This window comes from Phasianus colchicus, chromosome 3 (genome assembly GCF_987193195.1).
Source record: "Phasianus colchicus chromosome 3, bPhaCol1.hap1.1, whole genome shotgun sequence".
Classification (NCBI taxonomy): Eukaryota; Metazoa; Chordata; class Aves; order Galliformes; family Phasianidae; genus Phasianus; species Phasianus colchicus.
The window spans coordinates 88,249,043-88,393,221 of record NC_143438.1 but is presented as its reverse complement, the minus strand read 5'-3'; the positions used below and the strand labels follow the sequence as shown (position 1 = coordinate 88,393,221).

At 37.7% G+C, this 144,179-nt stretch overlaps 1 protein-coding gene and 1 long non-coding RNA gene across 5 annotated transcripts; one reads left to right on the top strand and one right to left on the bottom strand.

The window, feature by feature from the left end:
* Positions 1 to 32,049: 32,049 nt before the first annotated feature.
* LOC149918730 (uncharacterized) lies at positions 32,050 to 40,128 on the top strand. Of its 2 annotated transcripts, none has more exons than XR_016465673.1 (4): positions 32,050 to 32,116; positions 37,266 to 37,438; positions 39,718 to 39,805; positions 39,943 to 40,128. It is a non-coding gene; the product is annotated as an uncharacterized LOC149918730 (long non-coding RNA). The 2 variants fall into 2 exon arrangements; XR_016465674.1 differs by having other exon boundaries at positions 39,462 to 39,805.
* Positions 40,129 to 42,339: 2,211 nt separating this feature from the next.
* On the bottom strand, positions 42,340 to 124,443 carry KHDRBS3 (KH RNA binding domain containing, signal transduction associated 3). Of its 3 annotated transcripts, XR_004166646.2 has the most exons (12): positions 123,931 to 124,443; positions 99,441 to 99,559; positions 88,006 to 88,122; positions 85,730 to 85,876; positions 81,932 to 82,071; positions 75,160 to 75,270; positions 73,548 to 73,740; positions 61,591 to 61,673; positions 49,973 to 50,031; positions 47,036 to 47,185; positions 45,619 to 45,678; positions 42,340 to 43,026 (listed from the first exon to the last, which is right to left on the bottom strand). XR_004166646.2 is itself a non-coding variant. In XM_031591253.2 (10 exons), exons 1-10 carry the CDS (start codon positions 124,016 to 124,018, stop codon positions 47,094 to 47,096), a joined length of 1,149 nt encoding a protein of 382 aa, XP_031447113.1. In that variant the 5' UTR covers positions 124,019 to 124,443; the 3' UTR covers positions 46,583 to 47,093. The 3 variants fall into 3 exon arrangements, 2 of the variants coding, with proteins under 2 accessions (XP_031447113.1, XP_031447115.1); XM_031591253.2 differs by lacking the exons at positions 42,340 to 43,026; positions 45,619 to 45,678 and having other exon boundaries at positions 46,583 to 47,185; XM_031591255.2 differs by lacking the exons at positions 42,340 to 43,026; positions 45,619 to 45,678; positions 75,160 to 75,270 and having other exon boundaries at positions 46,583 to 47,185; positions 123,931 to 124,435.
* Positions 124,444 to 144,179: the final 19,736 nt, after the last annotated feature.

Below are 144,179 nucleotides of genomic sequence, written 5' to 3'. Positions count from 1 at the left end.
CATTAACTTAACATTAGCTAAAACATTTTTTTTCTTTTTTACTTTCTACAAACACATGAAGCATGTTTGTGACAAGAGTTTCTAAGTTTCTGCTAGATAATATGTGGACTAAGAATTCCAGCTGGTTGGAAAGGACCTCTGCAGGCCAACTGGTCTGATCCCTTGCTTAAAGAAAGGCCAGCTAAAATCAGATTGCTCAACACTTTATCCTGCTGATTTTTGACTGGGCCCCTGCTCAAAAATTTGACCACCATCCTTGTAAAGTTTTTCTTAGTAACCACTCCTAACATCTGTTACCTTCAAGCCCTTCTCTGTACGTTCTAAGCAACAACTTCTCTCCATATTCCCTAAAGCCTCCCATTAAGATGTTCTCTCAGCCTTCTGAGGCTGAACAACACAGCTGCCTCATCCTCAGCTGCCTGGGCAAATACTCCAACCCCAGTCACCTTGGTTGCCCTCTGCTAAACTCCCTGCAGTTTTTTTGGTGTCTTTCACATACTGGGGATCCTGCACTGGACACAGCACTGCAGATGTGTTCTTGTAAGAAAATCCAGGCCAAGCCTATCTGCAATCTGATCAATTTCTGTTTGCTTTTCTCATAACAGCAGGCAAAGGTATTCAGTATCTTCCAGGCTCAGTTTTTACCCTGACAGATCAGGAGCTGTGCATGCATTTGTTATGACAAGTGACCCTCAGATTTCTGGCAGCATGAGTTGCCAGCTTTCCAGTGTTGTAGTTTTCTAAGTTTCAAGACTATCAGGCTGTCAACACCATAGGCTGTTGACCTAACAGAATTGTCAGCAGATGTCCCCACTGAATGCCTCCCAATCGTTGTGACTTTCTATCACATTTTTCCTTGGCTTCAAGATGCCTAACTGAACTGCAGAAAACTTCTTCAAATAACACAGGTAACAATGACAGTAACAGCAGCAGCAGAAGGAAAAAAGACTCATGCAATCAGTCAGGGAGGAAATTAGGACACTGATGTTGGGAATAGGAGGTAGGGAGGGATGTTGCAACTGACAGGGAAGTAGATTAAGTTTGAAAAGATTTTTTTTTATGTGTGTATGAAGAGGACAGCAAGGATATCCCACCTGAGACTGTCTATGTGCTCACCTTCCAAGACAGCTTCACCATCAGCACAAAACTGAGACAACACAAAAACTCCTTACTCAACCAGGCAGAATTCTGGCTAAAAGAAAAAGAAACAAATATTTCTTAGACTAGAATTAGAATTACAAAGAGCGAAGAGAAGTTCCTGCAATTTATATGTAAGCCAATGCAACTTAGGTATTAAGAACTGGATAGAACTGATGTAGAACTGCACAATTTGATGCCAATAAATGGATTGGGAATGGCTAAGCCAAATTTCTGTTTCTGCATGAGGCACATATGTAACACAGATGGATGTGTGAGAATTCCTGAATAGTGATGTGGGATTTGTTTTAGCATTATCTTTCCAAGCTTTAGTAGCTTGGAGCCTGCCTGAACAACGAAAGAAATTTTTTTCTGATGCTTTTGTTTCACACTGAGATTTGACCTCCCTCTAACAGCATGTTATTACTATGCACAAAGCTAGCAAGCCATATGGCAATCTGGAAGCAGGACACTAGAATTATTTTTCTTATTCTACTAGTGACTTGGATTTTGACATAGTTATTGCATCTTTCTGAACATGTTCTTGATTTTTCTGTTTTGATGTGTGAGTAGCGGGCATATGCTAGCTCCAAGAATGTTCATCAGGTCTTGCTTTGATCTGAGACCTTTAGATACTACTTCAACATAGGTGAACCAGAGTCTACCGATGCTATAAGACTGACACTGTCTCTTTGGCTAACTCCAGAATGATGAAATAGGACCAGAAACAAAGTGCCAGCACTGCCTGTAACTGCACATTCCTTTAATTATCTGCAAACTCTCTAGCACTTTTACAGATCACAGTCACAGTAGTCCAGGGAACAGCATAGAACAGAACCATTCTCAGGGGCAGTTTGGAGAAGGAAATTTAGCCATATAATCTGCACTGTGCAACCCTTCTCCAGGGCTGGTTTGCTGGTAGAGACAGAACCTTCCAGGTTTCATCTTGCATTCTAAAAGCATTAGTAGTATGTTCCATTCCAAGGATGCTGTTGCCTAGTTCTGACAGCCATGAAAGAGTTTACCATGAAGGAGAGAAAGGGCTTCTTAGAACAAAACCCTTTTAAAAAAGAATTTGGAATTCCTAATAGCAGGAGAAGTGGCCACTGCACTTTCCAGAGAAATCTTGCTCTCAAATCTTCCAGGCATATCTAAAAAGCACCCTTGATCTCTCCATGAGATCTTTGCTGTGATTAACTGGGGACTGTCACAGAATTTAAAGGTCTTAAAAGAAAGTACAGAAAAGCAAAATATAATTATTATTATATGGCATTCAGACATTCCTTTAAATTCTTGGCTCTTTTACAAGAAAAGGTGGTGGGAGGGAGGAGTGCTATATAACACAGTGCAGAAAAGACCCACACTGACTTCACATCAGTGCTTCTTCACTGAATTTGGCTGATCTATTAACAGAAGTAAATAGAGGCTTAGAGATTCTGACAACAACATAACCAATTTACAAGGGAGAAAATTGTCATTTTGTTTTCCACTGGCTCTCCCAATTTTTTTCTTAATAAAACTTCAGAAAATGAAATCACAATAAATACAGATAACACAGTAAAAAGTACTCCTCCGTTCAATTCCAGACAATTACATTCTTAAAGTCATTTTGCATTCCCACCTCTCTTTACGATGATACACTGCATGGCTAGTTTGTGTCAGATCTATAGTACAAACTATCAAAAATGCCCATAAATCCATATTACATATTAAAATATGAATTCAGTTCAGGAACATAAACCAGACTATGGGAAAAATCCTCTTTGTATTTTCTCTTAAAATATCTTAAAGTCTTTACTGACAAGCATATTTTTTCTCCTGACAACCAATTTTGATAGGTCCTCTTTTTTACTGGTTCTCAATATTTTAATAGACTTAGCAAGCCAGTGTTGACATAGTGATAGGACTTGATATGACCACCAATACTTAAAAGTAAAATTTATTTTAGAAGCAATAGCTCCTTTTAGTTCAGGCAGAAATGCAGTCCTGCTACATTATACCTACCTTGAATTTGAGCAGAATGTGATGCTGGGTAGCTACTGAAATTTTTGTCATGTTTTCCCCTGGGTCCCAAAGCAATTGAATTTTCCTTTCTTTGCCATATATTTATTTATAGACTTCCCCAGTGCTACCATACGAAGACAGACATGAAATAATATGGCTGAAAATGATGTCCCATGGAAAGATTTCAGGCGTTGCACAGTATCAGGAGCTCAGGGAAGACGAAGAAGGAGCCATCTGGAAACGTAGTATCTTCCTAATCTTCATGGCTAGACATTCTTGTGGGACACAGGAACTAGGAACTCCTAACCACTAGAAGCCATGTGCTGTGTGTGAGAGAATCACCCCTTGCAGGCCCAGTTTCCATTGTCATGCTTAAGGAAAGGAAAATACATTCTGGCACTCCTGTGTGGAAATGTTGCCTACTCCCCACACAGCCTCATTTTATAGATTGGAAAATGCCATTTAACAGAGACGATACCATCTGCCAAATGTCAAAAAGAAAGTCTGTGACTGCACTGAGAACAAGGGTCTTCAAGACATGGAGTCCTTGTATTTATATTCTTCAGGAACCACTGCCAAGAAACGGCATCTCCATGGACAGAGCACATACTGGGCTGCTCTACACAAGCCTTTGCTCTCCCAAGTCTTTCCCTTTAAAATTGTTGTGGCAGAGAGGATTTCAATGAAGAAGAGATACTTCTGAAAAGGAGCAAAGGTATCCTTGGAAACAAATCTTATGAACCATGTTATAACATAGGAGAGGTTCCCAAGTACTGGACAAAATTTTGAACAAAAAATATCTCCTATACTTACTGTGCTGCTTTGGATTCCAGAGTAGAAAAACATCTTTAGAAAAACACAATCCCATCCCTTGATGAAGTTTTTGAGTAACACAAAATTTTATTCCAAGAATACAGAATCTCAGCAGAAAGAGTAGAGAAACGCAGAAATCTAAAACACTGTACAAACTGTATTCAATATCTTGTCTAATCCAGGGCTGCAAATTTCTCACACTACATAAACGTTTTCATACAGTCAGACTGTGGGATGATGTGTGTTCCTAGGGGTAGTACTTATGTAAGATTATTTTATCATGTTTCTTTGCACTCTGACATTGTGGTTCTGTGCTGTCCATGCCAGTGACAATAGAAAAGAGCAGGTAAGCAACAATATTGGATTTGATTTTAAATACATATATTTAAAGCAAAATCAAAGTTCAGATTTTTCCCTTATTTTCACTTTTAATGATAGAAATACCTACCTCTTCCATTTTACTCCACTAAATTGATCTAAAGAATCCCAGAATTGTTGAGGTAAAAAGAGATTTCTGGTCCATCTTGTTCAACTCCTGCTGAAGCAGGGACATCCAGAGTGCCCTGGATCATATTGAGGCAGCTTTTGAAGATCTCCAAGGAGGGAAACTCTCCATAATCTCTCTGGGAAACCTGTGTCAGTGTTCCATCACCCACACAGCACAGAAGTACTTTTGGATGTTCAGAAGGAGCCTCCAGTATTCCAGTTTGTGCCTATTGCCTCTTGCCTTGGCACTGGACACTACTGGTTTTGTCCTCTGCATACTCCCTGCACATTGATTAGATTCTCTTTGAGACTTCTCTTCTCTAGGCTGAATGGCCCCAGTTCTCTCAGCCTCTCCTTGTAGGAAGAATGTTTCAGTCCTTACATCACCTTGGTAGCCCTTTGCTGAACTCTATCCAGCATGTGCATGTTTCTTTTATACCGCGGAGCCCAGAACTGGACTTCTGATGTAGCCTCACCAGTGCTACATAGAGGGAATGTGGTGGTTTTGCAGTGGGACATTACAACTCTCTTGAGTGCTGAGTTCCTTTAAGGTTTGAAAATCCAGCCAGTCCCATGGAATTTAATTTTTGCAGAATCAAACAAGAAAACAATGCCTGTCTTTCACACTTGGCTAGTGCTACCTCTTTAAGGCCATGTTCACTGCCTGCTCTTTGCATGGTCAGCAATTTCCTGTGCCAGCAATCTCTTTAATGTTCCTCTTTTCATTACCACGCAAGTGTAATCCCTGGTGAGCTAAAATCCCTCATTTCTATGATTTTATGAGATACCCATTAAGAAGAGGTCATGGAAAGGGGTTCTGGTGTTTATTATTAGTAACTGGAGATATAATTTTACTGCTGCTTTACCTCCTTTTGCAGCTCTTACCTTAAGTTTAACACAGCTGCTCTGGGAGGTCGTCAGTCGTATGAATTATAACCTGACTTTGAGAAGGAGGTTTAAGTACATAATGTGAAGCAGTTGATTGATGGCCTGTTTGATCAACTCTGCAGGCAGGGTCCTTGCTCTGCTGAAAACCTTACTGTACAGCCAGTACTGCAACATCCCAGGTTGGCATGAGGACTCAGGGTCAGTAGCTAGACTATAGTAAAATCTGCATTACTGTATAAGCTGACATCCCCTGTCTTCCCCTCAGCTGTCTTTCATTTTCTCATAACAGATTCAGATCTGGGGTCTTTTATCTGTTCTCCATCCTTTGGCTCAGGCCAGCCTGTCACCCTGTAATTTGCAAGAATTCCTGTGGTCTCTTGTATCCACTCAGTTAACCAAGAAAAAGGTCTCTGTTGCATGGTTTCATTTTCATAGGAGCAGATCAAAGTTCAGGGAAAAATTTAGCTTGAATTTAACATACAGTAGATACGCTACCAAAGAGTCAGTGAGAAGTCTACTTTTGCTTTTTCTTTGTTTTAATTTGCTTTATTGAAAAACTAATCTGCAGACATATTCCTTTGTTGTTGTTGTTTTCCAAAAAGCAAGGCTTCCCATGTTCTAAGAAAGGTCATGTGTATTAGGGAAACTTCTCGATGCCCGAGGGAGGGCAGACATCACATCACCTTCAAGGAAAGTCAGGAAGATGGGTTCATGGAGACCCCCAGGTTTTTCATCCTCAGCACAGTCTCTGTGGAGTAAATCACTATAGAAATCACTACGGAAGCTATATCCAGGCACATGAAGAATAAGAATGTGATCGGAAACAGCTAGCATGGATTCACCACAGGCAAATCATGCCTCACAAAGCTGTTTGTCTTATATGAAGAGAACAGCTGTGTGGATAAAGGAGATGGATATGTTGGCTGCCCATGCCTGGGTACATTCCAGGGTCTTGCAGGGCCTCGCTGGGCAGCAGCCAGGGCTGCCCTGTGCAGGACACAGCTGACTCAGTCAGGTTCCAGCTGGCCTCAACAGCTTGACCACAGGGCACAGCTGAGCCCAGCACCAAGCTGGTGGTGCCTCCTGGAGAACAGATTTCAGCACGGGCATGGCTAAGGAGAAATCATAGAATCAGAATGGCTTTTTTTTGGAAATGGCCTTAAAGATCATCTGGCTCTAACACCCTGCAGTGGGCAAGGTTGCCACCCATCAGCTCAGGCTGCTCAGGGCCCCATCCAACCTGTCCTTGAACACCTCCTGGGATGGGGCATCCACAGCTTCTCTGGGCAACAAGTGCCAGGGTCTCACTGCCCTCTGAGTAAAAAAACCTGGGATCACTCTGACCCAAGTACAACGTGCATTTGGGTCAGGGTAATCCCTTGCTGAATCTCGTTAGATTCACGTATGCCCACTTCTCAAGCTTATTCAAGTCCTTTCAGATAACATCCCTTTCTTCTGTTTGACCAGTTGCACCACTGAGCTTAGTGTCATCAGCAAACTTGTTGAAGATGCACTCAAACCCAATGTCCAGGTCATTGTCTTTGGTAAACGACCGTGTTGAAGACATGGCAGAAGTTTAGGTAGATGAGATCAGTTGCTCTTCCTTTGTTTACTGAAGCCGTTGCTCAGTCATAGAAGGTTAAGTCATAGATTGGTCAGGTATAATCTGCCCTCAATGAAGCCATGCTGGCTGTCAATGATCATGCATGTACCTTAATATAACTTCCTGCTGGATCTGTTCCATGAACTTCCCAGGTACATATGTGAGACTAACAGCTGGGCAGTTTCCTAGGTCTTCATTTTTATCTTTCTCAAGAATGGGAGTGATGTTTTCCTTTTCCCATTTACTGGGAACTTCACCTGTCAGACACAATCTGTAAAATATGATAGACTGCCCAAAATATGATAGTGGCTGCCCAAAATCATGGAGAAGCAACAGAGGGCACCCAGGCCCAAGGAGAAGGGCAGGAGGGAGTCCGTTTGTGGGAGGTGGGGATCTGCTCATGTTCTGAGATGGACTGGGGTTGGATGAACACAACCTGCATCCTACTTCCTGACATTCTTAGGGGAGAGGAGTTGGGAATGATGGAGGAGCATTGGGCATAGGAAAGGGGCAAGAAGGTATGGGTTTTATGTTCTTCTTTGTTTCTCATCCTCTTGTTTTGTTTTATTTTTAATTGTCATTAAATTGAATTAGTTTTCCCAAGTTTAATTGCTTTCTTCCATGATTGTTACTTGGTGAATAATCTCTCTGTCCTTATCTTGACCCATGAGTTATTTCATGGTATTTTTTTTTCCTGTCCTTTTCAGCTGTGAGGAGTGAGTGTCTCGGTGGGCGTCGAGCCACAGTAGAAAGTCAATTAACCACAAAGTTGTATATCTTGGCTTTCGCAAGGCCTTTAACATCGTCTCTGTATGTTGTACTTTTAGCCAAATAGGTAAGATACACAGGCTGGATAAGTGGATGGTGAAGTTGACAGTATATTGGCAAGAGCTTCAGCCTCAAATAGCAATGATAAGTGGTACAAAGTCCAACTGGCAGCCTGTAACTAGTAGCTTTCCTCAAGGAACAATACTGTCAGTTTATCTATTCAAAATCTAATCACCATAAATAATTTTCCTTCAAGGACCAGAATTTCTGTATAGCAGTCTTCAAAGTAAAATTCAGACTAAACATCATAGTATTCTAAAAACCAGCTACTCTAGAAGAGCCTGAAACATTATATCCTCCCATTGTTCTTTGTTTTATACAAGCTTCAGGGCTTCTTTACACCTCTTTAGATATATTTTATCATATACATCCAATGTATTTTGGACTGTCTCTGTTTTTGTTTGGTTTTGTGGGTTTTTGTTTGTTTTTTTTGTTTGTTTTCTTTCTTCTTGTATCTTTATAGCACTGAGGATACTCTTTCCAGGTTTATTCTTGACATATACTCAAACCAGTAGAGCTATCACTCTGTAGTACAATTATGTCTTACCCTAGTTTTAACCTTATTACTTCTTTTGTTCTCTGCAGTCTTGAAACGTTACATCTCCAGCCAGCTCTTTTTTATAGTCAATATCTGTCATCATCGGGTTTTGCTGTTCTCCAGCATTTCTATCCATATAGCAATATAATGTAGCCCATATATGCTGATTTCATTGTTATTCTTGCAGACGCACAGAAGCAGTGTTCAGAAAAGAGGACAATATATCTCCCAAATGCATTAGATTCAGAGATGGAGGAGGCTCAAAGAATTGAGAGGGCATAGTTCCCAACAACAATTTGTGGGGAAGAACCTGCAGGAGAAAATGCTTCTGAATTTTTCATAGTTAAAAAACTGCTGTAAAAGAAAAATTACAAAATAGACCTTATCCATCTCCTTCTCTATTTCTCATACCTTTGAAGGCCAAGGTGCCTGCTGCTGGCATGGTCTCTCGCTGGTGAAATTACTGTTTATCTCTGTATAGTAAGTAGCTCAGTTTCAAAGGGGACTGAAGTTTGTCACTTCTGTACCCCCTTCTCTGCCTTTCTGAAGGCACAGACTGGACGCTCAAGTCCCAGGCAAGATCTGCTTCATCTATGGATCTTTCAATCAGTAGGGGTTTTTTAGGTTTTCTGTTATACAGAACACACATATATAAATATTGAGATTTATATACAGTTACACAGAATAGTGCTTATGTAGTTTGTTGTGAATTATGCCTCACATGTATCATGTGCTATACACTGATGTATGTTCCATGAAATGTACAGTAGTTTATATGCAGATATCACAGAAAATGTTTTTTATAGCTATCTATAAATGTGATAACGAAGTTAGGTATTACATAAAACTACCACCAACAGCTTCTTGAGGAACCCAGTTCTGTCACTGAGTGTTAGGTAAGATCTGAAACACTGTGTGGAGATCCTCAGGAGGCACCAGCCTCACTCTGCGTTGTTTCTGCTCCTGGATGACATTTAGACAGAAGGTAGTGGCTCAAAGGAAAGGAGGCCTTGAATGGCACCTGAAAAGGTGTCAGAGTGTGGTTTTGGAGCTAGACACATCAGTCTCACTTAGACCTTATGCTAGTTTGTTTGTATCCATGTCTGGATCGAGCTCCAAGGCCTGGAACAATTGTTTTGTTCCTCAATCTCTCACTGATGCAATGTTCCCAGGATTGGTCCCATAATTTCTTTGAAGATTGCACTTTTCCAAATATCACCTAAGAGGCATGTCTCAGTCAAGTCTCAGTAAGCAGCTTCCTATGCAGTTTGGTGTTGTCACTGGATGAAGTATCGATTTCCAGAAATAACATGCTTGTACCAAATCTCATTGTAATCACTAGAATCTGTCCCACTTGCTAATGCAGAACAGGGAGGCCTGAGTAACAGGAAAAAATCTCTTAATATAACAGATTATTGCATGGGGCAATTTGTCAGTAACAGTTGGAAAGGCTGTGATCCACACTCACTCCTGCACATTCGCAGCAAGAAAAGGGACAAGAGACAGCAATCTCTGGAACGAGGAGCAGGGAAGGGTGCAAAGAGCAGGATAAGCAATTGTCAGAAGCTCTTTGGAAAAACATAAACAATCTGTTAAGGAGGAGGAGGTGTGGGAGCTGAGCAGAAGCAAATTAAAATGATAATTAGAAAAAAAAATACTGAGTAGCTGAGTACATTTTAGCCGGTAAAGCCAGAGATTTCAGATGTATTCACAGCAGACAGATGGTAAAAGGGGGGGGGGAAAAAACACAAAAAAACAACTACTAACATCACACCCTATAATCAGTTTCTTAACACGACTATTTGGGATTTGGTTAGGTGTGGGAAATAGGGAGCTGGCAGCCTTATACACATTTACTGTGTTTTGTATCTTTGCAGCAGTAGAAGAGGGATCAGAGAAACCAGAGGCAAAAGCCCCAGCCCTGGTTTATTGTGAGCATTAGCTGAAACAGTCAAATAATCCTCACTGTTCATCTGAACTGATCTTTTAACTGGAATTTTCAGATTTCCTTATGTAAAAACTTTGGATTTCCTGTTTGCTCAGACACTAACATCCCTGGGTACCTGAAAGTTTAATTAAAGAACATATGGTTTAAATAGATAACTCATTTTACCATGTAAATTATCGAAACATCCTAAAGAAGAATGAATGAAAAAGAACTCTAACATCCCATTCCCCAACCTCCGATAACATCAAATAACAGATACTGCAGTAAGCAAAACAAGAAAAAAAAGAAATAATCTTCCCAGTTCGATAAAGCAGTGAATGTCTTCCCAATGCATCAGAGGTGAAGTGCAGATTCCCATAGTAACTGACTGCTCAGTGCACCCTTGAGGCATAGAGCAGAGAACAATGCAGCGAATTGCTTCAGCTCACTACCAAAACTGTTATCTATGGTCTTGCTCAGGGTACACAAATTGCCCATACAGACCCACCTGGATATCTCTTTGCTGTGTGTTCCAGAGCCTGGGATCTACATCTCAGTCCTCCAGAGCAAGTTGGGATGTCCCTGTGACAGATAGCAGGGGAGTTGAAACTAAATGATCATCGTGGTCCTTTTCAACCCAGGCCATTCTATGATTCTATGATATTTGGTTTGGTTCTGTTAAACAGAGATACTTTATACAGTACCAGCTTTCTTGGAGAATGTACTTGCTTCACCTGTCTAGTCTAAAAATTAATCTCAACCTATTGCCATGGTGAAGTTATCCTACAGTATTGGAGATCCCCTAGATTTATGAAAAATTTCACTAAAAAGAAGTCCCATTCTATCTGAAACTACTGGCAGAGCTTGCATTGGTTCAGTTGAGAGAAGAATCACAGTGTTCATAGCCCCCAACCTGCAAATCCATAAGGACATCTGACTCGTGAGGAGAGTAACCAGAGGCAAGCTACTCACACACTTTATTAGTCATGGAATCATGACTTTGGATAGCATAACAGTGACTAAATTGATTTTAAACAGATAAGCATTTTTATTGAAGACCAAAACTTTTGGATATTTTTGCTGATTTCAATAACCTTTTAAATTTGTACTGCTTTGCTAATTGGGGTGGTTTACAACAGAGGAATTAATTTAAGAAAAATGAGTAAATGTTTGGGCTTTTTGATGTTTGCTTTCAAAATGAAATGGAAATTAAATGGGAATGAATAAAAAAGAAAAACCTTTGATTTCAATGCAAGTTTTCCTGTGAAGATGATGGTTAGATTCTGAAGTGTTGCATTGCGTGTATTTTCGGCTCTTGTCGGAGAATAACATTGTTTTTTTTGTTTTGTTTTGCTGAAATACTGTTTCACTCATATATGGAATAAAAAGGGTTTTTGTAAGTGCATAAATCACAAATAGATGTGAGATCAAGAGGGAGAGTTACTCTTCCTATCCACAGTCACCCATACTTTGCCTTAATCCATGCTCAAGTACTGAGTCTTTGGACACAGCCATGGCCACAAAGACCACTAAGAGAGGGCTGTAGACCTCCTGGCTCTGGCTGAGGGACATGCAGAGACCTAGCTGTTCCTACCTTTGTGGTCAGTGTAGGCAAAATAAGTCTTTTTTTTTTGTGCTGCCAAAAGTAAGGAGTAGAACAGGCTGCAAGATCCAACAGAGGAAGAAATGACAGAATATGGCATGCACCACTGTATTCACTGGAGGAACAAGCTAACTTTCAGAAGAGTCTTTGAAGAAAATAAAGGCTTCAATTTCCCCTTGGCATCAGGCCTGGTTTTGTAACAGCCATTTCCATATTTCACTTGTTTCAGCTTAGAGGCTATGATTCCTTGATAGATCAGAACTTGCATCACTTCATCTCCCACTTAACTAATTTGATGAGGAAAATGGAACTGCTACAGTGGCAATTTGAGTGTATTAAAGAAAAAAGCTAATGCAAAATTTTGATTCACCAAATTTAAAGTCCATTTCCATTACATTTAATAAGTTCAGCCTCTCTTAGTTCATCTGTACTTATCTTTAAGTCTGCATGGCTGGGTGGCATTAGAAATAAGAAGATTATTCATAGTAGGGTGCTCTTCCTATGAACTTTTTTTAGCTCTCGGTAGAGATGAAGAATTTTTACTCAACTGTATATCATTCCATAATCACATGTGCGGTCAGCTTTTCTGTTCTTATAAAATCCCATCTCACACCATCAGCCACAGACCTTTCAAAAAATACTGAAAGGAGTGCAGTTAATTCAAATGGAGTAATCATTAAAATAAGAGGATAGCCTGGCACATGACTTTTATTTCCCTACAAGAATACAGTTATGAAATCCAAACTACAGATCATGTTCATATATGTAAGAAGAGGACAGTGAAAGGAACTTGTTATCAGAATTCCCAACCTGTTGCTGCAAATCCATACACAAACCATTTGGAGCTGAAGGCCCAAATCATGATGTACCACACCAGATTAAGGAAAGTCAGCAAAGAAGTGAGCCCAAAGGAGAAAAAATCTCTTAACAACTGAGATTCACATGGGAAGGGAGCATGCTAAAAGACTTCCTCTAGGAGTGGTGGCTGGTGCATAAATTTAAGGACTGATTGGGAAAGAAATGAAAAGAGAGATTTAAGAAACAAAACAAAATTTCTAGGCAATACTGCAGGAGCAGAAGCAGCTGGTGCTTCTCTGTCTGAGGAGTCAAGGAAAGGGAGCAGAGCCCTTGGAGCTGGTGCGGAGCAGGTGGGAATGTGAAGATGCTGCTGTTCTTTGCAGTAGATGTTCCTTAGCAACAACCTTGAGCAGATGGGAGCTGAGTACCACCACACTCAGATGCTGGCAGCAGCCCCTGTCCCCCTCATGTTCTGCCTTGGGCAGAGGGAGGTAAGGAAGGACAGCAAAGTCTACAAGAAAGCTTTAATCCTGGTGAAATGAAAGGAATAAGGAGATCATCATCTGCTTATACTTAGTTGAATCCCAAAGAGACTTGAAAAAATCTCATTAAATTAGTTTGATAAACACCAACAACAGTGTTGTAATTACATTACACTAATTATAAGTAATTATAGGAGTATTAAACATATACATCCATCCATCCAATCTTTCATTTTCTGTGCCTGAGTTAAGCGTGTTATCTGAAGATGGACAGTTCACAGATGCAGAGGATTTCAAAGAAAGCATACCTTGACAGATGGATGTGTTATCAAATTAAAGAAAACTGGTACCTTCTAGAGGACAACTAATTGATCTAGCACAGAAAGAATATGAAGAATCACCAAAGTTGAACGCAGCTAGAAGTAACAATACAGCTGCCTATAAACAACATCCGTAAGACTGCAACAAACACCAGCAAGTTATACAGTCAACCCTTTTCTACAAAATCAGGTATGCAGAAACTAGTGCTCTGGTATCCTGTAGTATGTTACTGCTTATGTAAGCACTGTCTTATTATTATTAAAGGAAAATAAATTATATTGCCTGTGTTTGATCTGGCACCATGCCCTTGAGCCTTGGTTGTAATCTACATGCAAAAGTGAGGAGGAATAAAGAAACAGAAGGGCCATAAAACTTCATGGTTAATAAAGCACCATAACTGTCTCTTGGGGAAAGGAGAAAAGCCCTCATGTAAGAGTTTGTATGTAATAAGAAGTGGTTGGTTTTCTTGCACCTCCAGAGGGTCAATATTTTGTTTGAAATATGTCTATGGCCAAATTAGGATTATGTGAATCAGACTTGTGTCCTCAACACCTCTTTTCTATCAGTATCACTACTTATGAAAATCTGACTGACTGATGACCTTGATTAATCAGGATCTAGGTGAACACCTTAAAGATTCAGAGATATCTTTGTAGCCAGGAAAACAGATCAACAAATGATTACGCATTCTGGTGAGTCAAGCGTACCCATATGGGATCTCATCTCTTTCGTCTCTTTTTCACTTCTGCTAATTTAACCTCTTAGCAACACTTTAGCAATTCCTGTGGGTGAAACAAGCAGTGAATAGAAATTGGAAAACTACAGATGAATCTGAACTTAATTCCATCAAAGCTGATGGATTCTTTATTCTGTTAACTTAAAGGACACCTGTTGGGGCAATAATGGTATCTAACATGATGGCTGCTCCAGAAGTAATGTTTCCTATTTTATTATGTTGGCCCACAACAGAGGTGGATATTGGTGGTATGGCAGTAGAGGTTGAACCTTCCCACCAATATACCACTGCATTTTATTGCCGTGTGACAGATGACAGCAGAGGTGCAATCTGACAAAATGGTGTCTGACGTGGAAGTGCACATGATTCAAAGGTGTGTAACTGAATTCATCCATACAGCAAAAATTGCACCTATTGATATTTATTAACACTTACTGAACTTTTATGGAGACCAAACAGTGGATGTGAGCATAATGAGGTGGTGGGTGGTGCATTTCAGCAATGGTAACAGCAACAGTGGGGCACCTGAACTGGTGCAGACGTTTACAAGCATGGCATACAGGCCCTTGTTTATTGCTGGTAAAAATGCATAGCTAATGGTGGTGTCTGTGTTGAAGAATAATGTTCAGTAGCTGAGAAATTTCTCTGTCAAATGATGTTATTGTGCTCTTTTTATCTGTTGTAGTTTCCATGGAAATAAATAGGAGACATTACTTTTGGAGCAACCTACATACAAATCAAGGTTTAATTCAGTCTTCCTCATAGAAATGGACTTAATGAGACAGTAACAGGAAACTGAGAAATAGCCACATCTGAAACCATGTGATAATACTTCTCTTGCTACATGCTGAAGAAAACAATACCACTTTGCACATCTGCCAGTCCTGGACTCTGGACTAAAGAACATGAGCAGGGAATGCCTTCACAGAAGATCTGCCATTTAGACTTTTTTCCTGTTTTTCAAAGGAGAAGTACTAATCAAAATTTACCTTAAAAGAGGATTGATTTCTGATTTTGAAGGAGATGAACAAGAGTTGAAACTTCAGAGACCCTGACTACTTGGCATCCTGCTAGCTAGGAGATTGAGTTTTGGCTCCTCAGGATCTAAAAGACCACTCCCTGTCCTTGGACTGTCCCACACAGCAGGAGAGGTGTCAAGAAACAGTGAACAATTTGAAACTTTGGTAATGTGGTGGACCAGTGACTGGGCTGAAATGCTTGAGATAGGCAAAGTGTTATGCAGCACATGAGAAACATTAAATTAACCACCTCCTCAAAATGCACAATTAGTTCTGAATTGGTCAATTCTGATATCAAAGAAAGCTTCAGCCTGCTGCTCGTTATACTTTTTTTGTTTTTCATCTATATGAAAGCAAGAAAAAGGAGCTCTCATTTTGGCAAAGATATAATACTCTCTGAAAGTAATGCTTCCTATTTACTCCCATGGAACTTAGATACAAAGAGCACAGGAACACTATTTGATAGAGCAAGTTGTTACCAACAAAACACTACTTTTCAACATAGTCACCACAATTAGCTGTGCATTTTCACCAGTGATGAACTAAAACCTGCATGCCCTGCTTGTAAAGATCTGCATGACTATCCGGAATGTGGCTTGTCTTTTGCATTGCTGTTGCCACAGCTGAAATATATCACCTACCACCTCACTGTTCTCACATACACTGTTTGGTCTCCATAAATATTCAGTAATCATTGATAAATGTCAATAGCACCATACCACCAACATCTGCCTCTGACATCAAGATAATAAAATAGGAGGCATTACTTCCGGAGCGGCCCTTATACCTACATTGACTTCCTTACTGTAGAGTAAAACAGTAGTAATTGCATTTCACTTAAGATTATTCCTAGCTGCCTCAATGGAAAATAATTCTGGTTTAAACTGATTTAGAAGCATCCAAGTAGGAATATGCTGTGCTTTTCTTCTGTTAATTAATATCACTTATTCACTTTAACAATAGCAACATTTCTCTAAATGCATTATAGGCAGGAGCTGGGGATAGTAGGCAATGCCCATATACAACAGCTTTGTCTCACAGCAGCATGCCTGTTTTCCTTTTCTTCAGTTGGGTAATTTAATATAGCTTCTCTCACTCTTCACATCCACAAAGCAAAAGCCACTATACTGACATTTCCAAGACAAAAACATGTAGTTTCTTTTCTTCATCATTTTATACTCTATCAGGGTGATCCTTTTAAGTAGTAGGAGAGCCAGCTTCACGTTTCATAGAATATGCCCTTTTTAATGCAAAGCGTTAGTTAGACTGACATTTCAGTGCTGATCCTGAGGACAGGACTTTGCAAAGTGTCTTTATGGTGAGATAAATCCAGTGTAGCATGAATAAAAAAAATTTCAATGCATTTCCATTCTGATTGCGTATCTACTTGGAAAACTAGATGTCTTGTTTAAATCATCAGTCTGCTGGGTTCAATGCCATGGAAATTGCAAAGAAGCTCTGTTTTGCAGGACCTTCCATACTGGAACCAGTGAACAAATATGAATGTTCCAATATACAGAGCTGAGAAAGTTCATTGTGACACTCCTCTGCATGGACTGTGTCACTTTTCATACTAAACTGGCTTTTTCAGTCTTCTGTTTAGCAGGTTATGTCACTTGAATACACGGTAATTATTTTGAAAAAGATTTACTTTTCATTCATTACTTTTTCATTCATTTTGTTACTTCAGTAGGAAATCTATTCTGTTTTTGTTATTGTTTTCTCCTTTTTTGTTTGTTTGCTTGAAGGATTCATAGAATCCTTTTTTAAAGGAACTTTATATTCCATTATATGCTACAGTAGCCTTAATGTGCAAATAGTATTATTACTTCTATTTTCTACGAATAAAAGCAATAACATGGCAAACTTAACTACTTAATTCATTTTGTGAAGATTCTTCTTTTCCTAGAAATTAAATTCCAGACAATTCCTAAAGATAAAAAGGAAATTTTTCTGCCGATATTGCAGTCACCAAATGGAAAATGATATTTGTGGTGCAGTAATTGTTATTGCCACCAAGCAAAAAGATGGTGATCTGTGGGACAGTGAAAATCTTGGAGCACATTTTTCTTTGACCAATCCTTTGGTTTACAGGTTACTTTCCTTTCAGTGTTCTTCAAATATTACACAGTGTCACAGTCATTGCAAGACACGCATTTAAAATGTTGAGGCTGAAATGAACAATCATAGTACAAACATGAAAAATGTTACATTTAATTCTGATTTAGAGGAAGGAAGGAATATGATTACAGAACTGATGTTTCAGAATTCAAAGGAAAAGCAAGTCAAAAACAGAAGGGGTCATTAACGGACAGCTTAATTCTTTCATTCCTTTTTTTATGATTCTGACATTATGTATTTATTTCAGTCCCTTATGGTTTTGACAATGTACAATCTCATTATGTGAAGTTCCCAGTATTTCACTTACCCCTTAGGATATGTAAAAATAGCAGATTTTTTTTCTTCTGTTTCTTTTGATATAACTTTTCTCCAGTTTTACTTTTAAATGTTGTCTAGCTCTAAATATTTCAGATGTTCTGACATGGTCTTATTTCAAGCTTCCTCACCGATCTGCAGAACCACCTCCTAGAGGATTGAAGTGCAGCTTTCATTCCAGACTGCCCTACAGTTTCCCAGAGATAGCTGTCCCTCTTCCTGTTTACCTTTCTGACATGAGTATAATACCGCTTTCATTGACATCCAAATGAATTAACAGAAGACTCCTAAATATATGTGTGACAGAATCACAGAATCATAGAATCCTTAGAGTTGGAAGGGACCTCTGAAGGCCACCTGGTCCAACTCCCCTGCAATGAACAGGGACACCACAGCTAAGTCAGGTTGCCCAGGGCCTAAACCAGCCTCACCTTGAAAGTCTCAAGGCACAGGGCATCATCACTTGTATAAGGTAGTGACAAGGACCACCATTCAGCTAAGACATGGAGCATGGGGGATGATCCCCCTGTATCTCTCCAGTCAGCCTGTGGCATGGCCTGGCAGCACAAAAACACAGCATTCTCAAAAATTGCTGTGGTTTCATCATAGCTGGAGGTCCATTCCACGCTCTGTTCTGGACTATTTAAATGTGTGGAAGAAACAGGTCTCCATATTCTCCATCCACTTATTAGCACATGCTCTCTATCTCTTGGGTTCTCATTCCTCAGCTCATGCATATCTCTTTGAAAAAGCCATCAGGAGTAGCTGCCTTCTTTTACATTTGCTGCTGTACTGTCAATGGTATACACACCACAGGTGATAAACTCTTCCACACTCTTGATCTGCTCTTCACTAGCAGTAAGTTCACTCTTAGAGCAAAGAAATAAAACTTCTTATAAGTAGAAGGAAATGACCTTTATTTGTTGTATGTCTGAGTAAACTGCATAAAAATAATGTGAAGACTGTGCCATGAGGTAAGCAAAGATGGTAAATTTAGGCTGACACTGTGTCCTCAATTTGACCTGTTCAACAAGAAAGTATGCAATAAAAGCAAAGAATTGGCCTTAACTCAGGTTCTCTTGGAATTCTCATTCTGCTATATGCTTAATATATCTTCAGTTACTTCCAGAGCTGCCTATTACATGAGACAGAATTATTGGAAAAGCAAGAATGCTGAAAGACTGTCACTGGGGATCAGAACCCCTTTGAATTAGATGCTAAAAAGTGAAATCACAGTACAGTCCTTGCCCAGACAACTCAGAAGTTAAATGCCAGAAGGGCTGCAATAGATAAGCCATTCAGACAGATGAAGGGAGGGAAAGGAAAAGAGTCTGAGTACATCTGAGAATAAAAAGAACAAAGGTTATGAATTCCAGTATAGAGGTTTTTCCCACACGTGGGAGTTAAGGTAAGGAAAGCATTTGTAAGCTTGAAAAAGAGTGAAGCAAGTGAAAACCAAGCATGTGGGTCTTCTGTTCTTAGTCTGGAACAGACATTTGGGTGACTGTAGGTTTATGTAGTCCAGCCAGTTTTAAGCTAAGCATTCTAATATTAAAACAATTAAACAAAACACCTTAAAATAGTGCTATCAAATAAACCTGACAGATGTGTAGTGGCCTCAGTGATACTGTAAGAGGGATGCAGTTACAGATTAGTATATCAAACTTATGTATCTATCTTAGCAATAGGATCCAGTGTTGTCAGTACAAAGTAGAGAGATCTAGAAATTGATTCAGTTGCCTTAAAAGTAGGCATCCTCTTTTGTTTAAGAGACTCTAGATCATCTTACTTTTCCCCTAGATTCAGGAACATTATATTGGTCTCCAAGTGTAAGTTGTGTGCTAGATCTACTAATCTCATTCAGGTAGCGAGGCCCTGCAGAGGGATCTGGACAGGCTGGATAGCTGGGCTGAAGCCAATGGGATGAGGTTTAATAAGACCAAATGCCGGGTCCTTCACTTTGGCCACAGCAACCCCAAGCAACGCTACAGGCTTGGGGCGGAGTGACTAGAAGACTGTGTAGAGGAAATGAACCTGGGGGTGTTGGTTGACGCTCGGCTAAACATGAGCCAGCAGTGTGCCTGGGTGGCCAAGAAGGCCAATGGCATCCTGGCTTGTATCAGAAGTAGTGTGACCAGCAGGAGTAGGGAAGTAATTGTTCCCCTGTACTCAGCTCTGGTGAGGCCGCACCTTGAGTACTGTGTCCAGTTCTGGGCCCCGCACTGCAAGAAAGACATTGAGGCCATGGAGCGTGTTCAAAGAAGGGCAACGAAGCTGGTGAGGGGTCTGGAGCACAGGCCTTATGAGGAGCGGCTGAGGGAGCTGGGATTGTTCAGTCTGGAGAAGAGGAGGCTCAGGGGAGACCTTATTGCTCTCTATAACTACCTGAAGGGAGGTTGTAGCGAGCTGGGGGTCGGCCTCTTCTCCCGTATAACTGGTGATGGGACTAGAGGGAATGGTTTCAAGCTGTGCCAGGGAAGATTCAGGCTGGATATTAGGAAATACTACTTCTCTGAAAGGGTGGTCAGGCACTGGAATGGGCTGCCCAGGGAGGTGGTGGAATCCCCTTCCCTGGAGGTGTTCAAGGAACGTTTGGATGTTGTGTTGAGGGATATGGTTTAGCGAGAACCATTGGTGATAGGTGGATGGTTGGACTGGATGATCTTGTAGGTCTTTTCCAACCTTAGTGATTCTGTGATTCTGTGATTCTGTGATTCTGTGATATCTTGACACTAGATACCTGTGCTTAAGCAACTGAATGGAGAAACAGTCAATAAATTCAGAGGAGCCTAGGGAGAACTTACAATCTCTTAAACAGAGATTCAGCTTAGTTGCCCAATTGGATAACCGTGCTTGACATCTACCCAGCCTCCAGCTATTGCTCTAGATGGATGTAGAGCTCTAGCCAATGCTGTCTCATGGATATTTAGATTAGATGTCAGGGGAAATTTTCACTAAGAGAGTAATGAGTTGCTGGAACAGGCTGCCCAAAGAAGTTGTGGATGCCCCATCCCTGGAGATATTCAAGGCCAAGTTGGATGGGGTCCTGGGCAGCCTGACCTAGTGTCTAATTTACTATTGGCAACCCTACCAGCAGCAGGGAGGGTGGAAATAAATGATATTTGAGTTCCCTTCCAACCCAAGCCATTCTATAGTTCTATATCATGTGGATGTGTGAGATACCATAGAGCATCAAAACAGGGATTAGCTGTCTTTGGAACGTCAACTGAACAAATCCTCCGATGCTTGGTCAATTCAATAATGCACTAGGTCTGTCTGTCATGACTTTGGTCTGGATTTAGTTGCCTATAGAGAAACATCTACTATGGTCTGAGACTCCACAAACTGTCCTACCTGGCCTCTAGTGGCCTAGAACCTACCTGGCTTAGATAAGCCTAGAACATCTTAAATGTCCTATGCTTTTGAGATGCTTAAGAGACTGTTTGTGTCCAGTGATGATGATGAGAAATCTAGCATAACTGGAAGTGAATATCTACATTTAAACTACTAAATGTTTTCATTATTTGTGGAAATACGTAAAGGCAGGCCTAAATGAAAGGAAAGGTGAACCCTGATCTTAGCTAAAATTTAAAGATGAAAGTCTCTGCATGTGAGGGGAACGTTACAAATTTTTCACCCATAGAAATAATGAATAATGGACATCAGTTATCTTGACATGAAACTCCACAGCAGCAGACATCCCACTATGAAACTTGTTTTGCTGCTTACATCTTTTTTATAAAATAATAGAATCATATCCATCAGTATCTTTCGGATGTGTATTTGTATTCTTGTTAAAGCAAATGAGAGAGATAACAAAAGCAAACAAACAAAACCCTCATGCAGTCACTGTTTTTAATTACAATTCTCTGTGAGGAATGACTAGTGATCGAGAGTTGTTGTGGGTTTTTTTTATGCTTCATGGCTCCATGACAGTTTCTCTGCTATGCTACTAACCTAATTGTGCTTTCTTCCTCAGAAGAATGAGTCCCGGCTGAAAAGCTAAACATCTCTGGTGAGAATTCACAAAACACCTTATGACTTCCTCCCAGCATCAGTAAGAAGAAAAAAAAAATCAGAATTATCTTTTAAGTTGACTGAATTTCTTTTTTATCTTATTTGGAGTATGGAAAAAGGATTTCTGTACTGAGTAAATGCTTTATTAAAGTCATTTTGTTAAGTGCGTTTTAACTGTGTAAAAACTACTGACAGCTTAAACTTCTGTGTTAAAAAATGACATAAACTGATTTTAGATAAATTCCCTTAAGCATACTAATACATAAAGTTTTTTTTTAACTTTTTATTTATTATTCCATTTTAACAAGTTTTAGTAACTAGTTTTCCATCTCTTTTGGCCCAGGTCCAATTTGAAGGTAAGATGTTGGGAAATACAATGCCATTGTATAAAAAATATCAAAACTTAGTGGTAGTTCAGCATGACAAGACAACATATCACTGCCCTGCTGGGATGCCAAGAGGAAAATCAAAGCAAGCACTGGTGTTTGTAGTCTCTCACACAACATGACAAATGTATGTTGTGATCTCAAGAGAAAGGAGGATCAGCTCAGGAAGTGTGTAATGAATGGTGCTCTGTCTTTGAGAGTCAGCAGCACTGGGAGCAGCTGTGGTTCCAGTAAAGCTCCGTTTCCTACAATGTTTTTATATTGAGCTGTTGATAATCAATAGCAAAAAAAAAAAAAAAAAAAAAAAAAAATTCCTGTTCCTGTCTATTCTATTGGAAGGACTCAACACAGATCTTGTACAACATGTTAGTGGCTGATGGATGCTTGGAGCCCCTTCTGGGAGCCAGCAAGGAACAGCAGAACTTGCATGTGTGAATCCATCTTTCCTCACCTGCTAAGGAGATGCTGTGTATTCCGCAGTTTCATTTCCCCATTTCCAGGGAGACACAAGACATTTGGCTGCTGGCTAGTCCCAACTAAGGCAACTCCTAAGGGAACCGTTGAGACTGGGTACACCAGAGGAATGCAACTGTGGGTGACAAGGGGAAGAGTTCAGAAAAGGGATGTGTAGAGAAAAGACAGATAGGGATATGGTAGCAGGGTAGGTACATATCACCTTGATGAAATTCACATAGACGACATCAGTGGGTCTTCCCTTGTCCACTGACACAGTTATGCCATCATAGAAGGCCACTAGATTAGTCAGACAGGACTTACCCTTGGTAAAGCCATGCTGGTTACTCGGATGATGAACAGGAAGGGGTCTGAGGAGAGTACCACTGAGATTTACCTCAGAAAAAGGCAGAGGAGATGGAGAAATAAGTTGTACCCATCAAACAGTTGAGTTGGTCAACCCCGTTCTATGCAGCAGCATGGCATCAACTCTGATTAAATGGATGCCTATGCACAGGTAAATAAATAAATATATAAACACCTTTTCCACAAACATTAAAACTGAGAGTGTTTAGTTCAGGGTTGGCTGTTACTTTCTTCCCTGCATAAGGACTGCACAGAATGGGGACCACTGTGAGATATAAAGAAGCATTGACTCTATTAGCTTTTAGCTATTCACTGTATTAATCATAATCCACCTCACCTTTCAAAAAGTAAATAACATCTTTAAGATTATCAGAGTCGGTTTCAAGCAACATTTTTCTTATTAAGCAAGCACACAGGACTGGGAAAAATCAATAGGAGAGTTACACTAGCCTCTGCGTAGAGAATGTTTGTGATCACTCGTAAGTCACTGTAAAAGATGACAAAGCTGTCACATGATGGAGAAAAGTAATTTTACAGAGCTCAGGTGAGTTAAGTTTCTGTCTTTTCCACTCCTGTTAATTCAGTGCACCATGTGTCTCCACCAGCTAAACGAATTTGCAAGTGTGCCAGAGACAGATGGTCACCACAGTGATGGAGCTCAGAGTGCTAATTTCCACTTTATGGGCCATGACTCCTTCCAGTTTCCTTTCAGCAATAAAGAAAGGAATCCTATCTCTTCTTGGACTTTGCAGGTCAGTGTGTTTCGGCTGCAACAGCTCGATGTTGCTGGTGGTTGGCTGACAACATCCATCTGGGGAAAGGAGAGGATCCTCATTTCCACTGGTAGGAGGAGACTTGAGTGATCTCCACATTCATCACCCGGCTGACACAGTTCGCATCCCTTGCTTTCCCAGTCACCTCAAATAACTGCAAACAACGATGGAAATTCAGTGAATTTGAGATGGCTTAGACTAAAGTTATCAAGTACAAAAATGTTTTAGTTTCCAGTACTATTTTAATGTGTAATGTTAGAAAAATGAGACTTTAAAAATTAATTAATTCTGCTAAGTTTTGAGGTGATTTTGAAGGGGTTTTTACTTTGTTGTTGATTTTTTATCAAAAGAGTAGTGAATCTTGATTTTCTTAGTAGGTGTGTTATTCATTTGTATTACTACAGAGCTTTAGAGGTTGCAGATGTAAGGGGAAGACCAGTGGTTCTGAATAAGAAAAGGTAAGTAGCTATTCCAGCAAACTATTTGCAATGCAAAGGAAAAATGATAAAAGGAACAACAGAAGCAGAAAAGTATCAAACAAGTTGCCTCTGGATTTACAGCCTATCTGTATCAGAGAATCCCTCCATTTACCTTCTATTTAGTGGATTGCTTGTAGTAGAAGTTATAGTACATAAATGAAAACAAATACATATGTGCTAGACTTTATGGACACAGAAAAAAAATGTTTCTAAACAGGAAAAAAATAGGGGTTTGTAGTAGTACCAGTTATGATACCAACCTCAAACGTGTAGGAAGGCCACTACCTTTCCTTCTCCCTTCTGTATCTATTACGTGAATAGAATAAAACTATTCTACCAGTAACTTTCAAATAGATGCCAAACTTCACCTAGATGAATGGGCTATTATTTTCTGTGTTTGTCTTTCTACCATTGTTAATTCTGACTTGAAGTGCAGCTACTAATGATCAATAGGGCCTCTAATATGCAAATCTTTACATTATTAAAAGTAATGACATGCACAGAACACAGCATAGCTGAGACTTTACTTTGTTAGCTGCGTTCACCAGACAATTCCATAACCTTCATCTGTCCTCTGCGTGTATTTTGGTAACTAGCATTGAGTGACTATCTAAAGTGAATACTGTAACCTGTATTGTGAAATCAATCAATATTACTTGCTGCCATTGATATTACATTCTGAGGATATTTAACTGTATATCCCTGGAGCACAGGGGTATTTATAAAATGTGTCAATACATTTAGCTGGCTGAAATGGAAAAATAAAATTTTATTCCATTTTTAGTGGTATAAAACTTGGTCACGCAGTGTAGTAGAACTTGTTTATCCAGATCTATGCATTCCATGAAAACAGAATTATTTTCAGAATTTTCCCAAATATAACTGAAATTCTATGTATTGCTGCAAATTTCCTGCCAGTGAAGCAAAGCAAGGATAGTGTGCAAGTAGAATAAGATTATTTTAAGCCAACTTCTGCATTTGCTGTAATCTATATAACTGGTTCAAGATCAATTTTTCTAGGCAGCGAAGCACTTTCAGTACACAGTCCTGATTCATCTGTGAAATGTGCCCAATATATGTAATGACATTCTGGCTTCTATCAGAAATACTATTGCCAGCAGGAAAAGGAGGGTGATTGGCCCTCTGTACTCTGCTCTGGTGAGGCTGCACCTCAAGTACTGTGTTCAGTTTTCGGCCTCAGAATACAAGAAAGACACTGAGGCCCTGAAGCATGTCTGGAGAAGGGCAGCAAAACTGGTGAGGGGTCAGGAGAACAAGTCTCATGAGGAGTGCTTGAGGGAGCTGGGATTGTTTACTCTGGAGAAGAGGGGGCTCAGAGGAGGCCTTGTTGCATTCTACAACTTCCTGAAGGGAGGTTGTGATGAGGTGGGGTTTGGCCTCTTCTCCCAGGCAACAAGAATAGGATGAGAAGTAATGGTCTGAAGTTGCACCAGGGAGGTTCAGATTATTTCAGATATTAGGAAAAATTTCTTATCAAAAAGAGTGGTCAGGTGCTGAAATGGGCTGCCCAGGGAGGCAGTAGAGTCACCATCCTTGGAGGTGTTCAAGAAATGTTTAGAGGAGGGACATCATTTAGTGGGAAATATCAGTGGTAGGCAGACAGTTGGACTAGATGATGTTGAAGGTCTTTTCCAACCTTCGATGATCCTTTGATTCTATATAATGTATAGTATGTAACATGTCATGCATAACATATAAACACATTTATGTTATATATAATTAATGTGTGCATATATTTGCATAACCAACATATGGAAGATAATATTTATGAACAGCACCAATTCAGGTAGCACAGAAACTTTTTCCTATGCTGTGTGTTACATATGCTTAAAAAAACATTTAAAGTTTTTAAGAAGTACCAGCAAACAGAATTGTTTTTAGTGAAAGACTTTGCTTTTAGGTTGCAATATGGTCAGACAGTTATGCTAGAAATGTATGTATGCCTGGGATCATTCTTTGGCTCAGGGTGGTCTGTATTTGTACTATTAAACTCTTCTAGCCTGCAAACTCGGTGAGCATATCCAAACTGCTAACTGGGAATGGTTTCTGGTCTGTGCTGATTCTCAAACTGTGTCCAGGTTGTGGTCGGGAGAGCACCAGTTGGCTGCAGTGAAAACCATAACAGGAGCCATTTAACATGACTGGCGATCAAGTTCTCATCCCTGGGAATGTTCCCTGGCACTGTTGCATTAGCTAGGATAGATGTAGTCCAAAAGTCTAAACTAATTACTGTGAAAAGAGACAGTAATTCAGTGGTGGTGTTTCATTGCCATATGCTGACACCTTTGGGGTCTGGAAAGGAAATAAAACCATCCTAAAGTATGCTTCATTAAATAAATGCTCTGAAAGACAATTGTAGTGGGGAAGCAATTTCAGGCATCACTTATGACACAGCAAGCAGTGTGAACATGAGCAAAGGTGGGGAAGATGAGCCCATAGGAATATGTCATGGTAAAACTATGCTTCCCTTACTTTCTTTTCTACTATTTCATTAGAAGAAAATTGTGTTAAATCTTTTTTTTATGTTAAAAGAAATAATAATTTTTTAAAAAGATAAACTGTTTCCATAAATTAAACCCTTTGAATGATGTGTTGGCATTACCGGAGTCTATACTTAATAACCACATCCTGTTCCATAGGAAGAGCTCAAATCAGCTCTTAAAGCAGACTACTGGATCTGGTATCCTGAGACTGTTCAGGACACAGTGGTTGTGAGGAACAGTATAAGAAACAGGAACATATTATTTGGAAGAACCTTACCAGGTGAGGCAAGTGTGCCACAGACATTCTGCAGCCTTGTAAAAGCCAAGATTTCCCAGTAAAAAATTCTAAATGATAAATCCCTCTTAAATCACTCTTAAATATATGTGGTTTATAACAAAAAGCCAACTACTCCTATCCTCAGCATGGATTTGCCAATGTAGTAAGTGAGCTGACTTAATCTGTCTTCTTGTTACTGTTGTTTTAGAGTAGCATGTGCACTGGACCGTAGGAGAAGGAAGAAACTGTACTGGGACACTTCATTTTGCTACTGGTATTGCATCCTTATCTGCCAGACCTCTAAGGCCAGCAACTGTCTGGATCAGCAGAAGATATTGCATCAGCAAGGAGGTAAACAGCTTATGAAAAGACTAAAAGACTTGCAGTGTACCTCTCTAAGTTATCAAGTACTGAATATCCTTTGAAAATAGACAGATCTACAAGGGTGGAGGCAGAGGGTAAACTCTTTTCATGTTTACTGGGACACAAGCCAAGATACGACAAATGTATGATCCTTCACCTATTAAATGGAACAACCAAGTTTATTGACTACCTCCAATACAGCTCAACAGTGAAGAGAAGACTAGTTTTATAACCTTCTTACTGGATGCAAAACATACATGTAGGGCATGACGGACATAAAAGTAACTTGATTGCGTCTCAACAAGTTTTCCTTTACCAGGACAAATTCAAAACGTGCTTAAAATGACTGCATCTCAGATGTGCCTCACTGCCCACTTGTGTATTGTTATAAGGAGAAGTTGTCAGAACGTGATCTATGCACCCCGTTAGCTTTAACCAACTTCCATTCACTAAATTGCGGGAGATGGATAAAGGTCAATTGGTGGCTGACAAAATTGAGTTTAATCACAGGCCACCTAAATGAGGAAAGACATTACCATCTGGTATTATATAGTAAATTAAACGGGCTTTTCTCTGGCCTGTAAAGGTCATTATACATTGTAAGGCAAAGGTTGTACTGTGGAAATGCTAATTGATTTTTAATATTGGCTGCTGACTTTCCTGTAGAGGGTGTCAAGTGCCTGTTGGGAGTACTTACTGATACTCATTTCCAATTCAGCCATAATTCCCACTCCATACCAGTAAAATCAGATAGATTTTGAGGACTAGTCCAGCAAAGCTGGAAAAGGACTAAGGACCCAGGTAATAAGCATGACTCTGGCAATGACAAATTATTCAACCTCTGTCCATGCTGAGAGATACCATTGCATCTCATCTAGAAAGCAAGATAATTCCTTCCTCTTGTCTGTGCATTCAGAGATGGAAAGGGCAAGTTATTATCCATCACAGAACTGGTCTGAGCACTTAGTGTGAAGTCTACAGTGTTTTCAGTATTTAACTCACATTACATTTCAAATCACTTAAATATAAGTGAAATGCCTCATTAAAGAAAAGTCAACAAACTAATGCAAGTTCAGTGGAGACTGCTGAGATGTCAGGGCTATAACACTAGCTCAGGACAGATTGCCTGAGGGATAGAAGTTGTTCAGTTTGGACAAAGGTGGAAAATGATCCACAGGTGTTGGCTCGTGCTCAGATGAACATGAACCAACAGTATGCCAAGATGTCCAAGAAGGCTAATGAGATCCTGGTTTGTATCAGAAATAGTGTTGCCAGTAGGAGCAGGGAAGTACTCTGTACTCAGTTCTGGTGAGGCTGCACCACGAGTACCATGTTCAGATTTGGGCACCTCACTGCAAGAAAGACACTGATGCTCTAGAGTGTGTCCAGAGAAGAACAACAAAGCTGTGAAGGATCTGAAGCACAGGTTTTATGGGGAGTAGTTGAGGGAACTCAGATTGTTTAGTCTGGAGAAGAGGAGGCTCAGGGGAGACCTTATTGCTCTCTACAAATCCCTGAAAAGGAGAAGTGACGAGGTAGCTAGCAACATTACAGAGGGAATGGCCTCAAGGGGAGATTCAGACTGAATAATAGGAAAAACTTCTTCTCAAAAAAGAGTGGTTGGGCATTGGAACAGTCTGCCCAGGGAAGACATGGAGTCACTGTCCCCGGAGATATTGAAGAAAAGAGCTGATGTACTGAGGGACGTGGTTTAGTGGGCAATATTGGCAGTAGGTGCATGATTGGACTAGATGATCTTAGAATTCTTTTCCAACATTAACGATTCTATGATTCTGTGACAAGAGGTTTCTTTGGAGGAACCTTATAGCAGGCCCTGATTGTCAAGGAGATGGAGCAGGGGTCTTCACAGTGATATGTAGTAAGAGAAAACAGTAGGTTTGGACCAGATATAAGAAGCATGTTGTTGTTTTTCCAATGGAGCATGGAAAGTGTTGAGGGACATTGTTCTATCTCCATCTTCAGAGATTTTCAAGATCTGAATGTATAAGATCCTGAAGGATGTTGTTGGATCCCATTGCTGGCCCTGTTTTGAGAAGAAGTTTGCAGTAGAGACCTCCTGAGGTCAAAGGAAGCTCTGTCTAAACAGTGATACTTTCCCTTCTGTAAAGAAGGCAGTTGATAAATTTATTAAGTGTTTGCATACATCCAATAGCCTGCTTCTGATTGTCACCTTCAATAGCATGAAATGCTTTCAGGGCATATATGGTTACCGGATTCATGCAAAGCTCAAATCTTCCCAAAAGCATTTAATTAGAGTCAGCTCCCTTTCAAGAAAAACCCGAAAGATAAAGTACACTATTTGGAAGGATGTGTTTTGCAGGGCTCCCGTATGGCAGACTTCCTGGCTCATGGACATGGACTGCAATGACAGAGGAACTCTGGAAGTATAATCATCATTTGTATTAGATCAGTAGCATGTAGAAATAGACACAGTCTATGAAAGAATGAGGATAGAAGTTAACGATGAAGTCATTTTCACAAAAAATAACAAATAGAAACTTTTGCTGTTTCAGAAGTGTATATTTCTAGGGGGAAAAAAAATAGGAGCGTTTCAGCTTTCAAACTGGGACTTCTTTAAATGACACTTCCTGTAGTTTAGACAACATTACCGTTTATGTTCAACTTGTCACAGCTTTGCACAGATGCTAATATGAGGGGAAAAAAAAAAAAAAAGGAAAAAAAATAGCACTACCAGGGCTTAAAAGGAAGAGAGAAGAAAAAAAGACAGCTTATTCCCAGTGCAATCCAGGTTCCTTTTTGTCAGATTTAAAGAATTTTATCCAGTTTCCCCATTAATCAGCCAATAAAGGGGACCCACATTCTGACAAGAAGCATAAGATAATGTCAACATTATTTGCAAACTGCTACACTACAGTGACAGCCTAATGTTTATTACTGTCAAATTACTGTCGTTTTATTAAAAGAACGAAAAGAGCTGGCTTTGCTGAGCACAGCTCTCAGTCCCACTAGACTAGTGAAACTGCTCCCTCTTCCCCCTTGCTGTTCACTGTGGTGGAGCACGGTACAAACATTCCTCTGTACAGACAGCACCGTGAACATGCAAGTTAATGAACAATGTAGAGACTTTTAAATACTGTGAAAACTTTTTATCTGAATCGCCCTTTGTATTTTGATTTTTTTTTTTTCCTCTCTCTTGAAATATTAATATGTATTATCACTAGAGTTTATTCTCATAATAGCTATTCTCCCTATAGCATTCATACTGTTAGGGCTACATTCTGCTAGCCTTACAACATTTGAAGAAACATTTTCCTGCTATGTCAGTTCTGGCTCTTAGGAAGAGGCATGCTTCACAATTTTAGGAAGTATCTCCATGAGGTGCTGGCATAAGTCGCCCAGAGAAACTGTGGATGCTGCATCCCTGGAGGTGTTCAAGGCCACGTTGGATGAAGCCTTGGACAGCCTGATCCACTGACTGATTTAGTGGTTGGCAATCCTGCCCACAGCAGGGGCGTTAGAACTAGATGAGCTTTGAGGTTCTTTCCTACCCAAGCCATTAAATGATTCTATGATGGCCTTCTAGGTTTGCGTCTGTTACTGAAATAACGTCATATTCTCATTACCAACAATTTGCCAGTACAAAATGATAACACTTGGTAACAGATCTGGGCTAATTCATTCTGTAGGCTCGTATGAAAACACATTAACATTGTTTTAACAGTGTTAACAAGAGTGTAGTAGAACTGGAAGCTGGAGATGGTAGAATCCAACCTCAGAATAAGTGGTAATTTCCTAGAAGTCTTATTGCTAAGAACTGATACAGTGCTTACACAAGGAGAGGAGGGGCAGGTGCTGTCTCCTGTGGTCTTCTTAAAAAGGTTTGAGATCCCTTTATTGGGTTTTTAAAAGAATTATTGGATTTGCATTTTTTGAGAGCGAAAGGACAGATGAGTCTTCTCTGCTAAATAGCCATGGGCACTGCTAGCAGGAATGGGATTTCTTATGCTGCTCTCAGTGCATTTATAACAATATTTTAGCTAATATTTATTTATTGCAGTTGAACTGCATGTCAGATTACCACCTATATAGGTCAGAAGAACTTTTTTTTTCATTCAACTACATACTTCAAAAAAATAGGAAAAAAGCATCAGAAATACATCTTGTTCTGTGCTTCACCGGTTTATGTCCACAGAACCGGTATGCTTGGTGTGACCCTTGCCTCCAGTGTTTGCTTTCATATCTAGTAATAAGCAGAGTGAAATTAGAGTTGGTTCAAATGAGAGTTAGAATGATCACTTAAAAATTTCAGGACAAAGAAAATAAACTCAGGACATGCCTCACTACACACAGGTGAATACAGCCCAGAAATACATAGAATCATAGAATTGCTTAGTTGGAAAAGACCTTAAAGATCATCGAGTCCAACTGCAACCTAACCATACTACCCTAACTCTAACAACCCTCTGCTAAATCATGTCCTTGAGCACCACATCCAAATGGTTTAAAACACATTCAGGGATGGTGACTCAACCACCTCCATGGAGAGCCTACTCCAGCTTAACAACCCTTTCTATAATGAAGTTTTTCCTGACATCCAACCTAAGCTTACCCTGACACAACTTGAGGCCATTTCCCCTCATCCTGTCACCAGTGAGAAGAGACTGTATGGGAACTGCTGAGTCACGGCCTGAACCTCTGATTAATCACCTGAGGCGAGCAATGAGTCAGCCCTTGGAGCACAGGTGAAAGCAATTCACCTGTGCTGCAAGAAGGGGTGGAGCCTGGCTCCACTTCTCCTAGACCCATTTAAGAGCTGACTACCAGTGGGGAAGGATCTCTCTCTCTCTCTTTGGAAAATCCACTTCACTGGAGTTTCGTGAGCAAGCCTGTGACACAGGTGAGCATCCTATTTATTCTTTTTGTCTTGCTGTTCCTAACTCTCTTGCTTATTTCATTATTTTAACATCTTAATATTATTTGATTATATAATATTCCTTTATATAATTTTCATTGATTATACAGAGACCAATCCTGCTCTTGCTGTAAGCACCTTTCAGATATTGGAAGAGAGCAATAAGGTCTCCTCTCAGCCTCTTTTTCCCTAGACTTAACAGCCCCAGTTCCTTCAGTCTCTCCTCACAGGCCATATTCTCCAAGCCTTGTTGCCTTTCTCTGGACCTGCTCCAGCACTTCAATATCCCTTCTACACTGAGGTGCCCAAAACCGAACACAGTACTTGAGGTGAGGCCTCATCAGTACCGAGTACAGGGTAGGATGACTTCCCAAGTCCTGCTTACCACACTAATCTGATACAAGCCAGGATGCCATTGGCCTTCTTGGCCACCTGGGCACACTGCTGGCTCGTATTCAGCTGACTGTCCATCAGTACACCAAGGTCCCTTTCCATCAGGCAACTTTCCAGATGCTCCTCCCCAAGCCTGTAGCATTGCCTGGGGTTGTTGTGACCAAAATGCAGGACCTGACACTTGGCCCTACTGAAACTCATACAGTTAGGCTTGGCCTATCGATCCTGTCTATAGTGCCTTTCTTCTCTCTGGCAGATCAACACTCCATCCCAACTTGTTGTCGCCTGCAAACTTACTGAGGGTGCACTCAATCCCCTCATTAAGATCATTAATGAAGATGTTAAATAGAAGCAGCCCCAGTACTGAGCCCTGGGCGACACTGTTTGTGACCAGCTGCCAACTGGTTTTAACTCCACTGACCACAACTCTTTGGGCCTGGCCATCCAGCCAGTTCCCACCCAGAGGAGCTTATGCCCATCCAAACTGTGGGCAGCCAGCTTCTCCATGAGAATGTTGAGGGGGACAGTGCCAAAGGCTTTACTGAAGTCCAGGTAGACCGCATCAACAGCCTTACCTTCATCCACTAAGCAGGTCACCTTGTCATAGAATGAAATCAGGTTTGTCAAATGGGATCTACCATACATGTTAAATAGCAAGTCCCACAGACACAGACTTCAATATGACAGGTGGAAAAGAGAAAGCATAGAAGTGGCTGAAGGTTAAGACCAATTCGCTTTGGTTGTCACTGGGAGATCTGTTCAGAAAGAAGTTGAGAAACTCTTTCGCAGGGACAAGAAGAAATGCTTTCAAACTAAAACAGAGGTGATTTAAATCAGACAGAAAGAAAAAAAAATACAGTAACAGTGGTGAAGCAGAGGAACAGATTTCCCAGAGAGATGGTGGATGCCTCATCCCTGGAGATGCTCAAGGTCAAGCTGGATGTATCTGTGAGCAACCTGATCTAATTGTAGGTGTCCCTGTTCATTGCAGGGGATTTGGACTTGGTGACCTTCAAAGGTCCCTTCCAACTCAAATGATTTTATGATTCTATGATTCTCCAAAGTATTCCTAAGTTAAAATACTCTCAACTTCCATTCCAGCTGACTGTCCAAACCATACACAATTCATCCCATAGAGTTTCAGTAGCTAATTTACTGATGACATTCACATATATGGAATCAACCACTGCAAAACCAAAGCAGTAGAGACCTTTTAGATACCTGCACACCAGCAGCAGGTATCTTGCCTCTTTCCACCACATTCTCAGGCCTATTGCATTCTGAATCAGAGGATCTACACTGTGGAGATGCTAAAAAAGTAAGGCTGGTGAGATAACAGGGGCTATGGAGAAAACAGGGTGAAAGAGAATATCTGCAATGGGCTATCTGCATCAAGAGGACTTCTCTGTTTTCTTCATTCCATGTTATGGGAAACTGTCAAGATGGTGTTTCTGATCTTGAGGAAAAAGATTTTTAAGATCTCACTTGCATTGCAGATTGCTTACTTATTGCCTACTTTTACCAAGATATTTAAGTTATGTTTTCTTCTGGTGTAAACTGGGAGTCAGCATAAGAGATACAGCAAGAATAAGCACAAATTCCAAGAAAAAGCAAGGGGGCACATCTGACAAAACTTTATAGTTCTTTTTTATCAATATCAAATACAAATGACCTCCGGAACACTGAAATTTAATTGCAAACATTTAGTAAGCCTAAAGGTCTGTCTCTTCAAGAAGAGATCGGTGAATTTTTCAGGAGATTGGGGGAGATGTAAAGAAGTCCTCTTCTCAGGTTATTATGATTTAAGGACCGATATCTCTATCAATATCTGAATCATTATTTCTAAATTTGCAGATATCTGGAAAAATTTTGAAGTGAAATAAAGCAGAATAGTAGAAGCTCTTTGCTCCCAGGGAATTTCACATGCTTGAAGAAAAGCAGTTGGCTTTGCCTTCTGCTGAAGTGCAGCTCTCTCTGGGGTAGAGAAAAGCAGCTGTGTAACAACACATAGCGATGGCACACAGGAACTTGTCAGGAAAGGAAAAATTGCATATGAAAGTACAGTGGGATCAGGAAGTTTGCTAGACAAATTGTGCTGTCATTACCCATTCAGATTATCAGATTATTGGGACAGAGATGGGGATTAAGTTTCCTATAGCACATGGTCTTTAAACACTCCTGTGTGGCAAAGTTTGAAGTTTGATATCTTATTTGAAGGTTGGCAACCACCACCTCATAGGGCTCTTTGCTCTGATGCTGCTGCTCTGCTGCTACTTACACTGTACAAGTGTCATAACTGCTGATATATTTGCACTGAGGAGCAACATTTGGTTACAGACTGAGAATGCTGGTGCTAATAACTTGGGCTGTTTCCAAAAACAAGTTTAAAAAAAAAAGAAAAGATAAAAAAGAAAGGAAAGGCAACAATCCAAATATGTATCAAAAGCTGCACAACCCACTGAGTCAACAGGGACCTGAACTGAGATAATAAATAACGGGCTCCGGGTGGACATTAGAGGGCTTAGCAATAAGCTAATAGGAACAATACATTCATAGACACATTAAATAAGGCAGTGCTGCTCAAAAGAAAGTAAATAATAAATTGCAGTTAGCTAGGATCTTTTTTGTTTGTTTTTAATATATACTAGGAAACTCTTTGAAAAACAAATTCCTGAGAATGTTGCCTGCTCTTGAGATGCATCCATAGCAGAACAAAAGATCTGCAGGGATGATTAATAAGTAGCTCTGTTTCTTAAGCACTGATTAACAGCATTCCCACTTACACAATACTCCACTTGAATTAGCAGAACAGGGTTGTCAGTGAATGGCACTAATGGGACTGGTAGCAGAGCAGCATAAGGAAGTCAATTCTTTCCTGCGAGCATATTCTGATTATCAGGAACTTATTTGTAATCATCTCACTTGCTGTCTGCATTTGTACAAGCGAGAAGGCAGAAAAGGAAACACAGACTTCATGTTGAGAGTGATTATTCATTATTAAATTAACTACTATATTAACGACTGCAATTATTTCAACAGCAGCACGTATGGGTTGATAAGGATGTGTCAGCTAACCTCAGACAACCAAAGGAAGGCTCTAGCATAGCAGGAGTGCTCCCACATTCCTTTGGGCAAGTCATACCTGGCTGGCCTGTTTTTCCCTTTCATCCACTGCTCTCTCTCACAGCTGTCCATAGAGGAAGCCATAGCAACCACAGGACCAGACTTAAGAGCACATGTGGGTCCAAAACCACCTGAAGCACATAAGCCTTTTTATGAAGTGGAGGAATTTACTTCCCCTGATGCTGTAAATACCTTTGAAAACCTCACAGATTCTGATAGCATCCTACAAGAATCAATCAGAGGTGCAATGAACAAAACTGTTATGATGGTCTTATGCCCGGTGGCTGAGGGAGAAAAAAAAGATGTGACTGTTACTGACTTGATGAGAAAAAGCAACAAGAAAACACACTGTATGTTTTTAACCTTCTTCTTATGTATCTTTACAAAAGGGAAAGAAGGAACGACCTCTTTTGTTTTAGATTGCTCTCAACTACCTTGGCTTGGGAAAAGTTGGACAATTAGCCTACTGTACTAGTTAATGAAGAACAGAGGAATATTTGAATGAAGATGCATTTCTCTATCCCTTCCACTTTTTCTTTAAAAATATGTATCTTTGGAAAAAGACTTTGGAATAAGTTTATTTTGAAATGAAATAATAACTCTGTTCCAAACTCTGAAGCAACTGTTTTTCTGGGAAAAGTTGAGTTTCTGAAGAACATCAAAATTAAAAAGTTCAATAAAAATAAAAAGACTTACTGGCACATACAGGATTATCCACTGAAAAACTGCATCGATGAAAAATTAAGCTTGTTTTGGCTCTTTTTCTGTATAGTGCAAAATGATCTATGTACACTACCTCTTCCTTAACACAATAGAATTTGAAAGTCTGCAAATTCCTCAGATGTTAAGAACCATAGGAATATACAGCCTTGGATTTCCATTAGTGGAAGTGCTGCATGTTTTCTGGTTTTAGTTAAAAGATTTCCTACCCATATTCCAAAGGAGAACTGATCTTATTTATACAGCTCTGGATAACTGGAAAAGTACAATGAAGGCTTTTATTTTCTTTCTATGAGGCATCTAATGGTTATTACTGGAGGCTAGATACTAATATTTTAGCTACTAAGTCGAAATAGGAAATATTTTTACATTCTTTGTGCCAAGTTTTTATGCATAGAAATTCAACTACATTTCCTAGTCTCCAGTCTTTGCTGTAGCCAATCCCATTTAAATGTTTCCTTTAAGCAGCAGCTAACATTTATACTTAACCATAAATTTCCAGTTGTATGAGTTGATTCAGCCAATGTTGAAGCTAATCCTTAGATTTAAAGTGCTTATGAGCAAAGAAAAGCATGTTGCAGTGTTTAACAGGAAGCTCTGGGAATGAACACTGGGATGGAAACACAAGCCAAGAAGGCCATGTCACAAGAACATTTGAAATGGCAGCTATCAAATAAAAAGTCTTTTTCTGCTAAACCTTGGATAGAAGGAGAGAAGGAAGGTGGGCAATAAACGTAGTTATGTACACCTCTCTCACCTACTCCTACTCTGTAAAATCCCCTCTATACTGTGGACCAAACCACATCTTCCACAAATTACTAGGATGGCTGTTTTCTGTGATTTTTTTTTTCCAAGTTTCTATTTATTTCCAAACCATATCAACTGCCATTATTTTCAGTGTATCAACAAACCTAGATTTGGAACTGAAATATAAGTGGAAATCAACATGCCTCACTTCAGACATCTAAAGATTAAACATCCAAATGAGTCTAATCACCCACAAAATCATGGGGAAAGAGCCTGTTGCTTTCAGAGGATGAAACACCTGATCCCCATGTACTTCAGTCTCAGGTAAGATGAGTTATCATTTGAGCTAGTTTCTCTTGGTTGACTGTGACAGCAGTCTGGGCAAGCAGTCTGGAGTTTGCCATCTGAGTTTGAGATGCATAAATTGTCACAGAAAAACCCTCCAAATTTATTCTCTTTGACAAAACATACAGAGACTTCTGTTAAAATAACGAGATGCTTTTAAAAAAATTAAAAGCATAATTCATAGTTAACAGTATTTCTAAATGTTTCTTGTATGGGGAACAGCAGCTGTATTCACACGTTAATACCAGTAAATACTGGCTTAATGTGGCTTTTAGTATTTGAAAAAATAGTAAGAGATACATAACAGTAAGAGATATCAAAATAGAGAATTCTTGTTAATAAAATGTATTTTTACCATCTCAAACCTCGGATTACACCATCAGCTTGCAAATCAGAAAAAGAAAAAAAAACTTTCTTGTGATGGTTTGAATTTTTATACAATCATCACAGATCCACAACTTCAGTTCAGATGCGGTTATTAGATCATTCAACCTATTCTCCTATGTAGAAAAACACTCAGAAGCCTGTTCTCCTTTATGTAGCTTGCTGCTATGGCTAACCACTCTCTTGTGAGCCTAACTTTTCATTTAAGATTTGCAGAGCTCTTACAGCAGCATTAGTTCTTAGTTTTTTTCCACTACTAGATTAGAGTCATTTAGCACTTTTTATTCTATCCCTGTGCAAGCAATTATAAGCCACAATCAAGACTTTCAAGTTGCTCACAGTAAGATTTCTTCTGTCCTTTTTCTGAAGAGCATTTACCAAGTACTTTAAGTACACATGCATGTAAATATTACTCAGGAGTATATAGTGACCTTTCAATGAGGTACTGATAGTAGCATTACAAACATTATCTGCTTATAACTTTGAAGGCTACCACCAAAAGTTAATGAGGTTAATACTGCTGTTGTGAGGGATGCCAATGCCAGACTAGTTAGCACAGATAGCACAGTTATCAGAGATCATGCATAGGACCCACATTTTGCTCCTACAGGAGAACCCTCTGACCTAGGACAGATCACTTCAACTTCTTAACATCAGAAGCTGACATCTAATACAAGAGTAAGCCCCATGGAATCATGTAGGGAATACTGTGTGCAAAAAATATGCTGTTTTGAAGATTAGCAGCTATTACATGGCCTCCCAGACTAGCTCAGGAAAGCCGTGCTTTGGAGCATAGAGGCTTCCTTCTTCCATTCCAGAGTTGGAAATACAAATGGCTTTTAGTATTTAGATTGCTTTTTTAACTACCTGTTTTTCCACATCCAGAGTTTCCCTTAATTAATATGCTTATTCTAACTCCCGTTTTCTCCTGTCTGTAACAAATATAATAAAAAAGTAAATGCAATTGATGATCACCACCATAAAACGCATCAAGAAACTTTGCCGCAATTCCTTACACTTTACAGCTCTTTCAAGAGGAAGATCTGCCAGAGGATCCTCTCTGCTTTCTCAACTTCTACTGAAGTATAACAGTCTTAGAGGGTCTCAACTGCTGATAGAACAATGATAGAATAAGTGAATCATGAAGAAGTACACGCTTATTAATATGCTGCATAACTGAGAATGTCATCCCTGGTATATTTAAATGTCTAATTAAAGCTTCTGTTCAAACCATCATAAGTTAAGAAGCTTAAGTTTGGTTAAAAAAAAAAAAAAGGAAATTATAAACTGAACATGGTTAATTTTTGCATTTGGAAAATCCCAGTCAATAAATCCAGACAACCTCCACAATGCATGTAAGACAGAATTCACCATAGTTAAGGTATACTTGGTCATTGGCTTTCAAGCCTGTGATCAACTATCCTGAAGGGTCTAATGATTTTTTAAACAGTAAATATTCATCTTACAATATAAACATTGCAAAATCATCTAGTAGAAGCCCAATGTTCATGAAAAGTACGTTTAGCAGAGCAAATCTGTTAACAGTGGAGTTGAAAAACTGCATCTATAGATTTATGAGCTGGTAACTGAATTATCAGGAGAATTAATTTCAAAACAGATGCCTCTTTCAGATACTTCCTCAATGGCAGCAGTGACTTCTGTGCACGTGGAGTCTGCATCTTTTGTCTCAGTAAGAGGTACACAGGAAATAGCCACTTCCAAATTATGAAGAAGTAAAAAAGAAACTACTCAGAAGAACAAGGAAACGAGACAATATCAAATGAAGATGCTTGGTTGGGGGGGACGAGGGTCAGATCTTTCACAGGCAGATCAACAGCATTAGCACAAGTTACCAATTTAATCCTTTGCCTTAGGAAGCAATGAACAACTGAGTTTGTCTGCCTGAGTCAGCGATTGGAGCAGTTCAGAATGTTTTCTGTTGGTGGGGAAAATCACTCTAAGGTCAGTGAAACAACCTCCTCTTTGACTCCACAAAGGGAGGGGACAGTATTTCACTTCAGATGAAATTCTTCTCTCTTGATTTTATACATTATATAAAGATAAGGTCACTTAAGCTATGTTACATGGAATTGTTCCAGGCATAATGAACTGTGGATAACTTCAGTTTTGCAAAAGCAGAACCTGACTCCATGGACTGATTCGCATGGGATTTCTCTCAAGGCGGTAGGAGCAGAACCTCTTTTAGTCAGGAACAGCACAGTAGCTTTCTATCTTGAAATAGCATGAGTTATTTTGATATCTGGATGTAAACATTTCTGAGAAATTTTATCCCATACCCTAATTAAAACTAAATTATTTTTATTTCATAAATCACAAGTATGATGAAAGCTGGAAATTTCCAGAAAGTCTCTTCCCTCATTTGCTATTCTTAGTAATGCCACCATTTCATACTCAATACTTTCCAATAAGGAGACTAAAAAAGAACTATACAGCAAAGCAACTTTATTTCTGCCCTTGGCTAAAGTTTCTGAGCATTTTAAAGATGCAAGCCAACAGAGATGCACTCTCAGCTTGCAGTCGTAGAGACAGCCTGCCTGAAGACAAGCACCAATGCACTGCAAACTAAGTCAAGGCTGCACAAACATTTATCATCTTAGCAATATGTGCTTTAACACTAACTACCTTCAATAATTTCCTTTACCATAGGGGCTTTTTTTCCCCACTAAGTAAAATACAGCTGTCTTGGAAAAAAAAATTGCTGAGCTAGTGAAAAGTAATTCTCAGCCCCTTCAACCAATTAATCTTTTTCATAAACTTGAAGTCAAAGATGCTCTTGATTCTTGTGCATTTGCTCAGCTCTGGCAGCATTAAGGCTGTTGGACATCAGTTCCTTGGCAATTTTACCACCCAAGTACCATTTATCGGCATATTAAATATATTTTTAACTTTTATAACTACTTATTTTCATCTTTAAAGTTTCCATTCTCTTACTCAGAAGGATAAGGAGTTCCAACTTGAAAACTACACTCAGCAACATTTTTTAGAAGATGGATAACCAAGGTTTGATCCAACTTAACCAAGGTTTGATCCAACTCATCCACTTAAAGGTTCTTTCCAAAATTTATGTACCTAAATGTGGTGAGACCACTATCATTAAACACTGAAATACACAACTGGAAAGACCAGGATGAAGACTGAAGGTGCAGGCTTATGTCCTTGCACCAAACCTTTATGTAATGCAACGTTATGACCTGATAACACAGAACCATAGGGGCTGCTGTACCCCAGTAAAGCTGGGAGTCATCAATGAGAGCATAGGTAGGATACACTCTTCCTTCCAACACCCATGTAGAGTCTTGAGGTGAATGACAAAACACTCCTCTCTTGCATCATGACCAAGATTTCACGCAAAAGAGATCACAAAAAATACATTATTGCACTTACTAAGAATAAAACCCAGCAATAACGAGTCACAGTGCAAGTTTTTAGTGGAATCAAGCAAATTGCTTTTAATACAGAATAGATAGCCTGCAATCAGCCCACTTTCACTTGACCCTATCAGTTTCCATGCTAGGCTATTCAGTAATCAGAAAACATATCAAAATTACTGGCAATGCTAGGTAGCTTTGATAGTGCCATATTTTAAAATAAATCATACTGGCAAAACATTTCAGTATCAGTGTTAGAAAACTCATTCTGGAGTGAATACCTTACTCATTAAATAGTTCGTAATATTCCTCAAATGAGATCGTGCCAGTAATCCTACTGTCCAGTTCAAACTGCAGCAAGTGAAATTGCATTCTGCTTATCAAAGTTCCAGCCCCCCAAACCTCTCCAGGATCTACAGATAATTTTTATCCTTGGCCAGCACTTACTTAAAATGTTTGGTGCTGTTCCACACTGAAGGCTCCTGTCTGTCAGTGTGAAGAGAATCCATTACAACCCATCTCTGGAGCTTACTCAAATGTTTTTGAAGTTTGCTTTTAAAGTATGTTATTTATTTACTGTTTACTTATTGCTTGCTGTGGAAAGCGTTGCAAAAATGCAGTTGTAATATAGTAAGAGATGATGGCAGGGAAATTTTTTCCCAACAACTTTGAGAGTAACTGGTAAAATCAACTTAAATATTCAAATATTGGAAGTAGACATTTTTTTCTCTATGATCAGAGTTGTTTTTTTTTTCTTCCCCTCCCCCCCTACCCCCTATTTATTACTCAAGACATTAATGTCAGTGTAAAGGTTAACATGAAATATTAATATTCCCTGGTTGCCCAATAAATTTCCATCTAGTATTAGAAAATAACATATGCTGAAGAGGAGCCACTAGGTGTAAAGATTTTACCTGACATGGCTTATTCAAAGTAAATTAGGCCTAAGTTGTAGTTTTTGGTGGAATAAGACTCAGTGAATACACAAAAAATACATCTGATGGACGTGTAACAAGAATGGGACACTCGTGGGTTTTTTTCCCCTAAATATTACTTGCAAAGCACAAGGACTTGAATTATCAGAACTTTATTTGTTACAAATTATCACAACCACAATTGAAATAAAGCAGAAAGCATTGAGAAAACAGAACTGTAAGATACAAGATTAATCAAAGTGTAAAAGCCTCATCCAGGACTACTACTAGAAAACCAGTGATTGCATATTAGAGAAAACAATTCTATGCAAACACCAAGTGAAAGAGAATAAGCAGCATAATACAACTGACAGGAATTAAAACACCATGTTATACAAGTTTCTGAAGGAAACTGGATTATCACTACTACCCATGAGTTTTGTTTGGTGTTTATGTTTAGCTAATACATAAATTTCCAGAAGAAATACTGATCCTCCATTTAATTTATCCATGTTGTTCATACATCAGACAATCTATTTCCAAAAGCATATTTAAAATCTAGCCATGAGAATTAACACACGCTTAAGTTGCTGCGTAAGGCTAAGAGTCACTAAAGGAATGTGAAGTTGCATTATTGCTTTGTAACAGGAACTTAAATGAAAATTCTTTATTGAGCTCCAAGTAGAACATTTTGAGTCACTAAACAAATAAGGGTTCATATATACAGTAATTTTAAAAATTATACATTATACACTTTAAGGCTTTAATACAAGAAATACAGAAACAGAGTTTTCATACTCCAAAGCCTGTCTCATTGTTGCCTAGGCACATGGACAAGTACAATGTTCTAAGCAGTCAGTAGTTAACATGGCAGAAGTTCCTGAAAAAGAGAAAAACAATTTATTTGTACACAACCTGAGAGTAGTAACTACTAGTTTTCTGAAGACTGTCAGATTACAAGCAGAAGGATCAGGCAATAAAGTGTACAATAAATACACATAGACTTAGGGAAACCATTGCAAAGACTGCTGTCACTGAATTCAATGCAAGTGTGATAATAGGTTCAATAAAGGCAACTAATTGTGTCACTATAATCATATTATTTGACCAATAACGAAGCAACTGACCCATGCAAGAACATAAAATCCTACTAGAATGAATCAAGCAACATTTATTTGTTCATTAAATTTTGCTGTAATAAAAGAAAGGCTGTCTTTTCTCCCTCTCACTTTGACTTACGCCCCTTTTTAGATTATTTTTCTCTTTGTTCAAAACTTAACAGATTTCATTTCATGGATTAGTCCAAAATTAGTCCAAAAAAAAGAAAAAAAAAAATGCAACAGCTCAACATAATACCAGTGCATGTTATCACAGAAAGTGTCAAGAAAAATTTCATACCACAAATTTGCAGTTTCTACAGAATTTTAGTTTTAAGTGATGTAAACAAATTTTCATAGGAGAAATAAAATGTATCAAAGTGAGCACTGAAAGAAGGAAGACTTACTGGATTTAACATTCTAACTACCGTTATGCCCTACATACGTATACTTTTTTTTCTTAAATGAATTTCTGAAATTTTCTTCTCATTAGTAGAGCAAATAAAAAAGGACTCAAATGGTCAGCTTTTCTGTCAAGTTGGGACATGTGTACTAAATGGGAACACCACATGGTTGGGGATTATTACATCTCCTGTCAGATGCAGATATGACACAAGACCAAGGCTGATATTTCTGGCTATAGAATGAGCATGCCTTTCGTCATGAGATTAGTTTACCAACGTGACTGGCAATATCCAATCATGTGCCAGCATGTTACACAATGGTGGCTGCAAACATTCTCTGAGTGATTTCACAGGAACACCTGATTATTATTTTTATTTTTCCCTCCAAACAGAACCAAGAAAATTAAGGTTTACAGAACTACAGGACTGTATAGCAGAGAAACTGAGCAAATTCATCCTTCATACAGAAGGTACTAACAAAGGATAACATCAAAAAATACAACTTGCGTTCCAGAAGGTTGAATTCACTTCTGATTCACTGGTTCACCTACTCACCAAGCTCTACCACTAGCCATTTTAGTTTTAAGCCATACAGTTTCATTGTATATGCAAATGAATACTTAATGATTTACATGAAACATCATTATCTTTCAGTAGATAGAGGGGCTGTAAGAATGAAGGGGACGGACCCTTTAGCAGGATCTGCTGTAATACAACAAAGATAAATGGTTTCAAACTAAAAGAGGGGAGATTCAGATTGGATGTAAGGAAAAAGGTCTTTTACAATAAGGTAGTGAAGCACTGTAACAGGATGCCCAGAAATGTGGTGGATGCCCCATCCATGGAGAAACTCAAGGTCAGGCTGGACAGGGCTACGAGCAACCTTATCTAGCTGTAGGTATCCCTGTTCACTACAGGGGAATTGGACTAGATAACCTTCAAGGGTCCCTTCGAACTCAAACGATTTCATGATTATATGGTGTTGAATGTGTCAATAGAGATTTAAACAATTTCACTGTGTGTTTTTTAAAAGATGCTCCGCTTTGCTGCTTCTAGCAGCTACTTTTTCTCTCAGTTATTGAATCTTTGCTCTTTGAACCCATTCAGGCAGAAATCTTCTCCATGCTTTTCTAACCTTTTTAAGATCCTCTACTTTAAGTCTTCACAGTAGTCTCAAAATTGTTCTAAAAGCATATTTGTATGTACAAAAAAATCCTTTAGCTTGTGACAGTTGCCTCCTAAATATACTATGCAATACAATGTATAAAGCATTTTAAGTATGGAGCTCTAATTCATGTCCACTACAGGCAATGAGTGCATGGGGTTAGCAGTAAGAATAACTGGTCCAACTAGGAAGCAAAGAGAATATCAGTGCAGAATAGTTCAATTATTTCTTACTTTATGCACTGGATTTATCAGAAACAGCACAGCTAGCTATTCTATAGCTAATGTTTCTCAGTGACCTGCTCTCCATTTGTGCCAAAATTCACTTTGCTTCTTGTGCAGAAATGCTCCCCTTTAAATCTTTTTACAAAATGCTTTTTTCAGCTTTATAAAACCACTTTAGACAAGCCTGCTGACCAGATCAGGATTTTAAGTTCCCATTTGAACATCAGTAGCATAAAATTACATTCACTTGCATTCTTTTTTCTCCTGTGATGAAATTCTTAATTAGCTGAAGTGCTATCAAAGGTAAATATACCTTTTATTTCCCAGTCTCAGATACATTTACACAATAAGCGAACAGCCAGAGGACAGTGTCTGCACCCGTACAGTTTAATGTCCTGTTTAATGACAATTTAAAATCATGCCTTTTCCCAAGGAATTGAAAATGGCCAGTGATTTTGATTGTATTCTATTTCAGTACTTTTAACCAATATGTAATTAAAGCCTCACGTATAAAAAATTAAGGACCCGATCAGAAGCTCCATTATTTATCTAATAATTTCAGAGATGAGCGAAGGTACCTACCAAAGCATCAGAAGATCAAGGTTTTTGTTTTTGTCTTGGCTGTCCAAGGAGTTGAGTTTCCTGACAAGAGAAAAAAAACATTTTACTAAATCTGAAATATTTTCAAATAAAAAATAAAGAAAACAATATAAATTGAACTACAATAGAAACTTAATGATTAACAAAGCTTCAGATAACATTTGCAATGTTTAAGTTACTAGAATTTATGGAAAAATAATATATTACAAACTACTGGTTATGAGGTTTTACAGTTGTTTAATAGGGAATAGTTTGTCCACATTTAACTATCTAAGCTAAGGATTTTAGATTACTGACACAAATTAAACGTTTTAAAATGAGAATTTAGGTGTTCTTGAAACCTTTCCTACATTCTGAAATGAAACTTTCTAAGTTGTAGTCTCCCTGTTTTTATTGGTTAAACTAAAATAAATTAGTGAGATTAAAATCTTATTGGATTTATTTACCTTTGCAAATGAAGACCGTTTTAAGGGTTACACATCCTCTGCCTCTGACGAAAGCGACCTCAATTAGTCAAGTCAGAAAGTCTTTAAAAGCTTTGTGTTTATTGCTTCCAGCACGGAGCGAGGTGGTCATTAACGTACCAAAATTCTCATAAAAATTCCAAAGTTGCACTAGTGAAAAAACGCTCAACAAGGTGAAAACTAGTCACATCGTTTTCAGAAAATTCATTAGCTATTTTAACCCATTTTTTACAAAAATATTTTGATCTAATGTGGCACTCAAGCAGATCCATACCATTTGGATACTTTAAACAGCATTTATATCTACGGTGAGTATATAGACGTACATTTAGGTTTATACCTTTTTTTTAAAAAAAAAAGTTGTGCAGTGTTTAATATAAGCCTTTTATGCTGATCGCTGTTAAATGGATTTCTCCCTGTTTACTACTATTTATGAAGTTTTATTATAAGATAGAGCATAAAATTAATCTCACACACACTGATTTTCTTTCAAAAGTTTATTTAGTATCAAGCAAGGGTAAAACTTTGCTTAACACTACAGAACATTTCAAGACTTGAGTTACAAAATACCACATTATTTGCATTTGTAATTTGCTTCCCTTTTTACGCATGTTTGCAAAGAGAAAAAAACTAGCAAATGGCTGAAAATAAAAACTAAAAACTAAGTTGTTGAAAACCTTTAAAATAAAAGGTTACGCTTATGTTAAAAGAACGGACTAACATATTTAGTAAACCTAGTTTAACACTAGTTAATCAAAGGTTATTTTTTGGATCACCTATTTTTCAAATACAGTTTGGAAATAACAAAGTTCCTTGTTTTACATATCTTTCTGTCCAGGTTGTTCTTTCAACAAAATATTTTAAGCTCAGTCCATCCATTCAGATTTTTAAGCGCTTTGATTTAATAAAAAGGGATTGTTCATAGAAAAAATTACTTTGAACAGTATACAGGACTGGTGGAGATTGGATATTTCACAACATCAGACAGTACAATCAGTATCTGGCATATGGCTGGTCTCTGTAGACTCCTTTTGTCGTCCTTGCCGAAGGCGCCTTGTGTCTTGAGTTGGTCCATTCTTCTTGTCCTACAAGAGGGGAAAACACAGTTAGACCTCTTTCAGTATTTTCCAATGCTGTACTTTTTTCTAAATTGAAATCAGTGGAAACGCTATTTACTGAAACCAAGATATACAAATGGAAGTTTAACACTTGGTCAAAAAACATGTGGATGCAACAGATCTGAATGAGCTAGCTTAGTCTTTCAGCCCATAAGAGCACGCAGTGTGACAAGACTTAAGGTGAAACGATCTAAGCTTCTGGCATTCAGCTGAGCCTCCATAGTGCAAAGGTAAAAAATGTAATGCCATGTACATTAACAGACTAGAATGAAATAACTGAAGAATCGGAGTTATATTTAAGTAACTCAGAAATAAATTTATTTTGAACAATACTGATTTAGGCTTAATTCATATATGCAATCTAATAGTGAAAAGCCGCAACTTCACTGCAAACACTTGTGGCTTCTAAAAATCTCAAGACAACAACGGACTTCATTAAACACTCACTTCCTCTAACTGGCAAGGAATATGAAGGTAGATTATAAAATTAAGGAGCAAGATACATCACATGTTTGAATTTTAACAGCAAAATAACCTTGTCAAAAATGTGTGCTATAGTTAATGCTTCATAATTCTGCCATTTTCATGGTCATAGATATTATGAAAAAATAGCAACACATCTTATTAAATGAAAATCAGAAGGCGATGTCAGGCATTCATAACAAGAGGAAGATTCAGGACAAAATGCAGAGTTTAACAAAACATGCCTTAGGTATGCTTTAAAATGTAAGCACAAGTCAGAGTACCATATAATCCCCCCAAAAAAAGAAATCCCGAAAGCAACCACACACCTTCTAGATCTGTCTTCTGAGAACTGCTCTGCACTAAGCATAAAGGTGTACAACTGCATCCAGTGCTGTGCAGAAACTAAAAATGAAATCTAAATGGCTAGATATAGTAATCTAAAATGTTCAAGTCAATAGAACAAAAATACTACAGTCAACAAACAAAGAACCTCTGTATTTCTTTGAGTGATAAAACAACTTCCTCTGATGGCACATATCTGCCGTCAGCTGACACAGTTAGGAAATCAATAATTTCAAGAGTACAATTTCATCATCTCTTTGTAATAGTCTAATTCCAGCTATTTTATTAAAAAATAATAATAATAAAAAAAAAAATAGGAGGTTACCTGCAGTGCCTAAGCTACATATCACACTGAGGTGGGTGGAACATTTGGACTAGTAAGTAAAAGATGCAAGCTCAAATATCACTGTAAGGCTGGAAGAGTTAAAATTTACCTTAGCCATCCGGTAACAGAGTAATATGCATGAAAAGCAACCTCTTATTCATTACAGTGAAAACAAGGCTCGTATTAAGCAGAAGAACACTGGCCACACAGCTGCCAAAGGTATAAGAAATTAAAAACTATTCTAGCTTTTAAGGACTGCTCTAAAGAACAGTTTACATATAAAAAGCAGTGTTATTTAGTAGTAAGGACAGTTTGAGGGGACTTACTGTACTTCTGCATTCTTGAAATACTCTTAGAAATATCATACTTACTTTGGCAAAGAGTTTACTTTAATGAAAAAATAAAGATTTCACTTACATATATCTAACTATCAATACCAAACAAAAGTGATGTGGTATAAAGAAATTTCAAATTAGCACCTCTTTTGATGAACTGACTTTTCTCTTAAGCAAAAAGAACTAGATTAATCAGGTGACATTGTAGAAACTATCATATTAGTATATGTATAGAATCATAGAAAGGTTTGGATTGGAAGGGACCTTTAAGATCAGCTAGTTCCAATCCCCCTGCTATAGGCAGGGACATCTCTTTTTAGACCAGGTTTATCAAGACAAGGATCTTGGTTGAGGTAATGTTTGTTTCCACAGCAAATGTTTTAAAATATAATTAAAGAAATACTCTTAAAATTCTTTTAAGTTCTAAAATCCTGTGACATGCACGACTCAGAATCACAACTCTTATACTATGTACTAGCAATCCTCAAATGTATAATATTTGAATGATCTAGATTTTAATTTCTCTGATCTCTAGCCAGAGATTTAATATTTATCCCTTAAGCAAAGGTGCCTTTTAACATGCTTTATGCCTCTAATCCGTAACAGATTTCTTTAATTAAACCTGTCACTACCACACTTCTACCTCAAAAAATGTGATCTTTACTACTGGCATATGGTTTTTGCTTCATTACACATTGTTTTGTCGCCGGATGAGTAACTCCCTGCCCTCGTGTCTATTAGCCACCTAAAGTACTTCCACAACCTTTACCTAATGACTCTCTGCTTGATTTCACAGGACTGACGCATGACAATGAAATAATGCAAAAAGATCATAAAAGTTTTAAATGCATTTGGTTCGGCTCTGTGTCAGAGAAGTTCAGCATATTCTTTGCTGGTATTGAGTTCACCACCAGTTATGCCATACTAGAAACATTTACTTTCAGCAGCAAACAACTGCTGAACTAAGGACCAACAAGGTCTTTTTTTAGTTTAAATCTCACTGAACGAGACATGAAAATGATATCTGCAGCACAATTTAGACTATTCTCTTTTAGTTTGTTTCTTTGATTTCAGATTCACATGAGTACACTAGCTAATAGACCACAGAAGCCTCCTGCAGTGTTCTTCTCAATAACCACATGTGGAGTTCTGTGACAGTACAGGAATTCCTAGCAGCTGTCAGCCACTGCAGAACTGAAGTTTGCCTTACGGAAATTCTACATCTTTGATTATATTATTTTTTCAGACATCTTTACTACTGTAGTCACTCAGCTCAAAGCTACTCACCATACGATTCATATGTTTCTTCACTCAGTCCATGGCCGTAGTCATAGTAATCAGCTCCACTGTACAGGAGGGAAGCAGGAAGGAAAGCAAGAAATAAAGCAGTTAGATTTTAAGAAACAGTGCTTATCATTACACTTTTTGACTCCAAAAAGGAGAATCTAGAACGTAGATGTGCCCTAAGCTAAAGAAACTAAGTATTCGAGTGACAATGCAGCTAAAAGGTCCTCACTGTTCTTTAATGATAAGGAAAACCAAGCCACATTTACATCTGTTTAGGTTGATTTTTTTCCATCACTGAGACCCTAGTGCACAGTGCAAAACGTTACGTGGGAATTTTACATTTATCATTACACATACAGAAGGGAAAGTTGAAAATCTTAGCAGTGCCAAAGATTATCAGGTAATGTCTGAAACTAATTCCTTTGCTATCATTGTCTACTACTTCCTCGTGGTTTGCATTTGAATCTTTGAATTCACAAAACAAAACAAAACAACAATGAAGGATAAGTGAGGATTATACATCTCCTAAATGTTTGCAGAGTTTAGCATCTTTCAAACAAGACAGATGTGCACAAATGCAAAGGCTATCGCTTAAACAAGTCGAAAAGAAATAATAATCAGAATTTAAAGCTTAAAGCAGGACTCTGCAGTCATTAGTATTCAAAAATTTGTATGAATACTACAACGATGGACTAAAACAGTCTTCCATTTCATAATGACATCTTCTATTCACAGTAAGATCACTGAATGGAACCTAGAGAACAAGCACTACTAGAAGTGATATTTCCATCATCCTTTCATATTTTGTATAAGTGTAGCTACATATAGGCTGTTATATCTTGCCCATTCCATCCATTATGTAAGAAAAGTCTATCAGACACCTTTACAGGACATTAAAAACAAGTGTCTCGTTTTCTTTCTAACCACAGGCAAAGCACAAAGATGATAATTGGAAAATATATACTCCTGATGTCGCCAAATCTCTACCTGCTGGGTAAAGAAATCCTTGTGAAATAAGGACACTAACAAATAATTGCACTAATAAATAATTGCAAATACTGACAAAGCATTTCCAAAATGAGATGGATTGCTAACAGAACAAAAACCACAGTGAAAAGGCAATTTATAGCTTTAACATGAACTAGCATATAGAACATTATAATACAAATAATTCTTAAGTCACAATCACTTCTAAGCTGAACAAGATCACCATAGACTTTGGTTTCTGACTAGCAACTTCTGGATTCCAGAAAATAATCTAAACCAAATACAGTAAAGCCCTGATGTGCAAATACGTATCTGAAAACTGTAACTGAGTGCTTTTTAATTGTTAATGTAAAACTTCCTGAACGAAAGCGTTAACAGCGCACTATGAAAACCCACACAATATATCTGTACCCAACAGAAGTACTATATGTGATTTGTCAGCCCATGTGATATACAACACAGAAATAAGGTCAAAGGTTTGAAGCCTAACATATAACATAATCTTTCCCTGCAGCAGCCAGTGATAGAACAGTCTTTATTCTGACAACCAACCTGAAATTGACATGCTCTATCCCTCCACACAGTACGTGATTATTTATTTTAAAACTGTCAAGTTTAGAGGCCTGTAGCAGCTGAGCCCTATTCCCGTATCTGTCAATCCTGTCAGAATGACTTCTGCAGGGTTTCATTTCATAGACTTAAATATCTATTAAACAAAAAGTGATTCATTTTACATTATGTAAACTGCAAAACAAACAAACAATTGAAAGGGAAAATCTTCTACTTGCACTAAAAGGATATCATGGCTTATCTTATATTAATCGTCTGATCTTTCAAAATTAATGATCTATATAAGAATAGAAATAATAACAGGAAGGAGAAGTTGCCCAGTGAAATGCAATACTTTTTACTTCAACTTTTCCCTCTTCTCAGTGAGGAAAGCCAGCTTTTTTTTTTTTCTTTCTTAAAAAAAGAAAAATCAGTTTTACACATGGATATCAGAATTAATTTTGGAACTGATGGAAGGCAGAGCGTTTTCAGAAAACAACTGAAGAAAACTTCCAAACAGGGAAGGTATTTTGTTTTAAGAGTAGCTTCATAAATGTCACCTTTGTCCTTCAGAATCACACACAACAGTGATGTAAAAAGAACAGGTAAGGATCTTTTTAGCAAGAGGTCCTACATGATAGACCCTGACTGGTAGGACCATATCTGAACAGAATTTTCCACAAGGACACACCTCCTTCCATCTCCCCCCTCAAATCGTCATGCACAGCTGCCACTGATATCAAAATCCATCTGTCAACAGCAAACAGGAATAAGCCCTAAGTATTACTGTCAGGACAACTATCATCTTAGTGAAGCTTCTCATCTCCAGAACTGTCTTGAACATTAAGCTGAGTATATGTTCTTAATGCTTTTGTAGATCCTTAAAATAGATTCTGTAATCCAGTTTACAGAAGGGTAGCACGAAACCCAGACATCAAGAGAAGATTCAAGTCCTTTCTGGGATCTTATAGATATATTTTTTATTTACTGCACAGCTGTAACTCTTCTTGGTGGAAGTTTCTTTGGCTCATATTCTCAGCCTGCATCTTAGCTTATGTCTAATACAGAAAGCAGTTGAGACCTATTTGTGCAAGCTTTATAAAATACGAGAAAATGATGCAATCACTCTTAAACTACATCCCATTTTAATCTCATAATACAAATAGCAAATCTATTTCCTATAATCCAAAAAGATGACCACAGTGCCCTCTCAAGGATTCTCTTAGCTATCACTGTTTTGAAATTACTTTTACGGCAGGAATTGTAAATTTTTTTACTTGTGTTGAAGAACAGTGAAATGCTTTCATAAACATCTGCATTTTGAAGCTACCCACCAGGCACAGAACTAGGTCTATGTATTTCTAGCAGAACTGTTTTTCCTTAAAGCAGTTTTACCACATGGAATGTCTGGTTACTGATATCTGTAAACTCATTCAAGTCATTTACACCTGGTCTCCACTCTCATCACGTGTCATATTTCAAAAAGGGAAACGCAAAGGACAAGCAGCAGGAGTGACTACAGTGCACAAAGCAAGTAAGATGACTTCCCAGGAAAGGCAGCAGTAGGAACCTACATTGTTGCAGTGAAACCAGACTACAGTAACAACCCATTCCTAAACATGGGAAAGACAAAATACCAAAAAGCACCAGCAGAGAAACCAACAAGTTGAGCTACTGGCATTTTGGTTTATCCAGAGAATTAGAACCAAACCCCAAACAACCCCACATCACATTTCTCTGGCTTGCAAAGCAGTCTGAGGATGAGAGAACAAGACTGCTACCAAAGGACACGAAACTGGAAGCCCCAAACAATCCAGGTGTGTATCAATGTGTTTCAACAGCTAAACGAGAATAGAAATTTGAACCAACAAGAACACTAATGCTGAAGTACGTGTTTTCTTCCCCACATTTCCAAACAGACAAGAACTCTCAGCACAGTGGGAGCAGTGGGGATAACGAAGATCTGAATGGCATCAGTTAGACTTTGTAGAGTTCAGTAAGGCAGTCCTCTTCATCTTGCACTAAGAAGATGAAGCCACTTAACAGCAAAGGCTTGTTTGTTGGCCTTCTGTGGGTCTGTGTTGTGTGTTCCAACTGCATTACACGTTGCTCTCATTTGATGTGATTATATCACAATAAAATTTAAATTCTGATGGGTACTAACTGATCGACTGATCGTTTTTCATGGCATCTCGTGCCATAATTGTACAAACTTCCATCTGCCAGTTATTTTTTCTAAAGCAAAACTCAAGATGGAAGAGAAAAAAAGTACAAGTTTAAAGTTTTTCTGCAACTGTCTTCCTTTTCTAAGACTTGCCCAATTAAATAGATATTCTCCCACTGATAGAAACCAGTAAAATTTTTCTTCCCTTCCAAGAAAAGCAAATACTTCAGGGTAGCCACTAATAGATAAAACTACAGTTTTCAATTAATGCTCATATTCTTATGTTCTGTAACATAAAAATGTGTCCTGAACTGATAAAGACCTGTTTCTTATGTCTCTTGTCATTTGCCTACTATTCACTGGCTTCCAAGAAAGCGTGAGCTTTCAGTGAAATTCTTTCTCCACTTATCAGGGAAATCAATCTTATTTATCTATATTTTTGAGTCTCCTACAAGTGTGAAATTACAATGCCATCTTTTTTCTTGCTGTAAACGGGTGATGTAGTCTTCGTTCCTTCCCTATCTTTCAATGAAACTGGTTACCACATATGACAACTTTAAACTTATTTCCAAGTCAATAATTTTTAAACCCTGGAAGTCCAATCATCCAGCTTTTGTCTCCAAAGACCATACCTCTGGGATCCCTGCTGCTGCATACTGAGGCTTAGCAACAAGGTATTTCTAAATTCATTTAATCTCACTAAATGTAGTCTTCATTACTGAAGCTTAAGTCATCTTCTTAAGTAGAAGCTTAAGTCACAACTGTGTATTCCAAAATTCATTTTACGCTACTCAATATAAGGTCTTATAGTCTTCATTACTGAAGCTTAAGCTACCTTCTTTTTAAAAACATATTCTAATCAAATTGAAGCACTAAAATTAATGTATTTTTAATTTGTGACTAATTCCAGAAGTAACCATTAACATCTTCATAGCCTTTTATGTTCAAAAAATATTCACTGTTAATTAATTTTTCTCCTTATCAAGTATTTCTTACACAGATTCAATTTTACCTACCCTTTTCTCACACAGTTCCACCTGTATAATCAGTCAAGGAAAGATTTCTAAGTCCCACCAAATACCCTCTTTAATTATACTGTGCCAATTCAACCATACTGTTTTTAAGATTCTGTACAGACACCTAAATTTAATTAAATCACTCACATAAAATGAAAAAATTAAGTCTGCCATCAAATTCTGTTTGTAGATTTCACAATTACTCACAATTTTACACTACTTTGCTGTACTTTACTTCTTGGTACGCTTTAACACCATTCGAAGATTTTTCCAAGGTCTGTGGATCATTTATTATTATGCACTTTGTATGTTTTCAAAAGACTAAGGAACAGTCACAGAAAACTTAAACAGAAAACCAGGACAAGCTAGAATTAGTTTTGGTATCTAAGAATGTTTTTTATTAAGTATTGTTATTACTATTTCAAATTAATTATGTTTCTTAAGTTGTGACATTCACTAATACCTACATACAGATTCTGAAAAACTTTCCCCGTTTTTTGGAACATACAAAATGAAATACTTGTGTTATTATTTTTTTCCCCATCTGAAATTTTCTTCCATCATTACGCTGAATTGGCTTAGTTATATTCCTGTGTATTGAGGCTTCCGATCAGTGATTTTTGTAGCTTTATTATTTTTTTTAATTGAAACACACGTGCTAGAATCACCATTAACAGTGACTGTGCCATTGAGACACAAATATTTTCTCACACCTTCATAGATGACAGAAAAGGAAATTATGTATCTAAAGAAGTACCTGAGGAACCAGATACAACAAGTGTAGAAAGAAATTTCTACCAAAAAATGAGCCTAAAAATTAAACAGGAAACCACATGGCAGGGATTTTCAGTTAAAGGATGTATTACCTTGTTTATGATAATGCTTTTGAAGCCTTATTTGTGCAGAACTATAGCCTACAACAAGCTTCTATGTACCAGGTGCTCATAAGCAACAATAAAGAAACTGCAAAATAGTGGCCATTCTCACTATCCCAACAATGCTGTGAATTGATTTGATTTATAAGCTAGAGCATGAAATACTAACTGCTACTAGCATTAAAATATAGAGAATCACATCTTGAAAAGCTACACTAACAGACACTGTTTTGCATATAATGCATATTTATGCACCCTGGAAATGCTTGACTGCTGACAAACTTAACTTAATGTAAATTTAAAACACCGAGCATCACAAACAAAATGATAGCAATTAACATGGAAATGCCAACAGCAACACCTAAATAAGCTAGCTTCAAATCCATCTACTCAACTCTGCAAAATCCCTCTATTCATAAACAGTAATGTTTCCTGCTTTTGTATAACTACTACGCACAGTTTAAGAACATAACTGAAAGTTTGAGTTCTTCTTTGAAAATGTGCAGGACTGCATTTCTGGGCCTGGGCAAGGAATACAACCTCAGAATCAGTTTGCTGAAACTAAGGTGCCACTTCAGTGGCACTAGAAGAGGGACTGAGAAATCTGGAGAACTTTGGCTAATCAATTTACCTATATTAATTCAGCATTATTTGAGCAACACCATTATCTGATCTTATACCTTTGTTTCCTTATCTTGATGTGACATCCAGTAATATTTTCTTCATTAACTACCTCAAGCTAGTAACCACAAACTTCCTCAAACCTTTCCAACCAGAGTCCTTGCACGGTCTTCTGCAAAAAAAAATTGTCTTGAATCAGTCACTTGATGAATGGTGAAGAATAAGGCTTCACTGCATGGCATCCATAACACTGAGTTTTTATCACTCTTAGCAATTGCCACATGTTTCTTTTCTCAAGCTTTTAGACAAATGATCTGAAGTGGCATCATGCACTGTTCCTTCAACACATTAAAAAGCAAGCACACTGAACTAGATGCATTGAAAGGTGGACTGAAGAGAATCTGTAAATCCACTCAAAAAGTTCAGATTAGCTGGACAAGATGGCACTAAAGTTTGCAGACAAATTGCAGTTATTTGAATGCACTGCATTTTAGTGTAATTTAAAGTGGAAGTAATTGTTCAATATGCTAGAAAAGTGACTGAGAAACACTGCTTAAGGCAACAGCACAATGGTTGTTGCTGAGAGAAATCTGGAGGATTAAGAAGGAAATGCGGAAAGCAGAGAACAGCATAGGAAACTAGACAAAGCCAGCAATTATTTTAAGTGCTAACCTTTCCCTGTTTTTAATCGGTGTTTAGATTAAATTCTCCTGCAATGGAGTCAAGATCACTCAGACAGAAGATCTAAAGCAACTTTAAAATTATAACAGCTGCAAATTAAACACCGAATGAGTACATGACTACAGGAATGACTTACTGTTTTTGGCCCTGAACAGGCACAGGTATACAGTTATATGAACCATTTCTTTTATAGGAGAGACTGCTCATCTCTGTTTTAGGTAAAAAAAATAATGAAAATAGTCATTATCATTATGTTTTTTTTTTTTCCTGACAAAAAGTTTTAAATGCTAGCAGAGAAGCCTGAAGAGTTACCAGAAACTTCTGAGTGGCACAAGCAGACAGATGGGGTTCTCTAAATTTTTTTGTGCTACAGTAGCAGCATTATCCATCCTCTTGATAGCAAACTTAAAAGCAAACAGTAAACCTTTAATGCTGCTGGAGAGGTAACAAACCCACCCCCTTTCTCAGCAACCTTATCACATAATCTGAATTTTAGTAACAAACCTCATTCTCTGGCATGTTAACTCTCTGCAGCATCTGTCACTGCTATGAATGGTTGATCATAAGTACCTCTGTAGTCATCTCAATGCTATTAAGCAGATGGCAACGCTAAATCCGAATGATGTAGTACATCTCCCTGGTGGACTTTGTTTCCATACACTACCATTATTCTACAATTCCTCAGCGATAAATCTTATGTATTCTAGAGAACATTTAACAGTGAACTGACAGTGCCAATTGATATATTAGCACCCGTTTCTCTTTGCCCTATTATTGTCTTCGCAAACACTTGTGCAGATCATGTATGGAAACACTAAGGGACAAAAGCACATTCGCTCAATTTGCAAAACATTTCAGAGACTTAAAATTAACAATTTTTTTTTCTTCACATAAAAAAATCTCAAGATTGATCTACCAGCTAAAAAGTAAGACCCCATTAAATTCTCTGGTTTCTTCCACAACATTCTTCCCTACAGTTTTGTACTAAAATTGTTCTGGCACTAATATCGGACCACAGAAATGTCCACTACCTTACTGCAATAAATCTGAGTCAAAGATCGGAGCTCTAGATGAATTTGGGAAGTCTCTTGGAGTTGGTCTCTTCTTGCTGGTGACAGGATGAGAGGAAATGGCCTCAAGTTGCACCATGGTAAGTTTGGGTTTGATATCAGGAAAAACTTCCTTACAGAAGAGGTTATTAAGCACTGGAATACTTTCCCCAGGGAGCTGGTTGAGTCATCATCCCTGTATGTGTTTAAAAACCATTTGGGTGTGGTGCTCAGGGTCATGATTTAGCGGAGGGTTGTTAGAGTTAGGGAGTATGGTCAGGTTGCAGTTGGACTTGATCTTTAAGGTCTTTTTCAACCTGAGCTATTCTATGATTCTAAGTCAGCTGTGTTGTGTGAGCATGCACACACACGGTAAGGGGTGCTATCAAATCTACATGCATCTGACACACACCAGCATCTGAACCAAGAGCCCCACAAGGAGATGCCGCAGTAGTATCACGCACTTACAACTCACACTCTACTGTAAGATCCCCAAGTTTTTGACATAGCTCTTCAATATTTAATTACTATATGTTTTTATACGACAGATTTCCTAAAGGAATTACTGACTGCATAATAGGATATCTGCGCTGCATGACCAACTATCTTCAGCTCTACTTTTGCTGCTTTCTTTAGCTATGCATTATGCACCTCCCTTAAGCGATCAGAGCTTCTGACCAGTTTTCATTGCTCTATAAGTAAAATTACTGACTGCTGCAACTGTGTGATTTTCAAGTTGAGAAATTTGTGTTAAATTCATTTTAGATTGTTCAGCTTTTTATGAAAACACTGAACAGTGTTTAACCACCTTACTAGTTTTCCCTAATATAAATTTTGTCTAAGGATCCTCTGCGAAAAATTAGATGTAATCTAGTCACATCTCTTCTGAAAATCAGTCAAGATAACCAGTCAAGCTCAGTGCAGCTCCAAGGGATATCTTTTTAAAGTTTCTTTAACCATAACAAATAATTCTGATTAAAAAAAAAAAAAACAAAACACCCCCAAGCACCACAATCTGGGGCTTTGTCGCATGAACAAACAACTGTGGATAAGAAAATGTTTTAAATGAAAGCAACCTCTACAGGATTACAGGGCATTAAGATGGATCAGAACTTAGAAAGAACTCTGATGTTTCTCTCCTTATTAATGCTGTGACAGGCTTTAACTAAAGCTTCACATTGTGTACGACTTAGATACTTTCTTGTACTTGACAATGTTAAGTAAAACACCACTGAAATTTAAACAAACATGATGTGGTAGCCTCAAACAAGTAACAGGAATGAAGAAGTGTGCAAACAAATAGACATTCTGAGCGACCCCACTGCACTTAGATATACAGAATATGCTATTCTTCATATACTACACCATTCTAGTCCATCTCAATTTTGGCCATTTTTGGAAATTACACTGAACATATTAAAATTAAAAAGAATACTGGAGAGTATTGCTGTCCTGTACTGAGTGGCTGAATTTGAAGAACTCATGCTCCTGATGCATACATCTTAAAGATGCAAAAAACAATATAGAACTATTTCAATTCTAGTGCAAAATTCCATTTTTAAGAAAGGAATCACTGAAATAAGGAAAATCTTTAAAAACAAAATAAGTATTCAAACCATCTCAACTTTATCACAAAAGAAAACACATCTATAAACATTAACCAGTTCTAATGAGGTGCAGGAAGAGAATTCATGCACTGAAGAACTACTGCAAATGATTTAATAAACAAAACTCATCTTTTCAGTTCATTAGTCATCTCCCAAATTTCCTTGTTAATTTAGAATATCTTTACTATCAGAATATTCTTGAGAAATCAGTACCAGAAGATACTCTAAAATACTATTGCTTTTTAAAAAGATCACTGCTTTAAACATACAAATGGAAATAAGAATACGTTTATTGTTAAATGTGTTTTAAACATGTGAATGCTCTCTATGCATAAACATCTTTTCTATCCATGCATTGCAAGTGAGGTAAAATATAAAGAAAAATTTAAACTATGACAACAATTCTGTTTTCCATAATTTCCTTCACAGAAAGAACACTGTAATGCAACTAAATATGATAAAACATCTCTTTGTGGTTAAAAAACATTTTGCAATATGGGCTACTATTGATATTCAAATTAAATGCTATTAGTTTAGGTAGCTCAGATGGCTGTTGATAGTTACTATTTCTTGCCTGCCAAGACAAACCTAATATTCTTTTCTGCCAAACCAGAAAACATGCAGAGAATGAGCATCCACACCCCAAGAGAAATGTACAAATGAACCATTTTTTTGTTTTCTTTTAGCATACTTAACAAAATTATGGGAAAAATAGTATTTTGAAATTAAGTGGAAATCACATAGTAATCAATTTGTAAAGCATCTCCTTCCATAACAAGTTTAAGCATATCTGAAGAATATATAATGTCCACACATACACATATCATTGTTAGGTCTTTTTATGAGCAATTTCATCTCTTAGGAAAAAAATTACTAATATTAGTTCAAAGGAAAAGAAATCCTAGTGAAATCCTTAGCATGAAAAAGAAGCAAATCCTAGCAATGTTTTCAGTTTTGGCTCAGTCAAATGACTTGGTAATGAAATCTGATTGCTATGTGCAATAAACCCTGTTACCCAACACTAGAAGCAGTAAAATAGTACAGAATTACCAACATAAAAGTTGAGGACTATTCTGGTAATTTTCTTTTTGGAAAAAAAAAATAAAATCTATTACCAGCAACTGGTCTCTAAATGCCTACAGAGCATTGTATTTTGGAGGTCCTACACTGCTGGAGTCATGTCTTTTTTTTTTTTTAAATCCATTTTTAGTAGCTTATAACACTATAGGAATCAAGTACCATACACACAAAGGTAATATTTCCCTTGTGTTAGTTCTCAAAAGTAATGACATCGGAACTTTCCACTAAGATTTTTCACATGAAGTTGATGGGCACAGGGAAGTGTTTATAAATACAACAAAATTTAAGTTGGGTGTGTCAACACTAAAGTAAAGCAGATGTCAGTTATAAACAGCTTTGATCTCAATGTTGCTTTTAATTGTTTTGTAGTCTTTCAGACTGCACTGAAAAAAGTAGAGTAAACACTGTTGAAGCTAAATGCTATTTCTCTGATTCTTTCATTAACACACACCCAGCAGCATCTCCCTCCCCTTCTGTCTTGCTTCCAGTGGGCATGGTTTGAAGCTCTCATTATTCCAAGCAACCAAATTACACCTCAGTAAAACATGCACAAGAATTCGCTCTCCTTTTTCAAAAGTATCCACTAGAAACAGCTCATACTGGGGATCATCAGCGAAACTTTGTGCGACATGGTGTTTGCTATTAATTCAAACTGCTACCTAATACAAGTAGCTGGTACTTCACAGCTTTTTTTTGTCTCACTACTGGAAATCTGGACACATTATTTTTCTATGTAATTCATGGAATTTTCAAGTAACTTCTTTAAGCAAAAATCAAAGAAAATAAATCATTTTCAAGATATCACTTCTGTTTCTTTTCAACCACTCAGTAATTGACTTTCATACTAGTGGCACCATAGACAAAACACAGCAGGTTATTTCTAATAAAACTTTTATAATATTTTTGTTGTCTACAATGAATCTGAAAAAGTTTAAGTGAAATTAACTTTCCAACTGCACAGTATTTTACCTACTGAACTTGAAACTTACCTTTGTGCTTGAGTACTGTAGCTGTTATCATATGAATCATAGCTTTGCTCATCATAAGCAGTTCCATAGCCATCATCGTACTCCTGAAAGGATATAAAAGAAAATTAAAATATTAACCCCCAAAAACTTCACAAACAAGATAGTAATTCAGTCCTAAATATGAAAGATTATGCTCTCAAAAAACAGACATGACATATGTACACCCTAAAATGGCAAAATCTTGAAGTTCATAGAAACTAATTTCACAGATATCTAACACTGTACAGTAACTTTGAAATTCTCATTAACTACTGGCAGCAACATGCTTCAAAATAGAACTTTTAGTTCAACATATTGGCTTGTGCAGAGAACAGTACAAATGCCTCATATTTCCATATACTTGAATTTGAAGCATGAGAGGCATAGAACTTCAAGAGTTCTGGAAAGGACCTCAGATAGGAACCAGAGCATCTGAGTAAAAGACTGTGGGCTTACGTAACTGACTCTTTATTTTGGACACCAAATTCCATATTCCTATGTAGATATAAAAGATAGCACTAGTAAGAACCACAACTTTACTTCAAATGTCTTCTGCATACTCTTCAACCTGTGGGAGTTTAGCAACTCTTATTTAAAACACTGAAAGTAAGGAATGTAACATTGTTCCTCCTGAAGTTTAAGAATATAGTGTAAAACTGCTTTTTCCACAATAGCAAAGCATTTCAAGCTGAAAAAATAAGCTCCAGCTACACACCATACAGAAGTTTAATATGAAAATGGTTGGCAATGATGCTGGGCTTTCCTTAAAAGATGAAATGTGGAAAAATATAGAATTGCCACTAATTTACTACTAGATAACACAGTAAACTGAACTAAGCTCAGCTAATGATCAGTAAAAACGACATTTCCTTGATAGTGATCCCTCATAAAGGAGAATTTGGAAATCCTATCCAAATATCCCAAAGGCCTCAGTGAATATTTAGAAGTATCTTGTCCAGTTTCACCAAATAAGAAAGCCCTCTGAAAACAAAGGGAGTTAGAGAAATGAAGATCATGTAATGTCATATAAATTATGTTTTCTGAGAAAGTGGGTTATCAACCCTGGCAATATAAGAATAAAGTATCAAAAAAGAACAACCTCTCTCATAGAGAAAGAAACCTTATAAAAAATCTTTCAGTAATAACTGAAAACAATAAAACCAACTACTTGTGACAATTAGATAAAGATTGTCCAATGCCAGTGGAAAACACCTCCAGTGATCTCAATCTGACAGCCTGCTGGAAGGAAAGTTTTCTAAAGCAGAGTCAATGACATCCTCAAACCAAATAAGAGCTGTGAAATTGCTATCTGTGAGGCTTTTTAGAACTTTCCGTGTCACTTGATATTGCTTATATGGAAAACCAAGCAATCAGCCCATCAATACTGCTTCACCACTGACCAATAAAGATTATTGTTTCCCAACAGCAATTAGTAGAAGGACGTCTATCAATATTTGCAGGTAGAGGTGAATAACAGCTAATTCCTATGTCTGGAAGAGGAAACAAAGATTCCTCCAATTGTAAAAAGAAATGCATGCCTAAAATGAAAAGGAAATTCATTGTTTTCTCTTTCATCAACTCACTGCGCTGAAACTAAATATTAAAATAGAATCTTAGCATTTTCTTTGCCCATCTGATACGGATATGAATTTTCCTTGATGCACCGCACACTCAGCCCACAAAACCATTGCCTCTTGGCACTTAATTATGAACAAGCACTTTATTACTTATTGATGCAATGCACAGACATCTGTTAACAATAGAGTCATTGATCAACAGCAGAAGCTGTCTGAGCCAATGTACTTGCTCTGTTCCAGAGCACTTACGTGACATTTGGGCTCCTCTCATAGAATCTACCAACTATGAAAGCTCCAACCCTAAGAGGGGCTCTCAGATTTCAAACTATGTGCACATAACAGTGACAACAAACGAAGCAGAAGACTGAAATTAACCTTTTAACATTTAATGAGAATTGGTCCTATTCTTCACATTTATATCAACTTTTTCATTAAAAAAAGGCATGGAAAAAAAGGGGAAAACGACTACTCCGAAGCCATGGTGTGTCTATGACTTTTTGCAGACATAAGAACAAAGTAAAAAGGAACGGACTTATCAGGTTAACAAAGGCATACAACAAAATGAAAGCAGAATTTTGGGAAAACCCATTTTTTTGTGTTACACTTGAGTGTCTGGTGCTATCTTTCCCTTCCACAGAAAGTTTGCTTGGAACTCATTACTGCTGACTATTGCACATGCTCATTTCTACAGTAGTGAATCTAATATCTTTTTCATTATTACTATTTTGCTGTAGGTAACTGAGCTTTGATTGAAAAATAGCTAGATTCTATTTTTTATACGTAGGACTCCTATCGCTTAAGCATGATGTTGCTTATTATCACAATCTGCTTAAATAGATTGATTTTAGTGCCGTATTTACATTTATAAAAATCACAAATTTATATAAAAAATAAACATCCAGTGCTACATGCTGCAAAAAAAGAATATTTTTATAAAGCTGCTGACATCTCGTGAACAGAAAAGATTCAAATTTCAAAATGATTTTATACTGCACACTTGAAATATTAAGGGCACAGGGGCAGCTGAAGTCTCTACTGGAACATTCCATGAACCAGGTCTGACGTTGTATTTTCTGTCAATCATACTGGATTTGAAAACTTTGTCTTTCAGGAAGTCAATAACAAGGCTGGGCAAAGTAGAGTATTTTAATGCAATCAAAACCACACTATTTTTATTTTTATTTCTGAAAAAGACCTCTTGTGACTTCAATAAATGTCTCATTTAATATTAGCTAATACCTACGTGAAGGATTCTCAGCCACCTGACATGTTTCAGGTAATATAAAACATGTAAACATGAATGTAAATATTTGCATTTATATTTATATAAATAATATAAAACATGTAAATTTAACATAATATATTCAAATATAATAAAAAGTATAAAATATAGGTGTATATTTAAGAACATCAGATTCACTGGCCAACACTGCTGCAAGTGAGTAAAAGAAAAATTTCACCTTCATACAAATACTTCCATGACATTTTTACGCCTTATTTTGGCATCTTTCAGTTATTTCTAAAATATTATTTTTCTATTGCAAGTCATTATTACATTTCATGTAGTAGACAGCATTTGCACTCGTAGTATCTATCAAAAGCAATACAATAGACTTCCCCTAGATTCCAATTACACTGGGCTAAATAATACCTCTAGCTGAAGATAATCAGTAACCACAGAATTATAGAATCTTAAAGATTGGAAAAGGCTGCTGAGATCTCTAGTCCAACCATTGATTCATCCCCACCATGCCCACCACATCTGTCCCTTGGTGCAACATCACCCTTTTCTTGAGCATCTACAGGGACAGTGACTCCACCACCTCCCTGGGCAGCCTGTTCCAATGCTCTGCTACTCTTTCTGTGAAATTTTTTCCTAATATTCAACTTGACCCTCCCTTGGTGCAACTTAAAGCCATTACCTCCTGTGCTGTCACTACTAACAGACTCCCATCTCACTACAACTACCTATCAGGCAGTGGTAGAGAGCAGTAAGGTCTCCCGAGCCTCCTCTTCTCCAGACAAAACAATCCCAGTACCCTCAGCTGCTCCCCACAGGACTTGTGCTCCAGACCCTTCACAGCCTTTTTATCAGTACATTCATATTTGCCTTCCAAAAACAAAAGCAAGAACATTTCATCTATGAATGGAAGCAATCTGTTTCTGTGATTCACCATCCTGCTTCTCAGAACAACCTAGAAAACCAACTCTCAAACTTAGTCTGATGAAAAGGCAGTAAACGTGCTGCACAGTTTATGCTTACAATACAAAAATGTAAAAAATACTGTGCAGAAAATGCTACAACTGACTTAAAAGTGCAGATATTTTTCACAGGACAACTGAAATATAAACAAGAATGGTATCTCGAGAGACTATACTGATCTTAGGAATTTATTTTCAAATTAAGAGATTAGGTAGAATTATATGGCAGATGCTCTGAAATGATATGAAACAGTTCTGTAAAATCTCAAACCTTCTTAATTACTACTCTATTAAGCTAGCATCACATTACATTTCCTCTTAAAGAGAACTCATGCCTCAGTTGTCTTAATTACAGTGGCTGCAACTGATGTAAATCCAGAGAGTGGAGAGCAGCACAGAAATTTTTCTCAGATAGAACCAATGGCAACGCGTAAGCATTCATCATTCAAATATGTTAAACACTAAGTTAGAGTTGTGAGTCAAATGGTAATAAAGCTAATGAAAGAGATCTCTGTCAAAACTTCTGCACTGCCCCCAAAACATCATGAATTGTGCTGTCTTGCACATCTGCATTTCCTTCTAATAACCGAGTACTTTAAATATTCCCTTGTTCATAGGGAATAGGAAATGGGGCTTTGAATTATAACCTCCAAGCAACGACAATAACAGATAAGTGCTTGGGACATCTTTAGGTGACATCACAATGTTTCAAAGAGAGAGCATGGCAGAAGCAGGCAAAAAAAAAAAAAAAAAAAAAAAACAACTGTAAAAATTTCATTTTAGCAAGGCCATTTGCAGTGCTGAAAAAAAATAATTAAATCAATAAGAAACCAAATTCCCACCTCTCTCAATAAGAAAATTCACTTGGGAAAAAAAATTAAGGCTGATATCACTACAACGTAAGGGTTTCTGTTTCCTTTCCTCATCATTCTCAGAAATTAATACTCACACCAGTACTTTATCACCCAATGGCGGCGGAGTGCCTACCTTTCAGAAAAGAACTATCACATTCAGAAAAGTACTGAGTGCAGGGATGGACTTGACGGAGAAAGCACATGAGGTAATATCAGCATGAAGCATTTTTTTTTAGGCAAATTAAAATGGTAAAAGGAAGCAACAGCCATTTTACTGTGTAAAAATGACATCACCCCATCACTTAAATAATAGGGAATAGCGAGCTATTAGGACAAGCACGGGCAGTCAGTACCATCTGAAGTCCGAGTGATAACACTAAGTACATTTGCAGCAAACGGGCACAGGCTCTAAGCTCTTAGTCTGAACATTTTCATTTGTTTTCATTTAGGATTGCACATTCAACCAGAACAAGCAAGGTGTTTATGAAATGAGAAAGGTGCACTGGTAGGTCCTGTTTCACACACTTTAAAATAAAATAATAATTAGAGAAGTTGCTAAAGAATATGGGCAACAGAACTGAAATCAAGGCCAGAGTATTTCAGTTTTCCTGTATAGAATGGCAGGAGCCAGAGCCAGAATCACAGACTCACACCTACACAACTGCATCAAGTCACAGAGGTCCAAATTATGATTAGCAGATTGAACTCTGAAATAATTGAGGGAAATATTTTATATGCGCAATATAGGTTGTATTTCAACATCAAGATAGGCAGGCAAGAGAAACGTTCCAGCTTTGTCACCAAAACATTTGACTGTTTCCACAATCAAGAAACGTCTGAGTTCCTGACAAAAACCAAGAGGTTTTCCACTGTTTCTCTTTTCTCTGGCTCATCTTGAAAATACTAACAGTTATTAAAAATAAATAAGTAAATAAATAAATAGAAAACAAGCAACGACTTGTGGGACTTAGTATCTTTAAATTTTTTTTTTTTTTGAACATTTATTTTTGCTTGACCTACTTAGCAAGTGAAAGAACTCTGAAACATACAAAAAGACAAGAAATGATGTTTTTGTGTTCTGAACTTCCTTTCCAAAAGCCTAACCAGAATCTACCCTGACTTTAAGTACTTCTGAAAAGCCACAACGCAGTAAACACATTGCTTTAAAAATCAAGTAAGATTTCAGTGTAAACCACAGCATTACCCACAAAAGGGAACAGAAACAGAAAAGATAGAGAGTATTTCTGTAATCCCTAGAGAATGAAGTTACGACAAATCCTTTCCCAGGAACTGAAAGCTTCACTGAAAAAAAAACTAAGTGAACAAGAACATCAGAATTTAATTTCATTAAAATGATTACAAGTTATAAGGAAAATATCAGAATTCAGAATTACAGAATGGCCTGGATTGAAAGGGACCAAAAAGATCTAGTTCCAATCCCACTGCCCACTGCAGGCAGGGTTGAATGCCCTGGCAAATCAGAACATGGTGTAATTCCTGCAAAGTGAAACAAAAATTATATTGGAACTCAATTCAGTTAAGACTTTCATCCTTTATAAAATCTTATGACTTTTGAGTTAGCTCTTAGCCTAATATCTTGCCTTGCATCCTGAGAAATGTTCACTTGGAAATAAAAACTTCACGTTTTCCATATGGTATACAAACACTTTGCAGCCACTTCCAAGAGATCTTTCCTTTTCTACAAGCAACAGTAAGTGAGCAAATTAATGTTAATGAGAAGGAAGTCGGGTTTAAAAGCAGCCTGCCTTGCAAAATCAACATAGTTTCAAGAAACTGCTCCCACACTATGCTCTGTGTGATCCTCACTTTCATTTTTTTGACATCTTCCAAATCTGGTGTGATCTCAGTGAAGAGATGCAGAAAGGATACTTACAAATCAGAACGCTGTATTAAATGATTGAACTTCTGAACTTCTTATCAGCTAGACTCCATATAGCCCCTGAACACCTTACAGAGTGGATATTAAGACACCCAGTAGGTACTGAAGCCACCTAATACAAGATTAGTGGTAAAAATGAAGGCATGAAAAACATTTATTGCGGCCTCAATCCTGTTTGTATTCAAGAAGCATTTAGACAACAATCTTAGATACATGGTTTAACTCTCAGACAGTGTCTCACTCTCTGCGTGCAGCCAGGAGTTGGATTCTATGATCTTCACAGGACCCTTCCAACTTGAGATATTCTATGGTTCTGTGACTGTGGTATGAACAATTCTTTAGGAACTGATGCATACGCTCCTACGCTCATTGCTCTAAACTCATCACCATTACCTCTGTCATTTTCAGAGGAAAAAGGACTTGATATTACAGCCAAAACTCAGCATCTGGAGAATTAAAGTTGAATGCTGGAGATTAAGCCTGAGAGAATTTGAATAAACTTTCTAAGAAGATGCACTAACAAAATAGGTTGATCAGCTGAATGGGCTCTCACCTGGAAACATTAAGGCTTTGCATTCATTCCTTTCACTAATGGATACATACATATTTTATAATCATCACTGGATTGTGAAATTGAGTCTAGACTTTTGTTCTTAGCCATCCAGCCAAACATCACTTGTAAACAAACCACCCCCACCTCCTCCTTCCCCTTAATCTTCCCACAGAATTCTTAGAGTTCTTTCCAAAATGGAAAGGACGGAAACTACAGCTCATGACACTGAGAATGCCAGGACAGCCAGCAGCATGGTGAAGAGCACATGCTCCCCAGAGAGAACTGAGGAAATGTGAATATCTGCAACAGGAATCTCAACTGAAGGCCTTCCACTGCTTTCAGTGGAACCAAGCTTTCAATTAAGTCAGATTTATAGCATTACATCTGATCTTTTTTGTGTAGATCTTGTTATCCAGAATGTTATTATATCCTTTAAGTTTTCCCATTTCTTGCAGGGAACAGTATGAGCATAGCCTCACACTACTATAGTGAATGAAACTTGTAGTATGAGTATAGTCTTGTAGAATAGACTTAGCATGACAATTAAAAGCTCAAGTCTGAATTCAGTCTGAAGCACCTCTTTGTGCACCAGTAAAAGCAATATATTTCTGGAAATACCCACAAGTGTATGCTTCAGAAACTGTAAACCTTAGCAATTTCTAAGCTTTAGGATCTTCCAGAATCAGATGATAGCTGAACACAGAATATAAAATTTAGATTTTCAAGTTTGTTATCAGCATCTATTAAACATCAAAGTTTTCTATAAATTCTTTGAAGAAGGCTGCGTCTTCAAATTAAAAAAAAAATCAATTTACAATCATTGTAAATTGTTCACAACATTCTTTTTCAAGTTACAATTTATTCAACATTAGAAAGGCTCCCCAGGTCTCTTACTGTTAGATGTTCTGTCTTAATTCAGTTTCTTATTACAGAATGTTTCAATGAGAGTGCATTCTACTTGAAACTCTAGCTGCTAAACATTGTGCATGTGACATTAGGAAATGTGTCACTAAGGTAACCCTTGCCTGAACATAAGAAAGCATCAGTAAACTGCCAGAAACAGGACTAAAGCTCTACCATCCACACACTCCCACACACAAGGCAGGACATTCAGAACTGTTTTCCAAAGTAGTGCTTAAGCAAGTCTTGTCCATAACTTGCTTGATTACCAAGTTATTTTTCGGTTCAACAATGTGCTTTAAATTTATGCTTAAAGTTCAATATTTAATGCCTAAGAACTGATTATCAGTTCAGGTAAATATCAAGTTTCATTTAACACATTTAAAAAAAGAACTTGACATGGCATCACAACAAATGTATTCAAGCAGTAGAGAATTGAAAGAGAATATTTGCAAAACATTTTTGTGAAATGAGAATAGCAGCAAATAAAAATCTAATCTTGAACAGCTTCAGTTACACTGCTGCGTTACTAATTTGGAAAAAAGGCTCAAAGTTTTAAAGCTAATGGGAAAACAACAGCAAAATACACAGGAAAGAAGACGTTACTAGACAGTACTAGAGATAGAACAGTTACATTCTTATCCTGTGTTTGAATATTAAGAAATCAACAGTAGAAAAAAAAAGTAGTAATGTGCTTATTGAAAATTGTGGAAAAGATTAAAATCTCCAAGTAGTAAAAAATTTCTCTTCCTTATCTTCATGGAATAAATTGGCAGCTTAAAAATACATGACAAATATTTTGACTTAGATACTGCATGTTTGGTTCTGTAAATATAGCAACTCTTGATTAAGAGAACAGCATCCCTGAGACTATCTGGCTTAAATAAAGCCAGCAACCATCTAGGATGTTTTCCCTTATCCAAGTATTATAAAAATAATCCTGGACATCGTTCTACCTCATACTAGGCTTTCTCCTGACCCAAGAATATGAGGATTTAGAAACGGAAGGTGTATTAGCCTTCTGAGAAAGTTTATCACACCAGAGCAGAGAGATTAGAACAGCCATTATAAAGCTGGCTGGCTGCAGAGCCCTGAATTTTTCCTATCACACAAACTGATGCTACAGCTATTAAAAAGACAATGTTAACACAAGACGATAAGGAGCTGTGGTTTAGTAGCTTCAAAAACTTCATCATGGTACTAGCAATATGGTGAAGTCCAAGAGAAATGGGTCTTGGGGTTTAATGCGATACAGTAGTGAGACTGGCAAAAATGGAAAAAAACTATACTGAATTGGAAAAAAAAAAGTGCAGATATTGCTGCTATTCCAGTACTTATGTGACTTCAGCAGAGAAGGCCACATGCTGTATCCAAGAGCGTTGTAGGCCTCTCAGAAAGCTGACTGAGCGATGAAGGCGGTCTATCTCTATGTAGAGCCTTCTGTAAGAGTTAAGTCCAGTGCTCCAAACGTGGGACAGATTATCTATTCCTGTTGAGTTTGAGCCCACGTTAACTACCATCCATGTCAAAATCAGAGTCTTTGTCCCTGGCATCATTTCCCTAGTGTGAAATACTGCCTCCAAAATTAACCCTTCAGATTTGTCAGACTACTGTAGGTATTTTCAATTTTGATTTTATTTTTACAGATAGTTTCTTAAGTAATGGAAGATAGGAGAGAGATTAGGATGGATAAGAGGAAGAACTGAGTAAATTACAGTTAGATGTTATAGATTCATTGGTCTGATGTGTTAAGGACTATGAAATAAGTCATTAAAGGGAGCGATAAAGAAGAAACTAACTGTTCATGTGACTCAGTGATGGCCCCATTTTCTGTCACGCCGTGTACATAATAGTATATTAGAGAAAAGGGCAAAGATTTTATGTACTGACAGCTCTGCATCTTAGATTACAGAATTACAGAATCAAGTGTTTGAAGGCTTCATCCACTATATAGCTTGTTTCCTTCCAAACTTGCACAGTTTCACACTGTTTGAAAGAGAACAAAGTAGAGATCCGTTGGAACTGAAAACCTTCACAGATCTCTGTAGACATTCCAGTCCACAACAGAAATGTTTCGAAGGCTGCTCTGTAACTTCTGCAGATATCCGGCTCTCTGGGGTTCAGAAACTATGCCACAGATGCTGCTTAAATAGCTTCCTAATGATACTCATATCTACTGTCTATTGTCCTCTCAGCAAACTGTGGCACCTTACTTAGCTTGGATATTAGGATTGCAAAACAGTGCTTAATGCTTACCAGCAATCAGTAAGCAAAGACTGAAATAGGACTCTAATCATGTTTCCTTACTCACTAAAATATACAGTTGTGGCCCTTTGATTATATGCTAAAATTGGACAGATGGATGAAGTATCATGCATTGACACAACATACAGTACTCTAATGGTTCATGTTTTCATCAGACTTTTCTAGCAAAGCTCAATTTTAACAAAGGAGGTGCAAAATTTGATAATTTTAAAATGAATCTGCTTGCACTGCTTCATCAGTTAGAGCATAATGTATTTACCCTTGCTCAGATATTTGAAAGATAAGTGATCTAGTTTCAGAGAATGTGTTGGGTTTTGTGTTTTTTTTTTAGCAGTTGTATAACAAAGCACTGTTTTTATATGTATTTCCTAATCTGTCAAAAGATAGCAGTTCAGTAGTTAATTCCATGCCATACACTTGCTACATACAGGTATTAAAAAGTAAGAAATTAATCAGGTTTACTTTCTACCAAACCGCCACTTAATCTACTACACATGGTCTAGAAATAGACAGAAATGATATGAAAGGACTATCAGGACTAATTGATTTCCAAGTCTTATGAAATAACTGCCTACTTGCATTAACCACCTTGAACAGTTAATTCAGATATAGCCAACGGACATTTGGATAAGTTGTTTAAGAAGTTCTCATAATATTAAGAAACTACACTAGTTTATCCTTTATTGTTCAGGTATGTGAAAAAGTGTTCATACTAGCAATATTAAACTTGTATCCCCACAAAACAATGGTACATAGAACCTCATGTTTCTGACTGATGGATAACAGTTGAGATTTGATTTGAAACTTTTGTGGTAACATAGAAGGTAGGTAGAAGAAAGGTTTTCATAAAATAGGGGAAGACATCTGAATAGAAATACACACTTTCTGGAACTCCTAAGCTCTGTTTTTGCAAGCTTGAATGAAGAGATACAAAGCCTGGACAACAGAGCACGCTGTAAAAAAGGCGCATGGAGTTTAAAGATACATATAAGATGAAAAGTATTGTCCTTGAAAATGTTTTCTATTAAAGACAACCCATTTTTATTACTACAGTTTTGATTTAACAATCTTTTTTTCTTTATCCCACTATTCTGTAAGTTCAGAACAAATTAAATTTACCCTTACAGTTCATAACTGTAATTTTCAATCATGTACAAAGTATTCTGCTATGCTTAATTTTTACTTCAGTGAAATCAAGACAAATATGTAAAGGCTGACTGAGATGATTGTGCATTGGATGATTGTGGTAAAGTTCTCTGGGTCAATTCTGAAGCGTTCATAAAACCATTTTAATTACCTAATCACTGAGCAAGTACTACGGCTACAAACACGGCTTTGGGCTAAAGAACAGAAATTACCCTAAGTCCGGAATTAAACATTTACCAACAACATGGGTTCTTAAGTTTTTTTAAAGAAGAAACCTAATAGATTTAAGAACTACATAAATATTTTGCTGAATGCACTGTAAATGTCTTTACGATACTACATAAAACCTGAAGTCTGAGCAGTATGAAACAGTTCAAGCTTAAGAGGGTGATAAGATTATCACACTCTCCATAGATTCTGGGTGTAAGACTTCATTAGGTATTAACTGAAGAGGTTCTTTTGGGTTCTAAAGCGGTAGTTAGCCCATCCCTTCAAAAATCCAAACACCTCATGTCAATAGCTCTGAGAACAGCTCAACTTACATATTCACCATACGTCTCCTGTGCCGGAGGTGGTGGAAGAGGCCGGTAGCCTGCAGGTGGAGGTACTCCTCTCGCTCTGGGTGCTAGAAGTCCACGGCTACGACTGACTGGTCCTCTACTGGGAGGCACTCCTCTGGGCGCTGGTGCCCCTCTCGGTACTCCTGCAGGTGGTGGAGGCACTCCTCCACGGCCCCTGTGAATACATCAATTACTTACATAAATTTCTCTCACAGTAGCTCCCTCCCACAACAGCATGACAACCGGGCTTTGCTACAGACAGACAAAAATTATGAAAGAGCCATTTTAGTTTGATATATTTCTATATGCTTTAATTCAATTAAATGCATTATGCAGTAAAATGCTGGAAGATTAAAAACTAGTCATATGATTCAGTGATGAACTTCTCAGTAGTTTGAGCCATTCCTTCTGCTGATCACATACAAAGAAACACTCAATTTGCTGGAATCAATCATCTTCACTAAAATTTGATTTACAGCATGTGAAATCACAAACACAGAATATCAAGTTAATTTGAACCTGTCAAGCTATTTCATACTCAGATCCTGCACAGAGGAATCAGTACCAATGCCTTTCTCATCCTGAGCAAGCTCCAAAATGCAATCCAAAGATCACACTGCATGCAAGAGCTTGAATGGGTCAGAATAAATTATTGTTCTTCTGGTTCTAAAGAAGTGATTTCCAGCTGTTGCACAAAACTTTCAGACATGTAATAAATGTGTGAAGTGTTCAATTGGACATAACCTAGACATGTATTCAAGGACAAGAAATAATAGTAGTATATACATATATTTTTTAAAACATTCTGAAGGAGTAATAGAGGTTAACTTGCAGCCCATTAATTTCAACAATTCTATATTTGAATTATTCTACATTTCCATACTAAAGTAAAAAATCATAGACAAACAGGGACAGTTTGCAGAAGTATTTGACCCATTTACAGGTAGAGTTCCCTCCTGTCTTCCTATAGTAAAGGTAGACCCCTAGAAGCACAACTTGCCAAGTTTGCATCAATTATCCTCTTTTCAAAAGGATATCTAAAATATTACTAATAGACATCTCCTTTCTAAAGGAGTCCATTTTCCCCCCATTTACTATAATTGAGTTTAAATGAGTGCTCTGTAGGCATATTAGACTTAAGACCGTTATTGTCTAATATAACAGTTACACAGAAGAAAATGAACAAAAATTCTTCACTACCTTCTCTACACACAATTATCTAATTTCTAGAGCAGTAATTGGATAAAAATATTCTGTCCTGATATCAGTAGTTATTTCCAACTTCACCAATACTGTAGAATAAGATCCAGATCTAGTTTCAAGATTTCAATTAAATTACAGAAAGATCTTCTACTTCCAATGATTCCCAGTTAAGGTCTCTTCCAACCCAAGTCATACTATAACTTTTTTTTTTTTTTTTAATTTAATAAACTTATCAAAAAAAGTACTATTTTAGCAGAGAATTCTTATTTTAAAAACTACATAAATGGTGAAAGAATGCAGAAATGTAAACACTTGCTAAAATCAGCATCTAATTGCTTCTAATTACTGATCAAAACACAGAGAGTAAATGATTTAAAACTGTGCTTATTACTTGTTTTTGGCTAATCTGTAGAATGCCTCCTCAGGACAGGGTACCAGCTGCTTATTTGACTTCACTGAAGTGGGGGCAGGGGTGAGCAGTGATGTTCCCAGACACAGCCTGCTGAAGTAATATAAAGAAATAGCAAATGTGACACTTTCCAAGCGAAGCCAAAGAAAGGGAAATGAGTCTACTGGCATAGACAATAGTCAATACCAAGTTTAAAAAAAAAGTCAGTTAAAAAACTCAAGAATTGCAAGACAATATTCTTCACTGCATCCTTCATGTTGGGTATAAGTGAAAGAAGGAAGAAACTGGATATGCTGAAAAACATGGAAAAACATTTGAAGGAAGAAAAAAGTACAATTTATAGAGCCTGAATCAATTTATTCTTGGAGAGATATTATAACACCAGATACACAATTAAAAGGTATCTTCTTCATTTCAAAAAAGTTAACAGAATTGATGTAGTGATGGTGGAAATCATACTTATATTAGAAGAACATTTTTATATAGGTTTTCTGAGTTCTTGAGACATGTATGAACAATCTGTGAAGTACAGTACTGGGCTACACCACTCGGATGTTAACTGCACCAGGCTAGGAAAGACTATAAAAAGTGCAGAGATGAGAAACCCAATAACTGAAGAGTTCAATTACATCCATGCAGAGTGAGCCTATCAGGGTATGATATAAAAAGCTAACTTTAGGAAACTAGAGAAGATATCAGGAACTGAAGTTTGACTGACAGGAGTAATAACAGAAACTGATATATAACACAGAGGAAACTCTTGAACAGCAATCTTTGCATGTCTTTACAGAAAAGAACACAAGTTCTACTATTGCTTAATTTAAAAAAGGAAAGGTATATAAATTATGTTTGAAAAGATTAAAAATATATAAGAGCAAAATGTGTACATGCAGCATGGGAAGAAATTCCAGTATATCTCATGTTAAGTCACACCAAATACACAGCAGTTACTTAAAGAAAAAAAAAAAAAGGATTTAGAGAAAGCAAAAGGAGTTCAGCAAAGCAGAAGGAGAGGTATTTAAACAAGTGTCACTTGAAAAGCTAAAACTATCTTTGAAATTGAGGGACAGAGACCATTAAAATAAGTCTAAAATACTCAAAAGCACATCAGGTTAAGGCATTTTTGAAAAGCCTAAAACAGCTACAAGTCATTCAAACACTCTGGAATCAGGAAAGCTGCCAAGAGTCTGAAATCATCAGCAAAGAATACAGAGATATTTAGCTATAACATCCATAAGTTTTTTGCAACACAATCAAGAAAGAATGGACAAAGTTCTAAAGCCAGAGACTTCTCTTACTGGGAATGCATTGGATGCTGCAGCCAACTGTCCTAGAAACAAGTTACAGAACATATAAAGCAAGTATAGTATTGTACTATCTTTGTACAAACTGTAATATGAGTTCAGATTCTTAGCTCCTTAATCTGGAGCTGAATGCCAAACTGAATGTCAAGGAAAGAAAAAATAGCAACCAAAATTCAAAGCAGAAAACTAAGAGGGCGCTGTTAGCGTGCGTGTGTAAATTAATAGTGAATAAATAGAACTGTAACACTGCTGTGTTTATTTACCCTTCTGTTTTCTCATTTGCCAAGGACAGTACAGAACAACTTAAATATAGGAAAAAATTAAGTAGATTAAGGCACTTGAGAGTACAATTGGCAACTGAGGACAACATAATGTGACAGAATCCACTAGAAACCAACAACGGAAAAGAAGTTATGTAAAGAAATATTTACCAATCAATTTCAAGGTAAGAACAAGGGGACAGGAATTAAGAAGGACTGCATGTTAAACCAGACTGCCTTAAGTTTGAGTTGCTACGACTGCTCCTATAAAGTGTGTACACTGAATCACAGAATGGCTGAGTTTGGCAGGAACCTCTGTGTCCATCTGGTTCATTCCTCGCTCAAGCACAGACAGACAGAGCACGGTGCCCAGGATCAACTCCAGGCAGCTTCCCAAGATCTCCGAGGAGGAAACTCCGCAGCCTCTAGGCAACCTGTACTGGTGTTCAGTCACACACAATGAAAAAGTTTCCCTGATTTTCAAGGAAGGCCTCTGAAGAAAAATGGTCATTGTCTGTAATTACTCAGATTTATGATTCTGCAAACATGCAGCACACAAGCACTAGGAGAGACAAAAATGTGCCTATTTTGCCACATTTACGAGAAAAACTCTACTCCTGAATATTAATATGCTAACCAGAATCCCTTGCATTTCTCTGGATGAAGAAAATTCTACACCTTAAGTACATTTATATACACATACATAAACTGTATCATCTACTGGACTCTCTGCAACAGTTAAAAGTAGTACTTAAGCACGCAGCAAAACATAGCTTGTAGCCAGATGCTGTGAACATGACCTCCAGCCGTATTCTGAAGAAAAAGTGATAGTCTGTGCACTTGAGGCCAGTGAGTCCTGTTATCAAAGACATACTCTGCCCTAAAGCATCACTACAGCCAAGCACATTAATGTTCCACTTTTATTATCAGCTTGGTTTGTATTTTCCAGATTGTATCAGTCTGGCAGTGGTGAAACCAGTGGAAAAAAACCTGCGTATTTAATGAGGATGTAAATTTAGGTGTTTAAAGTAAGAACTCATTTTATTCTTAGAACTTGTTAAATTAACTTGTAGATTTTGCAGTGAAAAAAGTCCTTCAGTCCTATTCCCAGGGCCTAAACTAAACAAAACATCACACTTTAATATACATATGATTTTTTTGGTACACTGATCTGCACTCCAGAATAATGTGTGAAAGTAACATAATTCGCTCACTATGTCATGAAAAATATTTGCTTGGAATCTGAATAATACCCCATAATACCTTTCTAAAAATTATTTATACTTGCAATTTAGCATGACAAAAAAATTACAAGTAAAAAACAATGTATATGAAGCAATTTTCTTAATCTCCTGTTACAAATGCATTGAAGGATGAAAGAACAGGCCTTTCAGAAAAATGTTTCACTGTGCTACAGCACTATTTGTACAGATTGTATAGTAATTACATAACTTTACTACAGGAAAATCCCAAAGTGCACCTCACTGTGTTCAGATAAAAATAACTAGACCACTGAATCTTCTAATTTATTATCTTTTGCTTTTTGGCTCTAGAGTTTGACAGGAGGAAAAGCACTCTCTCTACTCATACTACTGAAAACCAGGTTATACTATTATCAGACTTGGAGATATTTCACAGGTAGTAGTATAATTTTTGACTGACAATGAAGTAGCATTGTATCAGCTCATACAACTTAAGTACACAACTATTTAAACATTTCTCTTCTGTCTTCACAAGTAATAAAGTAATGATTTTTATAATCACTACTACTTTATAGTAGTCCTATATAATTTCTATGATTTATTTACAAAAAGTAATTATTGCCCTTGACCATTACAGTCAGCTTCTATCTAGCACGTCCTACCAGTTTCCGTTGGCAACAGCCCTGCTGTAGCCCTGCTACATTTTTTTCCCCTAATTACACACTGGATGCTATTACAAGCTTCTCCTTTCACTCAATGACTGTATGAGTTAGTAACTCCAATTACAAAATCACAGCTCAAGTTTGTAACTTTTTGTATTTTTAGTAAAAACAAATTAAATTAGTAAGAAAAGAGCTATGAAGCTCTTTTTCAGTATCTCTGAACAACAGTGGGAAGTATATATAAGAATGGATCCAATATGAAAATGCTTGTGAAATTTAGGACCAGCCTCCTAAAACGTTATTACTCAGAGACTAAATGCTTGGAATTCCTTAATTTTAACATTCAGAATTCCATGCATCAGCAATATTTTAAATTTAAGTCAACCAGTGTAGCATTATTTTGAAAGAAGGCACTGAAGTATTTCTTTATTTGAGCATAGGCAGCTACAATCAATGCTCCTCAAATATGTAATTTTGACTAGGTTTTACAGTAGACATCTGAAAAGTAAGAGTTCCATTATGTTATTTTTAAGTGTGAGCACCAAATTATTGAACTCTTCAATACCCAGCTCCCCCCCCCAGAAAGCAAGGCTTCCTCTGCCTTTTCATCTTTACACCATTAATATGGCTGAGGGTAGAAAAGCTTTGCAGAGGCATCTGGATAGATTAGGTTGTTGGGCTGAGTCCAATTGCATGACATTCAAGAAAGCTAAGTGTTAGGTGCTGACCTGGATCACAACAATCCCAGGCAGCAGTATAGGCTCTGTAGTCACAAAAAAAAATATCAAGGCAAGAAAACCTGGAACTATCCAGAAACAGTGAAATAAAAATAATTAAGAAATGACTTACCATATACAGGTATACCTGTGCACAAGCTAGAATTTTATATGAAAGGACAAGACATTAATTTCTACAAAGAGAAATTTTGGTATGGAGCTAAACATACATATAACAAGTTGTCATAAAAGAAGGCACCTGATAAGATACGTTATTTCCAGTTTCAAGATGTCTGATAAGGAGTAAAAAGGCAAAAAATTAGTATTCAAGTGAAACTATTCGTGAATTATGTATTATAAAAAGGCTTAATAAATTGGGAACTTTAACACAGTTATCATATCCACATTAGGATGTTGCAAGTATTAAGATTGATGTAAAAATATTCTGCAGATTATAAAGGGAGGTTAGAACTGATTTTGTTCAGACTTAATTTTAGAAGTCTTCTCAGGCTGCCTACTACTTTGAAGATATGCAAGTAAATTTTCTCATTCTGAAAGCTTTGCTTCAGCCTCTCTTATAGGTCTCACACATGCTTGTAACTCAAACTGTCTCAACATGGGAAGGAAAAGCCTTTAACAAAGTCTTACTTCAATGAAAATATTACTGACTGAAGTCAACTTGTGCTAAAAGGAATGGCAGCATTACAACAGAGCTTGAGATCTTGAACCCAGTGGTTGTAGTACCATTGCTACCGAGATATTGTAAGTCTCATTCAAGTAATCTTTTTTGCAAAAGCAAAGCTTCAATTTCCAAGGGGAAAAAGGAGAACTAAAGTTAAAGAAAGTCTTAAAGAACAAAAAAACCCACAAAAATCTTACTGTTTTGTTCAGATCATATGAAAAATGAAGTAGACAAATACAGTTTTTAGCTGCCATCTCCAAGTCATATGCTAATAAAATTTACATTTACCCTGAAGATACTTCAAGAACATGCCAATTCAATGAATTGCAAAGAACTGAGAGAGAGAGAGAGCAGTATGCATGCCTTGCATAAAAAAGGAGGCTTGAAAAAATAATTTACTGAAGATGGAAGTAGTGATAACTTGTTATTATACTGAAATTCTCAGATAATTAAGTATGTATGTACTAGATACTTTACAGAGGAAATTAGTTATGAGGAACTTCAGTGAGAAAGATGGAAGATCAGAACAAGCTACTCATATTCAGTATCACAGAAACACTAGCTTAAGGATACATTTGGAATGAGAAAACATGCAAGAAAAACATAAATGTCTGTACTGAGCCCTCAGTATCTGTAAGAGTTCTGATAGAGATCTGTAGAAAAGTTGAAAACAAGCTACTGAACAAAAATTACCAGAATCAAATAAGATTTGATTTGCAATACTTTTTTATGGCTGATTACAGTGGCAAAGACAGGAACCTCAAGATATAATTACCACTACTTTGAGAATCATTAAAATAAAAAGGAGAATACACATATTTACTTAACAGTACTTGACTAAGAATAAAGCAACAAATTTGTGTTATTATACAGAAGGCAGTTATATTCTTACATGATGCTCCCAACTGTAAATTCCCTAAATTAAGGTGCATTCTGTATTATGTTAACAATCATTGTCGGGACACACAGAACTATAAACAGATTTACTTATTTTTTTTAAGTGAAATAATTTCTCAGTACTTCTTGTAACATGCTCTAACTAAAACAGAACACCTCAAAACACTACTTGAAAACTATTTTAGAAGCTACAGTGTAAGTTTCAAGTCTGATGTAATGAAGATCTGCAGTGGTATGATAAAGAAAGCAGATCACCACAGAAAACTGTTGCATTAGCTGCAGCAGTCACAATCTCCTGCGAAAGAAACTGTTACAGAGTTCACTTAGTTTTGCTTTCACACTTTGGGACCCAGAGGACTTAAAGCTGTCATTCCCAGAGCTTCAACAAAGACAGCGGGTTTCCAGAGTGAAAACAAAACATCTCCAGAAGAACAAAAACAACAACAACAAAAAAGCAGTAAACTTGCCTATTCTTGGATCAAGCAGAAGTTACTTTTAATGTAAAACGTTCCAATAAGAGAAGCCAAAATCCAAGTTCTATCTCCACAACATTTCTGTAAGACTACTTAATCACGATCTTGAAAATTGACTGTGATACAGTAAAGAAAAGGAATGCGTATATTCCATAGATTAGAAAAATCACTCTGAAATCTGTAAGTCGAGGCAGAACACCTTTTAAAAAGCTGTGAGCTCCACAGGGCCAAGACATCATCCCTACATGTGCCTAAGGAGCAGCTGGAAGTTAACGGTTAAGCGAACAACCACAGGAAGATTGAACAACTTGTATGATGTACACTGCTTCTTAAAGTGTATCATTCAAATTTCATAAGACAAATTTCAGCACCACTGTTAATCAATAAATTCAGCCTAAACTGTTTAGATGATCTTTGAAGAATTGAAATAATTTCTCTCTTCTTATTTTTGGGGGACTGATGTACATTAAGTAGATTGTTTTGTTTTTTAAACGTTTGAAGGGATAGGCTTAAAATACACACATTCAAATGAAATTTCATTGCAGCTGCGACATCTACCTGGTCAAAGCAGGAACCGGAACTCCCCTTGCTCGAATAGATGGCTTTCCACGAACTACTGGAACCTCTGCATTCTCTGAACCACCATTCAAATACGTTAACTCTTGAAGCTGCGCCTGTCTGATCTCATCATTGTAGTCCTGAAACAAGGGAGGGTAAAGGGTGAGAAAGCAAACTGTTCAACCACCATACCAAGTTACAAGCAGCAAAACAAAGATCTGAAAAGGACTTTCTCTTAAACTTCCCACTGAGAAGTTTAATACACAGAAGTGTGCTGTAAGCATATTTCTAGAAGAATTCTATGCATTAACTGCAATTTGTGCTCAGGTCATGTTTTTCTTCCCTACTGCATATTACCTCCAGATAGTTTTATCACTTAAAATGTGAATGTTAAAATGCTGTAGACGACAGGTGAAAATAAAATAGAAAAATCAAGGTCTTATACTCTGAGCTGAGATCTAGCCTGTAGTTATTTAAGATGGATAGCTCATTAAAAGCAGGAAACATCTATTGCGTAGTGTTGCAATGTGGTACAGAAGAAATGCACAGTTCAGAACAGCCCCCCATGAAGAAGGAATAGATCAGCCACCTATGCTATTAAAATCAGAATTTAAGGAGAGACTAAAAAATGAAATTCAATCAAATGTTCACCATTTTCTCAAAAAGAGCTCCAAAATCTTCAGTTCTACAATAAGCAAGGATGAATAAACTGAAGACAAATTTGTTTCTTATTCAGTACAAATCTTCACTCAAGGACTACAGAAAAGAAACCTGAAGTCAGTTACATGGAATTAATATACTATTTCTCAGACCCACAAGAGTCTTTTCATGGGACTTTTTGCCACCCTCCAAAACCAGCACATCACTGGAATTTAAGATATAACACAATTAACTCTATAGAACTGAACACATTTTACTGTCATTTCCCTCCACTTAAGACGAGCCAAAGAATGAATACGGTGAAGTGAATCAAGAGAAGACCTTATTCAGTATCTATACATATACACTAAGTATCAAAATAGTTATAGGTACTTTAAGAAGAATGAAGTGATGCTTCTGGTAAAAACTGCTCTTATCCTCTGCAAATCTTTCCATTTCAAAGAAGTAAGGTTTATCCAAATTCTACTGATTTTACAATTCAGTTATGAAATCAAAAGATCATAATCTCATACCAGAAATCTGATTTTTGTTACATTTATGTACCATACAGATACCAAAAGACCATAAGGCAGCCTTTCATTGAAGAACTTCTAAAATAATGCTGCACAGGAAGATTAATTCTAATGTGAATACAAAGATCTCAATTATCCTTGAAACATTCTCCTTCCCTTAAGCTTTCACAAAGAAAATATGGAAGTTTTCCTTTACACACCATTTATGAAGATTACTAAATTGAGAAATCTATGGCACTATACAAGCATTTTGTCTATCTACTGTTTTACAACATGATCTGAAATTTAAATCACAACTGCCCTTTGGAGATCACTCTCTAAATAGCATGAGAAACCAGTTAGCAGAGAATGAGGAATAACTGTAAGACTGAATCAACTGAACAGTTTCAAGAACTGCCTATATGAAGCATTTCAAACATGGATTCCATTGTAAAACAAAGTTTGAGATCCAACAAAGTCACACTACCCCAAGAAAGAGGCAAAAAACACTGCTCTGATAACTAGTGAACAGAAACCCAGAATGAATACTGGGTAGATTAGAATCAAGCACAACACTCACAAGTCTAGCATCAAAAATGCTACTGACCATAAAGTCTGACAAGAACAAAGCGACTGGGTAATTTAAAGGAAAGAAAGAGAATATACCAACAATCAGATAAGAGTCAAGGCAACTTGATGAGCACAGCCAAAAAAAAAAAAAACCCAGAACAAAAAAATAATAAAAAAAACAATTTCAGAAGCTTTTATGTCTTACTTTCAGTCATTCTGAAAAAGTTACACACTGTTGCAGGTGTTGAAGGCTCGCCTTCAATGTAAAGGTACTTGCCTGTGGATCTGAAAAGAGTTAAGTAAGCCAGTAGTATTTTACCATACTCAGCTGCGAGGATATTTTGTATTTTACACTCTAGCACCAACTGTGATTGCATAGTCAGACCTGATCTGGAAACTGAAAAAAACTTCCATAAACCTTCCGTAAAGGATCAGCATCTAACATTGGAATGCATAAATAGCTAGCACTGTTCAGAACAAAACCTGAGGTCATATATTGAAGTCAGGTCTTCTTTCTGGAACAAAACTGATAGGTTGCCTAGAAGCCACAGCAGACCTCACAGGAAATAAAATCAAATAGCATTTGGCAGCAGTTAACCCAATATTTATTACTTATAGAAGGGACAAAGCCAGTCCTTATTGCTTTGCGGGGTTACTGCTGCAAGCAGTTGGGGAAAAAGAGATTGCACCTTTTAGAACAACTGCGATAAGATTACATTTGAAAAGCCAAAGGGAAATTAAGACATGATCTCACATTTCATAAGAGATCATGCAGTTCTACTCAGTATAAACAAGGCAATGATCAAAACATGAGAAGAAATGTCTAATCAATAAATGGAATTGCTTATTATCAGTCTAATTTTGCCGGTTTAATGGCAGTAAGGACTATAATTTGCTAAGTATATTTATTATCACATAAGGTAAATTTAGCTCAATGAAGGAATAAGATTCCTGCATAGGAATCAGATGTACACTCTGACTTCCAGTGAATGTAAAAGGCGTTTCTTATCAAATCATGGGCATCTTCATCTAAAAAACAGCTGTTTGCTCACTAAAGCAGACAAACTCCTTACATCTTACTAAGAAGATATTTAAGCCTTCACACAAATTTGAATCATGTAAATACAGTAATCTGCTATGTTAAAACGGCTCAGCATTCCTACGAATATTCTGCTGGGTTTACCTTACCTCACCATTTGTTTGTCTGAACAGAAGAATATGAAAAGAGTTAAATATATGTCAAAAAACCTACTTGGAACTCTTAGACATATTTTTGATGTGGTGCTCGGTTATTTAGAAACAGAACATAAATTGTAAACACAGAATGATTTAGCTTAGATGGACCTCTGGGTCCATCTGCCCAATCCCTGCTAAAGCATGGACACCCAAAGTAGGGTGCCCAGACCCACATCCAGGCAGCTTTTGAAGATCTCCAAGAAGGAATCTCCATAGCCTCTCTGGGCATCCTGTGTCACTCATGGAATTCCAGCTTCAAGGATCTAGATTGATGCAAAGTGAATTAATTCCCAAGAATACATATGGTAGCATTCTCAGGTCATCAGCACCAATTGCTTCACCCAAGAGCAGAACTTGCAGCTCTACTCAGGCTGTAGTAGCCATACAGAACAGGCAAGCAATTGGTTCTTACACTACTACACAAACTATACACAAATACCTGTAGTACTGTCACTCCAAGATATGCACCTTTGAAAAGTTTTCTAGCTAAATCTCTCACATTTCCAAGATCCTATACTAATCAAGAACAAAATTTAGCAACATTATCAGCACCGTACAAAAACAAAGTGAAATCAATACACCTTGAAGAAATATAGGAACCAAAGCATGCTTACTCAATAAAACTTTTTCTGAATTCTGATTTCACTGAATTCTGTGTAGCACACTTTCTAAACAAAAGAATTGCCTTATACATTAAAAACTATTTTTCCTGGGATTATCAAGATATTAGGATAATAACTTTAATGAACATCAAGATAAAATACCCTATGAATTGACTATTCTGCACAATTTTATTACTTCGATCAAAGTCTAAGAAGGAAATATAGAAATAAATACTAACAGGGATGAGAAACTTCTTGATTTCTTCTAATGCATGCCCCATTCTGGCATATGCTTCTGCTGGTGGAGCAAACACTTCAATTAAAACATGAAGGTCATCATTTAGGTGGAAGTATTTTGCCTCTCCACTTTTTCTTAATTCTTCCTCCTAAAAAAAACAGACAAAGGTATTTGGTTTTCTTCACTTTATCATTTTAAACACTTTAATGTAGGCTTTAGAATTGCTTTGGATGCATTTATGCTTACTGTCTGTTCACATTTAGATATCAACAACTAAAAAGCCTTTTAGAATTTTATACTTTTCTAATACACTTCAAACAAACTTGTTGCTAAATATCAGAATATTATCAATTGCTTATCAACACTAGAAGCCTAATAACCCAGAATAGGACTCAGCAGCTCCTTCTCATATACAGGAATAGTACCACAAGGGAGAAAGCTTTCAGTTTTCCCCAAGTGCACCAGTTTTATATAGAAAACACAAAGAGAAATAAATAAGATAAAATGGAAAGCTTCTTTTCTCAAAGGTAACATCTTTAGAAGTAGGTTTATTCCAGTATTCCACAATGGCAGGATTTTTGTGAGTATTATTTCCATCTCTTAGTTTTAATGCACTCCTCAAATACTTCTCATTTATTTTCTGTTCTTACTGAGATGGTGTAATGGATCAGTTCCAAAAGAATAAATGAGAAGTGTGGCCACTGGTTGAGGGAAGTGATTCTGCTCCTTTTTTTCCTGTTTTCATGAGACCCTACCTGCAATATTCTATCCAGCTCTGGGGTCCCAAGCACAAGAAAATGAACTCTGAGCAATCTGGTCTAGTGCAAGGTGTTCCAGCCCAAGGCAGCAGGGCTGGAACTAGATCTTTAGAGGTCCCTTTCAACCCAAATCACTACTGCTTTGAGCACTGCCCAGGCAGCGATGATTAAATTCCTTGTTTCAGTACCTGCATTACTGTCAGACAGAAAAAGATGTATAGTCTATTTATCTACGGGAACAAACAAAGCTTCTCTATACATTTTAAGGATTATATCATACAGAATGATGTAACTCCATTTTTTGTTAAATATCACATTAAAATTTCAATTAGAATTCTATGATTCTATGATTTTCTAAGAAATGTATGCATTAGTCACATCTCAGAACTTGCCAGCCTGACCAGTAACTTGTTAATCAATTAACTGTAATTAAATTCTAAGCTCCACTTCGGTGTAGATTGCCACTCCTTCTCATGCAGAAGGAACAGCAAGCAGTGATTTCATATTTTAGATAACATTATAAGCCAGAAAAGGAGGACAGTAAATCATGACATACTATAGGCAAAGTAGTATTTTAATTTGTATCAGTAAAAAAGTGCAATTCACTAGGCAGGTAATTGTGATCGTCTTCTTACTGATTTGTACTGCCTTTGTTTGTTACAGCTTGAATCAGATCATAGGATCATAGAATCACACGATCATAGAATGGTTTGGGTTGGAAGGGACCTTTAAGATAATCTGGTTCCAACCCCATTGCTACAGGCAGGGACAGCTCCCTCTAGACCGGGTAGCTCAAAGCCCCATCCAGCCTGGTATTGAATGCTTCCAGAGAGGGGGCATCCACAAACTCACTGGGCAACCTTTTCCAGTATCTCACCACTCTCACAGATATGTCACCACAGTAAGAATGAAGCTGGTCTGCACACACATACATGAAGCTACAGATTTCTGCTGCCTCCTAGGGCTTCTTGTAATGGATACTGTCACCATAACCAAATATCTTCCATTAAAGCAACTGCAATGTTGGCTTAAGCTATATACAGCTTCATAAATCAAGGCTGTGATTTTTTTTTCCTACTTGTACTTAATTTGCTTTCATTGCCTGTTACTCTTTGTCTATGAAAATAAATGTTATTAAATGTTAAGTGTTCTTTTCTGTGAAATATCTTCATTTGACTTCATCTAGAAGTCTTTGTAGGGTGAAAACAGTGACGTGAACACTATACATTATAAGCAGAGTAGGAGTGATCTATAATGAGCCACTGCTAATGCCAAAGTTACTTTCCCAGGAACTCCAGTTTTGGGACTATACATACAACTTGTAGTAACCTCAACATCGACTGCAACAAAAGGCTCCTTACAGAAAACAGACTCCATCTGAATCTAATTAATACAAGCATATTTGATGTTTTTTATTTGCTCCCTAACTTTCTGTCACGGGAGTTGTTCATCTCTCCAAAAATTTTAGGAAGAAATTCAGGTATCTTAAGCACTCTCTACTGAAATATTGAAGTCTTACCTTTGTCTTATCCCTCATTGAACCTTTTCCCAAAATAGACATTTTTGTCAGTGTTTCTTCCTGCAAGCGCTTTAAGGAATTGCCACGTGGACCCAAAAGCTTTCCCACAAAGTTAAACTGTAAGAAAACAAAAAGACATGATCACTGGATTTCTAAGCACAGAAACAAGCAAAATTTGCTGAAAGAACTTTTTGTTCTAGGTGCAAAAAAGCAACAGGTGTTAAATCATAAATGACAATCGTTAAGTAGAAACGTATAGGACAGTTAACAGCATGTTACGGACTACCAGATGCCAACTGAAACCTAGAAGTATCTGAACTCAAAGAACTTTCAAATAGCACAGATAAATGACACATTCAAGGCTGAGGCCAGATGTGCTCAAACTGCAATTCAGTTTTTCAACAGTTGTTATCAGGTATATAACCATAAAAACAAAGCTGGCAGCAATCCCTCACAGATGCAGTAGCACCCAACAAAAGTTTTGAAAATGAAAAAATCTGAATTGCCTTATGCTGCCTGTAAGATTTATGAAGTAATATAGCAACTCATATACCCTACACTAAAACACAGAAACAAACAGGGAATTAAATCCAGAATTTATATGCTTATATTTTCTGTCTCAAACTAAAATGAACATTCTTTAAGGCATTCTCAACTGTCACTCAACCTCTATTATCACTGAAGTTTACCAAAACCAGCTGCACTTCATAACCAGGGCAAAACACTATTAAGTTAACTAAGGGGAAGGCAGTGGAGCACCACAAATATAAAGGAACAATATTACTTGGGGAAAACCCAAACACCTGAAACATATGAGATCTGAAGGATGGTTACAGAAGATTTTAAGATTAATTTGAAGTAAACAGTCACTATTTTGATTTTTTTTGCACACTAGAATGTGCCAATAAACATGAGATACACTTTGAAATTTGTATGGAACGGCACTTACTTAAAGCACTAATTTATTCTCTTATAAATAATACCCAAATTTGGAGATTACTATTCAGGTATGTCTACTATGCCCTGCAAAGCTTTATAAAACCATGATATTCACAAAGAGTTGCAATCTAAAGCAACCCACTTATGGTAACAGAGCTTTAGGCATAAGTAATATACAGCAACACTATAAAACCAATACCTTTAGACTAATTGTTTTTCTGGCCTCATTTATGCAACTGTCTTCCAGTTGTCTCTTCCTCTAGTACGGTATCATTAGAGAACCACAATGGAAGACTCATTAGAGCCCTCCATAATTAGATGGCTCACTTGATCTCCCTGTCTCTCTAAACAAATCCAATAGCAGTTTACAATGGGGCAGTAGCAGCTCTTACAAACTCCATTGTTGCTACAATGGAAGTGCTGATGGAAAAAGTAGTGCAGCTCTAGTTCTCCTACAATGAAGAAAGTCTACAGCTCCAGTTCACCTACTTCAATTTGAGACAAAAAGAAATGCAAGCAATCAAAAACGCCTATTAAAAATGAAAATGTAATTCTTCTCTCTTTAGTACCTGCAAGCTCAAGTCCCGACTTAGAAACAGGATACAATTGAATGAATGGCTATGCATGACTGGTCCACACAAGCTATTGAATAAGGCCTTTCATGAACTATCCTTTTCTGAAACTAAGAGATCAAATCTCAAAAAATACTAAGGTGACACCTTTAACTGCTGTGGTACCTCATTTTATTCCTTACAGTTTTTTTAGATACTGTCAAGGAAAACAGATAGGAAACAGATTGCCCAAAGGAACAGAAAACTGCCAAGCTGAGAGCATTCATGAGGTCATCAGGAGGTTGGACCAGAGATGTCTTGGAAGTCCCTTCCTACACGGACTTTTGACTTTATGCTTACAAGGGTGTAACTGCAATGAAAATACTCAAACTAGCTGCAGTAATGGGAAGGGAAAGGAAGGGAAGGGAAGGGATAAAACCCAAACACTGAACTTTCAAGTCAGTAATGCCTTATCATTTTCTTAAATAAACGATCACTACTAATGAACAGGGACTTTATAGTTAAACACAAATGGAAACCTTTGTGTAATGGAATACTACATCAACTTTTCAAACATTTCAGTTACTCATGTTTCCAGTAAAATAGTCTTGTAAATTAGGAAAACAAGTACTACATACATTTTTAAAAGAGATTTTTCCATTTACAGTAGACTATGCTAAAAATATTTCTGAATGCCGAGTAGCTGCACTCTGATCTGGGCTACTTTAATCTATTATATTATGTTTTCAAATGGAATTTTACTAAAAAATGATCATAATTAAACATAGGTAATTATGTATTTAACTATTCAGAGCATAGTGCTGAACATTTAATTGAAATAAACTAGTTGACCATTGAAAACTAAAAATCCTAACAAACAAATACAAATGCATGCTTCCAACGATAGAAATGAGTTCTACTTTCAAATATCATTTCAGAAAGGAAAGAAAATAACTATCTTCCCATAAATAAAGCCCATTTGAAATCGAATGAAATCTTTCAGCAGAGAAAAGTTACTTTGAACACGTACTAGATTTCTTGAACTGATGAACATTAAATAGGAGGTATCTGTTAAAAGCCTTTGCATAAAATGTCTCAGTGAGATACTGAAATGCTCAAAAAGATAACCACCACCTTCAGCATCACCTTCAGTATACAGAGTATATTATGATCCCCAGTAAACAACAACTGGGACTTTTACCTAAGGTAAAAAAACCACAACATGGTAAGTCAAATTTTCATTACAAAATAAACAAATCCAGCCCAGCTGCTGGTAAAACACGAGGAAGAAAGCCTAGTAAATCCAAGCTAGCTCTTACAGGAGTTTCTCACATACACAGGTTCACAGTTGCTTCCCATGCCTCACACTCCTGATGTTCTTTTGTTCTTCTGAACACAGACAAAAAAAAAAATCTGATCTGGTACTGAACTCAAGCCTATAAACTCACTGAATTAGGCAATGAATAGTAAAAATAAGATATTTGTGCAGGTATGGACATGCAAGATCAGACCTGTCGCTTGTTATCTCTGGTGCAAAATTCAAGCTGACAGATTCTTCTCTCCATTGCCTTCTCAGTATAGCATGATCATAACTGAATTGCACACTATTAGTCAAAACTGTACTCAAATTTGCTAGTTACAGCTTTGTACTAAAACAGTCACATTACTTTCCACTACTAACAAGTGTCAGCCATGAATGTCAATTCTGTGGTGTGGACAAATCTATGTTAAAACAAGAAATATCTATACATTAAAACAGCTTCCAGGATCTTAGGTAAGAATTAGGATCTTAGTATGAATTACAGTAAATAAGCCTGAAGTCATCTCTTAACTGCTTTCTGAAAGATTAGGAAGACCATACGAGATACACGACCTTAGGAAACCAGATAATAGCAAAGAGTTGAGACATTTTAGCAAAAAGCATCAAGACTGAGAGTAACAGTTTGGGTAGACCAAATCGGAAAAGACATTAGATACTGCTAAATTAATGCCAAAAAACACACTCCAATAGCGAGTGGATAAATGCTACCCCTTAAGTCTCACATCAATACTACTAAGTTCAACACAATCTCCGCTCATTCCTAAGGTATGAGATTCTGCCTGCTGGCCATGATGTCCACTAACCCAAAAATGTAGGTTAATTATACTGAAAGCATTAGTTTCCCTTGCACAGATTTACCTTTAAAGGCTGCACAACTAAAGAATCTCCTATATATATACATTTATATTTTTTTTTAACATAGTAAGAAGATTTTACACTAATAGATAGTAAGGTTTTTTTTGTTTGTTTGTTTGTTTGATTCAAGATTGTATTCTTTCTAGATATTCCTAAGACATCATTTTAAGTATTTTTGCACATGAAGTACAGTGGAGATTATGGACATCATTGCTTAGCTCTTCCTTCCTCCAGAATCCTCACATCAAAATACGTCTTTAACAATTACCTAGATATGTATTTCCTTATCAAGGCAATGCTTGAAGCTATTTCCTGAAAACAGTTGTGGGGGAAAAAAAAAAAAAAAAAACACAAAAACTTCTACAAAAATTACAAATACAAATGAGGTATTTTCTTTGTGAACACTGTGAACATTTAATCTTCTCTATGAACTTCAGGAAAAAAGGAATTAACGCCAATGCTGCAGCATGTTTAAGTGTATATATTACATGAAGTAGGATATAATAGAAAAAGTAATCCTTGTTTATCCCCATCAAGACAAGCCTGCTGAGTGGTTCATCCAGCTTAAAATACTTATTGAAAGTACAAATATCAGACCAAATGCTTTGCTGTAAAGCTCTAGCAATCCAATGCCAAAGCTGTAGAAAGTTTTCTTGGCATATTAGTTTTCTGCAATGGTTCATACATGATAGATTCATTAGGAGAAAAAGTATTTAAGTCATGATTCAGTGCACCTTCCCTTCCAATGGCCTGAAATCAGGAAGAGTTCAATAATTTCCTTACTCATTCCAAGAGAATACGGTTTCTATAGGAAGGTAAGTGCTTCAATCATTTATGTTGTACCAAACTGCTCTCTCCTCCACACAGCTCTCAGAGCAGTAATAGATCTTTAAACATCTATCCAACTTGAAACTTGGTTGATTACAGCAAAGTTATTCAACAGTTCTCTTGTGCTAAATCTAAGGCTTGTTCTTTCATATGACTTCAGGTTATATACTTTTATTCTATTTTTCATTCCTACTGAGAGAATTTTGTTCAATTTTTTATTTTTTTATCTTTAATAAGAATGTGTATTCTAAATGGTCACGTAATTAAAAAGGCTGCTCCGAAAGTTATGCCTCCTATTCCTTTACATTGGACCAGAATTTCAAAGGTGGAGATTTGTGAAATAGCAGTAGAGGTTGATATATTTTAATATTACATTTTGTTGCCGTACAACAGATTGCAGAGGAGCAGTCTGATTAAATGGCACATGACACAGAAGTGAGTAGGAAGCAAAAGTGTAGAACTGAATTCCTCCATGTGAAAAAAATGGCACCCACTGACAATCATCAACACTTGCTGAACATATATGGAGACCTAACAGTGGATTTGGGAACAGTGAGGTGGTGGCTGGTACATGCATCTCAGCAGTGGTAACAGTGACATGAAAGATTAGCCGTGTACTGTATGGCCATACACAGCTTTCACACCATGAAATGAACACCATCTCCCTTTAAGGGCAAATCAGCAGATTACAGCCAGGAAACTGGGTATGGATATGAGTATTGGCTTCAATACATAGGAAACAATGGTGGCAATGCTGGAAATCAAAGTTTGCATCAAGTGGGCTCACACAGGAAAAGAAAGGAGACCACATTAAGTATGTCACAATTTTCTGAACCAATAAGAGGCTGAAGGTGACAGTTTCATGACTGCATCACTACCGGTGATGAGATGTCGTGTCATTACTATAAGCCAGACTCAAAATGACAGTCCATGAAGTGGGGACATGAGTTCTCATCAAAGAAAAAGGAGTGATCCTTCTGGATTATCTGGAGCCCTGACAAACCATCAGTTCTGATCACATCATGACACTGACAAAGCCAAAGGTTCCAACTTCCAGTAAGGACAAAGACAACAACTTTGCCCTTGCAACACAATAATGCCAGGCCCCATATCACTTGGAGACCATGAAGACACTGTCAGACTTGGCTGGGCTGCTCTACCACACCCACCATGTAGTCTGGATTTGGTGTCATCTGACTTCCATCTGTCCAGGCCAATGAAAGACAGACTGCATGAGCAACATTTTCCTAGCAGTGATGCCATCACAGCAGTAGTGAAACAGTGGATCGTATCCAGTGGTGCAGCTGAGAATTTGCTCTATCAAATAGTCTTATTGTGCTCTTTGTATCTGTTGTCATTTCCACAGGAAAAAAAAAAAAATAGGATGCATTAATTTTGGAGCGACTTATGTAAAATACGAATCTCTCCAAAACTATGTAGATACTTCAAATACCTTACACATGACAGTCAGTTTTAAATACGTATTCTAATTTTAAATGTTGAGTTAAAACACTTTAAGCAAGTAACTTTCGAGAATATAGCGTACCACTTCAGGGAAATAGTGCAAATCATTTCTCATGAACTTTCAAAATCTACTCATTATTTAAATATAGTTCTGTAAGCAGTTTTCAAAATGGTAGCTTGTCAAAAGGTGGAAGTGATTATTCCTGCAGTTTTGATTGATTCCATGAAAAATCATCATCATTCTTTTTATCATCCATTAAAGCTATTTCTCTGAAGTAAGAACACTTCAGTTTACTAAGCTGGCAGAACAAAATCAGATGTCTGAGATTACAGACTATTTCACAATGCATATTTATCAGATGCATGTGCTGGGGAGGATAATACCCTCCTGCCGCATCTGTACAAATGTAAGCTATGGAAATTTTCAGAAGTTCAGGCATTTCATAGAAGCAGGAGTAAAGATTTAGAGCCCCTTCACTATCATACTGTCACATCATGATCTTCCATTGCCAGCACTCTTCATTGCTACCACTATGTCTGCAAGTTTAAAGATCCATTTTTCATGCATGATATCCAGCAGAAGTTATACAATTGTACTTTCACACTTGACCTGGAATCAACAAAGATATTCAGCTGATGAAACAGCAAAGCATACAAAATCACCCTGAACTCCAATTCCTAACTGGATAAAACCTCATTAATCTAATAGCAAGTTAGGCACCCAGCATTCATGTGGACTCTTTAATATAGGTAACAGTCTGGAATAGAATTCTACCTCAAAAAACTAGCCCTTTTCCAGGGCCTTTTCCTTTTATTGAGGCAACATGAAATCCTAAGTTTCCCACTTACCCTTGTTCATCATATATGTCTCAGAATAGGACTGCAGACAGCACTATGAGAAAGTAAAAAAGTCTCACCTAAATATTTCAGAGTAATTCCCACATCTCAGCAATACAAAACTTTCAGAGGAATCAATCGAGCTAGGCCAACCTGAATTACTCCTAACAAGACTGTGTACAATCAGATTTTGAAAAGATTTGCTGGGCCCTGCAGCCTACAGTGAAGTTCCCACACAGTTCTGTCTCACCAAACAATGCTGTCATCATACTAAAATATAATTGCTGCATTTTTTAACAGCACAAGTGTTTCCAAGGAATGCAAACAAAGATAATTCAAATGCACAACCAACTTTGAGATGAAACCAGAATGTAATTCCTTCAAGTATCATAAATTATTTCATAGAAATGACAAAATTCAGGCTGTTCTGGTTATTCTACCACTTTCTGTAAAGATTCAGACAGAAGTCATTGAATCATAGACTCATCAAGGCTGGAAAAGACCACCAAGATCATCTAGTCCAACTGCCCACCTACCACTAAAATGGCCCACTAAAACCATACATGACATGAATTTTGTCCCTCAGTTCTTGAATTCAACTGCAGGAGGAGGAGTAAAATGAATAGTATACAACATTGTTACTATATATTGTCTATTTGATCACAAGCATCCTCTTCTGTACAGGAAAATAATTCTGTAACAATCTCTTTGTCAAGTGTACAGGTATTTCTAGAGTGAGACTAAATGCTATTGTAGCAATGGTAATTAACTTATGAAAGATAGGAAAAAAAACAATTAGGAACAGGCTGCTCAGGTGGTGGGGGGAGGGCTCCTTGGGCTCCTTCTCCAGTAATATCCAAGATCCATCTGAGCACCTTCGTATTCACCCTGCTGTAGGGAATCTGCTTCAGGGGGAGGTTGGAGTCAATGATCTCCAGAGGTCCCTTCCAACCCCTACAACTCTGTGATTCTGTGAACTCTCTCTAGTATGAGAAATTACAGTTAGACAAACTTAACACATCCACATCAATACTCAGCTGTTGAACTACTAAGCAGAAGACCAAGAAAACAGATTTTTTTTTTTTTTTTTTTAGGGAGACCAACAATAACCAAACAAAGGAAAATAGGAGATACTACTTTTCAACCTGAGATATACCAGATTTCCTTCAGAGATGAAACCAGCAGTTCTGAACTTCAGTTGAATAGCTTTCTTCTGCAGTGAACCTGTCACCTTTAGGTTTGTCAGAGGTAATGAGGCTGGGTATGCACAGGACCCAGCCATGATCCTGCAAGAATACATCTGACAGGACAGGTAATGCGAGCAGTCATTACAATGATGCGTTGATCAAATCAGAGCTAGAACTGTCTGACCTATGTTGAGGCTATTATGATTTATTCAAGGAGTCAGAGTTGGAGAGGTTTTAAAGAGGGGAAGCACAATGAAATACTTAAAGGGAACTCAGTTAACTCTGTGTCAGCTTTAGTAAGGTGTTTGAATGGTGACTAGCACATGGGTGGGCTGATTTGGTGCAGAGATCTCAAAAACTAACTGGTATTTCATTGATCCCATCTATTTATCTAAGTAGAAGAGACGTCACTGGCAAACATTAGCAGAATGGTTTTTGATTTTTAGCAAAATCATTTGTAGTTAGAAACATTTTTAGATATATACCATCTTAAGGATTTAATAACTTCAATAATCAACTTTTTTGTTCCCATTCAAGTTGAAAAAGCTGCATCATTTCAGAGTTGAAACAAATTTCTTTTTTCGTCACTGTCTGGATACCTTAGTTTGTCAAATTGGTACCCCCGATGCTTGATGGATTTATCAATTATCTTAGTAGCTTGGTCAGCTCTAAACACCAGATTCTCACTTCATTAACAAAGAGACTACATCTGAAATACTAGAGGTATCCTTGTCCAGGATTTGTATGCTAACTGACAGCTTTAGCATGGACTGTTGGCAGAGAGAGAGAAGAAAAATTGTGATGAGAACAGCTCTAGATTTAATATTTACATGCAGAAGAGCTCTTTACACAGCTGCCATCCATATTTATCTGCCTTACATTCCATGTTTCTGAAGCATTTTTAACTAATACTGATCAGCAGAAAGGAGAAAATTCTCACAAAAATCAGAATCAACCTTCAACCATTTTTGTGAGGTACTATCAATTTGGCATCTCTTCAAATGACATATTTGCATTAACTCTAACACCTCTTGCAGGCAAAATGGTCTGGCAAACCACATACAAGCACAGAAAAGCATGGCCTAGAGGCATAAAGCATCATTTCAGGCTTTTTAAGAACCACATTATGTCTTCTGCTTAAATTCTGCACCATCTAAATATATAATAAATGTGTTCAAAGAACAGCTCGTTAAAGTGTCTGGAATCTCTTCATATCTCCCCTGACAGACCTGACAAAGCATTACTAATTCAACCCTACTCTGAACGTATCTAACAGGAATAGAATTAGTATTTAGACCTTCTGCGTTGTAATGTTTGCTCTTTCTCCCCTCATGTTCAAGGCATTCTAAGCTCTGCAGACTACAGTACATCAGAATAAGGCTCTCAGTTTGTCACGTTGAAGTTATGCCGCCACCTTGTACAAAGTATTTGAATTTATTACAGTTCTGAAATAAAGCAGCAAGCCCAATTCTAGTAAACATGATGACACACAATTACAGTGCCGGCTTGTATTTTGGGTCTCTTTCAGAGAAGACCAAGAGTGCCTGTGACAAACCTGAATACATGCCCACCTCTCAGACTACTCCCACACAGTGAGAGATTTAATTCCTTTTGACAATATTTAATCTGTAATGAGCAAGCTTTTACACAATTATCCATTTATATGTAATAAAATTGAACTTTCTGAAAGAAATACTGAGCATCTCCCTATCCATTAGGGAGCAAAAACACTCTTCAACCAGAAAATACTCATAGCTTTATTCCCTTTGGTAGAAGAGATTTGTTTGAGAGAAGTTACCAGTATTCTCCATTCTGCAGAAAAAGTAAAAGTGGAGACACATGAACTCACATGGGAAGTTTGTCCTGCAGCTGTTACTGTCCCTTGGATCCTGTTCCTCTAAACACACAGGATTATAAAACCCTATCTTTTGGATATAAATTCAGGTTCCTTTCCATAGCACAGACAAGGCTTGACTCCAGCTTAGATAGTCAAAAAAAAGTCCATGCACCACATTTACTACCAGCATACAGCAGAGCATCCCTGTCCTTTCAAAAGACAGTATGGGCTTTCCCAATAGCTACTGTAAACAACAATTTCAGTATTTAGATTTTTATGGAAAGTTGATACTAAAGAAAGAGAATCTTTCAAAAGGCACTTTTTCTCCTCTTCCTGTCACTTTGCTTTCTCTGCTTTCAATCTTGACTGCCTACACATCTCAACATTTAAATGAAGAAAAACATCTTGATTAGAAAAACCATCCATGTAAGCTTCCCCTATTTATTACCTTCTGTTTTTTGCAATTCTTAATGTGGTATTTATAGGATACTTCTTCCTGATCATTAGATAAACATGGAATTCCACGTCAGAATTCCAAAAAGTTGCCCAAGTGTAAAAGGTATGCAAGCATACAAATTCATTAAAACAGTATTTCACTAAAGTTTGTTCAAAGTGGAAACTCCTGCAAATTACTTGGCGTGGTCTAAGAGAAAAACACTGACAGTCCAAAGAAAACTATTTAGAAAGAAATCTTCCAGGCAAAATGGAGGAACAGAATGAAGATATAAGCAGAAACAGAAGCAGCCTTGAAATTTCCAATGAAAGCTATCTCAAGGAAGTAAGAAACCACAGAACTATATGATAGAATGGCTTGGGTTGGAAGGGATCTAAAGATCATCAAGTTCCAGTCTTACTGGTATGGACAGGATTGGTAACCACTAAATCAGGCACTTGATTAGGTTGCACAGCTCCCCATCCAACCTGGCAAATTCTAACAATCTTCTGTTTTGGTTGCGTTCTTTTTTTAAACATTAGTAATTACATTTTTGGAGATACAAAAGAATCAAGTTCAACAGAACACTGAATGTCTAACATGCTTCCATGCAGCAATATTTTAACACCTAATCATAAAGAAATATTAGGAATTCAAAAATATCAACAAAACAGTTTCTACTTCCCCTGGAATACACTGCCTAATTTCAGAGTGTGCATATACCCAGTTCAATACTAACACTGTCTGAAACTGAAGACAAGAAAGAAATTTACATAGCGAGTTCCTTTGGCAATCCATTTTAAGCTGGTTTTTTTTTTTTGTTTGTTTGGTGTTTTTTTTTTGTGTGTGTGTGTGTGTGCATAAAATAAAGTATGTTCCTAAGCCCAGAATCAGCATTAATTTAAATGTAATTATTTCTTTCTTCTATTCCAAAAAGGATTCTACTATTCTGAAAATATGATTTATAATTTATTCTCAACATGTTTTTTGTGTGCTTAGCAACATTCTTCTGTGCATTTATTTCAAGAAACATTCCTACCTTAGAATTCCCATACAATAGACTAGAGGACAGCATTACTACAGATGGATAATACTATCTTAAACATAAAAGTCATCTCCTTAAGATACAGCATTACTATCTTTTTATAAGCATTTTTTTATGTAGTATGAGAACTACACTTACCTTAGGAAATTGCTTTACTGGAATCAAAACTTTTTGCCCCAACTTCATATTTTTATTGATGACCACGTCAATATATTTTTCTTCCTCCTTTCCTTCTCCTTTCTGGTATTTTTCAATTTCTGTTAAAAGAAAAATGTTTGTTATTTTCTTAGCTTAATACTGCTCTTTGAACGCTAAGAATCTTTAAAGACAATAGAAATTAAAAATAATAACTTCAGAAATAATACTGTATAGCATGACACTAATATATATAATTCCCATTGTGTAAAAAAAAATGGAGTAAACCATGTTTTTCATTTACAGCATTTTTAACACTTACATTCGGATCATTACCTTAAATTATCAGCGCAAGCATTTTAAATATATTTTTTTTACTTAATATTTAGGATATGTTTATGTATCATATGTCTCAAACAAGGAAAAAACCATTTTGTCTTAGATACTTTACTTTTTTAATTCAAAAATGTATCACACAGTTTAATTATTATATGTTATTACATATACATTTGTATATAAAGCTCTATAAAGTATGCAGTTGTAATGGTGGTTGTCTACTGCAAAAGCGTGGATTCAAGTTCTCAAAATTTCAGAATTGCAACCAAAGCACAATGGAATAACACTCATCTGAGATCTCTAGACACAACCCAAGATGACAATTAGGAATGAGATTTAAAAGTAATGAGATGAGAAGAAGCTCTTCAGACTGAACAACTCCATTTCCCTCACAGCTGCTCCGCCTAAGTTTGTTCTCTAGTTCCTTCACCTAACCTGAAGGTTTCTGAAAGAACAGGCCTCCCTAACTATACTTTCAAATCTACTTGGCAAAACCCTCGAAAATTTAATCATAGGAATTCTAACAGTGTAAACATTTGGGAGGATCAATATTCTGTAAAGCAACCTTCCTCCAGTGCTCTTTATACTGCAGCACACTAATGAATAACTCTGAATTTCAGTACGCTGCCCTCCAAAACGGTAACAGAGAAATATTTCAACCACTGAATCTTAGCAACCACGGAAGTTTTGCAGATGCCACTTTATGGACTGGAGAATTACGAGCAATAAGATAGATGTAAAGTTAAATTGAAATTCACTCCCAGATGAAATCAAGACTGAAATGTTGCAGAGCATGATGTTCCAGCTCACAGAAAGCAGGTGAATGATGTGTTAAGAATTCTGAATTTCTGAATCCATGCATACCTGAAGTGCAGTACTACTGAAGTACTCTGAAATATAAATGAACTTCTTCCAACACCTCTGCTTCCTCATATAACAAGAACAACAAGTAGAAGGCTCTCATTTTTTTGGATAACAAGACCGGACAACCAAAGTTTTATGTTTTGGGAGTGCAAAGCAAACTATATCGATTTTTAGCACTATAGTTTGTATACACTAAGAATGAATCCTCAAAACTCAGAACTATGCAACCAGAAGGATGAAGATCTTTAGCAGGATTTTATACCAGTATCTACCACATAGTAAAATTGTAATAAAAAGAGTTATATTCCTATGACTGAAGCAAATACAATCATACTGAAATCTAATAGGAGGACTACAAGTTGTTTAGAAAAGCAAAATAACATAATCTGACTGCATTCAAGATTCAAACACTACAAGACAGGGCATTAATTTCATTTTGAAACAGATCAGCGCACAGAAGACTCCCAGTAGTTAGGTAGATACAGAATCTTTAGATGTTTTCAGTAGTTGTAATTAATGACAAATTCAAGTCATCTTTCTACAGTAATCTAAGCTCAGAGAAGAAGTGCCTTTAAGACTCAAATTCAGATGTTCATCGTGCTTTTATCATTGGGTAGATACAGCTAAAAATTCATTTTCTCCTGCTGAGAATGCAACATCACAGTATGGTACACAGTGCAATCCTACCCTGCCCCCAGAATAATTTTCATAAGTTGCATTTGTAGATCTAAAAAAATTCCAAATTAGAACTGTGAATTCGCAAATTAATCCTTGTTAAAGGATATTCATGGAAAATGCTAATAAGTGTGACACAACTGAATGCTTCAGGAACATTCAGAGGTCTCTCAGACTTACAAATGTTTAAGTGGTACAAGTGAGGTCCTAAAAATGTCTCAGTAACATTCCTCAGATGACCAACTGCATAAATTCCTTCAAAGCTCAGTGCAATGTTGCTTGTATTTCCTAAATCTTAGCTCATGTTATCATTGGAGTTTGGTATGAGAAGCACTTGTTGATGGCAACCTCAATGCAATATTTATTCATTATTTTGATTTACTTAAGACAGTGAGACTCAATAGATCATAGGAATAGCATCATCTTCTTGCACTAATAATCACTCAACATGAAGCAGACATTAAGTTTGGAAAAAAAATAAATTCATTCATTTGACTGAAGAGCTGCCTTTGTACCTATAATAAGCTATGTACTTTTATTGACCATGTTAAGAACAGCCATTTCCGTATTTACTTAAATTCCCACTGCTTAAAAAAACTTTCATTTGATTGAAGTGGCTACTGAAACTCACAAGATTGACAATCAATTGCTAGGAAAATGGATTACATTTTCCCCTATTTTACTTCAAATTCAAATGAATTCTTTTTCTTCTGAGCAGCCATACAGTGCACTGACATAGCACTACAAAACAAGAATTGACTCATATTATTTACAAATTAATCAAAAACATCCTGACTTCTTGAATGTTCACTGAACTACCGACAAAAGTTATCCTAAGAGCAAAAAATTTTATCACAGATTTGTTTTTGTTTTTCCTCTGATTTCATAATACTCAAAACTAAATGAATATGAAATAAATCTAAGCATTAGAATTTAGCATCGAATCAGATTTGCACAAGTCACTTGTTATTTATCATCCACATACATGAAGCTCTAGATAATTAGGGAAAAATCATGCCCAATCACATAGCAAATCCAATCAGATTTCCAAGGTCAAATAGACAGGAAGATTTACTTTTTCTTAATCCTTAGATTACATTCACTGCTGCTTAGCTGTATGAAGTAATGACATCTCTGAGATTACAAATAGTAAATGAACATGTGATTAAAGCTTTTCCTAATACTAGATATTAAAATCCCATGTTCTCAGATCAAGAATATGACTAATACAATAGTAGAGGAATTTAGCTGGATCAAGAAAAAAACTGCATTTTTTTTTGTTTGGTTGGTTTTGTTTTTGTTTTTTTACATTTAATCATAGCAGAGATCTAAGCAACGATTACTTCTCACTTAATTCACCAAACAACATTGCTAGATACATTAGATAATGACAAAGTAGGATTGCTTCCTGTTAATCTCAAGGTAGAAGTAATCTTCCTATAGAAGAACTACAAGCTAGTATTCCAGGTCCCTCTGCCAAGCCAATCTAAGTACCTGCATTTAATGCAGAATGATGTGATGGTGTGTACGTGTCTCTTTTAAATCAACTTGTAAATCAATGCAAGACAAAATACCAAACTCAAAGTAAATAAGCGTGTACTGCATTTATACTTAATACAGTGTTAAAACAACAAAAACTACAAAGAGGATGGAGCCAGGCTCTCCTCAGCAGTGTCTAGCATGAGGACGTAAGGCAATGAGCACAATTGGAGCACTGGAACTTCCTCTTGATCTTCACAGAGCTGTGTGGATGACAGCACTGGCACAGATTGCCCAGAAAGGCTGCAAACTCTCCTCTGAAATCTCCAAAAACTGCCGGGATGTGGTCCTTGGTAAACTGCTCTGAGTGTCTCTGCTTGAGCAGAGACTGGACCAGATGGACCCAAAGGTCCCTTCCAACCTCAATCATTCAGAAAGTATCACCTTGTGAAAGAAAAAGGAGGACAGAGAGAAGGACAGAGAGAAGGACAGAGAGAAGGACAGAGAGAAGGACAGAGAGAAGGACAGAGAGAAGGACAGAGAGAAAGACAACCTCTGCTACTGGCCAGATAAAATACTGATCTAGATGGATATGTGGCCTGACAGTATAGTCATTCCTTAAGCTTTCATGTTGGGAAAAGAAATAAAAAATAAAAAATCAGTAAAAACAATAGTACTACTCTGTGGCTCAGTAGGTTGCACTTTTATACAGATCTACATTAAGGAATACATATTAGTTTTCAGAAAAGCAAGCTTCCAAAGGAGAAAGAGTATTCTCAGTGGCGGCAGAATTTCAGAATAGCTTAATGGAGAAAGAACAAGGACAATATTATCTGCCCTGTTTCAAACTTCCTTCAACTCTTCCAGCACAGAGCATCACTAACGACTCCTGAGGCAGCCGTTGGGATTAAAGGACTACATTTATACCATATGTGAAGTTCTCCTGCATTCCATACTATTTTTCTTATTTGAAAATTTTCACTGTAACAAATCTACACTTGGATCTCAGGAGATTCACATTTTAAGCTTACCAATTCTGAAAATACTGGCAAAGGCAAATTAGAGAACTATAGTAATCGAGAAAATGAAAATAGCCTCACAGGCCTGAAAATAATGGACAAATATTTGTGATATGATTACATCTAGATTCACTCTGAATGGTTATAAGAGACTTGAATGAAAAATACTATAAAATTATAAATGTTCAATGCAGCTGCTCTACTACTGTACCCATCCACCTTCATTATTTCACAAATTCCACCCATATTCTTCAGTCACCATTTTACTACTTTGAAAAAAAGTGATTTTTAACACAAATTTAGCCTCATCAGTAGTTCACAATTTGTAATTGGTATAAAATGAAATATTTCAATTATGAACTACGCATAAGAAACTGGAATTTATTTTAACAAATGTGCATTATTGCAATAGTTGAATTCAGAACAACTGTCTTCTTTATATGCCATTGCCTTTGTAGAAGCAATCAACAATGAATCTGATTTAAATGTACAATGAAATAAGTGGCTCATGCTAGAATGATGTCTGTAGCATTCAACATACTCAAATTAATAATATCCATGTTGAAGGACTTAAACCAATCTTGATAAAATTGTGTTCACAAAGCATTTTAAGTTCTCTGAATACTACTGTCTGCATTTCAGTCACCAATATGACAAATTTGAGTAGGCTTTTTATTTAAGCAATTTAAAACTAATTGAACACCTAGTACCTTCACACCAAGAATGCATATAATAAAATTTATTCAGACTTACTAACGTTGAAACTGTTATAAGAAAAGTAGCAACTAAGATATTAGCAGATATTCATTCAGTCTCAGCTCAGGAAAAGAAGATGTAAACATAGGCTCCAGCCCCAGATTCACATACCACTTCACTAAAAATTATTTATCTTATTGTGAGTAGAGCTTTGGAGCTCATCTATATAAAAAAGGGCTAACAATTCCCAAATGATTCACCTAATGTTGACAATTTTCTTCAGCAAAAAAAGCTCATGCATAGCTAGTTCAAGAATCCACTAACTACAAAAACATCAACTCCTTTGTTCCATGATTTCATAAAAAAAAATTCCAAAGGCAACTGAAATATATATATATATATATTTATATATACTCTGTGTGGGTCACTTTGAAAGTAATGCCTCCTATTCCATGGAAACCACAACAAAGAACACAGTAACACTATTTATACTGCAAATTCTCAGCTACAAAACTCTACACTGAAATGTTGAAATGTAGTCACCACCATTAGCTAAGTATTTTCACCTACATACCACACTCACAAAAATCTGTGCCAGTGGAGGTGACTCACTGTTTCACAGCTGCAATGACAGCATCGTCGCTAAGAAAATCTTGCCCAGGCAGTCCACCTTTCAATGTGATAACATCAACTGCTTGGTCTCCATAAAAGTTTAGCAAGCATCAATGAATATCAATGGGTGCAATTTTTTTTTTCCCCATGGAGGAACTCAATGGCACATCTTTACTTCACATGCACTTCTGTGTTAGACAGCATTTTGTCACTGTCCCTCTGCTGCCATCTGTCACACAGTAACAACTCGCAATCAAATATTGGCGGGAAGGTTCAACCTTTACTGCCATACCATCAACATTTGTCTCTGAGGCTGTGGACCGACATGATAAAGTAGGAGAAATTACTTTCAGAGCAGCCTTCATACATTTCATGAGCAGTGTCCCCCAGGGCTCGGTACTGCAGCCGCTTCTATTTAACATCTTCATTAATGATCTTGATGAGGGGATTGAGTGCACCCTCAGCAAGTTGGCAGATGATGCCAAGTTAGGAGGGAGTGTTGAGCCAGAGAGGAGAAAGGCACTACAGAGGGACCTGGATAGATGGGATGGATGGGTCAAGGCTAACTGTATGAGTTTCAAGAGGGCCAAGTGTCAGGTCCTGCATTTTGGTCACAACAACCCCAGGCAACCCTACAGGCTTGGGGAGGAGCATCTGGAAAGCTGCCTGATGGAAAGGGACCTTGGTGTACTGATGGACTTCAGCTGAATATGAGCCAGTAGTGTGCCTAGGTGGCCAAGAAGGCCAATGGCATCCTTGTATCAGGAATGGTGTGGTGAGCAGGACTAGGGAAGTCATCCTGCCCTGTACTCGGCACTGGTGAGGCCTCACCTCGAGTACTGTGTTCAGTTTTGGGCACCTCAGTAGAGCAGGTCCAGAGAAAGGCAACAAGGATTGTGAAGGGCTTGGAGAATATGCCCTACGAGGAGAGACTGAAGGAACTGGGGCTGTTAAGTCTAGGGAAAAGGAGGCAGAGGGGAGACCTTACTGCTTCTCTTCCAATATCTGAAAGGTGCTTACAGCAAGAGCAGGGTTGATCTCTTCTCACTGGTGAGAGCTGACAGGCTGAGGGGAAACGGCCTCAAGTTGCGTCAGGGGAGGTTTAGGTTGGATATCAGGAAACACTGGTTTACAGAAAAGGTTGCTAAGCACTGGAATAGGCTCCCCAGCGAGCTGGCTGAGTCACCATCCCTGGATGTGTTTAAAAACTGGTTGGATGTGGTGCTCAGGAATGTTATTTAGTGGAGGGTTGTTAGAGTTTGGGTAGTATGGTTAGGTTGCAGTTAGACTTGATGATCTTTAAGGTCTTTTCCAACATCAGCAATTCTATGATTCTATAAACAATACCTAATACTCTACAGAAGTACTATGTAGTATGCCAACACAAAAAAAAAAAAAATTCATTTTCACATCTCGCCCTACTTCAAATATGCCTCACGTTGCTTCCGAAACATTCAAAATAACATCGGGAAGGGGACTGGACACTTCTGAAGTTTCTTAAAGGCTCAAGTAGTTTGTGATCCTGTCCTTTACAGAATCATTACAGTTGGAAAAGACCTCTAAGATTGTCTAGTCCAACCATTAACCCACGCCTGTGACTGCTCTGGACCATGTCACTCAGTGCAACATCTATCCTTCTCTTGAACACCTTCAGGGATGGTGACTCTACCACCTCCCCACGCAGCCTGTTCCAATGACTCACCACTCTTTCTGAGAAGAAATTCATTGAATCATAGAATGGCCTGGGTTGAAAAGGACCACAATGATCATCTAGTTTCAAACTCCCTGCCACAGGCAGGATCACCAGCCACCAGACCAGGCTCCCCAGAGCCACATCCAGCCTGGCCTTGAATGCTTCCAGGGATGAGGCACCCATAACCTCCTTCGGCAACCTGTTCCAGTGTGTCAATCACCGCCCTCTGTGTTAAAAACCTCCTCCTAATATCTAACCTAAATTTCCCATCTCAATTTAAGGCCATTCCCCCTTATCCTATCACTATCCACCCTCAGCCATTCCCCTTCCTGTTTATATGCTCCCTTTAGATACTGGAATGCTGCAATGAGGTCTTCCCAGAGCCTTCTCTTCTCCAAGCTAAACAAGCCCAGTTCCCTCAACCTTTCTTCACAGGACAGGTGCTCCAGCCCTCTGATCATCTGAGTGGCCCTCCTCTGGATCCATCCCAAGAGCTCTGTGTCTTACTTATGCTGGGTGCCCCAGGCATGGATGCAGTGCTCCAGATGGGGCCTCACAAGAGCTGAGTATTGTGGGGGACAATCACCTCTCTCTCCCTGCTGGCCACCCCTTTTTTAATGCAGCTCAGGATATAGTTGGCCTTTCGGGCTGCAAGTGCACATTGCTGGCTCTCGTCCAGCTTCTGGTCCACCAGGACCCCCAAGTCATTCTCCTCATGGCTGCTCTCAAGATCTTCCCCCAGTTTATATAATTATCTGGGATTGCCCCGACCCAAGTACAGCACCCTGTACTTGGCCTTATTGAACTTCATTAGGTTTTCATGTGCCCATTTCTCCAGCCTGTCCAGGTCCCTCTGGATGGCTTCCTTTCCTTCCATAGCATTGACCGCTCAGCTTGGTGTCATCTACTAACTTGCTGATGGTGCACTCTATTCCATCGTCTGTCATTGATAAAGATGCTGAAGAGTACCAGTCCCAGCACCAACCCTTGGGGGACACCACTTCCGACCAGCCTCCACCCAGACATAAAGCTGTTGATCGTTACCCTTCAGCTGTGACCAGCAATCAAGTTGCAGTCTCACCAGATCTGAATACAGGGAAACAATAACCTCCTTGCTCTTCCTGGCTATGCTGTTTCTGATACAAGCCAGTGTGCCCTTAGCTGCCTTGGCTACCCGGGGCACACCACTAGCTTATGTTCAGCTGAACTTTGACCAATACCTCTGATGGCTTTTGCTCACATGGCTTTTCAGCCACTCTGCTCCAAGCCTGTAGTTTTACATCTTATTATGATCAAAATGCTGGACTTGTTTGGCTTTGCTGAAGCTCATACAATTGGCTTCAGCTCATCTTTCCAGCATGTCCACATCCCTTTGTAGGCCTTTCTGCCCTCATGGAGATAAATGCTTTCCCCCCCAGCTTGGCGTCATATGCAGACTTCCTGAAGGTGCCCCTCAATTCACAGAATCACAGAATCACAGAATCGTAGGGGTTGGAAGGGACCTCCAGAGATCATCGAGTCCAACCCCCCTGCCAAAGCAGGATCCCTACACCAGGTCGCACAGGTAGGCGTCCAGGCGGGTCTTGAATATCTCCAGAGAAGGAGACTCCACAACCTCCCTGGGCAGCCTGTTCCAGTGCTCCGTCACCCTCACCGTAAAGAAGTTCTTGCGCACATTGGTGCGGAACTTCCTATGCTCCAGCTTCTGGCCATTTCCCCTTGTCCTGTCTCCGCACACTGCTGAAAAGAGTCTGGCCTCGCCACTTTGCCCCCCACACCTTAGATATTTATAGACCTGGATCAGGTCCCCTCTCAGTCTTCTCTTCTCAAGGCTAAACAGACCCAGCTCACTTAGCCTTTCCTCATAGGGGAGATGCTCCAGGCCCTTCACCATCTTTGTGGCAATCCAAATTGTCAATAAAGATATTGAACAGGATGGGCTCCACTACTGACTCCTGGGGATCAGCACCCTTGACCAGTCACTAGCTCACTGACTATCACTCTCTGGGCCCAGCCATCTGGCCTGTTCTTTACCCAGCAAAGAATGGACCTAAGCCACAGGCTGCCAGCTTCTCCAGGAGAATACTGGGGGAGATAGACTTCACCACAGTCTTAGCCACTATGTAGTCTACTCCAGTAGCCTTTCCCTCATCAACCAGTTGAGTCAGCTGCCCACAGGAGATTAGGCTGTTCAGACAGAACCTGTCTTTCATGAACCCAAGCTGGTAGGGCCTTATCTCATGGTTGCCCTGTGCATGCTGTATGATCATGCTCAAGATGATTTGTAACTTCATGAGGTCCATGCAAGCCCAACTCTCAAGCCTTTCCATGCCCCTCTTCCCTCCAGCCATACTACACTGATGTTGCTGACAAACTTGCCAAGGGAGCACTCAATACTACTGCCAAGCTTCTGAAAAATACCTTAAGTAATGCCACTTCTCACTGATCTCCACTTGGACAGTGCTCACTACTATTGGACTGCAACCATCCAATTAATCCCAGGGGATGGAATGGACCTCCAGGGATTGTCAGGTCCACTGCCCTGCCAAAGCAGGTTCCCAGCAGAACATCTCTCCAGTAGGTATCCAGACTGATCTTGAAAACCCCCAGGGAAAGAGACTCCATAAACTCAGGGCAGCTTGTTCCAGTGCTTTGTAACCCACAGGGTAAATAAGTTCTTCCTTGTTTTTTTTTTTATGGAACTTGCTGTGTTCTCACTTTTGCCTGTTACCCCTTGGTCTATCACTGCACACCACTGAAAAGAGCCTGGCCCAATCCTTTTGATTCCCACAGTATCAGCAACTACCACAGGTTTCTCAGCATAAAGTCCAGTTGGGTTTTAAAAAAGGAAAGATGTGAAAGGATCTGAAAACGGAGCTGTATCAGATAATTTTGAAGTACTAACTGTACCAAGCAGACTTGATGTGGTCTCAGTCACTCTTGTAATCAGTAGCCCTACATAGAACTCTATCTTAAATGTGGTTGTACCAGTGCTGAGTTAAAAAGGAAGGATCACCTCCCTCAAACCATTGGGAGTGCCATTCTAGTAAAGAGTAGGATGATGACAGCCTTCACAAATACAAATTCAGCTCATTCAATACATTCTAGTGTCAGTAGCCCTGCAAACCTACTTCCTGTATGATTGATTACCATTTTGTCATAGTGCATGGAGTTCTTCCTCCTGAAGTACAGGGCCTGAACTTCCCTTTCAATTTAATGAAATTCTTGTTTGCCTGTCAAGGTACATCTTGATGGCATCAGAGCTCCAGTACTTGAACCACATTTCCCAGTTTCTTATTGTGGCCATATTATTTCTTTTTTCTAACTTGCTGAAGTTTCGCTTTGTTCCATCATCCAAGGTATTAGCAATGATGTTAAAATATTGACTTCTATAACCTATCACTAGTGATTAGAATTTATCAGGAGGGTATCTGACATATTGCTGAGTTAAGGATTGCCAGCATGAGGTTGTACCATAGCCTTCTGTCATTTGAGATGGAGGTTGCTGGCAAAGCTCTAGCATTCCTCGAAGTGTTTTTTGAAGAAGGGAAGGTAATACTTCATGTTTTCTGCATAAATCTTGTCTAATGCTGGACTAACAGATGTACAGGTATCTTCCAGGTATTAAATGTAGTTTAAAACTGTCAGAAGACTTCAGAGGTCTTTGCCAGTGCCCTGAAAAGCTTTAAATGAGATCTCTAATAGTGCTTCTGTCTACTTCAGTCTTTACTAAAGAAATGCTCTACGGCTAAATGGGAACTATTTCAACTTACCAATATTTTGATACATGATTTATGTATGCTACGAGCTGCCTTTTGTATCCATTTATTCAGATGAGGTTTATTTTAGGCTTTCCCTACTTGAGAATGGTGTCGAAGGAGTCAGAAAAAACTTCATTCATTCAACTGAAGTGCAATACACATTATGAGGAAGAAAGAATATGGGTCCTTGATGACTCACCAAAATGGCAAGTAAAATCTTGTCCAAGGGTTACCTGATCATGTTTGTGCACATAAATGGTAGAGTAGGAAAAGCTTTTTGTAAGGATTCTTAATATATAATAACTTCATTATGTCAATACTCTATGCCCTAAGATTGTCTGATCCCTTTATGAATTAAAGTAAATATGAATTTATGTTTGAAATCCACACGTGAAGTAGCTTTACACCGACTGCAAATTGTCATGTTCACACACTCCGCTTTTGGAGGGAATTAGACTGGGATGATTGTTCATATTATGCAAATCTTCTAAACATAAAAATAACTTAATACCTCCCATTTTGTTCTTACTATGCTGGCCTGACAGTTGAAAGGGCTTCCTGAGGTTTTCCTTTTGCAGTAGTTACTCATGGACAACTTGTGCTATCATATGAAAGCATAAATGCATATATGTATATACTTGCTAAGGGAATTGTATAGTTTGTTATACAGTAAATGTAGCAGATAAACACAAGGCAGCAAGGGTCACTTTACAGACAACTTCAGGACAACTTTCACATAAAGATGCAGAGCTCTTGGAACAGATACAGAGGAGGGCCACTAAGATGATTAGAGGTCTGGAGCACCTGTCCTGTGAAGAAAGGTTGAGGGAACTGGGCTTGTTAGCTTGGAGAAGAGAAGGCTCCAGGGAGACCTCATTGTGGCCTTCAAGGGAGCATATAAACAGGAAGAGGATCAACTGTGTACATGGGTGGATAGTGATAGGATAAGGGTAAACAATTTTAAACTGAGACAGGGGAGGTTTAAGCTCAATATTAGGAGGAAGTTTTTCCACTCAGAGGGTGGTGAGATACTGGAACAGGTTGTCCAAGGAGGTTGTGGATGCCCCATCCCTGGAGGCGTTCAAGGCCAGGCTGGTTGTGGCTCTGGGCAGCCTGGTGTAGTAGTTAGCAACCCTGCATATAGCAGGAGGTTTGAAACTAGATGTTCATTGTGGTCCTTTTCAACCCAGGCCATTCTACGATTCTATGGTTATATTGGTTTGAGATATCAAGTAATGCCAGAAAATGCCAAAGCTACCACTGACCACAGCCACTTGCTCTGCCTACATAAACCCACAGGTTCAAGCTCCAGCTCCATCACTTCTATTTGTCAAGTAACACTATGAAAAGCACAAACACCATGAAGCTGAGGCATCATTACTTGGTGATTCAATTACATTTACATTTCTTCAGAATTAGAACAGAACTGATGTTCTCATTTCAAAATGAAGTTATTGCTAGATGTGAGAAAAGAAACCAGCTACAAAAAACAAGCGCTTTTATTCAGGAAATGGAGGGTCTGGCCTCTCAGAGGATGAACATTAGCTGAGAAGAAACTCAGTATGCTATGTTTCACTGCTAAGAAGGGAAACAAAAGAGTGTAAGGGTGCATGTGAAAAGAAAATATAAGAAGCAATCATAATGTGCACTTGTCCTAGAAATGCATCTGCAAATCACGGATCCTGTATTGAGATACACACATTAATGTATCGATCACGCTGAGTTTCACACCTCACTTACCTTAATTCACTGACAGTATTTTAGAGCAAGTGCAGGAACAGCTGATCTAGTTAAAAAACAATAACTAAAATGCTTGAATGTGCTGCTTAATATAAAGCTAGGAAATAAAGGTTTTTAAATGAACTGAATAAGATCAGACTGCCCATTAACAAAAAACTAGAAAGAACATTTTACCAAGGAAAGTCTAATTTCTCATCAAGGCACAAGCAGAAGTAATCACAGACATTTCCACCAGATCCCTGACATGAGGGTTTCAAGACTTAACAGTCAGCATTTCAGAAAAAAAATGTTAGACTCTGAATATAGATAAACAAAACTACATTCTCAGAATTATTTTTTATTATAGCATCCATTTCTGAAGCTGAACATCTAAATGGGTTATTATTCCTATTTACTATAACTCAAAATATGAACACTAAATTCTTAGTAAGAGCAGAGACAGAAAAAGCTTTTTTCCCATTAATTTCATATAGCTTCCACTTTACCCCTTGTATAATAACTCTATTGGCAGTAGCCCTTGACAAGAAGCAAGGGATTAACTATGTAGCTGGCCAGAAGCATCTATTCTCTTTAATCTATTTTTCTGAAGGGGCCATCTGCTCTTATTTCTTCATTTCATGTTCTAGCTTGAAATTGCATTCACTATTCTGTTAGTATTTCAATTAGTTGCATGTAAAAGTTTCTACCATGTCAGGATGGCTGTCTTGAGGATGAAATGCTCTAAGGTAAAAAAGGGGAAAAGGGGTTATTAGCAAAAGCTGATTGACTGTAATTTATACAGTTCAAATAGCTAATTAGTCATCACTGGAGTGAAGGGAAAATAACCCTCTCTAGCATTTGTTTTATTACAACACAGCCTGACATCCAATACCGACAAGTGCATACAGCCAAGTTATAAGGTGCTGAACTTGAACAGAGAAGGATCACAGTTTCTCTCACAGCTCTTATCAGATGATTGCTCAAGGATTTCAAACCTGCTTTGGTAACAGCACCAAGAACTTCCAAATGATGTGCCAAAGCCACTTCATGAAAATGCTGACATGATTAGTACCATTTGCATGGACTTATGAATAATGAATAGCTACTTCCAAATTATTTACTCATTGTAAACTACCAGTTTGCACTCTATCTAGATACCATTAATGGCCTTCTAGCCAAGACAGCCAGCCAGAGGAAGTTCTGGTCACTGCCTTCAGCACACAAGCAAAAGGAAACAACATCCACAGGACCTACCAGATACTTAAGTACAGCAAATAAACTATGTTAACAATGCTGAGCATATCCACTGAAGTTTAGAGAAACTATGATTTACTTGTTGAGAGCAGTTCATATCAATTTCTATCAGACACATTATTTTAGTACTAACTAAAGTAACTCATCTCAACCAGCTACTTGCCACTTATGTGATAATGAAATGCACATCAGCATTTTTAATTAACCTTATGCAGAACTATGAACTACTACTTGGGTGTTCCAAACAAGGCCTGTTATTTCAGATGCGTAAATTTTTAAGCACATCTATGAACATGATTTATAAATAACAACGATAGTTGCCCTGCACTCTCCATTTAATCAGTGATAATTATGTGATATTCTAAGAGCTTACAGTTAAAAGGTTTGGTGAAGTGTTGCTCTTAAATCTCAATTTAACACTTACCAAATTGGCCTGAGCCTTGCTAGTTAAAACATACATCAAGAGAACAGCACAGGTCAAAGCTATTTCAGTTCCTATCCACAACTTAATCGCATTCAGAAACCCTGAGTCCTAAGTAAAGTACCTCTACTATAACTACAACAAGCAGCCTGTGTGTAAGCCTATGCTTGTGATCAAACAGTGAGCAGCCAAGCAACAAAAAAAAAAATAAATCTATGGGACAGAGGAGCAGTGTGATGCAAGCACCACTTCCTGCAGGCAGGCTAGTTAGAGCCTGTGTACCCTGAGCAACAACTTTTCACACTTACATAGTCAAATTGAGTCATTTTAACAAAATGATTATCTAACTACTGAAGTCTCTGTTAACCATGCACTGCCTTTCTTCAGGAGGGACCCACATTTCCAGGAGCAGACAGTATATTCAGTTACAAAAGTCACTGTGAAAGATAACACTGATGGTATACAGCACTCAGGTTCAGCTCCCCGCTTTCTTTCAACAGAACCAACATTACTTTCCCAGTTATGTTCCCTCACAGCAGCAGCTGACACTCGTTAGGCTAAATGCCGGCTCCCCCTGCTGACACACTGTCAGTACAAGTCACAGCACAGCTGTCATGCTGAAGGTACAGGCTGCATTTCAAGAAATCATAGAATCAGGTTGGAAAAGATAATCAAGTCCAACCACAACCTCCCCGTACTACCCTAACTCTAACAACCCACTGCTAAATCATGGCCCTGAGCACCACATCTGAACCTCAAAACACTGAGGAGAAAAAACTGAAATTAACAGCTGTATGACAGCTCTAATACTTGGTGATTGACTGCTAACAATACTCTTTCCTGACAGAGTTAAAGCAACCAAAAAAGTTACCCATTTTCAAAACTATTAAGATACTCTTCAGTCATCCTACAGCAGATTCTACTGTGGAACACTTCTTTCCTTACTTGAGAGTAACATTTCATAATTACCTGAGAACCCCAAATTCGAAGAAAACAGTTAAGACTGGAAGAAGTTTTAGAAATAATTCATTCCCTCAAGCATTTACCATACTCATGGAATTCCTGATATATGCTTCACATGACTTAACAGGTTTCTGTGAAGTCTTCAAGACAGGCTGCAGTAAAAACACACTTCAAAAACACGAACATTAAGTTTTAAGATATAAATCCTCTGTTGCATGCTTTTATATGGTAGGCTAATAGAAGTTTTAGTCTTTTTTCCAACACCACAGTGTAATAAAATGTATGCTAAGCAAAAAGAATCTGTAAAAGAACTTAGTGTTGGACAAGACAGATAGGATCACAGTAATTCTTTTCAGACTTCAAGTCCAAGTGTTAAGGACCATATTTTACCTTCCAGTCTCTGTATTGGATGTCATTAGGACAGCACTAGAAAATACTGACTAGAGCAAGAGATATCATTGCAATTGCAACCTATCTGCTGCAGAATCTCCACTGGGAGTGAAGCAAATTAGGTTCTCCAACAACAGGATCAAAACCCCCACAGAAAGTTTGGGAAATCCTTGTAAGATGCACAGAATTCAGTTCTGATAATTCTCTCTTGAAACCAAGGCAGACTGCAAGTAGGCATGAAACTATCCATTAATACAGTGAAAAACTATCCTAGCTTTCTGAACTTTTTTTTTTTTTTAACTGTAATAGAGTGAGATTGGATGTGACCTTTAAGATCATCTAGTTCCAATCCTCCCGTCACGTGGACAGGGTTGACAACAATAATCACAGAATCACAGAATCGTAGGGGTTGGAAGGGACCTCCAGAGATCATCGAGTCCAACCCCCCTGCCAAAGCAGGTTCCCTACACCAGGTCGCACAGGTAGGCGTCCAGGCGGGTCTTGAATATCTCCAGAGAAGGAGACTCCACAACCTCCCTGGGCAGCCTGTTCCAGTGCTCCGTCACCCTCACCGTAAAGAAGTTCTTGCGCACACTGGTGCAGAACTTCCTATGCTGCAGCTTCTGGCCATTTCCCCTTGTCCTGTCTCCGCACACTGCTGAAAAGAGTCTGGCCCCGCCACTTTGCCCCCCACACCTTAGATATTTATAGACCTGGATCAGGTCCCCTCTCAGTCTTCTCTTCTCAAGGCTAAACAGACCCAGATCACTTAGCCTTTCTTCATAGGGGAGATGCTCCAGGCCCTTCACCATCTTTGTGGCTCTCCGCTGGACTCTTTCCAAGAGATCCCTGTCTTAATAATGTTTAGTTATGTTTCCAATGAAGTGATTTCAAAATGATTGTGACAGTTCACTTAAGCAAAATGGGGCAAACTCTCCCTTACTTCTGTGCATATGTATCTATCCCAGTGGAGATTTCTGGTATGAAGAAAGCAGCTTTGACTTACATTATGTGTAGAAACTGGTCTCATCTGTATTGAGAAAAATCAGGGAAAAGACCAAAACATGCTTGCAACAGCTTTAGGTCAGAAGCCCTGAGGGTTCAGAGGGGTGACAAGTCCTCATGTCACACTGGGAGGAAATTAATCAAAAAGTCATTAACAAAACCTCCTTTGGTTTCTGTATATATATATTTTTTTAAGTAATACCACTACTATCCCAAAACAGGAGTAAAATACAGCTGAAAACATTAAGCATCTGCTTTCAAAAGAACTTGCTTTCAAGAGTACAGTTACTGTTCCTGGATCACATCTGATCAGGAGCACTTCACTACAAATGCATTTATACCAAGCATCAATGAAAGCAGCTCAATGTTCAGTGTCAGAGTAACAACAGCAATTTTGATTTCATTCTAGATCTGTCTAGTACATGGAAAGGAATCTTCCCCTACTGATTATTCCTATTGTACAGCCCAAAATGGATTGACAAAATTGAAGAAAATTACTAAACCCTCAAAGGATTTGAATTTCTAGTCTTTCCACTATCACTACACTATACCAGGATCAGCACAACAGAATTTCCAATGTGAAAGAAAATTTGTTAAGTGCAAAAGCAATAGGTTTTCTGAAATGATTTCTAGTTCTTTCATGTGCATCTTGATACTGACAGTTACCAATACTAACCCCAAAAAATCTAGTCAAGACTGAATGTCCAGAAATGCATGTATTTTGACAAAGATTTTAAAGAGCCATTTATTTTACTGTTTTATTTGACAACTAGGCACTCAAAACATTGTGCTCCAGTTTTCACTATTTTTTGCTTCACATTTCACAACTCTGAAGGACTTCTTTGCACCTTCACCTCTGTGGAGGCAGCTATGCACACAAACCACAGGTTAATGTTTGTAAAAATAATGATATCAGATCAACAAGCAGCTTATAAACCTTTTATCAAGGTTGTAATATTTTTTCATTGATTCTTCTATGATCTTCCTGAAGATGAAGACAATTCTGTACATGGAATTCATGTCAGAAGACAATGAAAAATAGTCCCTATGACCTCATTTTAAAGACATGATTATGTACTTGGAACTTCTGCTCAACTGAAGTATCTTAGTAACTTAGGTCTTTCTCAGAACTACAATCACTGTTATTCTACACCCAAGTTGCAGAATCTGAATCAGAATCCTTAGAGTTGGAAGGGACCTTTAAAGGTCCTCTAATCCAACTCCCCTACAATGAACAGGGGCATTCACAGCTAGATCAGGTTGCTGAGAGCCTGGTCCCACCTGACCTTGAATGTCTCCATGCACTTACTACACTTCTGGGTAACTCATTCCAGTGCCTCACCAGCATCACTGTAAAGACTTTTTCCTTTATGTCCAACCTAAACCTCCCTTCTTTAAGTTTAATGCAGTTTCCCCTTGCTATAACACAACAGAGCCTGCTGAAGAATCTATCTCCTTTCCTGTAGCTCCCCTTTATGTATTAAAAACTACAAAGAATGACAACATTTCACCTCCAGAGGAAACAATCTAACAATCTTATTTCTGTCAGCCACTCCTCAAGTCTTGCTTTCCAGTCCCTTTCATCAGCTTTGCTGCTCTTATCTGCAAACACTCAATAAGTTTGCATCCTTTTTGTGAGGGGGTCAGAATTGAAAACAGTATTTCAAGTTTCTTCTTATTAGTGCCACGTACAATGAGACAAGGCCTTCCCTAGTGCTGACCATGCTATTTCTGAAAGAGGCCAGGACACATTTTGCCTTTTTGGCCACCTGGGCACACTACTGGCTCATGTTCAGACAGCTGTTGCCTCTAGATCTTTAGTGGGCAAGCTTCCAGCCACTCTTTCCCAAGCCTATATCACCACATGGGTTGTTCTGACATGAGAGAAGAACCCAACCTTTAACATTGCTGAACATCACACTGCTGAACTCTGTCCAGTGACCCAACAAATTCCAGATTCCTCCACAAATCCCTTCCACCCTCAAGCAAATACAGCCCTACCCAAGCAGATCAGTTCCTTTCTTTATCAAAGTACACCATTTGCCTAGCGCATCTATCCTTAATTTTATATCACTATTAATAACAAACATTAAGCTCAGCTAAGAACAGTCAGCCCATTTACCATAAGCTATTAGTTACATCAGTTACCAGCTAATCCACTTAAGCATGCTTTTTACTGAAATTGCTTAGTGTTAATTAGAAGTCACACGCAGTTCCACACTTTACAAAGACTGTTCAACTCTGAACTTTGATACCTCACTCTCCCAAAGAAGGAAGGAGATCACTTTGTTTCTTGATTATACCTCAATTTGAAATCAGAGAGAACTCAGTAGCCACAAATATCACATACATAGATTATAAGTACATGCAAGTAGAGTAGAGCAAGCCATGGGCCAGAGGAGCAGCCATTCAGTGCTGTGACTCCTCTGATTTCTTCAGTAAATAAGTGCTCAGAAGGTTACCATTTTAATTTGCATGGATGGTGTCGAAAAGGATTGAAAGTGACAAACCATGTCAGCTTAAATTTGAAACCTTTAAATTTGATCTCTCTCATTGACTGCCAAAGTAAGTGTGCAAGTGAATTAGAAGTCAGCTTTGGTCTCAATGTGATCATGGGTGAGCAGCTGCAAGGTAGAGTCACGCTTCATAGCAGATGAGCCCAGGGTGAAGTATGTATGATTATCTTTAGCTGCATTTCCCAGCTTCACTGTTAACATGACTGGAATACCTGATAAATCAATTCCCCTGCCTTTTAGGAGACTAAGACTCAAACCTAATTGTTAACAAGCTACAACCTTCCTAGGGCAGTTTCACTGCAGAAAAAGCAATGAGCCAACCACAACAAATGTCTGCTTCTGAAGCGTTATAGAGTGGAGAAGGTATAGACCAGATGAAACAAGAGACAATCTGATGGCTTCTTCAAGTTCTTACTGCTTTTTAAGCTATGTTAAAAGAACCAGAACCTAAGCCAGCCTTGCTTGGTTTTATGGAGTTGCCATCAAGCCATACCCATCCATATTTCTGACAAATTTCTCTTGCATTATACCTGCCAAGTAACCCTTGTAAGCTCTCACATACTATTGTTTTGAAGTTTGATTCTTAGAAGATAATAACAGAGTGTCTGCTTTCTAGTTAACCTCTAGGAATGACAACTTCAATGGCCTCGATCTGAGAAAATCTTTCAGTCTGAAGTGTGTATTACAAAATTCACTCATATTCAGGATTACTCAGAACATACAGAATCCAATCAGCTTTTTTCATTTGCTTTACAAAATGCCTATAGCCTCTAAAGGGCATTTTGCCAGCCTCCAAGAGCTGAATACTGGAAAGGGGAGTTACTACTTTGCTTGTGGAAGCTGGAATGAGAAACAAATCCAATGTAAAGCTGTACAGCAATGGAGGATGTGCAACACCATTGAGGGACTGGGAACTGAAGTTACCATGCATGTCTGTCCTGTGCCATGTTTGTCCTCAAAGAGGATGATTCTCCAGCAAACAGATTTATATCACAAAATTAGTACATCAGTTTACTAATAGTGAACTTGATGACACAAAACATTAATTTTTCCACACATCTATTTGTACAAAAAATTAAAGGAAATCCTTAGTAAGCACCCAGAAACTCACATCCCTGAATAGATTTATTCAAAATCATTAACATCTACATTAGTGTAATAAATTGAGTTCCTGCTTTTACAATTTTTACACCGCAAGCACAGAATAGCTATAACATTATCAGGTTAATATTCTCTACAATGCAGGAAGCCAGTAGACTTCTCACAATCTGCACTCCTTGGCTTTTAGGAAAGTACTGGTTTTAAGAGACGGCAATTTGATCACTAACTCATGAAGCTTTGGACAGGAGTCAGCAAACCTGCGCTGATCACAGACAGTCACGTGGCTCAGCACAGTGATCCAGCATCCAGCTAGCACACACAGCCATCTACTGATCAGAAGGCTTGTTATTCCTGTATATCTTGCTCTTGACAGGAGTTTAAAGGTAGCCTTGCCAACTGAAGCAATACCTAAGTCTCAATATAGCTAAAATAAGATCTTAAGGAAAAATTCCTTAAGACCAGCCTACATTGAAGTAAAAGCTGTATTTCAGACCAGACACTGGGACTCATTACCTCTTAACGTAATGATTTCAGCTGCCCTAACTTTAATTACTGTTTCCCCTCCACCTACATATTTAACATTTTATATAAAACAAGCACCAAACATCAGTTTTAAATGTCATCTTATTAAAAAACACGCCCCATATCAACATGTTTCAGTGAGTTTCTGGTAGCACGCAGTCTCAGATCCCTTACCCAACATTCACAGAATACTTGCCAGACCAGCACAGATCTATAGGATGACAAATAAAGCAAATCTTTTCTTCTCTTTTACATTCTTACAGTACCATTAGTGAAGTTTTTCAAGTGTGGTGTTGACTGTAATATGTACAAGCACTTGCAGTGTTAATAGCTTCCAAAAACACTGTGAAGTACATCTACACAATGATAAAGAACTGGTTTTACTTCAGAAGTACCACTCTTACATTCAAAACATATTCTCCAGTTTTTGCATATAAAATAGAGTAGCTGACAGTAACTCGGAAAAATACAAAGACACACAATACCTACACCAGATTTGTGCTCTTTCACAGAACTGTATCTTTCCCAAGGCTCTTTATGTACAGAACTTGTAAGATAGTAACCGAGCAATATTCCAGTTCCCATTGCCTGGTATCAGCTGCAAATCAATATTATTAGGATGGACAAATTATGAGCAATGTGCCTGCTTCCAACATATAGCATGCTTAAAGGTTAACAAAAATCATTTTTAAAGAGACTTAACATTCAAGCATACAAGTAAATCTTATTCAAAGCAGAAAAAATAGAAAAGATTCCTACTGCACTAAAATTTAAGCAACAGTTAAAGATACCAATATTCTTTAAAGAAAAAAAAAGATCATTAATAGATTTTGCATCCCAAAAAAGACAGTCACCAAATTCCTAAGCAGTGTTCAGCACCAATAAAAGAAATCAGTATTGATATCCAATACACTACAAAGGATAAATGAAACATACTACCACCAAGTTTAATACTTCCAAAATGCTGAAAATTCTTATTAGGGCAAGAGGAGATGGACACCTTAATTCTGAGAGACCAACAACACTGCCTGTAGAAGTATTCTGGCAGCATCCTAGTCATCTTTGTATTGTTTTTCAAGTGACTCCTCCGAAACAAAGCATGTCAAGCTCTTTCTGTATCATTTGCAATTACGTAATTTGTATGTATCCAAATTATAGTTTGTAATTACAAGCATAACATGCAAATGTGTCCACTTCTGTGCAAAAGCTGTAATTAACTGATTTCTGGAAGTCTTTACACAGACCACTTTTCCCTAGCCTAGAAGCTGAGTTTCAGCATGGGTAGTTATTTCAGCTATTTTGCTCTTTTTGTCAGTGCTGAAGCAACTGAAATGAGGGTGCAACATCTCAGGAAGATTTGCAAGTTCTACCATAGAATTCTTATGCATTGATCCTAAGTTTATGAAGAAAGTTAGCTTATTTACAGTGTTTCAGTTAAAGTAAATGCAAATCCTAAATGTAATGCTCTTAAGACATCAAAACACCATTACGTAATTAAGCTAGTTATTTTAAGCACTTAAAGATGTTCTCACACATCTCGGCTAAGCTAAACTCTGAAACACGCTTCATTCTAAATAGGGAAACTAAGCAACTTCGGCTTCAAAAAAAATAGACAAGCCACTTAATTTGCCTTACTATTCTATAACAGAAAGAACTCACTGGTCCTGGCATATGACAAACAAGCAAAAATACACTCTCACTAATCACATTCACTTAAATGTGAATATCAACTGAAATAGATGAACCAGCCACTGATAAAGTTTTGTTAAACATCTTTTCTCAAAACAGTGTTTCTCAATTCTATTAGAAATCCAAGTCATCTCACTTGGTTCCTGAACTGTACAACTGCTTTAAAGGGTTTTAGATAGCAGCTACAGAAATACATATTTTAAGCTACAGTTAACTGGTTGATAGTCATCTTGCTTCATTTTTCACCTGACATGTGAACACTTCAATCAGATTTAATTCAAGACTACCAGTGTAAGCAGAAAACCCAATGAGACTAGAATAAAGAGGTTACACAGCCACCCACTTTTTTTCCTATGAAATACATTAGTTGTTTTTGGAACTACAAGTAGGTACCAAGTATTATACAATGAAAGCAGGTAGATGTTTCTGCCTCTTAACAGCCCATTTGAATGAGAACTACAAAAACTATCAGTCTACAAAAGTGATGATGCTCCAGTAATAATAACTGAACAACTATATGTACTTCCATAAATACTATTAGAAATATTTAAATACTTCCACAACTTACATCTGATTGTATGAATTGTGCAAAGATTCTGCCAAGATTAAGTTAAAGTAACTTCACTAACTTGCAGCCTTAAATTCTGAGCCATTGAGCTTAGCTTTTAGCATTTCTTTAATAGAAAGCATGGAAATAGAGAGTTGTGTTAACAAAGAGCTTTCTCTCACTATCAGTGGCACTCCTACAAATTCAAAATTGGAATAAATAGGCAGAATGTCAACAGCCCAGGGGCAGGCAGCTGCAAGTCGCACAGTATACACATTCCACAGCTGAAACTAACAGTAACTCCAGAACATTTTGGACAGCAGTTAAGTCTCCATCCAATTTAGAGATTGGCATTTGCAGTCCATTACACATCAAGCAGCATGTCAATGCACTGAAGAAGCCACACTGATTTAGACCTATCCCTGTAGCATGCAGTACATCATACAGCTTGGCAGTCACTTCAACTGAAGCAAAAAACACTTAGCTGCTATTGAGTTACACTGGAAGACCGGTTCCTAACTTGCCTCACCCCACCATCCCAAATACTCGGAGGGCTTATCTACAGAGCAGGACTTGTAAATTTGGAGATGAGTAACAGGCAGGTGATTTACACGAAGCCACACAGCCTTTTCACACATGGCTTTTCTACTCAGCATCATTGAAACAAAGAGCCAGCACGATCGGACGTGTCAAAGGCAGAGGGATCATCCTGACTGTCTGGAGCTGCATATTTGGGAAGGAGCATGTTCGCTGCTTCAGGAAAAAGCAACCAAACGCGTTGTTTGCTCCCTAATACCAGAGTTATAGAGGCACCAGATCCGAGACAAAGATGCGGGCTCCGGCCAACAGTCACGCATCTACAACCAGCAAGCTATTATACCTGAGCACCTCGGGGTAAAAGAAGGAAACACCTAAGCGTTTAACCGCCCCAAAACTTCAACCCATGCTACACAACAACTCAACTTAAGAATACTCTATAAATTAAACAACGGGAGATGATCTCAAACCACCCTAAACGAGAGCAGGGCTGCGGGAAACCGCCCTCAGCCTCCTTCGAGCAGGACGGGGCTCGGGAGCCGGGCAGCACCTCAGCAACAGCCACAGGGTGCAGAACAAACCCACGCCGTGCGGCCTCCGCGCCCCTCCGCGCCGGGCGTCTCCGCGGAAACTTCCAGCAGCGCGGAAGGATGGAAAGAAGGGGCCGCCGCCGCTCGCCCGCCGCACCCCTCACCTTGGTTGACCAGCCGCAGGGTGTGCGTGAAGGACGGGTCCAGCGAGTCCTTCTCCGCCATCAGCTCGGGCAGATATCTCTCGTCCATAACGGCGGTAGCGTTCCGGGGCGGCAACGGAGCGCCCGCGGGGAAGGAGAAGGCGCGGGGCTGGGTGCCGGGCGACGGTAAATCCTCGGAGGCAGCGCTTCCCCCCGGCCGCCTCCCGCCTGGGGCTGCGGGGACGCATCCAGAGGGAAGCGCCGCGAGCCCCCGGCCGAGAGGGGTAGGGAAGGGGACGGCCCCCCGGGCGCGGGACGCGAAGAAATCCCTCAGTGGACGCGCACGGGGCGGAGGAGAGCGGATAGAAACGGGCTCCGAGAGCCGCCGAGCCCAGCCGGGACGCGCCCCTTCCGCGTACACACGCGCGCGCCGAAGAAAAGCGCGTTAAAAAAGAATAAGAGACACCGAACGCAAACAACAAGCGCACACCCTCCACGACGCTGCACCGACTGAGCGAACAAATCCCGCTGCTCTAGGTTTAAATACCCCCAGGCAGGCCACGCCCCTCACCGCCCTAAGCCACGCCCCGAACGCGCAGAGCCACTCCCCGAGGTGTTGCTCCGCCCCCGCCTCCTCCCTATGGGCGGTGCTGCGTCAGCCCCCTTCCGGGTCGCCCCGCCTATTTCTGTGACGACTCCCATTGGGTACATCGGTTTGTCAATCAGGGCGCGGCCACAGATTGCGATTGGTGGATACTCCGAAGTCTCGCCCCCTCCTTTCTCCCCCTCTCCCGCGCTAGGCGGGCTGTGGAGGCGGCTTCTCACGGGGCGGGGTGGGGTCACTCCCAAAAAAATTTTGCTTTTCAAATGAGAACAAAAATCACGGTTTTAACTTTTTTCGTCCCCCAGATAGCGGTCATTCGGTTCATGCAGTGATAAAGCCCGTGGGAAGTGAGGACATGCATTCTCATCTGTAACACAGCATAAAAGTAGCAAATCACTGAAGGCAAAATCACAGTGCTGATTTTTGAAATAACTTTCACCAGATCAGCTGCAGTGAAAAGACCACTGAAAGCATTTTGTCTCTGTGATGATAATAGTCTCACGCTGGCTTTTGTATTTCATGCAAAATAGATTTGCGGTGTGTTTTAGTCGTATCCTGCGAGATGGGGAGAGAAAGCAATGAAAAAACGTGAGAAAAATCACTCCGAGTTAGAAGCAGAGGTTAAGGCTCCTTCCTGAGAGCTGTGTGTGCTCTTTCACCCTTAAAACAGAAGATACCTTGCTTCTTGTTATATTTTATGGACTGGAGTACCTTATAAAACAATGTTTGCTGTGCTACAGTATAACATCTGCTTGATTTACATTCTCTTTCCAACCCTTCCAAAATAAATCTGACCCAGCAGTAACAAGAACCAGAAATAGATTTACAGAAACATATTCCTGAAAATTCTCCTGCATGACATCAAATTTGACAGACATACAAGCATACAACAGGCATGCAACCAACTGCAGAAAGTTGGGTTGCAATGAGTGTTTTATTTCAATCTTCCATCTACATCTTCTATTAAAAAAAAAAAAAAACTCCTGAAAGGCAGCCATCTGTTGTGAAACAAGCAGAAGGTGACACAGGACAATATGTAGGAGTGTGATCTTTATTGAGTGACCTGGAGCAAAATAATCCCTACCTCTGCTAGTAAAACTAAAAACGTATTTACAGTCCTTCTACAGCAAACAGAACCTCAGAAAGAAAAGTAGATATATTACAGCAATGGCATAAAACACTTTTTTCTTGGAAAAAGTCATATTCCTCCTGGTAACTGATTAAATAAACATTTGATGTTTCAGAAAACCACAGTATTTCTTCCCAAAGTATAACAATTTTCCCTGACTTAAAATACAAAAAGACTTACTGGATGTCTGTAGACTTGTTTTTCATCAGGTCTATAGTAATGTATGAAGTGTAAAATTACCACATTTAATCCTACTGTTGAAAATCAAAACTTGCACATGAGAAGTATTGTATGTTGTTTTCTCAAGTGAAATTCACCAGGATGTAATAAAAATAGAAGATGACAGAAAAGATGGGAAATGCAAGCTATAGAAAGCAGTTTAAGATATGGTTAGCTGGAAAGAAGCCTCCTCAACATAGCTCTTGCTGTCCAAAAAAAAAAAAAAAACCAAAAAAAAAAAAAAAAAACCAGAAAGCACCAAATCCTTAAGGATTGATTGATTCCTGCTACAGACATGAAGACCAACTTGATTAACTTCCCAGTAAATGTTAGCTTTATTTTTCAGAGGATCATAGAATGGCTTGGGTTGGAAGGGACCTCAAAGATCAACCAAGTTCCAGTTCCAGTTGCACAAATGTGCATAAGACATGAGTCTGAATTTTCAAAATTAACACTTCAACCGGTTTTACAACTACTCTCCAACAGTAAAATAAGTAAGATTTTTATGCTTTGCTGTATATATACGTACATGGTAGTCTCTGGAAGTTAGTTCAGTGGGTGTATATTGGTCAGGAACTGGCATCAGAGTAACATTTCTTAAAGCACCAGTTATCTGACCTGGCAGTGTGTCTATCCTCGCATGCAAAAATGGTAGAAGCCAGAATTAATATCCACATGTAATAGAAGCATTTGGACATTTTAGTACCTTTGCTATCTGCGATGCGATTCACTTCCTTACTTCTTGTACTTTTTGACACACAGAAAAGGACACTAAGAACTGTGATGTGAGTGAAAAGGCTGTAACTGTGTTGATACCTAAGAGTTTCAGTATAACTTGTTGCAAGTCCTTTTTCCGTATTTGTTGGGTCAGCAAAACAAGCAGTATTCTCAGGATTACATCTTTGTTCCTGATATTCTAAGTACACCTAAGTATTCATGATCCTGCCCAAATTACTGTCCATTCATTTTTATTTCATGGCTGATATTGTTTCATTAATTCAATCTGCTGCTGTAGACTTTACACGGCTTTAGTATAACTCTTATTTCTGATTTAAAGCTCAAACCTTAGAAGACTGCTAAGAAATTATTATTTGAGCCTTCAGCTTGTTGATGTGCATGCAGCTAAAGACCTATAGAAGCAGAGTTTATTTTAGGAATAGTTTGTCACAAATATCTAGTGAATATGTCCTTGATATGACTCACCACAGTTCTGATTAGCATGTTGCTAAGTAGGTGCTGGCTTCCTTGGTATTCCAATATATCAGTTGTCAATTTCTATTAGGCATATTGAAATTATCAGTAAACATTTTTTCCCTAGTATTGCTGTGGCTGATTTCTTTTGTTGTTGTTCTTTTACTTGCACTTGGGCTAAAGTATGAAGAAACAGACAAGAGTATACTGTTAATCACAGAATCATTAGGGTTGGAAAAGGCCACTAAGATCACTTAGTCCAACCATCAGCCCATCACCACCACGCCTACTAAACCATGTCTGTCAGTGCCACATCTATCCTTTTCTTGAAAACCTCCAGAGATTCCACCATCTCCCTGGGCAGCCTATTCCAATATCTCACTACTCCTTCTGGGAATAATTTTTTCCTAATATTCTTCCTGTATTTCCCCCGGTGCAACTTAAGGCCATTTCCTCTTTTCCTGTTGCTGGTTACCTGTAAGAAAAAAACTGACCTCCACCTTGCTACAACCTCCTTTCAGGTAGCTGTACACGTACTGTGAAATGTTTTCAAAAGCTTTTGAATCTTTCTTCTAAAAAACTGTAGGTTTCTCTTTTACCTCATTTGTTATACATTTAAAAGTGAAGACTACTTTCATCCCCAATGAAACTTACTGCTAGAGCTGTTTCTTTTAAAAGATTTGTTATGTGCTTTATTCACTTTATTACATTTCCTTTTAAGAGAAACAAGATTTGCAGGAAAAAAAACATTGCATTAGAAATAGACATTTTCAATCATACAAGCTGTTTGGTACCATGTTGACAGCTACAGCAGCATGTGTGGGCACCTATTCATCCAATTTTTTCTTTTTTTTTTTTCTTTTGTACCTTGTTTTATGGTATTAAATGTCAGAAACAGACTGACAGGAACCTTATGGAGTTCCACAAGGAGTAGATGTCCCTGCTCCTGGCAGATGATCTTTAAAGGTCCTTTCGAATCCAAACTATTATATAATGCTATGAAAAGCAAAGTCATGTGGGGTCTACTACAGGCTGCCTGATCTAGCAGAGCCAGTTGATAAAGCCTTCTTCCTCCAGCTACAGGAGACATTGTGATAACAGGCTCTTGTCCAGTGGGAGACTTCAACCACCCTGACATCTGTTAGAAAAGTAGAACAGCAAACTGTAGGCAATCCAGGAGGCTTCTGGAATGTATTGAGGATAACTTCCTGAGCCAGGTAATAGACAACCCAACCGGGGGATGCAGTGCTGGACCTGTTACTCACCAATGAGAGGGAACTGATTGGTGACATCAGGATTGAAGGCTGCCTGTGTTGTAGTGACCATACAGTGGTGGATTTCACACTCCTGAGGGATATCAAATAGGCAAAGAATAAAATCAGGAAGCTTAATTTTTAGGAAAGCCAAGTTGCAGCTCTTCAGGAAGTTAGTCAACAAAACCCTCTGGGAATCTATCCTCAAGAACAAAGGAACAGAGCAGAGCTGGCAGATCATAGAGTCATAAAATCATAGAATGATCTAGGTTGAAAAGGATCACAATTGTCATCCAGTTTCAAACTCCCTGCCACAGGCAGGATCACCAACCACCAGACCAGGCTGTTCAGAGCCACATCCATGCCTTGAATGCCTCCAGGGATGGGGCATCTACAACCTCCTTGGGCAACCTGTTCCAGTGCATCACCACCCTCTGTGTTAAAAACCTCCTCCTAATATCTAACCTAAACCTCCCCTATCTCAATTTAAGGCCATTCCCCCTTATCCTATCACTATCTACCTTCATAAACAGCTGATCCCCTTCCTGTTTATATGCTTCATTCAAGTACTGGAAGGCCACAATGAGGTCTCCCCAGAGACTTCTCCAAGCTAAACAAGCCCAGTTCCCTCATCTTTCTTCATAGGACAGGTGCTCCAGCCCTCTGATCATCTTAGTCTCCCTTCTCTGGACCTGCTCCAAGAGTTTCATGTCCTTCCTGTACTTGGGGCCCCAGGCCTGGATGCAGTACTGCAGATGGGGTCTCACAAGAGCCGAGTAGAGGGGGACAATCACCTCCTTCTCCCTGCTGGTCACCCCTTTTTTAATGCAGCCCAGAATATAGTTGGCCTTCCAGGGTGCAAGTGCACACTGCTGTCTCATGTCCAGCTTCTTGTCTACCAGGACCCCCAAGTCTTTCTTTGCATGGTTGCTCACAAGAGGTTCTTCAACCAGTCCATATAAACATCTGGGATTACCCCAGCCCAAGTGCAACACCTTGCACTAGGCCTTGTTGAACTTCATTAGGTTTACAGATCTTCTTTAAAGAAGCTTTCCTTAGGACACAAGAGGTCTCCGTTCTCAGGTGTAGGAAGTCAGCAAAAGGAAGGCAAGAGACTAGGCTGGTTGAACCAGGAACTGATGGTCAAACAACTTCTTTTGTTTCAGGCTTCTCTAGCGACTTCTCTGTAAACAGCCCTTGTGTGGAAGTTGGGAACTGAGGGAGTGAAGCAAAGATCAAGTCTGCATCCACCTGAGGAACCTGGACATCCATAAGCCTATGGGTCCCAATGAGATGCACTGCAGAGTCCTGAGGCAATTAACTGACATAGTCACCAAATCACTCCTGATTATACTTGAAAACTCATGGCAGTCGGATGAAGTCCATGGTAATTGGAAAAAAGGCAATATAGAATCCATTTTTAAGAATGTGTGTAATTCTATTACACACATTTTAACAGAGAATTATATGCCTTTTTCACATTGTATGTCTTTTGTTGTTGTAGAGTCAGCATGAAAACATCTAGGGATTTTTCAGTATTTATCTTGAATTAAAATCGATTTTGTTTAATTTCTCTTTTTGGGTGTACCCATATCTGTTACAGTTAAAATAAAATAAAATAAAAAATATTTATTTCTTTATATGGTGGACAACATCTGTGCAGCATCTTTGAATTCATTCCGACTGTGATCCCAGTACTATTTTCTTCTCTTCTTAGTACTCTACATTTCTGCTGGTCTAAATTATCATCCTCATTATGTTCCACAAGTCTCAACTCCTCAGAGAGTCAGGGTAATCTAAAGTTATATAATAGAGACCATTTTGGTGATATTAGTTTATTGAATTTGCCTTTAAACAGAATTAACTTAGATACAGTAATCATGAACAATTTATAAATAGCTATTCTCAAACTTCTGTTAAGGGGGGGATGGACAACAGTAAAATGTCCATTTTTCTTTTGGAAAAAAAAATCCAAAATTGCACCAAGTACTGTTTTTTGTAAGTTTTTTTGTTGTTGTTGTTTTGTTTTGTTTGTTTGTTTGTTTGTTTGGTCCAGGTACTCAGCTGCACCAGCTAATGCTAGAATGAACCAGAGAAAGCTTTGTGAAGACTTTGCAGGGTATGGTGAGACCAAAATGCACTAATGAGGCTTATGAGTGACTTTCAAGAGTCTACATATCTAAAGTGAAATCTTGAAGAAAAGTAGCAGTGTTAGGAGAGCCCCAATTGGGTCACTGAAAAATAAATAAAATGTATATACAACACACTTTAAACAGTTCATCTTCTGTTTGTGGATGGGGAACATGCTCTTTCTAAACTCTGTACAGGCAACAAGATGAAAGGAAATGAACTCACCATGAAAGACAGCAGTATTTTAGTTCCTGCTCTAAGTATTGAGGCAAATCAGTATGTGAAACATTGATTTTGTAAGGACTCTCAGTCTGTCAGGCATGTGTACTACAATGAAAGTATGAAGCAGTGGAAAATGTTCTCATAGTCATATGTTCCTGGTATGTTTGTATGTAATGGAATATTGGTGGGAAGGTACAACCTCTGCTGCCATACCACCAACATTTGCCTCTGATGTCGAAGACCAACAAAATAAAATATGAGGCATTACTTTCAGATCATGATTGTGTATTGACAGAAAAAGTGTAGGTAGAAAGGCAGAGTTATGCAAATAATGTATTTATGATTTTTTTTTTCACAATAAAATCACTTTTTAAATACATGGCAAGCTTAATTTCAGGACTAATGCATCTTCTGCTCATTGTCTTTTGGTCTTACACTTTGAAATAACAAGTATCTATACTTTTTTCCCCAAAGTTTTTGAATTAAGCAAATTGAATGTTATCTCTGTATAGTAATTTCTTGCTTTATAGTCTGAAGTTTAGAAAGTAAGTAGATTAGCAAAGTTCCATTTCAGTAACAGTCAGATTTCACGTGTAGATTTTCTTTTATATCAGACATACTGACATTTAATGCTCTGCAGCATGGTAGTAAATTAGAACAGAAATCTTGAGTTACATTTTGTAATAATTATATAAAATATATAGCATTATATTTATTTCTCTACTTACGGTAAATTAATCTGGGAGGAAGAATCAATATAAATTGTTTATCAGAGTTTATCTTTCCATTAGTTGTCTCACTGCTGGAGAAAAACTGTGTTTTTATCATGTGTTGTTTAAATTCTGAATAGTGACAAAGTTAGGTAGCATTACATGGAGATGGGCTGAAAGGGAGAGGGAGTTGTTCAGGCTGTTGTTGCAACCATTATATTAGCATTACAAGTATGAGGTGTTATCTTGATAGTTATCTTACTGTCTCCTACTATGTGCAAATTTTTGTATTTAAATAAGTTAGGAAATGGGCCTACGTCTTAGGAGAAAAAATCAAGGGTAAAGAGGTTTGGGAATGCAGTCTGGCAGTAGTACATTAAAAGATTGGCTTTAGGGTCTCAAAAAAAAAAAAAAAAAAATCTAGAGGCTGTCCCAGATTTGTCAGTCCTAACTGTGTTGTGGAAATAAGACAAAACACACAGAATGCATTAATATAAGAGTTGAGAGAGCTCTGTTTCTTTGGGGGCTGGTAAATGGAAATGCATCTCTGAGAAGAGGAAGAGGAGTCACTGAACCAAAAAGAGTATCTGTTTCTTCAAATAATTCTGAGAATTCAGTGGATAAGAATTATTTTAGATTTTTGAGTTATAATTCAATTGGAAAATAATAGTCCCGGTCATAAGCTTACAAGTGTAACAGCACTTCTGTCAACATGTTATGTTTTAGCAAAGTGAGGGAGCATGAGATGCGAGACTATTTCATTGCCGTTCAATGTGTTAAGTGAAATATTAAGAAAAAAGTATGCCTGTGATTCCCTGCTTGAAGGCTTTAATTAGGTGTAGTGTATCTCCCTCACCCAATCATTTTCCTTAATTATTTGGAATACTGACTTAATGAAATGCCGTGACTTAAACTGAGAAATATATTTTTGTCAGAAGAAAAACAAGTTACTAGAAATCAATAGTGTCTTATTATTTTAGCAATGACAAACAAGGAATGTTAGCCTTGGTTTAAAAAAAAAAAAAAAGAAAGAAAGAAAGAAAAAGAAAGTACTAAGTGAGGCTTAAAATTTATCCAAATTTCTTTAAAAGCTACATACATCTGGGCTTATACTGAATTTTGGTTTTAGGCACAGGTTTCTAGGTGGATTTTTTTTTAATTGGTAGAGATTTAGAACATAATACTTCCCAAGGAAATAACCTCTGTTTTCTTAATGAAACTGTGTAATTTTATTGACTTTTGGAGAGTTCACCTCTTAAGCAGTTCAAGTAAAAGTGCAATGTGTGAAAAATGGGGTATAAATGGGTTTTTTAAATTACCTTGAGAAGCTAAGGATATCTTTATAGCATCAGTATTTAGTAATTGATGCATTCATCCTAAATCTCAACTTTGCTGCTGCAGCAAGTCACAAAAATTAGCATAGCAATTCTAAAGAACAAATTAGTCCCTTGCTGTAAGTTTCTTGGCTACTGATATTTTCATTTATTACTGTGATGTTTTTCTGGTGTTTTGCCACAGATCTTTTGTTCACATGACATAACATGCAGTTAAAATTACCTCATTTTCTGTCTGTTTTTCAATAAACAGAATAAGTTACACAAATATGCCATGTTCTTAGCTGTAATGCAGTGTTCTAAATGACAAAGATGATTTGACTTTTAATATTCCTATTTTTTTTTTTTACTTTATAATGTTCTATATTATAGCTATAAGGATAATAAAATGATTTCTTCAGCTCTGTATTGCATTAGATTTTCACAGCAGATTAGGAAACAATCCTAAAAATATCCAATCCTAAATATATCCAGATAAATTTCTATCTCATTTTTTATAGCACATAAATAGAACAGCTGAAATTTTATTCTAGAAACAGATCTAATTTGAGTAAAAACACTTCAGGTAGGCTGGAACAAATTAAAGCATAAAAGTGGGAATGTGTGAAAGAAACATATGCTTTCATTCCAAGCTTTGTTGTATTTAGCTATGGCAGTGCTAATGTCCTGCTGGTTGCTTTTTTTTTTTTTTCATACAGAGGAATATATGAGCAGTCAAATTTCTTTAAGATGGGCCAGTAATCAATTATAGCTCTATAAAAGAATGTCTTGGCAGATGCAGTTGTATTCCACATGCAGAAAAAAAAAATCCACATGCATTTTCTTTTTGACAGCAGTCTAACAGCGAATTGTGTGATGCAGAATGGTAGAAAAACAGGGAACAAACCCCACACAAGATATGAAATCCATCTGTTCAACCAAGGAAAGACTTCAGGAGACAATAGTATCAGCTGAACTGCCTTGATAAAAATTCCAACTATGGGCCTTTCCTTAAACTTATAACCTCCTTTGAAGTAGAGCAAGCCAGGACAGAGCTCACTGTAGGACTTGAGCTTTTGCTCTAAAATTATGAAGCAATGTATATAACATTTGTCTCACTTGCTTTGTGTATAGAGGTTGTTCTTATGCACCCTGAACACGTTCATTAATATTTACCCAATCCAAGGAATGTAAATGATTATGCTTTGCTTTTAGAACATAAGACTGTACACAAATGCCTACTACCTTTCTTTATATGAAATGTACAACAAAAAAGTCTATCTTTATCCCTTATTATATCGACTTCCGTGTGTTTCATTCTTCAACAAGTCTAGCTGTGAAAATATTTGCAGTACTGTTTGCCAATTAACCCCTTTCTAGCAAAAAATGTTTCTCTATTTCTTAGAATAGTTTAACTTTAAAACCTACTGTAATAAAATAGCTGCAGACTAATAGTCTTCAATGTTCCATTAAATGTAAAGGCCAGACTTTTGAAAGGTTAACAAAAAACTTATGGGCTTTTGAAGAATAAATTCTGAAAAAAAAGAAAAAATTGTAGTTAAAATTTTAATGCATCAGCCATGTTAAATTGCTATGCACTGGAATATGGGATGGGTGAAGTTCAGAAACAATATTTAATCTTAAAAGTGCTCCAAAACAAAAGGACTCAGAAAATCAATTTTAAAATGAGTCGAGACAATTATTGCTACAGATGTGGTAAGACAAAATATATTAATTCAGTCAAAGAAATGAAGTCAAAGTTTGTCTAGGTTTTTTTTTTTTTTTTTTTTTTTTTTTCCTATTGTAAAGGAAACTAGATATCAGATGAAAAAAAAAAAAACATAAGAAAGGCTAGCCTTTCTGAAATCTACATTTCAGAGACATAAAAATACATTGAATGTGTAATATCAAGTTAGCATACAAGACACTGGACGAAAAAAATAAGTATAAGCTAAGAAGTGTTCATATAATCTGTATCACAGGTAGCTCTTTCTTACTTACACTGAGCTCTCAATTTTTATTTGTCTTGTTTTTGTTACAGCAAAGAAAATCCATACATCATTTTACACAGTTCACTTTTGTTCAGATATACTGATATAGCAGGAGTCCTTACTAGAGTGATTTCCGGCCTGATTTTATAAAAGCCAACAAACTCTTAAAAATCAGAAAGCTCATAAGTTTTTGTACCACTGCTGATATTTGTAATATATTTCTTTATCCAAATGGAGAAAGGAAAAGCTCTGGAATTCTGAATCCATTTCTGATAGTCCAGGGTCTTAGAAGCAACCCACCAAATTGGGGGGATGGGCTCTGATGTTGTTAAGTGTGAAAGAAATAGAAAACAGCATGAACTAATAATATAAAAGATCAAATTATCTCTCATTAACAAACACTATGATATTTTTAAGACTGTTTAAGGCCCCCAAATGGAAGTTCTCAATATAGCCATAAGTTTTTCCAGTACTATACCACTGTACTGCTGAGATTCTTTAAAAATTTTGTTCCCACTCCAAACTTTGATAAATAAATAAGTTGAAATAAGCAACAGTGTATGGATGCTACAGTATAGTAAGCTGAGACAAGATAAGATCTCTATAAAAAATTATTCTTCCCTTTTTATTAAAAAATAACTGCAGACCCCAAATTGAGAAAAACTGTAGTGCCAATTGCTGTAGTGGTTGATTTGTCTGGATTTTAAAATCCAGTTCCTAACAGAAGTTCATCAATGAGGTTTCCTTTTATGTGGGTCTTGAGAGCTATTAGAAAAAACTGCTTTGCAAAACAGTCTGGGAAATGTAGTTCTACTGAAAGTGATTATTTTGGCAATTAACCTCTAAGCACACTGCTAAACAGGGATGAAGAGCTGGAGTGCTTGATTGAATTGTTTTACAGTTAAAGACAACTTGGCAGCAAGCAACACAGTGTCAGGGGGTAATAAGAGTCTATAAACTTATTTGTGCTGTGTTTTGTACAGGTTATCTGAGATTCTAGACTCAGTGTTGTGATGGCTTTCTTTAAAGTAGTAAGATTCTTTCTGTGAGCGTAATGTAGGACATTTGGTTTTATCTTACTTGTTTAACAAAAGACTGTGTTGTGAGCAACATGCAATAAATCATCCGCTGTAACCTGTTAAGAATTTTTTTTTGTGGTAAAAGCTGAAATCTTGAATTTTATGACACTTCTTCGATACTCAGACAAAGAGGTGATAGCTTTTGCTTACAGCTATCCACTTCCTGTATGATAAAATCAATAGTTTTACACACCCTAGAATTCAGTTTCCTACAACACTGATGCTGTAGTGTTCCTGCAGATAGGTGATGCTGTACTGCCTGAGAATATTTTTAGTCTCTCATATCTGAAAGTCACAGAATTTATTGGAAAATTAGATTATCCAGTTTATGATACACAATCTCTTACATTTTTAAAGGTTTACCAGAATGAATAATATTTTTCAGAAATTAGTGAATGCTTTTTGTTTTCAATCTGAATCATCCAATGGATATTTAAAACAAAATAGTTACTTCTAAATTTAATCTTGCATGAACTCTAAACAACAAAAATGTAGAGTTAGTTTTGTGTATGAAAAACAATTAACTCTCAGTGAGATTTTAGCATGAATTTTAGAGTGGAAGGAGAGAGAATTGAGGGTGAGTTAGAAGTGCTGACAACTATAACTATAGTTTCTGACTTCTTTATTTTCATTACAAACATGGCAGTGATGCTGCCACCAGTGATACGACGTAGAAAGCTCACTGAGGATTATGCTCCTTTTCAGAATGAAGGTGACACAGAATTCATTTGGGTGGAAAGCTGGTACCAAAAGCTTCTCTAATGCAACTTGACATGTCTAGTTTAGCAGATTTGACCTCCAGCTACTGTTGCAGATGTATGTGGATCACCTATAGATCTTGTGTCATTGTCTCTCCCTGTATAAATGAATCTCTCTATTCTCCTATCTCAAGGAGTCTAAGGTAACACCAGATGTTCATGCTTAGGCGGTTGAATTGAATGCTTCCCATTCTTGGAAAATTTATTTCTAGCTCATGAAAAAACAATGAAAAGACACTATCTTCTTTGACAGATAATTATGGTTAGAATGACTGGGATTTCTCAACCTAGTTAAGAAAACAGTTATATTGACTTCAGACTGTATTTACTTTTCTGTAGACGGCTGAGATGCGTCCAGTGACAACATTCTGTTTCTTTGATGTTAACCCCAATGAAATCTGTCATTTGCTTATTTGTTTTCACCAACTAAGTCTGCTCTGTAAGGTTAGTGATTATTAAAAAGACATGTTTAAATAAGAATATAAATGCTTGTTCCTCTGTACTTTTACTGAGGTTACTAGGGAAATTAAAATTCTTCACCAAGTTTTTCATATTCTGACAATATTTAATGATGTTATGATGCTTTGGTAACCTCTTTAAAGAATTCAAAACAGGCTAGCATGAGAAGAGATGAAAATATCTACCAATATAACTGCTAATTGCTGTGGTCACATTGTGCCAAAGGTTATGCAAGCGTTTAACTTCAAACATACACACAGATCTGCTATGATGGCCTCTAATGAGCATTTTTATAATGGAGACAGAGAGCCTCAGAAATTTTAGACAAAATGAGGCTTCTGCATCTTCTAACTTTTCCACAATTCTGCTTCTGTGATCAAAAATTTTCTGAGAACTGCTTCACTGCTTAGCCTTTTTCCTATACCAGTTTTTCGGTGAAGTAGGACTCCTTCCATTCTAGCAACTTAAGAGTGAAATTATCTCACATCACCACTAAAGACAGATGGGTAAAGAACTGCAGTGATTTTTTGAAACAGTGATTTTTTGGGTGTCTGATCACAAAAATGGAAGCCAAACCTCTCAGTGTGCTTTCAATGCAATGCAGTGAGGACTGCTAGTTCCCTCAGAGATGCAATTCAAAGATACTCAGATTCAATAGGAAACTGCTAGTACTTTCAGCAGTTACCAGTAGAAATATAATTTTTATGTCCTGTTTATGTACATACCACTGCCAGTTCTGTAAAGGAGATATTATACAACCTCCTCAAAATCCAGAGCCAGAACCTACCCTTGAGGGAAGATGCTTAATCTGAAAGAATGGAAAAAATGTTGTGCTACAAGTATTGTAATGTCCTCCTTTTTCAAAATAATCACCTAATTTTAACACTTAATCAGAAATGCTTTTACAGTAGTGCTTAATGCATTGACTTCAGAGCGTGGAGTTCTGAAGTCTCCCCTTTCCCACAAGATTCTTCATTCTTTTTTGATGCATGGACTGTTGAACAAAAAAGTTAGTAGCCTGTAGGCATATTCAGTGTGTTCTCCTGTGCTGAAAATGAAAGATTCATGAAGGCATCAGGAGAAACTGTAGAAGTGTAAGTTTCTAACCTGCTAGAGTAGCTTTCTGAAAGGAGCGAATCTTCCCAAAGCATGCAAGGTAGTTCTTAGTAGTTCCTGCGCAAACACTATGACTACTGAGTCATTATAATGACAGATACTGCTACAGGTGGTTGGATTTTTCTGTTTGGATGTTTTTTTTTTTGTGTGATTTTTTCTTTCTTTTTCATTCTTTTTTTGGGGGGAGGGGTGCTGTTTTGTTTTGTTTTGTTTTTGTATAGAAAGAAACTCCAAGTGCACTTTGGCAGCGTTTGTCTTATTGAGTGTGTGTCCCCACTAGCTGCTGCAGACACCTTCCAGACTGGGTGTCCTGGGAATTAGGCATTGCAATACCTATTTTCTGGATCCTGACAGAGCTTGTGCTTTGGGCTTTTGGGGAAACAAGGTAAAACTGCACCTGCTTGGAAAAAAATGCCATATTTGTGTAGGGAAATGAGTTACCAAACAAATATCCTGAAGTTGTTTTTTTTTTAAGTACTTAGCATTTAATTGCACATGAGTATTCCTAAATTCTACTGTGAATTTAGCTATAAAAGTAACTTAAGTGGTTAACTAGTGGATCTGTGTCTTAAGTGCAGCAAATTTCACAATCAATCCTTCAGGAAAGTAAACATTCTTATTCCATTTGCTCCATAGGTGGGAAGAGGCAGAGACAACTACACACCGAATATCTCAGTATTTCCAAATTAACAATAATTATAATAATTAATAACAGTTTTGCTTTTGGATACAGTTTTTTATTATTTTTTTATTATTTTGAAAGGGGATAAAGTGTTGGGATTTAGATAAATATTTTTAATGAAAAAAAAAAAATAAAAACAGGAAAAGCATTTGCAGAGTAGTCCTCAGAGCCCTGGTTATTACAACAGAAATTCCACAGCATGCAAACAGACCATAAACAGTCCATCTGTATAATTCACTTTATTTAAGAGAAAATCTGAGGAAAAACAAATATATTGAATAAGTGTTTTTATTAAACAAAGGGAATCCTTTGAGATACCTTTTCCCATTTATCAATCAAGCTACTGAGCCAAACTATGTAAGTCTGTTTCTATGTGTGTGTGTAATTCTGTCAAGAACAACACATGACTGTCACATTAGTGTTTAGATACAGCTTTTTTTCTTTATATTCTTGTGCTGCCCTTTTCTATATAAAGGTTGTATTTCAAAGATACTGTATTTTCAAAATAGAAGAGAGGGAAAGCAAACTCCAGGCACAGTGTGTACATACATTCTCATCTTATTTTTGTGTGGAATGATTTATTTCTGTACCTTGGTAAAAGCAAGCTAATTTTTTATATGTTTTAATGTAATTTTAAGGAATTACGTATCTCATTTTTTTTCTCACTGATGCAAGACAGAAAGAAGATTTCCTTGTCAATGAAATTATACTAATACCAGCAGTTATACATACCAGGACAAATACTGTCATTAAAAACAAACAAACAAACAAACAAATAAACAAACAAAAAAACTATCAAAAATGAGAAGGATAATTAATTATAGATTAAGCTTCTACCAAGTCATAACATTGTACAAAGTAATATGAGGTTAATAATTATAACTTTTACTCTATTCAACTGCAAAAGGGTCCTAGTTTGCAACCAAACAGCTGTAGTTTATAAACTTTCACCAACTTTAGTAGAAATAGTATTTTTCTTTGGAAAAAGAAAACAAAGTCCTGTACAATTCACACTCTCAATAAATAGGGGTGGTGAGTTTCATGTGGTCACACTAAAGATTTCTCTGTCTAACTTTACTTCATTTTCATAGGGGAAAGCTCCACAGACCTCTTGTTTGAGCTGAGCCTCATACAACAGAATAAAAAGCTCATGACAGTCACTAGATGATTTATCTTTTAAATTCTGTGATAATTAGAGAATCTTTTGCAGGTGAGGATCCAAAGTACAGAAAATTTTCTAAGATAAGCTGTAACAGAGCACAGAGTGGATTAGGTTTCAGCTAGAAACCCCATAGAACAAACTGTCCTTTATTGCACTGATGTTCTATCACATACTGCTCACATTGGAGGATGGCAGAGTGCAAGACACGTATAAAAGCAGAACCGTTTAATGTCACTGGCTCAGGTAACTGCTCGTATCCATCATCTCAGGTGATGCACTGTCACATGAGCCCAGACAGCAGCCCTGGAGCTGATTTGCAATTAGCTGGCTTTGAGTGGAAGCAGAATTAAAGCCAAATGTTTCTGTATGCCTGAGCACATACTCATGACACAGACATTCCTATGGATTAACCTAGTAGTCTCCCCTTCACATTAAAACCTCTATATGAAGACAAATTTCAATTGAGATGTTGTATTGTGTTTCTCTCAATTTATTCTGTGTAGTGAGCTAAATAATTCAATGTATAATGTGCCTTGAAATTGTCCACTTTCAGTTGTTTATGCTATAGATGTTACTATACTTAACACTGTCAGCAAATCTTTCTAATTGTTGCTGGGCAGCCAAGGGAGATGATAGCACATTTATCAGTAATTAGAAGTGTATGTATCTACCTTCAGGTGGAAAAGAACAAGTATCTGCTTAAGAAATATTGTAGAAAACAGTGGAAAAGGGAAATGTTATACATGTGATCAGCTTCAGGGATTAAACCCTCACACACATGGATCAATAGAGATCATTGAACATAATTGAAAATAGCAGTTTTTCATGTTATTTTTATTATAAAATACAGCTAAATGCTAAGTAGTATCATATTTTCCCAAGTTTATGTCAGCTTATAAAGATATAATAATTGCTTAAGGCAAGAGTATTAAGTTATGCCTGCTCAGATTGTGATCCTGCATAAGTGAGGGTCGCATTTTTCATGAAGTTTCTTTAGAATCACTGAATGTAGGGATGAAAAGACCTACAATATTCCACAACTTGCCCGAGAGTTATTCATTACATGAAATAAATAAATTAATAATAATAATAATAATAATAATAATAATAATAATAATAATAATAATAATAATATTTTACTTTGGAATAGTGGAAGAAAAATGCTGAATTTTCAGAACTTTTATACTGATGAGAGGCAATACAACAGCAGCACCTTTCAGGCTTCTGCAAATTTTCAACTCTGCCATACATGGTTTTGTTTATTCTTGTGAAGTTATAATCAAAGAGGTTGCTACAGTGGAAAATTAATAAAACACAAATGTAAGGGTTTTTGACAGTCGAGAGAAGACTCATATTAACTCATCACTTTCGTTTTTTTTCTTGCAAAAGAGAAGCGCTCACAGTATAGATATTCCTTAAATTCTTGGATAGGAAGCAGCTCTTTGCTAAGTATATTATGCTTTATTTTGTTCATTATAGCCCCCACTATTTTTATACATTGTCTGTTCACAATAAGGACAGAGTGCAGATGATGCCACACCAGATGAACAAAAATAGAATTAAAAAAAAAAAGAAAAAACAAGCTTTAGTCTCGGGTAACATTTGCAATTTTTCTGCAAATATTTTCAGTACTATTCAAGGCAGGTACAAATCTAAATATGTGTCAGCGATGTGTTTTCTGCACGTTGGCACTCCTGCTTGGAAGCTGCTGCTCTGTGCTTCGCAGTGCCGGGGTCGGAGCAGAAGGGAGAAATCTTTGACACCGAGTTTGCAAAGTGACAATGCTGCCTCCCGGTGGCTTCCTCTGTCACTCTTTCTTGATGCCTGTACATTTAAAGCAGCGTTTTGGCTGAAATACATTGTGTTATTTCTTTCCTATTTTGATGCTAAATGCAGACAAGTGAGTATACGTGTTTTTTTTTTTATAATATATATAATAATACATTTCTACACCCATTTGTGTGCTGGCAGGGTGCTTTTTTCTGGCTTTTTTTGGTTTGATTGATTACTACATTTGTGCAGATTGTGACTCAGACTGAAAGCCCCCAATGCCTTGTTTTCCTTTCATTCTGTCTTGGCAGGAGTTTTTAGGGAGATGCACAAAGCATTATACTCCTTAAGTCACATATAAGTCCAGAGCAATTTCTTTTACAGCCTAGTGAGCAATCTAGCTGCTAGCAATTTCTCGTTGTTTTTGCAGAATGTAAGCTTTTTTGATGATTTAACAAGTTTGTGTGCTTTAACCCAATTATATGCATTAATTTCTTTGTGTTGCCTGGAGCTTTCTAAGAGCACCCAGGTCCACCTGACCCATCTGCACAAAGACTCAGGCTGCAGACGTGTGACAAGGCTTTCCGAAGATGAAAATCAGTAAGAAGAATGGTCAGCCTCCCAAAAGTTTGGGGCACTCACTCCAGCAGCTCCCACAGTCACATTTATAGTAGGCTTCTTTTTAATCCTTCATATGTTAAGAAGCTGAAAATCTGAGATGTGATCATATTATAGACATATTCTGTGACATATAATATATATATGAGATAAGGTATGTAGCTCTGAATATGGACAAGATGGGTGAGCAACTGAATTCTTTACTGTGAGGTCTAGAGAAGTCTCTACTAGCCGTATCTTTTTACCCAAAATATGGGAAGAGGAAAGGAGCTTAAATGAGTGAATATACAACTATTTAAAATGTCCTCCTTTTAATGTTTCAGTTTAAAACAATGCACTTCACCTTGGCCAAGCTAACGCCATTATTTATGCAGTGCGTGTTGTATTAAGTCAAATGATAGTATAGGATGAGTTGAGATGTATGTGCTCTTTTACATGTATTTTATTCAATTATACACAAATTAGAAAACCTCATTAAATATCTGCTTTACTGATTGTGAAACAATTCCTTTTTTCTTAAAGATAGAATAAAAAGAAAACTGCATTAACTGTCTAAATGCAACATTATGGCTGTAAAGTTAATTATGAATGTTTATTTCAACAGTTTTCTTGTTGAAGTCTCAGTCTTTTAGATTGCTGATGTAATTTTGAGGGATTGCATTCTTGTGTTTGATTTTTTTTGTTTGTTATTTGGCTGTTTGGCTTGGTTTGTACTTTTTCTCACTCACTTTTTGCTCACACTCAGAATTTCATCCGGTGATATCAGATCATCTGCTCCGGATGCCAAGACCCCATCAGAGTTTCAGCCTACTTTTCTGAAAACAACTACTAATGTTAAGCAACTGTTTTCTGGCTGTGATTCTAAATAGGAAAACCTAAAGCTTAGACTCTCAAGGCTGCCATTCATCTATACATTCTTTACTACACCTTCTGCTCATGCTACATGCAGCTAAACCCTGCCTTGCTGAGAATGTGTGTTTAAACCACAGACATATGTGAGCCAATGCTAGATGGAGATGGCACTGGCTGTGCCTGCTCTGCTAGCCCCTCATGTCTTCAAACCAACAGAGATTTCCAGAGAAAAGTGGAGGTATTGTAGGTTGGTCAGTTCTTCTCATGTCGGGTATCAGAATCTGAAGAGCACAGAAATGCTAGTAACTTTTGTACAGGTGACTCATGATATGTCTCAAGTGGGAAAGATGGATTTAGACACAGAACTAAAGACAGAAAATAGTTGTGATCTACTGTGAATCTGCAATAGCAGTAGTCTCAATGGAAGAAGGAGGTTGGTTGTATAGAAATGCAGGCATCCCTATCTGCTTGTGCTGTTTAGCTTCCAAAGATGCTGCAGGTATTCAGTTGTCTGTACTGTGCAATAAACATGTTCTGATATTGCCATGTGAGAATGACTTTTTGCATTTTGGAGCAATCTCCAAGGACAGCTTTCCTGTAGTGCTAAATTCACGTAGGTGGATAATGATACTTGTGTCAGGTAACTAAGTGTAGAAGTTCTCAGCCACTTCATATGCTGAGCCTGCTGCATGCAATGTTTGGGCAGTGCTGCTTTCAACCCTGACAGCCAGTTAGATTTTCCAATTCCATTTTACAGAAAAAGGAGGAGAGACAGGTTCACCAGGGGCCAGGCAACCAAAGCTTTTTGGTTCCAAGTTTTCAAGTGATTACTGAAAAAGCATTTACCAAAGAAATTACAAATTGTCATGTCCAGCAGTGTCTTACTACATCCTCACTTTGTTTGTGTGATTTTCTAAAACTTAATTTGCTGCCTACAGTTTCTGTGCTCACCAAGTTCCTTGGGAGAGCAGAAGCACTCCCTGCCATGCAGCAACTGTAGTTTTTTTTTTTA

Coding starts and splice junctions, on each gene's coding strand:
- KHDRBS3 (XM_031591253.2), bottom strand. CDS start 124,018: ATGGACGAGAGATATCTGCCCGAGCTGATGGCGGAGAAGGACTCGCTG. Junction 75,271..81,931: donor CCGGTTCCTGCTTTGACCAG/GTAGATGTCGCA, acceptor ATATTACTTCAG/CAGGCTGTGTCTGGGAACAT. Junction 61,674..73,547: donor AGGAGACGTATGGTGAATAT/GTAAGTTGAGCT, acceptor ATATCCTTTCAG/GAGTACGATGATGGCTATGG.